This window comes from Mercenaria mercenaria, chromosome 15, assembly GCF_021730395.1.
Source record: "Mercenaria mercenaria strain notata chromosome 15, MADL_Memer_1, whole genome shotgun sequence".
Taxonomy (NCBI): Eukaryota; Metazoa; Mollusca; class Bivalvia; order Venerida; family Veneridae; genus Mercenaria; species Mercenaria mercenaria.
Genome location: NC_069375.1, coordinates 64,697,190 through 64,841,368, shown reverse-complemented (window position 1 = coordinate 64,841,368; position 144,179 = coordinate 64,697,190). Strand labels below are relative to the sequence as shown.

The 144,179-nt window shown below is 35.2% G+C and overlaps 6 protein-coding genes, 1 long non-coding RNA gene and 6 other non-coding genes across 18 annotated transcripts in view; 2 read left to right on the top strand and 11 right to left on the bottom strand.

The window, feature by feature from the left end:
• The window catches only part of LOC123527053 (uncharacterized), a 10,181-nt gene extending 4,577 nt beyond the window's left edge, over positions 1–5,604 (bottom strand). Inside the window, exons 1-5 of the mRNA XM_045306346.2 lie at positions 5,579–5,604; positions 4,231–4,313; positions 3,107–3,261; positions 1,069–2,269; positions 163–303 (exon numbers count right to left, since the gene is read on the bottom strand). Coding sequence (XP_045162281.2) covers positions 163–303; positions 1,069–2,269; positions 3,107–3,261; positions 4,231–4,313; positions 5,579–5,604 — 1,606 coding nt within the window. The remainder of the gene's footprint in view (positions 1–162; positions 304–1,068; positions 2,270–3,106; positions 3,262–4,230; positions 4,314–5,578) is intronic.
• A 31,639-nt stretch (positions 5,605–37,243) lies between these two features.
• Positions 37,244–47,851, top strand: LOC123562495 (toll-like receptor 1). Its single transcript, XM_045355132.2, has 2 exons — positions 37,244–37,339; positions 44,840–47,851. The coding sequence occupies exons 1-2, from the start codon at positions 37,321–37,323 to the stop codon at positions 47,050–47,052; spliced, it is 2,232 nt and encodes a 743-aa protein (XP_045211067.2). The 5' UTR covers positions 37,244–37,320; the 3' UTR covers positions 47,053–47,851.
• A 20,177-nt stretch (positions 47,852–68,028) lies between these two features.
• On the bottom strand, positions 68,029–75,972 carry LOC123562471 (inosine-uridine preferring nucleoside hydrolase-like). 4 transcript variants are annotated; one of them, XM_045355116.2, is made up of 6 exons: positions 75,910–75,972; positions 74,260–74,467; positions 73,081–73,255; positions 71,333–71,449; positions 69,888–70,024; positions 68,029–68,763 (listed from the first exon to the last, which is right to left on the bottom strand). In XM_045355116.2, exons 2-6 carry the CDS (start codon positions 74,437–74,439, stop codon positions 68,437–68,439), a joined length of 936 nt encoding a protein of 311 aa, XP_045211051.1. In that variant the 5' UTR covers positions 74,440–74,467; positions 75,910–75,972; the 3' UTR covers positions 68,029–68,436. The 4 variants fall into 4 exon arrangements, with proteins under 4 accessions (XP_045211051.1, XP_045211063.1, XP_045211044.2 ...); XM_045355128.2 differs by having other exon boundaries at positions 74,260–74,463; positions 75,910–75,964; XM_045355109.2 differs by lacking the exon at positions 75,910–75,972 and adding an exon at positions 75,706–75,840.
• A 10,991-nt stretch (positions 75,973–86,963) lies between these two features.
• LOC123526863 (serine/arginine repetitive matrix protein 5-like) lies at positions 86,964–87,284 on the bottom strand. The gene has a single exon (XM_045306150.2). The coding sequence runs from the start codon at positions 87,282–87,284 to the stop codon at positions 86,964–86,966; it is 321 nt and encodes a 106-aa protein (XP_045162085.2).
• Positions 87,285–88,255: 971 nt separating this feature from the next.
• LOC128549134 (uncharacterized) lies at positions 88,256–91,407 on the bottom strand. Its single transcript, XR_008367478.1, has 3 exons — positions 90,987–91,407; positions 89,376–89,517; positions 88,256–88,451 (listed from the first exon to the last, which is right to left on the bottom strand). It is a non-coding gene; the product is annotated as an uncharacterized LOC128549134 (long non-coding RNA).
• Positions 91,408–92,213: 806 nt separating this feature from the next.
• LOC123556827 (uncharacterized) lies at positions 92,214–135,024 on the top strand. 2 transcript variants are annotated; one of them, XM_045347865.2, is made up of 9 exons: positions 92,214–92,351; positions 95,306–95,553; positions 123,717–123,804; positions 125,222–125,388; positions 126,249–126,558; positions 127,417–127,503; positions 128,196–128,323; positions 130,362–131,353; positions 134,811–135,024. In XM_045347865.2, the coding sequence occupies exons 2-9, from the start codon at positions 95,424–95,426 to the stop codon at positions 135,021–135,023; spliced, it is 2,115 nt and encodes a 704-aa protein (XP_045203800.2). In that variant the 5' UTR covers positions 92,214–92,351; positions 95,306–95,423; the 3' UTR covers position 135,024. The 2 variants fall into 2 exon arrangements, with proteins under 2 accessions (XP_045203800.2, XP_053381442.1); XM_053525467.1 differs by lacking the exon at positions 134,811–135,024 and adding an exon at positions 132,095–132,497.
• Trnam-cau (transfer RNA methionine (anticodon CAU)) lies at positions 106,742–106,834 on the bottom strand. Its single transcript has 2 exons — positions 106,798–106,834; positions 106,742–106,777 (listed from the first exon to the last, which is right to left on the bottom strand). It is a non-coding gene; the product is annotated as a tRNA-Met (tRNA).
• On the bottom strand, positions 112,841–112,933 carry Trnam-cau (transfer RNA methionine (anticodon CAU)). Its single transcript has 2 exons — positions 112,897–112,933; positions 112,841–112,876 (listed from the first exon to the last, which is right to left on the bottom strand). It is a non-coding gene; the product is annotated as a tRNA-Met (tRNA).
• On the bottom strand, positions 113,554–113,646 carry Trnam-cau (transfer RNA methionine (anticodon CAU)). Its single transcript has 2 exons — positions 113,610–113,646; positions 113,554–113,589 (listed from the first exon to the last, which is right to left on the bottom strand). It is a non-coding gene; the product is annotated as a tRNA-Met (tRNA).
• Positions 115,907–115,999, bottom strand: Trnam-cau (transfer RNA methionine (anticodon CAU)). The gene is made up of 2 exons: positions 115,963–115,999; positions 115,907–115,942 (listed from the first exon to the last, which is right to left on the bottom strand). It is a non-coding gene; the product is annotated as a tRNA-Met (tRNA).
• Positions 117,395–117,487, bottom strand: Trnam-cau (transfer RNA methionine (anticodon CAU)). Its single transcript has 2 exons — positions 117,451–117,487; positions 117,395–117,430 (listed from the first exon to the last, which is right to left on the bottom strand). It is a non-coding gene; the product is annotated as a tRNA-Met (tRNA).
• Positions 120,775–120,867, bottom strand: Trnam-cau (transfer RNA methionine (anticodon CAU)). Its single transcript has 2 exons — positions 120,831–120,867; positions 120,775–120,810 (listed from the first exon to the last, which is right to left on the bottom strand). It is a non-coding gene; the product is annotated as a tRNA-Met (tRNA).
• Positions 135,025–135,184: 160 nt separating the features above from the next.
• Positions 135,185–142,497, bottom strand: LOC123556845 (pyrimidine-specific ribonucleoside hydrolase RihA-like). 2 transcript variants are annotated; one of them, XM_053525469.1, is made up of 6 exons: positions 142,352–142,496; positions 141,256–141,445; positions 140,539–140,713; positions 139,862–139,978; positions 137,688–137,824; positions 135,185–136,710 (listed from the first exon to the last, which is right to left on the bottom strand). In XM_053525469.1, the coding sequence occupies exons 2-6, from the start codon at positions 141,442–141,444 to the stop codon at positions 136,381–136,383; spliced, it is 948 nt and encodes a 315-aa protein (XP_053381444.1). In that variant the 5' UTR covers position 141,445; positions 142,352–142,496; the 3' UTR covers positions 135,185–136,380. The 2 variants fall into 2 exon arrangements, with proteins under 2 accessions (XP_053381444.1, XP_053381443.1); XM_053525468.1 differs by lacking the exon at positions 135,185–136,710 and adding an exon at positions 136,754–137,184 and having other exon boundaries at positions 142,352–142,497.
• Positions 142,498–144,179: the final 1,682 nt, after the last annotated feature.

Genomic DNA, 144,179 nt, shown 5'->3' with positions numbered 1-144,179 from the left:
TTGTGAAGAAAGGCGTGTTATCACAATAGCTAACTAATTCTTACATCTTTAAATTATTGTGTTGGACCTTGGTCTCTTTTTTTCGAGGTAGCATGATGAATCTCAGTGTTGTTATAAGATCATTACGCAACCGAACTAAAATAAACAAATATTAGGACAAACCTGAGCTTATGCCAATTAACAAATGCAATGGTTGTTTGGTGCCCACTGATACTAGTGTCTTGTACTTCACTGAAGCTACAATATCCAAGGCAAGATATGCAGTTTCCGACGCATGTCTGGAACCATTTGGATTTGGCACTCCTGAATTAAATAATGTATACCTCATGGACCGCAAATTTTCCTTCATCTTTAGTACAACATATATAAGTTAATACATTTGATTCATCTTATATTGTGCTAATATATAACACAATTGTTTCTCTTTCTATTGTAAGGAAAGACATTCTAATTTTTATCAAACGATACATCTTAACAACAAAATTTGCAGTGTTATTATGTTTTACAAAACCTGATTTGTTGACAACCCTAATGAAATGACATAAAACACTCACTTTTAAGTTGAATATAAATGTAATGATTCAGACATTTTCTGCAGAGCTATACATCAAAACCTCTTCAAAAGACCAACTCCGGATAAAAGTCAAGTCTGTTTAAAAAAGCTACTATTATACCATTTCTAAATGTCATACAATTATTTGGGAAAAAAAGATGTGAACAAAGACATAGCTTATCATGTACCGAAGATGACTTTTAATATACATGTTTTACTGTGGATCAGAATAGGAAATGATCGGGATCCGAGATAATGAAACTTGTGTGGGGGAGATCAGTCTCATATCTCCATCATTGTAAGTACATTATTTTAATTGGCTAATAATAAAGTTGCATTTTGTCACTCATTTGTTTACAAAATCTAGTTTCATAGCCGCGAAACAAACATGATTCAAATCTCCAAGGGAACGTTGGTATATTTTTTATACTATGAGTAAATTAGAAATTAAAATCGCAACATTCTTAGACATGTGTCCTATCTAAATTTTAAAACTCGAACTTAAGACACCTTACCTGAAACAACCATATAGGTATCATTGATTGTTTCCACTTTGTACACGTCGTACATTTCTATCTTGTTGTCTATAGACGAATACAGAATGTTCAGTAGGTCGATCAGTTCCATGGGCGAATACTCAATACTCATTTGAATGAAGTTCACTACGCTGGTAAACATGACAGTAGACGATTTAAAAAATTCGGATTCTACTGCACTTTTTCTTTTGAGTCGGTCGGCAATTGGTCTTGGCAGCATCTGATACAATAACGAATCTGTCTTGGACCTTTCCTTGTTTAGTTCATCTGAAGCCTTCATCAGGATTTTGGAATATTCTTGCATGTTGCTAGTCAGTGCTTCAGAGAATGACATAATGAAAGGGCATGCAAGGATGACGATAGAAGCCGTCACGCTGTAAAATATGATGTTTACTGTGTAACCATTCACCGTTGTATTAATACGCCGTATTATCCGGGAAGCAACCGCTTCCTGAAGTGAATATAAGTAGTCCACTCGGAAAGTGGAATTGTCGAAGTAATCCTCCGCTTTTTCTGTAGACATGTAATTCCCAGAGAGTTTGCTATACTTAATCTCTTCCCGTAATGTTCTGATTGATTTGGTGTAGCTAACTTGATCTGATCTGGAATCTATGAGTGGGTCTACAAGGTCTGAATAGAAAGTAGCACTTTTGTAGCTGTAGTTAAAGCGAAATATCCTCCGAAAGTAGTCGTCGTAAAAATCTTGGTCGGGAAAATTTCCTTGAGCATAAAACATTGCTCCATATGCTCTCTCTGCTCCTGTGTCTAACATACAACGTGTTATTTTCTGGAAAACCACAAGAGATTTCCAAACGTTTCCAAAACCGCTCTCCCGAATTTGTTCAATCATCCAATTCATAAAAAACTCGACGATTTCGCTGTAAAATTTTATCTCACCGTATACATCTGGTGAATTTGGATCGAGTTTTTTCCTCTGAGAATTTATATGGTTAATGAGTTTTCTTTTAGAGCGGAAGTACTTCTTGTCATGTACTGTAAATTCTAATGGCCAGTCCCACATGTCGGCAAAAGCTTCGTCTGTCTTGTCGTATTCGTCGATAAGAAAGGTCTTTGTACCCGGTCCAATCCTACTTATGTATAAAATGCTCATGTCCCTTTCCTTCTGGATGGTATATATTAGCCGGCCCAATTTGATCGCCATCAGCATCAGGGTTTGAGCCTACCGTTAAAGTAAAAGATAGTTTTTAACAGCAAACAGTCCCTAGAGTGTTAACAAATGTTTCATATAATTCAATCTAATAACCTATATTTCCAATAAACCTTAATTGATTAAGATTTCATTTACTTTTTAGACATATATTCTTATTTAGCCTCATATAAGCCAAGTAAACAAAATGATCTTTAATGTGTATGAAGTTGTAAAATTTATGATTTGACCTAGTGGCCTAATTACTGGAGCGAGATAATCCAGTTTAAGACATCATTAAGATTTGAAAATAGAAATCTGACTCGGGGTCGTATTCATTAACGTCTAAAGTCTGAACCTTAGACTTAAGTATAACAAATATTTCCATCTCTTTAACTCCGTCTGTTCTACATCTGTACTTATGACACTGTGATCAACTGTTTATAGCTGCAGAATACACACTAAAGCCTGCAAAATCTCTGTACAGCCTGTTTTATATAAGAATGAAAGAGCATGAAGAAAAGCTAGAATGTTTGTTTTTTTTTTCATACTTAAACCATGTTAAATGCGGACACTGGCTTCATATAGACCTGTATGGCTGTCAAGGAAATAAGAATGGTTTCTGCGAATTGACCTGATGAAATAGTATTCAGAGTCAGGATGATCGCGTTTAAATCCTCTCCGAGGTTGGTTTAAAGAAAAACATATTCTGATAAAATTGTATGCTACAGTGCAGCTTAAATGTCATGGAGTCTTCTAATATAAATGGTTCTCCATTATTTTCGTCTTGACATACTTTAAGTTGTGTTTATATTTCAAAGTCTGACCCAACTCTTGCTCTTTTTTTGTTTGTTTGTGTGTTTAATTTACCTCAACCGTTGCGTCCTTTTCCACAACGTTGTCTGTTAGAGAATACAACGTGAAAGCCCATCCTCCGAGAATCGGAATGAATACCACGATGAGAAGTTTTCCTATGTGCAACCATTTTCCACGGCTACTAAGATAATCTGCACGTAACAGCTGGCCTATGATAAAGAAACGTTGAATTTTGATTAAGGATTTTAATGACTTTAGCTCTGGTACGTGTTGGCATTTTTGTCGGCAGACCTTCAGGCAAGACAGTTTTAGATATCTCCGCTATTACTTCCTGTGTAAATTTAACAATTTAAAACAATTTTAAATCCACATTTTCAGCATTTCACTTCTAGCAATACTAACCTTGTTTTGAAGGTATGTTTATATTAGGATGGCCTCTTTTTAGGGCTATTCTTTATGCCGCACTGGCGTATGCGCGGTGTATGTAGAACGTATGCGGAAAGCAAAATCATTAAACAAAACTCTGTGTGGAAAAATGTTACTTGGGAATTTAAGGATGAATTGTGTTCATACATGTACAAAGCCTACTTTAAACCCACGCATTTACTAACAACATAAGATATTCAGTATATTCGGCAGGGTTATTGTATACATGTGCTCCAGAAAAAGGCTTTGAATAGATTGCATTGCAAATTCTAATATGTCTGTTTCTGTTAAAACACGCTAACGCTAAAATGAAGTCACGTTAACAGGCGATGACGTCAACATTTTTGGTGCAACCAAGAAATAGCGTTACTATATTTTTTCTACTGTTTTGTATTAAGAGCGCGTAGGAATCGAAATAGTGTGTAGCAAAATCGTTTTCTACTTAAAGTAATACACTCCAATCGGTTTTACACCCCTAATATATCAGTTAAAAATACATACCTATTTTCCTAATTATCATTTTCCTGTAATGTCATAAAATGTTCTATGTTGCAAATATTTTTCAGTATTTCACAAACATTTGAGTATATTAGCAGATTTGTGAACCCTTGAAAAAATATCAATAGATCAACAGATTCATAACTGTGCTAACACTACAATGCATGCGACATTTATGTAATACAGAAAAAATATTGACTGTAGTGTACCCCTGTCGTATTAAAATCAAACACAATAAGCAAGGCAAAACTTACCACATCCAATGGCCGTCGCATTTTCGTTCGTTGATAAATGTGAGCTCAGTTGAGACAAGGAGCTTTGTCGTTTACTTGCAAGTCTGAAAGACAACAGAAAAACAAATATTTATTTTTTCATTTCTTAGAGACCTGTAGGAAACCATTGATATTTGAATATGTGACGTGCTTCCTACCTTCCATAGTCGTGTCCGGCTGTAAAACTTACTAAATGAGAAACACCTATGGGTAATGAAAACACGAAGTTCATTGTTTGATCTGTTTTTTTCAGGTACTGTATGGGGAATCCTTTCATGTTATGGGTTCAGTGGCTCTACCCCTAGAATGTTTTTAAATAATTGATAATTATAATGAAAACTTGATGTAATTTTGATAAAAAAAGTTCACTTCTCAACCAAACCAACTTGGGGGGTGGGGGCACTAGCTTCCTCGGCCCGGCCATGGACCCGGGCCTTGCAAAGATATCAACATGACTGCTAGGATTTCTGTCTCACCTTGCCTTAATGTCTTGAAATCAATGATATTCAGATATATTCTAATGATAATGGTACACACTTTTTTTTGACTGAATTTTTCATCAGTGTGAAATGCATATTTCTTACTTTTTTGGGCTGCTTAAATGTTAACCGAGGTAACTTTTTCTGCTTTGGCACAGTGTGGCTACGGTGCTGGCTTCTATAGTCGACGTGTCCAGCTATAAAACTTATACTACATGAGGAACAATTATGGGTTAAGAAAATCGGACACACACTATTGACTTTTATGACTTGTGCATTTCGTTTCAAGCTTAACATTTTGTAGACGTTTGTTTTACAGGAAAATAGGAGTGTTTGTTATTCCAGGAGAAAGTACAATCTTTAACTTCGGACAAAGTGCATTTAAACGGCGATGCTAAGAAAGGTCACAAGAGTTCAATAACTAAATTGTCACGTAAATGAGTGTATTTCAATGCTAAGATTTTAAAAGTACCCATGCGATAGCATTATGATTATGTTTGTGTATTCGCAATGTCCAAACAGTATAAAATCTTGTTCCCTGTCGCCGATATTCTCATCTGTCAGAATTTCGATATAGACCAGAGACGAACCAATGAACCATGGTAAAATCCATCCTCCTCCCCCCTCCCCTCTCCCCATACCGTGACATAAATCTCTTTCGGTTAACATTAAAATGTTAAGCGTTCACAGCCAGTGGACAAATTAACAGCGTTAGTCTAAATCTAAATAAAAGTTTAAATCATATAATATTATTGTTTGTGCATATAATGCTCGTTTTCTAATACTGTTTCAAAATAAGAATCAGGTAACTGATGTACATCCTTAATCAAAAAAGGAGATCTAAGACTTACCTTTTTATATCATTTTGTGTCTTCATTATTCAAATGTTCATATTCCAGTTAAAACAGAAATACCATGTGTTTTATAGAAGTAAAGTTCCTTCTCTCAGTGCGTTCGAACTTGCAGTGTTTCATGTTGTTTTTTTCTAAATTCAGTGTCGCATGATTCTGGTCAAATTAACGCAGTCAACAAAATCATTATTGTCAACTTACCTACTTATCGCTGATTCCCGCGTAAGTCGCTAACTTCGGCGAAAATCGGCATCAATCAAGTATTTATAAACAGGGACTATCTTAATGAGGTACAAATTCATTTTGAAGATTATTTACAGGGTAAACATTTATATTTCGCAATTATTTCACACCTTAGTGCATTTTTATAGCCACCAAATGCCTGCTTAAAGGCCATCCGCGCAGTCTGGTCAAGATCCATGCTATTCGCTTACGGTTTCTCTAACTGGAAATAGCCTTTTAAAGCGAACAGCACGGATCCTCACCAGACTGCGCGGATGCGGGTTGCATACGCACTATGTTCGTTTTGTCATGGTGCGGCTCGAATTATCAAGTTTGTAGTAGGATGTTTCTTTTCGAATATCTGAGTATGAGGGACATATAAGAAGGAAGTATTACTGATTTTCTATCACACATGGATTATAAAGTTATCACATTCTTTCCTTATTTAGTACATTATTATAGCGTCGAGCTGGTGTGAATAACGGCAGAGTCTATCTAAAGCAATTTTGTTTTTTATGTATATTGTGGTTATCAAGATACGGTTCAAGCTCATATAAACGTATCGCAGTAATATATTATATATCATTCATCACCTGTGTGTAGTAACAAATAATACTTGATTATCGGAGTATAATACCAAGAAAAAAAATCAATTGTTCGAATGAAAATAATTCATAGAGATCACGATTGATATCCTCTCTAGTATCGTATCATTCACGAACTTTGTGAAGAAAAGATAATTAATGTCGACTTGCTTTACGGCTTGATGGAAATTGATTCAATATAACCCCCACCCCCCTCCCCCCACCACACACACACACCTCCACCTATCATTACATTGTACGGTGATTAGAAATAGCTTTAAGATATGGTGAAAATAATACCGTACGATGACATAATCTCTCAGGATTTCGCCTTGTCTAAATGATTTAAAACTTTATTTTTACAGAATATTAGACAATGGAAAGGAAACACTAAATACATAATATTATTAGTATTAAATGTGTGCACTTGAGAATGCATATCAAACAATCTTTGCATAAAAACATAAAAGCTGAAATGTATTCATAATAGAAATTGAACGGAGATGAATTAGTTTAACATTATTTCTAGATGAAAAAAAGCATAAAAAACATCATTACAATTCTGGGTATTTAAGCATACTTTGAAGTCAGAAATATCATCGCCTAACATGCACTTTTGATATACTTACTGCTAAAATAATGTACACATGATACTCTTTACCGAGCTCCAAGACTCAGACTACATGCTATTATTATAAACAACACTCTGTTTAGCTAAGTAAAAATGTTGGCTCTGAGTCACCTATGCGGTACACATATCTTACACGGCATTGTACATGCCTATATAATGGACAGAAAAGTGTTACATGTTTTTTTTTTCATCTTCAACACAATTCTTAAAATGAAAACAGATTCTTGCAATAAAATCTAATTTCTCATATCTTATCGTGTCCAATTTCCACGGAAGTACCCCAAATCAGACGTGAGAGTAGATTTCGCAAAGTATTCTGTGCTGAAATCCCTTTCAAATAATCTACATGTCCAAAGTCTGTTATTGCCATTTTCCTTTCGTGATTTTACTTAATTCAATGAACCACCCACCACCTGCTTGAACACAAATAATTTGATCTTGGAAACACAAGTTCTTTCTAACGTTCTGCGTATAGAGCTTTTATTAGATTTTATCTTTTTTCTACCCAAATTATGAAGACCAAAACACACACAGTATAAAAATAAAGGAACAGTATTATTATGTACATAAAAACAATTAGCATATAAATAGGCAAATAAAGAAGTTATAATACAAATGATACAGTGGTAAATGCCTACAGAAGACAGGCACATACAAATACACATATACATAACATCACCGAATGCAAGTCGTGCCGAATAATCAGGTAAGTTCCCTAAAAAACAAAACAAAGAAAACAAAAAACAATTAAATAATGCACATAAAGTGAGGCATTTTCAAAGTTTGTTCGGAGAACATTGTTGAGTGGGTCATATTTGAATGCGCCAAACGTAACTGGAATTTATTTTAGACTTCAATTTTATGGCGTCAGTTAGAATTACCGTTTTACTTTATTTTATGATCATGTTTCAAAACGTATTTGTCATTTAAAAAAGAATATGTCAATACGCGTTAACATTACGATGATCTTTAATAGACAAGTCAGTTGTATCTGAATTGACGTGTTGCTTTTTCTTTAGGTTTTTTCAAAAGAAAAAAAATATTGTCTATATTATACACAAGCAATCAAAAATTAGAAAATAGAAAATAACCACTGACTTGTCTCTAATTGTTTTAAAATGTATGTCGTTGAGATTATGTCCTCAAATCTACTTTCGTACTAATAAGATTGATTGAACTTGTTGCATTTAAAATGGTGACGTTGACATGACCTCTATTGAAATAGTGAGATTTCAAATCCCTCTGCTGTCTACCGTAATACATGTACTCAAATAACTTTCCATGCATTGTTGCCAAAATTCAAGATAATGTCAAGTTAAGTTTTCATATCTACAACTTACTTCGGTGCTGAAAGTCCCAAATTTTGGCGATTCTCTCTCTCTCTCTCTCTCTCTCTCTCTAAATGTTTTCAGTCACATCTCGCGTTTTTTTATTTGTTGGCTTGGTTCTACGAAAAATAATACTTCTAATTTGTATGCAACGCCTGGGTTCTTCAATTACGTGTTTTACAGCACCGCATAAATAAAGATAAAATTCTACAGTATGCCAATTGTGGAAAACTACCTCTTTTATCTTTTTTACGTTGTATCTGTCCTCTTTCGAGTAATATCACTCCGTGTAAAAGATAGGGCCCCGGTTTCACAAAAATACACAAGTTAATGAATCAGAACTTTAAAATTCCCCTTTTGTTCAATCCGTCAGCAAGTCTGCTAAAGTTACCAATTATGGAATATTTATTGAATTTGTAGTAAAATAGCCGCCGGTTTCTTTTTGCCACGACGGTATTTGGCAAATTCAGCCCATATTTATACGCGCTTTACAAAAATGAAAATTGCCTTAAATTGTTAAATTAACCCACCTATTTTAAAGTTAGTATGTTTTGATATGATATCATTACTAGTTTTTTGTAAATCAGTACGAGAAAATTATATTTGCCATGGCAAAAGCGGTTTTGCCATGGCAAATCGGTCTTTTGCCATGGTAAAATGTCTTGCCATGGCAAAATTATTTTGCCATGGCAAGAAAATTCATGATTTTGCCATGGCAATTTGTTTTCATTTTTCTTAAAAAGTGATTTTAACTATTTCCAAACGAATGTATTGGTAGAAATATGATGTTTCATATCGATAACTCATTTTTTTTTATTTTGCCATGGCAAAAACTGGCCATGGCAAGATTCTGCCATGGCAGTTTTGCCATGGCAAGTTTTTGCCAATGCAATTTTGCAATAGACTCCCATTATGAAATATTGCGTGAGGTCCAAATCTTTCATATCAGTCTAGCAAAAAATCAAGTACACGACCCTATCTTTTTTATTTGCTGAATTTTCTAGATATACTCTGAAGTTATGAAAAATCCGAGTTTAATCAAATTCTACATTGTAAAAAAAATTTCGATCAAAACGTGTAGAACTACCTTAACCTATCTCTTTGCGATTAGAAATTCTGCTATTTAAGGTGTCCAGTGTATAACACTGATTCACGCAAAGCCGTCTCTCCCAGCAAGAACCAGTACAGCCCTCTTAGTTAGGTGGGAGACACTCCAGGGCATCTCAAAAACTTCCAATGCCTGGAATGGAACTCGAACCCTGGACCTCTTGATTGACATTCAAGCGTGTTACCGCTAGACCACCGGTCCGCCTAGAGCTGGACATAATTTCAGAATGAAATAAAACGAAGGTTATAATTACGTCACAAGTTGGACTATCAGACTGAAATAAAAATGAAAGGAATAGTCACGTTAGAAAGTGGACTGATTATTCCCTACCTAGCGGGTAAAGATATTATGCCGGTAGTAGATCGCCTTCATGTTTTCTTATCCTTTCCTAAGTTACAAAATATTCACTGTATGACTATGTATCAATGTATATGTTTACTATTTGGGAATAAATATGTTTAAACTAAGAGAGAAAAGCCGGATAACTTCTCAACAATGCGGGAGACTGGATAACTGGCAGGATAACTTCTAAACAGTGTAGGAGACTAGACGACTGGCATAATAACTAACTTTCAGGATAACTTCTAAACAGTGTGGGAGACTGGATAACTGGCAGGATAACTTCTAAACAGTGTAGGAGACTGGAACACTGGCATGATAACTTACTGGCCGGATAACTTCTCAACAATGCAAGAGACTGGATAACTGGCAGGATAACTTCTAAACAGTGTAGGGGACTAGACGACTGGCATAATAACTAACTTTCAGGATAACTTCTAAACAGTGTGGGAGACTGGATGACTGGCAGGATAACATCTAAACAGTGTTGGAGACTGAATAACTGGCAGGATAACTACTAAACAGTGTGGGAGACTGAATGACTAGCAGGATAACATCTAAACAGTGTAGGAGACTGGATGACTGGCATGATAACTTACTGGCAGGATAACTTCTAAACAGTGTTGGAGATTGAATAACTGGTAGGATGACTTCTAAACAGTGTGGGTGGATAACTTCTTAACAGTATAGGAGACTGAATAACTGGCAGGATAACTTCTAAACAGTGTGGGAGAGAGATTTGATGACTGGCATGATAACTTCTAAACAGTTGTTGAGACTGGATAACTGGCAGGATAACTTATTATCAGTTTGGGAGACTGGATGACTGGCAGAATAACTTCTAAACAGTGTAGGAGACTGGATGACTTGCATCATAACGTACTGGCAGGATAACTTCTAAACAGTGTAGGAGACTGGATAACAGGCAGAATAACTTCTAAACAGTGTAGGAGATTGGATGACTGGCATGATAACTTACTGGCAGGTTAACTTCTGAACAGCGTGCGAGACTGGATAACTGGCAGGATAACTTCTAAACAGTATAGGAGTCTGGATGACTTGCATGATTACTTACATGCAGGATAACTTCTAAACAGTGTGGGAGACTGGATGACTGGCCGGATAACTTTTAAACAGTGTAGGAGACTGGATGATAGGCATTATAACTTACTGGCAGGATAACTTCTTAACAGTGTGGGAGACTGGCAGAATAACTGCTAAATTCTTTGTCGACTTGATGAGTGGTAGGATAAATGTTAAATTGTGAGGGTGAATTGAATATTACTAGTTCATAATGTGAGTACTATTCATTTCAATTTTTTTTCAATTCTTAGTTATATAACTTGCATGAATTTGTCCACCTCCACGCACACTCCATTTCCGAAATTTGGAATTATGTTGAACACCTTGCTAATACGTCTGTTTAATCATCATGCAGTAAAATTAAGTTTTTTTATCATATTGCATATATTATCATTAATTTATATAAAATGTACCTGCTTTTAAAAATCTTCTGTCCAAAACTTTGTGCTGTTTGTGTCTTTAGTTCAACACAAGGAAGCTAAATATTGTTTTGTAGTTGAAAGGTTTTAGAAATTAATTGCCGTTTTTCATGAAAGTTTGTTCCGTTTTCGCGAAATTTACCTTATGCAGAAGTGAGCACTTACGCATTGTTTTCACTTAATATTTGCAGTTCTATTCGTGAAAAGCCTTTATGTTTTCGCGAAAACTTTTCTGTTTTTCGTGAAAACTCGATACATTTTCAAAAAATTATTTAGTTATCGTATGCAGAAATATGCAACCATATATTTCTGACTTACATTTTGCACTTCTATAAACAATTTCAGAAAACGTATTTGATAGATTTTTGTTTAAATCCGTTCCTATGTAGGAATGACCTTTTTATGTTTTATTTTTGTTGGATTTACCGGCACACTGACACAGTTATAGATCATATGGAAACTTCCAGTTTGGAAGTTGGAGGAAGACCTAAGGTGCCCATCCGTGCATTTTTTCATCACCAGCACGGTACGTGGCTTCTGAATTTAGGAATAACAACCAACTCGATATCGCAATAGGGTTCGTTTCACAATCTATTTTCTGGTCTTAAAGCAGCTTCTTTGTGGGCATGACACTCAAATCCAATCTGCATATCTGATACCATGTATGTGTTCCTTTCACATTTTGTTTGCTGGTATATCATAAGTAAAATATATTTCAGGACGCGCTACTGTTTAACTGCCGTCAACCAAGTCGTTCGTCTATTCATCCTTTAGAACATTTAAGCAAGAATCTTACCGGGATTTCGTGGGATTGAATTGGAAAATCCAGCGGGAAAGTTTTTTTCGTGGATTCCTGTTGGCTTCCGATGGGATTCCTTGTGGGAAAAAATGTATTTTCCCGGCATGATTGCACTGGAAAGTCATGGAATTTCCAACGGGAGTTCATGGGAATCACAGTGAGATATACCCGGATTTCAGTGGGATATTTTGGAATCCCGAAAACTTTTCCCGCTGACATCCCGGTCTGATTCCACTGAAATCCCGCTTAGATCCCTATTTATCTCATTGGGATTCCAGTATTGTAGACTGTGGAAATAACCGAGATCTCGAAGCGCTTTTGGTTGAAGTAACGCTGAATTAAAACGCGGGATCCCAACAAAAATCACGCAGCAAAAATCCTTGTGAAATCAGCTCAAACGTAGGGAAATTAATGAATTTAAATTTTTTAATTTGTGAATAAGCACCACTTGTTACATTTTCTTAATAATGAAGTTTAAATTAACATTTACTCCTTGCTCTATGTTTATTCTCACATAAAACCACATAGTGACAATAATAAAGCTAAACAAGATTAAAGATAATGTTAAATACATGGATTAGAGGATTTAAACGTGTGCTTTAGTTCGTCTTCGCACTTCATCAAATGAAGGTCAAGGTCACAGCAAAAGTCAAATTTATCTCGGGAACGTCACTAACAACAATTCAAGTTATTGACTTCAATTTTGGCATTTAAGGGGTTATAATATGCAGTATACACATGAACCAGTTATATAGGTCAAAGGTTAGGGTGACAGCAAGATCAAACTTATAAGTTATATTTTGTGTTCACAGCATAAACTGGTAACTCCTTCAGGTATTGACTTTAAACTTGGAGCATAGGTTGATGGTGATTAGAAACTCAAACAATTACACCCACCCCTTTCCCACTGTGCCCCCCCCTCCCCCCCCGCCCCCCCCCCCCCCCCCCCCCCCACACACACACAGATAACCCAATCACTTTTGTATCTTTGCCTTAGTTTTCTAGCTCTTGAAACAGGTGTGTAAGTAAAAGATAAAGGTATATTTTTCCCGTCATATTTAGTTTCTAGAGCATATTGTCATAACCATTCAAGTTATTAACTCCGAACTTGGTATGTAGGTAGGTGTCAATCAGATAATTGATCAGTATGTCAATGGGCAAAGTCACAAAATAAGTTTATATCTGTCCTTTGTATTTCAGGTCCGGAGCACAACTTCAGAACTTTCAAGGTATTGACATTAAATTTGAAGTAAGGCATGTAATGATAGTGCAACAATCCAAATCATTTTACCCACTTCCCGTCCCCACCACCCACAAACACATTTGCCCTCTCCACACACACCCGCGCCTAAAATACGAAAAAAAAATCCACTTTCCGTTTTTTTATGCATCATCACCGCTTCTGCACAAGCCTCCAACACCCCCACCTGCTGCCACGTTACGTATTCCCATAACACACACAGATGAAAGATTTCTTTGCGTTTCGCTTTGAAAGAGTACAATGAACAGTCGTGGTAGAGGATCACCTAGACAATATTTTGATGAATAAATTTCAAAATAGACTTGTGGTTTAGCATAAAATAACTTGTTTCAGGTTTAGCTTATCTGATATTTTTGTCTTATTTTGAAAGAAGGTCAGCGGGGGAATATTTCATTATCTTGCCTCCTACAAGATTCTTGCATTTCTATTGGTCAATAGACGTTACGTGGAGACTAGATATGTTCCATATCGTGCAACTACATTGCATATATGAATTTTGACTAAAAACAAAATGGTTGCCGCATCGCTGGCGTAATAGAATCAAGTCAGATTATAAACCCCAGCTATAGATATCGTTTCCGAGATAAAAAAAAATAGTCTTTTCTTGCCGTTCTATTTTTCCCTGTTTAAATTAGGTTCGTGAAGCTAGTGGAAATAAAAAGGACAGTAACTCTGTATGGGACGGGCGCGATTGCCAGGTTGAAATGTTGTTTTAGTTAAATCATCGTAAAGGAAAGGAATTAACACATTTGTAAGACTGCCAGTTTGTTGTAGGATCATTTAATCTACCTGCAAGATAAAGGAATTAACAGAAAACGGGACGAAAGCCGAAGTTTTAATAATTGTCTGACATTGTTTAATCTGATGATTTTTAGAAAGGATGGAACATAAAAGTTTTTCAAAACCAGTTCATAACCTGTATAAATGAGCTTCTGCGTTTTGTGATTCATCATTTAGTAAAAAACCCAGTTCTTTTTGCATTTTATGGCTGGTGTTAATCAACTATTATCAAAACATGATGACCAAAGAAGATTGCAGGATTCCAGTCTACAATGTAACTGCAAGTAGCTTTATTAATATAAAAATTAGGTAAATTACAGCGAAGATATAGAAGGTAATCGACAAGATAAAATCGCTTCGCTCTCGCCTGATATGGATTTCCTCGACAGCGTATATCCCGTATCCTGTCACCAACAAGCAGTGTAACTAATAATATCAAACTATGTACCAGTATTTAGGAGGAAATATTGTTTAATGAAGAAATCAAATTCATGTTTAAAGGGTGTAAAATTAATTTGATACGCCTTGTCAGAGGGTCACAAAATAATGTGAATGAAATTAGTTTTCAAAAACAATATACATTTTAAAAGTTCCCATTTAGATGTATATTTTTAGTAAATATGTAACCATGTCCGCTGATCTCCATGTTTAAATGTACAAATCGAAGTCATTTTAACAGTTACACCTCAGTGTAACTCATAGACCCTTTTGTATACAATTTTAAAAATCAGTGGTAGAGAAGAAGTCATTTAAGACATTTTAGTGACCCCTTTGTGACATGTACCAGCGCGTTTCAAAACTTGAAAGAAGACCATCTAAGAAACACACTGGTCAAAATTAATTATATTCGACCGAACAGTTTCAGAAATTTAGACTGGAGTTGATCTACGGAGAGATGAATGATGTACAAGGACGACAAAAGACGAGTTAATAAAATATCTGTTCTATATCACATTTTCCTTTGGTGAGCTAAAACTAGACAAAAGTAAAGATAAAGCTACTAATGAGTCTGGACAGTGTGACAATCGGCCGATGAAAAGGACGTTAGATGTACAAGGCATATTACTGGTGCGCAACGTAATCCAGGAAATTATACAGTTACATAACTGACACACTGTCTGCAATAAAATGTATAATGATATTTTGTAAAATGAGATCCGAACAAAGGAGGAAGTTTTAAATAACAAATCAGATTTGATAATAATTGATTTTTACACTTTAAAATGAATCATGAGTTTATAACTTTTCGCTTAGGTTATTTCAAAAACTAGATGCAGAATTTTGTTTCAGAGGAAAAACAGGTCTTGGATTTAGATCTATGTAAGTGTATTTTAGATCTATGTAAATGCATATGCTTGTATTTGATAATCATTTTTTGCCTTTAATGAAAAATATCGTTTCTGATTTTTGCTTTTGCTTTAAGGACATTTGTCCGACGTACAATAATGAACAAAGATAATAAGAGGGAAAAAAACTTTCGTCAAATACCTTAAAGTTATTGTCGGATGTATAAGGATACTGGGTGAACTGTCGGAAGCTATGGACATATGTATACTAATTTCTGTTTCAAAGGTTATTATATCAATGGGATAATGCCATTGTGAAAGATATCAGACTGCCAACTTTTACTTTTTCAAAAGCCCACCAGAAAAATCATGGTTACTTTAACTTTGAGCTGGAACAACTGATACGAGGACTGGAATGCGTCTGGTCGATATTTATTGGTATGGACGACAGCATAATACAGATAAATGTATTGATGTATCCGGAGTGTCTACTCCCCATATTAGACCTTCCTGCTTTGAAGAGTTCACCACAGTATTATGTGCGCAATTGAATCGCGCAGCATGCGATAACCACAGTATGCAGTTTTCACGATTCTCCACCGAAAGTGAATAGCTCTCGAATATGCAGCGTCGTCGAAAATAATTACAATTTGAGTCGAGCAATTTTGCCTATTAAAGTTGTTGGCGTGATGGTGTAGTCGTTGGAAGTTCGTGTCCAAGAAATCGTCTTGCCCGAATCGATTACATTTTGATAGCCAAGTTCAACTAGTTTTTCGAGTAATGATTCAGTCGACTCGAAGTCACATAAAATTTCAGAAAAATTGTAATGTCTCTCCTTCAAGTTCAAATGTGACCGACTCAAAATGTCGCATGTATCTTCTAAAGTATATGAAATAGAGTGATAAAATCATGCAGGGATATTATTCAGCATGTGAAGTATTTATCTGAGGTTTCACTCAGTAAAACTATATTTTTGACTTAGGAAAAAAGTTCGTAAATGCCCTGAAATTTTACGTCGCATGTATCTGAAAAAAATATTTGACCTAGGGTTATGGAATATTTTTGGTATGTCATTCAGCATGTGAAGTTGTGCACCTTAGGTTTTTTTTGGAAATTTACTCAGCTAGACCAGAGTGATGGCCCTCAACGCATGTATCTCAAAAAAGTATTTTACTTAGAGGCAAGAAACCTTAAAGGAGTATTATTCAGCATGTGACATCATTGAATTGTAAGAAAATAATCAATTATAAAACTGTTTATTACATTGTGCAATTTGTTGTGTAAAAAATGCTCATAATTTTTATATGGGTAGAGGTATGAAAAAAAAACTTTGTGGGTGGGGTATCTTTTACATTTTTAATTCTTCTTGAAAACAAGCACGAGTTGGTATATTTTTTATGTTTTTGTCTTAGCTCTAGCTTACATAATCCAAAATTCTTTCCGCTGGATGTTTGATATCTTTAGGATATACCGGGGATTTTTCTAAATTTCAGCTGGAACAACTGATACGTATTAGACCTTCCTGATTTCAGATACTTGCGACATCTCTCAATAACACCTTTTCTATGTTGACTTGTTATGCATAGTTATAGTGGTTTCATTAATTGTGATGTAAACATCAGTAACATCAGAATGAATTATTAAGTTAATTGCTGTTTGCACTTTTTTATTATGACATGTATATATATTAAATTTCAGACCAGACCACAGTTTATTAGTCGCCGGTAGAAACCGGCGACTATATTTGATAGCTTTTGGATTTTGCAGCTGGTAGGAGAGGTTATTAAAATGTGACAATGAAAAAATGATATTTTAAATATAAAAGAAAAATAAGGCAGTTAATGAAAGACTTACATAAAGGAATTAGGAGCTGAAAATTGCATAAGATTTTTATTATTTCAAAAGACAGCTTTTTAGGAAAATAGGAAAAATGTATATAGAACTTATCCCTACACTCCGTATCAATAGCCCTATCGCGTGATCTGAAACAGGTAACATAGTTTAGATAGAATGCCTTTACAATGGGTTTACAAACATGTCAGATTAATAACCACAGTTAATCTATTTCTTATCACTTGCTAATAAATAACTTAATTCACATTTGACCCGGGCGCCGTGCGATAAATTAGTCTAAATTTGGCATCGTACGGGCTACGGTGTATGTGTTCACATTAAATACGAGCATCGTGCCATATTTTTTTTTTTGTACATGCCGGGAGAAATTCTTACACATGCTGCGCGGAGATTATACGAAAATCGTGCAATTTCAGTGCAGTTGCCTTGCAGTCACCGCAAGCTTCCAACGGAAATCTTACGTGCTGAAGATGACCAATATATATAACCATCTGAAAAATGTTATGCCATATAAAGGCCGCCGCGTGATGATTGCTCAGTATCCATGCGATTTCATTCGGTACTGCAGCAAGCAGGAACTTTGTGGCCTAGCGAGTGTCGTGCGAAGGTCTCATGTGTCTACAATCTCCGTACGATTTCTTTTAGGCACTTTGTTTACGGAATTGGCTGAGTTGGAGTTGGCTGCACGGTCAGCGCGTGGCCTCCTAACGATGCCCGAGTGGAGATTGTGCAATGTCACTTACGACATGTCTACGGTCTACGGGCTACGGGCTTTCGATTTATTCAAATATCTTTAACTTTTCGCTAAACAAAGTCGTAGAGGCTGCGGAGCCCGTACGAAATCGCTCATCCATACCCCCCTCCCTCCCCCACCCCCCACACACACCCATTGCCTCCGCATGGAAGTTACACAGAAAGGTGGAAACGGGCAGTCTACGGCTTCCGCAGACACATCGTAGGCGAAAGATAAACTAGGCATTGTTGGTTTATTTCTCAGCCATAACACTTCTTATTGGGCATTTACATAACGAGAAACTGTGAAGAGAACGTGCCAAAATGTTCAAGTAGCAAAAATATGAACTAAAAGTGCTACATTATTCGTGCCCGAACTTTTCAGTTGCCTCGATCAACAAGTACTTGGAAAGGCATCGGTGATGTGAATTCTTTTTAGGTTGAGGGAGAAGGGCTATTTATACCTTAAATGTAAATGTATTGTTATCCTTCAAAGCACTTTTTCCAGTTTTGCACACGGGGCATAAGTACTGATAGAGTACAAGTCGAGAAAATACTAAGAAAATATCAAACTGAATGATAAACAAATATTTTTATAATAATAAAAACACGCATAAACGTGTTAGTGATTTATTTAAGAAGCAACATATAATTTTCAACAATAAATAACATCAGTAATTGTCGTGGTGTAGCCTTCTTTCGTCCTCTTTTGTCTTCTGAATATACATGCTTTCTCAACTAATTCCGTCCCCGAATGTCGGAAAATCCCAAAACTATCAATGTAAGACTCCTAACAGTACTTTCTCATAATCCATCTAAATGTTTTAAAGACACATAATAAGACAGAAATATCTTGCCAATCTCTCAGAAATATCGCGTAAAGTAGCAGCAGCAGCCATTATCGATCTAAATGTCGGAGGTCTAGTATTTTGTGGTACCACGTGACCTGTAGGCGGAGCCTGGCGTCTGGTCAATTAGACCCTCAACCTACACAGAATCCTAATTTAATCCAAGTCTTTACAACATATTCTACTGATAATTTCAGAAATGACCTCTAGTAGTTCTTTGAATTGGATTAAAAATTAAATGGAATTCTAAATTACTGCTGCTACATACAAGAATGAGGAAATAAAACAGGGTCTTTGAAAAAGGATAGATTTTTTAAATTGAAAGTTATGTACACGATGCGTTTGTTTGTAAAACAGACAATAAATTCCTTCTAAAAGCAAAATGTTGTCGAAGTCGGAGGAAACATGAATTACCAGTCCACATACATTGTCTAAAAGAATCAAACGTTCTTGACGGACAATGCAGCTGTATTGCTAGGTAAATAAAAATAAACAACTGAAACTTAATTGAATTTTTTGTGTTATTTATTCAAGATAATACAAGTTAATTTTTGCAATGAATACATGTGGTATGTATATTGTAACGACCTAGCCATTATCATTTTAACTCCAGATATATAAATGTACATGTATCAAAAATGTAGTAAGCTATAAATTTTCGCGCATTATATCCTTAAGCCGATACCGATGTTCATAGAAAGTTAGCCTTTCCTCAGCGTATTTACGTGCTAATAATATCTCTTAAACATAGTCCATGCCAGAGTCACTTAAATAGTATTGTCGTCTGTTGCCAACCATCAATGCCACTTCTGGCGAGCGCTAAAAATTATTCACATGAGCTTGGCAATTACATCATTTACTAAATGGTAATTGTGTCATGATAACCCTGCAAAGCTAGGCACCGTATGCCAATACAGCCGGGCTTGATGTTGATGTTATCTATCAGATGGTGACTCCATGACAACCCTTCCAAGCTAGGCAACGCATGCCAATATAGCCAGACTTGATGATGATGTCATCTACCTGATGGTGACACCATAACAACCCTGCCAATCTAGGCACCGTGTGCCAATCCAAGACTATAAATACTTGGCAGACCTTGGCAGTTTTGTCAGTACCTGGTTAGAACTCACAGTGACCACATGGTTATACCACACATATAAATATGCCAAAATGCCTTATGAATTGTTTTCCAGCTACCTAGATGGTACGATAGAGCCACATATATTGGCAGAGTTTGGCTGAAACGGAAACCTTCCCAGCTATGAAACTATAATAAATTCCTTTAATAACTACATATCTCCTGATCAGATATAACATGACATTCACAAGCCAAGAATAAAATACTATTTCTTATTTCCAAATACACCAGAGACCCTGAATAAACTGATTTCTATTCCTATACTATCAATACAAGACGAACCATTATTTAGACTCAATACACAAATTCCTTTCAACTACAAAGCTTAACTCTATTCATCTTCCAAGAGCCAGAATCATCAACCGGATTTCCTGACAAGACCTATAGGCAAGACATAACACCGTTTTTGTCAAGCCTCCAAAATTACCAAGGCAAGATGTGACACTGTTTTTGTCAAGCCTCCAATATTACCAAGGCAAGACCTGACACTGTTTTTGTCAAGCCTTTCTGTACTCTTTAGAATTTTCTGAACTATATCTAGATGAGGAATTTTTGACCGAGAAGGCGAGCATTCCAGACCGGGGGTAGACGAGGAACCAGGGTCATTATACAAATAAACCATATCCGATTTCATTGTTTGTGAAATGACATACAAATAAATTATTGTGTTTTAATTTTATTACAGGTGTCCGTATGATTTACTCCCTAACATCTCCCTATTTTTCCCCACGTGTGTTTGAGAAGAACCCACGTTTGGATATTGATGTGTGCTAGGGCTAGCAGACCCCGTGTACTTTTTAATATAAACACACTGGCTGGGAAACTCTTTCGGATCACGTGATAAATTTTGTCGATATGGAGTATATGTATATCATTAAATTTCGTGACGCTTTTACCTTGTTGTAAATTCAGTTTACCGGCGATTTGATGCTCTGCATCAATATTTTACTTGTCTCTTGTTGCAAAAACAGTTCTAAGTCATCAATGAAAAGGGGGAATAAAATAGGCGAAATTACCTCCCCTTGACGTAACCCTACAGCACATGCGAAAAAAACCAGAATTTATAACTATTACATGACTTTACTCATGTTTTAATTATTACATACATATCTCTAATAATCCGCAGTAATTTACCTCTTATACCACAAGTAAACAATTTTAACCATAGACAGTTTCTATAAATAGAATCGAAAGCCTGTTTCAGGTCAACAAAAACACAACATAGAAGCTTGTTTTCATTTATATATTTTTGAACTTCTGTTAACAAAATGAACAATGCGTCAATGGTATTATTCCTGTTCTAAAACCAAACTTAGCGTCTGACAGTATATCATTTTCTTCACAATAATCCATATTTCTTTTATTTAAAACAGTTGTAAACAAATTAGGCATACAGTTCACTAATGTAATTCCTCTATAATTATTAACTGTATCTTTATTGCCTTTTTTATGTAAGGGTATAATAAGACCTTGAGTCCAATGTTCAGACAGAACTCCAGTATCAAGGATATAATTAAATATATCACAAAGGTGTAAGTCTGAAATATCAACTGATTCTATAAAATACTCGTTAAACAAAAAATCGTTTCCCGGTGATTTGTTTGTTTTTAGAGATTTTACGGCATTCAAAATGTCATCAGCAGTCAAGGGTCGGTCTAGAATTTCATCTGCATTTTCAAAATCCTCAACTTCCTGCTTTACCGTGATAACAATATCTTTTTCTAACACGGAAAAATATTTGAAAAATGATTAAAGTGATATTTTATTGGTGGTTTTATTCTGATCTTCACAAAATTTCCAGAATTCTCTAGGATTTATAAATCTAAGTTTCTCTATGCGCGACAGATTTTTCAATTGAAAGCTTCAAAAACAGAGACATTTTTCAAATGGAATGGCGATTGGTTGATTAATAACAAATAAAATTTGGCAAGTTTTGTGTTAAATAAGTAAGTAAGAAAGTGATTATTTATTACAGTGGCATGTGTTACAACGGTTTCACACGTAAATAAAATGATGTGAATACGAAACCCCTGGCCCTTTGATCCTATATGTCACCTACAAATGATACGCATTGAACGGAATGTACAGACAAGAGAAATACACATATAATAATAAATATCAGAACAAATATTGTGATATTAACATTTATCATAAACGAAACTTACAGAGATTTATGTAGAATATACTTTATGTAGGATACACTTTATGTATGATTAACTGTTAAGCATCAAGCTCGACTATACAAGAGGTCCAGAACTGCGGAATTTGAATACAATATCACGACGATTTAGTAGGCACTGTCATTAAAACAATTAATGTACTAAATGTGGCAGAGAATAAGTTTATAAAAAAATCGGAAATGGAAATCCCTTATGAAATATCAGATACAAATATAATACACATAATTATAAACTGTGTAATATATATGAGTTTCTACTCCCTGTGTTACCATACGCAATGCCACCAGCAGTGCATCGATCGCAGTGATTGGGTCAGTCCCTACCTATATATGACCATTTACACTCCTGGTTTCTTAAATATGATCACACATAGGCCAGTTTCTATTGTGACAACTTTATAATAGCAATGATGGTCTGAAGTATGTATGCCTGTTTATATATCTTTGGTGCCTATAATTAATCAAGCTCTTAAAATGCGACTACGCTTATTCAAGTTAAAGTTCATAAGTCAGGAATAAACATGAAAATATATTATTTGTAATTAAGACGTGTTGTATTTGTCTACGTCTACGAGAAATTCTTTGCCAAGGTATTTCGTAGCTTTCCTTGCAAAGTCGTTTAAAAGTACAGCTTAGTTTTCCCCAGAGGTTTTAGATGAAAAGTTATTACCGTGGAACAGATTACCAAATATTTTTTGACGGAGTATATCATATATAACACAATTTAAAATCAAATGATAGTACATATTCTGTCATTTACGGACTCATTTACATACCTGTCCGTTTCAATACGAAGGGGCAAGATACCGCAACGGAACTTTGCCATGGTTGGGCATTCATTCTTACCTAAATTTAGCAGAACTTAACGCTCTTTTTTAAACTAATTTCTAAAAATAATTCAGGCCTTAGCTTTGGCGAGGTTTGTACAGTATTATTCCAAATAGTTCCATAAACCGTAAAATATAAATTTAATTTTTTTGCTTCAGTACAGTAGACATATTTTACTAAATACGAAATGAAGACATTTGTTGTTCTAAGCAGTTTGTGTGAGTTTCATGATAAATAGAATAACAGGCTACTGTCTTTTGATATCAATGTTATCAGGTCTCGGCTGATATGGGCGGAAGGGGTTCTGTTCCCTCACCCCTTCCAGCCCGTATCAACCTCGACCTGGTAACATTGATATCAAAAGACAGTAGCCTGTTATTCTCTATTTATGCAATTACTTTTATAAACGCGCTTTTATTAGGTACGCGAGACCATGGTACAAATATATAACGTATGCATACCTATTTGCAATTACCACAAAAAAATGATAACGGAAACACTCGGTGAAACAGATAATGACTCATGTAATCGTGGTAATAGCGTTTGTTCAGGATTTTAGCTTTCTGCACCTAAATCAAGGAATATATTGCATCTGGAATGGAGTGTTCTTGAATAAAATCATTAAGGAAACGGTTTGCCTATTTGTTCTTCAAAACGGCGTTATGGCGTGTCTATAAGTCACGTTTATCGTTTGCTTGGTCAGGATGGTAATCCGACTTGCAACGGATCTTCGGACAAAATTTCACTTGGCAGCAAATTAAAATTATTCGTTCATGTTCAGCAGAACAGAGAGGTCGGGCACAAAACAAAACAAGGTAAGCCTTTGTTTTTCAGCTTTTATCTTATAATTTTGGATTTTAAAGACGTATTTGTGCAATGGTGGGGCGCATTAATTCTTAGATTTCTATGCAAGGCAGACTCAGAACTAGTTTGTAGTAAATTTTGAATTGTAATTAAAGAATGATTTTAGATCAGAAGGTAGGATAAATAGAACATTAGGTTACTGTCTTATAAATTTGAATTTATTAAGTTCGTCTACGAAAAAATAAAGTTATATTTTCTCCGACTCAGTTAATAAATTTAAATTTATAAGACAGTAACCTAATATTCTCTATTTATTGTATTTTGTTTGCAAATATTACGATAATGTTTTTTTCTTAATTACACGTTCTAGAGACTTTGCACTAATGTTGAGGGCGGGTTATATCAACGGAAACTTTTTACATTTTATTCGGTATGTTATAAATAATTAACCAATGTAAAATATTTCAGTCATGTTATACTGTACTTGGTAAGACAGTATTTTCGATAAGAGATTAATAAAAGCACGAAACTCAAACTTACAGTAATTCTATAATGCTAAATTGCATTCATGTTTATCAAAATATCAACGTTTTCTATATCATCATTTAATATTACTGACATGCATATCATACTGAAATCCACCCTTTAATATCACCCGGATGATATCATAACATCGTCATATATAGTTCAACCATCGTCTTATTTCTGGGCTACGACTTCCAAAGTTTCTGGCCTTGACCAACTACCCAGCTATTTGTAGTGATATGTGTGCGCATGAAATTGTCTAATTAACTTCATAAGCTACTTTCTACAGTGCAATTAACTAAACTTTCAATTTCACGTCTAAAAAGAAATTTGTTACGGAACTCCGTGAAAAGTAAGCGATTTCAAAGTAAAGACATGAGTAGTGCCATCGCTCGTCTGCAAATGCTGGACAAACTGTAAGAAAAGAGTTATAGTTCAGGGGCCACTATCTCGAAAACTTATTCGTATCGCAAGTTAAGGTATGGTTTACGATAAGCCTAATTAAAGTAAGACTAAGGTAACGTTATTCGGCTATCTCCAAACACCTCTTAACGCCCTCGTAAAGCGCTCGTAACTTAAGGTGTTGTTAGTTAGTTACGATATCGTAAGTCATGAATAATCCATTTAATGACGTCATTTTCGAACAACTGCGCGTGTACCTAATAGCCCACTAGCTGTTTATTGCTTAACAAGATGGAAACATATATCCACATTAAGTGAATTTTTACGGTGGTATGTTTAGGACATGTATTTCTTTTTTTTTTAAAGATTGAATTATCTCGAGCGCACGACATTTTATCTCGTGCGCACGGCATCTTATCTCGTGCGCACGACATCTTATCTCGAGCACTCGATATTTTGTCTCGTGAACTGGACATCTTATCTCGTGCGAACGACATATTGTCTCGTGCGAAAGACATCTTATTTCGTACGCACGACATCTTATCTCGTGTGCACGACATCTTATCTTGAGCGCACGACATCTTATTTCGTGTGCTTGACATCTTGTCTCAAGCGTACGACATCTTTTTTTTAATTGATCCTTTTTCTATAATATACACAATATGCATTTATATACCTCGTGAATATAATACATGTATAAATAGTCAGCAACTACAATATGACATTTATCTTCACGAAATAATACATGTAATACCAAGTTATGAAAAAAGGAAAAACAAGTGCAATTTATATGTGTTTATTTGTTTGTTGTCGTTGTGCGTGCGTGCATGCGTGCGCGTGTATGTGGATTTATTGGTCGTCGTTGTGTGTGCTGTTTTTGTGTGTGCGTACGTGAGTGCGTGCTTGTACGTGCGTGCTTGCGTATGTACGCGTGCATATGCGTGTTGTTTGTGTGTATACAATTATTGTTAATGGCTGTGGTGCTGAGGTCGAAGTGAGACTACCGGTTATAGAATGTAAATGTTTTGAAAAAATGTCTTCAAATTAGGATCTGACCACATTTTCCGTTTTGGACATTTACTTTATTTTTCGTTATAGAGATAAATATTAAACTGATAAAAAAAATGCAGCGAAAATTCAGCACAAAGGAATAGATTTAAGCCCTTGACAAAATAAAGATTAAGTATGTAGGCTTCGCCCATATATCAAGAATTACTCTGTTTCCCCATTATTCATGCATCAAATTTTATAACTTTTCTGACAATGTGCGAATCAGTCAAACTGCATTTTGTTGCTATTCTAACATGCAGTAAGCATGATTATGTTTTAATTTTGACGATAGGATAACCAATTATGTGCACTGCTCCCCCAAATGTACTTGAGTTTAAGTTTATACTAATTTGTTTTAGCTCGATTGTAATGAAAGCTTCAAGCTTATTGGAACCACGCTCGAGTCCGCTTCCTGGAAAACCCAGTACTGGTGTCATATAAGAAGTCATGGTCGTGACCCAAGTGGGGCTCGAACCCACGATCCCTGGATTGAGCGGCCGACACCTTATCCACTAGACCACCGCTCCCCTTGCACTTGAGGAAAGTTTAAATAAAATCTGAATAGGCGGGACTAATTATCTACTCGTCCATATATTTTCACTGATGACCTGAATACATAAAAAGTCCGTAATAAAATATAGATAAGATGTCGTGCAAACGAGATAAGATGTCGTGAAACGAGATAAGATGTCAAGCGCACGAGATAAGATGTCGTGCGCACGAAATAAGATGTCGTTCGCACGAGATAATATGTCGTTTGCACGAGATAAGATGTACAGTTCACGAGATAAAAAATCGTGTGCTCGAGATAAGATATCGTACGCACGAGATAAGATGTCGTGCACCGAGATAAGACGTCGTGCTCTCGAGATAAAGATGTCGTGCGTTCGAAATAAGATGTCGTGCGCTCGAGATAATATGCATTAGTATTCCTGGGTTCCTTACAGGTACTCCCCCACATAATGCAGAGGTGTAAAATGAATGAACTTAGATGTATTGTAAGCTATACATAGGCGTGTATTTTACGGTACAAGGTACGGGATGGCATCGACTATATTCCTGTATTAATTACCGAAATGGCCGAAACGGTAAAATACCACAAGTAGAAAATAGCAATAAAAGCCCTTTAACATTTTATAAGTTTTAATTGATACTGAAATGGTATGTTATATTTATAAATGATGTTGAAACAAAACCACCGAAATAATTCGTAAATGCGTTGCTTTTGTAATAGTTCTTTGGAGGGATAAAAGTTGTTAACGTTCATTGGTAGTATGCATCTCCAGTGCTGGTCTTGTGAATTGTTACTTGTATCTATGATCGGATGTAGACTCTACTGTCTGACGGTTTTATTAACTTACGGATTCCGTAACTTACTTGTACTGTTTCTTGTATAGATTTTATATATACTGTTATTAACTGACGGATTTTATTCACTTACGGATTCCGTGACTGACGGAAAATGTAACCTTGCGGATCTAACGTAAATTTTAACCATATGTCCGTACTCACGGATGGAAAGCCGTCAACTGAAGACGAACGCTGTATTTATAACCTTTTCAGCATTAATTTCCGTAAATTGTAAACAGTCTTTTTGAGTCTATCCAATGAGCGTGACTTACGGGTTTTCTCGACCAATGAAAATGTTCCGTTAGTCTCAGGACTCTGATATTCCAGTTCCGTACAAAACGTAGATCCGTTAGCCGATTTAAACTAGGGAACTGTTTAGTTGCATGTACTTTATCATACGAAAAGATACATTTCGGTTCTTTGCTCGGATAATGGTATCCCAAAATACTTGTGTTACTTAAGAATGACTTTGGGTAAATCAATTGTTTGTTGTGACTTACGGAAACAAGATCCGCGTTTCGGCTGCACTTCAGGTTGAATTCGAGCTCCTCAGGTAACTGGCAGACAGTTTTACGTAAAGTTTAATAGAAAAACCATTAGTTTGTTCTTTAATTTATACGTAGTTTGCATGAGAGCAGCTCATACGACTTTAGTGAGACAGTAAAATCGTTTGTCATCGGTTTCCGCGACAGGGTAAACTTCCCCATAGGATATAAATATCTTCTCCAGCTTCTTATATAAGGACTCTCATTAGTTTTCAGATAGTAAATGAAACTGAAATTAGTTTAAGTTTGGTCTTCATTACTGTAAACAGAAATAATTTATTGATAACCCCGTATTTGTGACAGGTTGGTCTTTGTCAGTGTACATTTGATAACAGTATTGTCTTTAGCAAATCATCACGGAAACCATAAACGCCTCGCTCGGTATTCGAACCTATTTTGAGGTCTTGTGTATTCTACCTATTAAGCAAGTATAGCCGGGGATGCGCGTGTAGCGTTCAGTATGAAAATCAATATATGGTCTTGTACAATGCAATTCCTTTCGTTGTTAGGAATTCTACTGCTGCCAGTCCGAAACATTATTCAGTCTCACCAGTTATTACAGTCCACGGGTAAATGTCTATGATACAAAAATTCCGTTATAGGATATTTCAACCATATTTGTGATATACGTACCTCAAAGGATACAAAATATGTAAACGACGTGTATCGTACCGCGCTAAAGTTTTCAATGTGATTTTAAGAAAATTGTAACGTTTGCGTTTTGTCCAACACCATTTGACGAACAGCATCCGCCAGTAAATATATACCGCAGTAACATTTACAGTGGTAAAAGTCAACATTTAGTTGTACCTTTTAATTCTTATTATATCAAAATACGGCCGGTGCAAATTACCAAAAAATATTGTAACAGGTTGATTCCAACGGGGCCGTTTGAGCAAAAGCACAGCCCTAACAATTCAGGTGCCATGCAAATCTGACAAACCGTTAAAACGATAGACCGGATGAACAAACGGACAAACGTTCATGTATTTCCTTCTCCTTTGCGTTCTATCTATAAAAACGGACTAAAAGCACTAAATATTCATCTTTATGAAATATATTCATGTTCGTTGACACAAACGAACGGAATGACAACTAAAAATAAATATTTTCACGACAGTTTCAACGTGGTACAATAAGAAAGAAACATATTCACATTCAGACAGGCAGAAATACATAAGTTTTTATACACTACGAGAACGCTAAGGGGTGGATTTTTTAGCCTTAACTTACCAGGACATTTACGAAGTGTCGTAATTTTCGAGGCTTTCGAGATAGAGGAAAAATCCGCTACAAATACCTTATGTACCCTTTACGAACATCTTAGGGCTTAAGGTGCGTTCGAGATAGTGGCCCCAGAATTTCTAAGTACAAAAAGGGCCATAATTCTGACAAAATGCAGGTTAGAGTTATGGTTCCTGGCATACATAGCACCCTTATGATGACAAACACGTGTACAAAGTTAAAAAGCTGTTCTCTTATAGTTTTTGTGAAATGGTGACCTAAACAAAGAATTTAACCAAGAATCTCAAATTTTCTGAGTACAAAAAGGTCCATAATTCTGACAAGATTCATATCAGAGTTATGGTTCTTGGTCAACATAATTCCCTAATGATGGTTAACAAGTGTGCAAAGTTTCAAAGCTGTAGCTCTTACAGTGTCTGAGAAAAGGTGGACATAAACAAAACAAATTAACTAACGCCGAAAACGCCGCCGAAACCGACGCCGACAATCAAGTGACGACAATACCTCGTAGATTTTTTTCAAAAATCAGACGAGCTAAAGATGGAATTTAAATATAATAACAGTTGCCTGTTTGCATAGCCTGAAACGATAAATAAAATATATAATTACTTGCAATTGCATGGAAGGTATCTAGTGGACTCATAATTGCAATCAGTAACTTCCGTTCAATGACGTTTAGTCCGAAGATGATTTCGGCATTTTCTGGCTGTTTTCGAAGCTACGTTTACAACCGAAGAATATCGAAATAGCAGACGAGAACTGTAGTATGGGTCCATTACCGAAATACAATATCCTTTTAAAGGAATGGTGCTGATTTGTCGGTTTTTAGGTATCAGGGAACTTTTTAAAATGTATATATCAGTAATAATGAATGTATGATGTTTGGCTAACCAGAAATCAATTTTCTGAAAAATGTTAGAACTTACATGGATCAAATGTTCAGGATTATTATTATTAAACCATATTATTTATAAAGCACTCTTCATGCACATGTACACGTTCAAAAGTGTTTAAAGGATGAATGGTTTCAGACACAATGTCATTTATCAAATCGTCAGAAAGACAAACGTCACACCTTGTCGAGCCGAATGGACGTGCACAGTAGACGCAGTAATTGGACTTTTCAATATTGTTATAAGTTATGAAAATCCATACCCTCTGTGATTATAACGAGATGAGAACTGGTAAAAATAAATTTGCTGTCTGCTTTATTTTTAAGTTCTCTGCAACAGACCCAACACACATTAATGCACGTCTCACAGCTCACCGTACAAATTTAATTTTAATACAATGTAATAAAACGTGTTCATTTGACTTGCAATTAACGGGACAAAACATCTTCATTAAATTGCTTTTGTTTTTATGGATATGCTATTTAAAAGCTACCAGATGTGTTACTACGCGCCTGAAAACCAATATATATAACAGAGCCCGTGTGAACCCAAACTTTTTAATCATATTTTGATTATTATTCAACATAAAATTATGTTGTTTTAAGATACACTCCTGTGTTGCTACACGTCTGAATGCACAAACTGATGCGCAACTCGTTTGTTTGTTTGTTTGTTTTGGGTTTAACGCCGTTTTTCAACAGTATTTCAGTCATGTAACGGCGGGCAGTTAACCTAACCAGTATTCCTGGATTCTGTACCAGTACAAACCTGTTCTCCGCAAGTAACTGCCAACTTCCCCACATGAATCAGAGGTGGAGGACTAATGATTTCAGACACAATGTCGTTTATCAAATAGTCACGGAGAACATACGCCCCGCCCGAGGATCGAACTCGCGACCCCGAGATCCGTAGACCAACGCTCTTCCCCACTGAGCTAAGCGGGCGGGCTTGCGCAACTCGTATCTGAATATTTATATATACAATTTAGGTCTGTATGTCTATAACTCACACTGCCTTTTTGGTTTTTAATGGTCATACCCTAACGTTTCAAGGTAAACCCGGCGTTGCTACGCACTTGAAAACCAAGACGCAGAGAACAGTTTTATGTAATAAGAATATAAAACTTCAAGTTCGGTCATATTAATTTTGCTACTCTGTATCTACTAAATCCTACCCAAGTTTTTTATTCATGTTTGAGCAGTTGTGCTACTGTTATACACATGATGCACTTGTAGTTGTTTGATCATCCAGTTTTGTATTTGTTTTCAATTAGATTAAAACTGCCGACGTTTTTTGTTTTGTAGATATTTTAAATAGATAAATCTTAATATTATTTTAACACTGACATGCTATCCGCTTATATGTATAATGTACAGTGGTTGTGTCTCGTTTCTAATTAGACGCTTGCAATATATTAGATTGAAAATAAAACTTTATCGTATTAGCCATAATGTATTTTGTCAAAAATATTTCATTAGGCATGATATAAGAGGAAAACAGGGGTCTACCTTTTCAACGGGAAAGAAATAGCCGTAAAGCAAACGGAGTTGAAAAAAAAAATAACAAGAAATTTACTGAGTTTGTTTTCACGTTCAATATGTTGCTTTGATGTGCACTCCAGAGTTGCTACGCGCCTGAATATTCAGAACTTTACGCCAATATAATGGCTACACACCGAACCGCATATTTCCCAACCAAATTATACCTATATAAGCCCCCCACACCCGCCCCACCCGCCGTGGTTTAAAAAATGTATCATTTTATTGCAGTACTCAAAAATATAACTTTGTAATTAATTTCAAAGAGTGCTATGTTGTCACGCAGATAAAACATGCAACTCAAATAATGTATACAGAATAATTGTTTCCTTCAAATAAAAAATACATTTTTATTGAGTCGGCTAAAGGCTGAAAGCCTTTTGACGAGTCCTTGCTATCCAACGATTCTCTAAATGGACCAAATAACACAGTGAAGGGATGTTGTTCCATTAGATTTCTCAAACTTCAAACAGTTCACTGCATGAATGAAGTTAAGTTGTGTCAATTCCCTTTGCTATGACCAATATACGATGTAATCTGTCATATTTATGACTTGTAATTGTGCAATACTCGAATGTAACTCATTAAGCATAAATGTGCATTTTAAGAATTGCGCAGGCTTACAAAGCTTGGGTAACATCCAGCGAAAGACAAAAAATAGTTCCACAGGGCTCCAGATAAGATGCGTATTAGCGTAAATTACGTATAGAAATAATGCAAATACGCATGTCTAATAATTTCTAAGCGTATAAAAACGTATATAAAATTACAGAAACGCACACAATGCTTTTTTAAAAACAAAATCTGAATCGTCTGGATGCGTTAGGTAACATAGCCGATCAGCCTTAATTCTCCCACATTGAACGTAAACACGCATCGTATGATTTCTATAAACTTTGCGTGGGTTGAATTTTGCAGTCAGTAAACGGATAAATTATCGGAAGAAGAAGCTCTTACTGGTTTGTTTAGTTACTACTGATATTAAAAATGATTTTAATTCTTATTTTTCGAGAAATAAACAAATCGGCGAAACATTAAATTGTATTTTCTTGTAGTTTTTGAAATCGAAAGTAGATCGTCTATGTTTGGCTGCTTTCACGAAACGAAACAACTTTTTTATGAAAAGATTTAAATAAGAGGTAATTTAACCGTAAACTTCAATCTCAGATACTGCCAATTGCTGCTAAATGTCTTGTATCATCACAATTTGTAAATATATTGTTCAAACTGGAGAAAAGTGTAATCGTATCCGGATATAATATTTTGGGTAAATATCGAGCTGTGTTATGAAATTTTAAGAAAAAAACTAAAAACAAACTGAAACTGGTAGACTATACTGTCATCATTAGCCGACTCAGGCCATTCAGGCCTTTGATTATATTTTTATATTTTAGTTTGCACACCTGAGATGGCATCATGCTAAACACTAGAAGTATTTTTTAGAACAGATGCAAAGTCATTCTGATTCTTTTGATGTATTATATAGGTGTAATATAAAAACCTAAAGGTATGCCTCCCGAAATAATAGACATTTGCGAATTAAGTCTACGTGGACTGTGACCGTCTCAACATAATAATTTTAATTTATGTGTAGTAGGAAAACATTCCTATAATGACGGTAAGGTCTGTCTTATTATGTCACCGCACAGGATAAAATTTCGATTTGTCTGTCCGTCCGTCTGTTCGCCAGAGAAATGTTTTGTTATGCATATCGCAAAAAGTATTTGATCTAGCGTCATAACACTTTCCTGAAATGTTCTTCAATATTATAAGTTGCGCATCTGCGACAAAGTTGAAAAGATGAGCTAATCTGATCGCAGGGTATCCGTATTCTATCGTCGTCGTCGTCCGAAAAATAAAATCTAAACTGGGTCAGCTGGGAACAAAATATAGGTCAGCAGGTAAAACATTGTAAAAACTGTAGAAAACGTAATATCTTGCGTCTCCATTCCTTTGTTTTTATACACCCGAAGGAACGTATTTTAGGATACCCAAGGTGTTCATCTGACCGTCTGTCTGTCTGTCTGTCTGTCTGTGTGTCCGTTACCAATTTCGTGTCGACTCCGCTCTGTAACTCGTTAACCCCTTGAAGGAGTTTAAACAAACTTGATACAAATGTTTTCCACATCAAGACGACATGCAGAGTGCCTGTATCAGGTGACTCGCTTTAAGGTAAATGTTACACTTAGGAGTCGAGGTCATATGACATTGTTTCGTGTCCGCTCTGTAACTCTTGATCTGTTTGAAGGATTTTACAGAATCATTGCACAAATGTCTATTAGAGCGCATGTTTTTGATGGCTGGCTACAAGGTCAATGACACACTTGGCACAAATGTTCACCACATTGAGACGACGTGCACAGCACATGGCTCGCTTCAAGGTAAAGGTAACACTTAGCGGTTAAAGGTCACATGACTTTATTTTGTGTTTATGTTGCTTTCCATTGCGGTGCTCTTGTTCTTATTTGGTAGATTCCTTTTTTGTCCACTTACAATATTTTTATTGAAATAACTTCCCTTTTATGTAACTATAAATAGGTCATTTGTAACTTTTTTATTATTGGCCGTCGGTAAAAACCGAGACCACTTTTCTTTGGTACAACATCCCAGCAAACAAAAAACGTCGTATTGACATTTTACTGACGTTAGACCCCGACGTCGGATCAACGTCGGATTATAGTTGGATTTGAAAGTTTTTTAGACGTCATTAATCCGACGTCGATACAACGTCGGGAATCTAACTAATATCCAACCGTGATGCAACCTTAACCCAACCAAAATCCAACCATAACCCAACTTGTTAACGACTGCATTCTACCCATAATTTAATTATAATAGGTAATGAATTTCTGCTATTTAAACGTTGGAATTTTACTTGTGACCCAGCATCTAATCAACACAATAGTATGTATTTTCTAATCTTTATTTCCACTTGTGACAACATAAATAAGTCCATAAGATAAAATGTAGCCAAATATGCATGCCTCTTCAACACAGCTAAAACATCCACCTGAAATGTATAAAATAAGTTTTCATGTCCACTAAATCGAAATAAAAAAGGAAAAAGTTACTTCGTAAGAGCTAGAATCATAATCACTTCATGCAAAACAAATATATAATATATCCAAGATTCAGATATTTTCCCTGACCTCCAAAAAAGTGCACAAACTTTGGTAAAGTGCAGTCCTAAAATATCAAATGTTTCTGTTTTGTTTTTTAAACAAACAAAAATCAGCAGTCATTAAATTAAGACTAAGTTTTAAAATATGTTACTCACGTTGCAGATCCCTTTGTGTAAAGTGTCTTGAAACTGGCTCTATCTAAACTCTCCAGTGTATCAAATTACAGGAATATCGTGTAATCAAAAGCAAGTGCGTGACTAATAGACATCATGTGTAGAGAAATTTTACTAGTTTAATAATCTATACAAGTTCAATGTATATTGATTTCCTGTACAAAATTTATTAGTAGTAGTAGTATTATTTTAATATTCTGAAAAGTAAACAGTCTGTAATATGATTTTTTTGTATAAAAGAAAACAAAAGAGAGAAAAAAAAAACAGTTATGATTTTTAATATCCAAATGAAATATTATTTGTCAGTTTTACGCGCATTTTCAGGACTTTGTAAGAACAAGTAATTATTGTAACACTTTGAAAATAATTCTTCACCAAATAGTTGTTTAACAAATGACAACATTGCACTCTCTTCAAGTCCGACCAGAATCCAACGTCGTAAAGACGTCTAAATCTAACGTTTGCTAGACGTCGTAAATATGACGTTGAATCGACGTTGTATTTAGGTCGCCGACGTCGCAACCAAAATCCAACGTTGTTTCAACGTTGTTCCGACGTCAGGTGATTGCTGGGATGGAGGGTACCTGCAAAGTTAATGTGTATTTCGACATATCTGTACATGGTAATGACTTTAGTTGACTTAGAGTTTTTCGGGGAATTTCTTCCCCTTGTTTTCCTTTTCCTTAGGGCTTCAACAGTAAAGTTCTTTAAATTTTGCTCAAATCCTCTGATATTTGACTTTATCAAAAACTTTAACCAAAAACTCTAAGTTAAAAAGAGACAAAATTCTGTCACAATTCAATCAAAGTTATGACGATTGTTTTTCGTGGTGTAGACTTCGATAGTAAATAACTATGTTAAGTCCAAGTCAATAGCTTTGATAGTAACAGAGATATTTGACTTGATCAAAAACTTTAACCAGAAATTCAAATTTAAAAGGGGGCATTATTCTGTCAAAGTTCAAACCAGAGTTATGAGTTATGGGGATTGTTTCTTCCGGTGTAGACTTTGATAGTAAATAAGTATTTTAAGTTTCAAGTCAATAGCTTTGATAGTAACAGAGATATTTTACTTTATCAAGAACTTTAACCAAACATTCTAAGTTAAAAAGGGGTATAATTCTGTCAAAATTCAAATCAGAGTTTTAGGGATTGTTTCTCCTGGTGTAGACGTTGATAGTAAATAAGTATTTTAAGTTCCAAGTCAAATTAATATCACCTGCCGCATTGTGATGATATAATAACCTAAACCCTATTGCCGTTATAAACTATTCTTCCTACCGCGCATAATATAAATCAAATTATGTTGAGACGGTCCCCTTGAAAAATCGATCGTCTTAGGTGTCCACAGTCCACGTAGACTTAATTCGCAAATGTCTAATAGACGTAGTAAATGAAAAGGTTTGAAAGACGCAGTTGGTTTAATCTAACTTTTGCATCTCTTAACCTGACGGTAAGTGTTTACGTGATAACAATCGGAACAAGAAATATCTTTATAAAAGGTAAACGGCGCATTTACATTAAAGATATTAGTTTTATATATTCAAAAACACAGTGGTATTTATACATGAATTTCTAGCCAGCCCAGTGCAGGCGTACTTAAAACTGTAATAATTACTTAAAACCCGGGGTATTTGAGGCCCATATAATAAAGCCTTGAGTTTCTATGCAGTTGAATAGTTACAACACAATACTCTGGTGCGCTTTAATGTTATTTTAGCAGACGGGCTCCAAATTGTCAACGTCTTTAATTATTATATTATTGTATCATTTTATGACAGGTCACAGAGTTTTCGTGTTTCGACTTGGCCAAGTAATTTTGTGTTTTTGTTTTTCTGCCTCGCTCTATCGATTCAACAATATATGTATTTAGACATATTTAAAACATTATTTTCGCGGAACAGTTAAATTAATGCAGAATTCTAACAATAAATGAGCAACACCAACCTTTAATCTCCTGTATCAGTTGTCAATATGTTAATTCAGAACTTTAAAAAAAATAGCTTGCATGTGAACCAAACAATATTTTACATATGAAAATATAAACCTCAAATCCCGGGGAATCCCACGTTTCGACTTATCTGGTATGTTATGGTTAAAGCTTAACAACCGTTTGGTTAATATATTCCGTAACAGTGGTCATCTGATATGCTTTTTAAAATGCACCTGTAAATTTTACACTTTTCAAGGCCTGCGGTATCAAATGAGGAAAGATTACAGGTTGCTGTCTTTTAACAGGATACATCATGAGTCATGTTTCTTGTTTCAGTTCAGCACAATGCATATTATTCATCCGTTTTATTTTCTACTTCTGTCTGGTGTTTCACTTTCCACAATTTTTATACCCAGCTAGGAAGCCTGGACCATTCACGTGTTTTGTATGACGCGAGCAAGAAGTGAACCGACTCCCGCTGTAGATAGTCTAAAGCCGCAGACCACATGATGGTTAATATTCATTGAAATACAACCTATCCTGAATATTATGTGTAAACTTTAATTCGACAACGTTATTATCTATCTAAATGTAAAAGATATAATATGTATACATCTGGCACGTTAAATCATTTTCAATAATCTTTTTTGGATCAGCTTGAAATGTGCAGATCAATTCAATCTTGATCTTTAATCTATAATGCAGTACACAAACATATAACTTTGTAATTAGTTTCAAAGGATGCTATTTTTCCATGCAGGTAATAAGTGATAGATACAGAATATTTTTTTTTTACTGAAAAAAACAAATCATCAAAATTTTATTATGTTTTAGAATGCACTCCGCGACAGCGGTATATCTAAAATGCGTCCAAAGTCATCAAATTATGTTTATTTTGTTTTTTGTTACCATATTTGCAACACTTCGAACTGTATTAATTATTCTAATGACAAGGCACGCTGTTTTCGACAAGGGAATGTCAGTAAAGGTACAGCCAGTTGACAAACACGTCTTGGCGTCCGCACCAATGCGTCAAGACGCTGACGCAACAACACGCCCAATCACGTATATTCGTCGCGGCTTCTACATAACAAGGCCAATGGAAACTTGCGATTACATGCAGTGAAAGCAAAAGCTATGTGCCACTCGGTGGGGTGTTATGACTGATTGGAAGGGGCCTCCGTGGCCGAGTGGTTAACGTCGCTGACTTCAAATCACTTGCCGCTCATCGATGTGGGTTCGAGCCTCACTCGGGGGGGGGGGGGTTGAATTCTTCATGTGAGGAAGTCTTCCAGCTGGCTTACGGAAGGTCGGTGGTTCTACCCAGGTGCCCGCTCGTGATGAAATAATGCACGAAGGGGCACCTGGGGTCTTCCTCCACCATCAAAGCTGGAAAGTCGCCATATGACCTAAAATTGTGTCGGTGCGACGTTAAACCCAACCAAAAAAATGACTGTTTGGTAGAAGAGAGCTTGCGATTTCAAACGCATGCGTGTACGGTTACTGGCAGCGACGTGTGCATGTATGCAATACAATTTCACATTTATTTGCTTGCGATACTTCAAATTTTGACTTGTGATAAATGGGATGTTTGAATTTAAAGTGTTATTCGAGGATGTGCTGTCCTTTTTATACAGCATTGAATGACTGTTTTGTTAACAAAATATTTGACCAGACTGACTGACAACATAAGAACAAACAAAAATAAAAAGTAACGAATAAATTAACAAATTACTGAATATCTGAAAATCTAACTGTAATTTGTATAACTCTATAACTGCTGAACAAATAATGTGACTGAGAAAATTGATAGCAAATGTAATGATTGGCATGTCAAATGGATAAAAATGCCGGAGCAATAAATGTCTGCTAAATGGTTAAAATGGCTGGATGATGGGAACTGTGCCGTAGACAGACTGGATTACGGACAGGATAACTGCTAAACTGTGAATGAGTGTGAGCGACTGGCAGGATATCTGCTTCACTGTGAGGGAAATGGACGACTGACAGGATAACTACAAACATGCAAGGCGTCCAGTCTCACTCACATATTTGAAGATATTATGCCAGTCATGTAGTCTCCCTCACAGTGAAGCAATTATCCAGCCAGTCGTCTGCTCTCACTCAAAATTAAGACGGTCAGAAGGGAGTCCGGACTCTTGGAAGGATAAATACATAACTACTTAACTGTGGGGGAGACCGGACCACGAGAAGAATAACTGCTAAACTGTGAAGGAGACTGGACTCTTTGCAGGATAACTACTTATCTTCGGGTGGGAAGACTACAGGCAGGATGACTGTTTAAATGTGTGAGAAAGTTGACGACTGATAACTACTAAACGGTGAGGGAGACTTAATGACTGGCAGGATTACTGCTTAACTATGAGGCATACTTGATGACTGACAGGATAATATTACTAAATTGTACAGGAGACTGGATGACTGGCAGGATAACTGCTAAATTCTGTGTCGACTTGAGGAATGGTAGGATAAATGCTAAACTGTGAGGGAGACTTGTCAACTGGTAGGATAACTGCTAACTCGTGGTAAAGACTGGATGATTGGCATGTAAATTTCTAAACTGTGTGGGAGACTTGATGACTGACAGAATAACTGCTTAAGTCTGGGGCTGAGTACATGACAGGCAGGATAACTACTTAACTGACAAGCTGGGTTATTACTCAACCGTGAAGGAGATTTGAAGACTGACAGGATAATCGCTTACTTGAGGGTAATACTTCATTACTGGCATTGTAACTGCTAAACTGTGAGGAAGTCTAGACTATAGGCAGAATAACTGCTAAACTATCAGGGATTCTTTATGACGTGCAGGATAACTGCTGCACTGCGGAGAAGACTGGATGTATAGATGGATTACTGCTGAAATGTAAGGAAGACTGGACTACTAACAGGGTAACTGGTAAAACGTAAAGGAGACATGGTGGCTGGCAGGATAACTGCTAAACTACATGGGAGAGTAGACGACTGGTATGATTACTGCTGAAATGTGCGGAAGACTTGTTTACTGGAAGGAAAATGGTTACAGTGTGTGAGAAATTTGTAGGTAGGTGGCAATCAGATGAATTAATCAGTAGGTCAATGGTCAAAGTCACAAATTGAGTTTATATATCGTCACCTTGGCGCAAGAAGTGAATAAGTCCTTCTTTAAGTCAATGCAGTTATCCACTTCTTGCGTTGAGGTGACGATATGTTCTTTGTATTTAATGTCCGGGGCACAACTTCTGAAATTTCAATGAATTGAATTTAAACTTGGAATAAAGGCATATAGTAATGATGTGTTTTGACGAATGCAGCAATCCATATAATTCTACCCCCTCCCCAACACGCATAAATATTTGCTCCCTCCAGACCCTCCCGCGACAAAAAAGAAAGAAAACACTTTCAGTTTCTTGTGCGTTATCACCGCTTCTGCATAAGCCCTCAACTCCCCATCCATTGCCACATTACATATTCGTTTGTAAGCTTCCACTTAGATGTACATTTTTAGGAAATACATAACCATGTCCGCTGATCTACATGTTTATTACGAACTGAGGTAGTTTTAACAATCATACTTTAGTGTAATTCATAGACTCTTTGTATGAAATTTTAAAAATCAGTGGTAGAGAAGAAGTCATTTAAGACATTTTTGTGACCCCTTTGTGCCATATACCAGAACTGTTCAAAACTTGGAAGAAGACCATCCAAGGAAGACTAGGGTCAAATTTAATCAATTTCGACCGGACAGTTTCAGAGATGTAGACTGGGAAATGACATAGGGAGAGATGAATGAGATATAAGGATGACGTCCGACGAGTAAATAAAACAGCTATCCTATATCACATTAAGCTTAGGTGAGTTTAAACTAGACAAAAGTAAAGATACATCTGCCGATGATTCTGGACAGTGTGACGATCGGTCGTTGGAAACAACTTTACATAAGATGTACAAGGCATATTACTGGAACGTAACGTAATCCAGGAAGTTGTACAGTTACATAAATGGCACGCTGTCTGCCATAAAATTCGTAATGATTTTTTGCAAAATAAGACGTGACCAAAGGAGGAAGTTTCGAATAATAATGCAGATTTGATGATAATGTCGGTCTTTCTTTTCACCTTAAAATGAAACGATTAATCTTGAGTTTATAACTTCTCGGTTGGGTTATTTCAACACTAGATGCAGAATTTTGTTTCTGACGAATAACATGTCGTGGATTTAGATCTATTTAAGTGCATATGCTTGTATTTGATAATCATTTTTGCCTTTAATAAAAAAAAGAAATCTTTGAAAATTTGCTATTTTCTTACGTTTCTGCATTTTGCGTTTGCTTATAGGACAGTTTCTACATTTTTTCTACGGACAGCATTTTTAAAAAACATTTTACACATTATCTGCTTCATAATCCACTCAATCAGTTTCACTAATTTTCAGTGTTTGTCACGGAGTTCGTTTTTAAGGTATAGACAGGATAAATGAATAAACAATTGGTTTTAAAATTTGAGAACAAAGAAATGAAGCGAACTGTTAATTGAATTTCATGAAAATTAAATTTATTAACAATTGTTTTCTTATATTTTTAGTCATGTATACATGCTATTACATAATTGATGCAAATTATTTTATTTATTCATAATTCAATGTGATACTTTTTTATTTTTTCATTTCCGAGCAAATTCCTTGTATAATATGCTAAAAAAGTAGCGAAAATTGCACATTCTTTATTATAACTTTTTTTATACGGACATCATTTTTTCTCTCCTTTTTTACTGTATAAGTGGCCTACTTTATACGTAGAAAGAATGAAAATATAAAAATCATGGATACTTCTTTTTCTGCGTAATTTAGATAAAATTCTCGAATTACGACTGATTTTGTATAAAAATAACCCTATTTCAACAAAAATCATTTTATTGTACGTATTTCTGATAGTGTATATTGTCAATTATTACATACTCGTTTCTATTTCCCGTTAAGTTACACTGGTACCGGAAACGTAAATATTTTTCCATACACTGACGCCTGAATTTCATATCGGGTGCGTGACGTAATTCATTGTGTGTTGTTGCACTATTTTTTTTACTTAGTTCAGTATTGTCAGCTCTATTCAAGCTATTGAACATATTTATGATATTTACATTATATTTATACGTGTAGATGTGTATGTAATAAAAAGGTTATTATCTTTGCATCGGGAAATATGCACTCGTTCTTCAGCGGAAGAATCTTGCGCTCCTAAAGTCGCGCAATATTTCCGCTGGAGAACTCGTGCATATTTCCCGATACAAAGCTAATAACCTATAAATATTATCTCCAATACATATATTAACAATAATGGTATAAACTGTCGCTATGGCATGCATACATCTTGTAAAAAGTAAATACTGCATTTTCATTACTTGTATACAGACATCTCTATTTTTCACTGCATTACATGTAACCGACTTTTAAAAGAAAAATTTTCATTCATCCGACACCGTCTCCAATTATTCAACTTCATATTTAATCCAAAATGAGAATTACCGGCAAATGCGGAAAGGATTGCGCAGTGACAACTACCGGTAATGTCCTTAAATAGTTTCTGACGTATAGTAATGAAGAAAGATAACAAACGGACAAACTACTTTTCGTTAAATACCTCAGAATTATTGTCGGATGTATAAGGATATTTGGTGAACTGTTGGAAAGTATGGACAGATATATACTAATTTCTGTGTCAGAGATTATTATATTAATGGGATAATGTCATTGTGAAAGATATTGTTTCACTATATCAAACTTCCAACTTATACTTTTTCAAAAGCCCACCAGAAAAATCATGGTTCCAATAACTTTAAGGAGTTCATCACAATTAAATCGCGCTGCAAGCGATAACCACAGTAAGCAATTTTTACGATTCTCCGCCGAAAGTGCATAGCTTTCGAATATGCAGTGTCATCGTATATATTGACAATTTTGTCTTCAGACTGAACACTACTAAATCCGGTGGTTCTTTATTTCATATAAAATCCACTTACTTTATAACAGTTTTTCGACATTTTCTAGCATATCAGATTTTCAGAGACTTATATTCCCATAAAGAACTATATCGCTACTTTAGAAAAACAAAATGAAAAGGGAGTTTCGTTATACACAACCCGCTGAATTTACTCCTTTTCGCTTCTTTCAGTTTCTCTTTCCGATACATTAAATTCTTACGCCGCCATTTTTACCTATCATGCGATAGGAACATGCCAGTTTCGATAGAATGATAAGTGATACATACTTAAACGAAGTAGAGTAAAGAAAACAGATGCTATTGAGAAAGGGCACGAGGAAAGGAAGAAAGATTATCACTATTAATATTTGGATAGCTAGACTAGCGGACGCTTACATTTGATTCGATAGTGATTCTGCCTTTTAAAGTTGTAGGTGTGATGGTGTTTTAAGAAAGGAGTTGTCGTGGGAAGTTCGAGTCCATCCTGCACAAATCGATAACATTTTTGACAGTCAAGTTCAACTAGTTCGTCGAGTAATGATTCAGCCGACTCGAAGTCACATAAATTTTCAGAAAATCGTAATGTATCTCCTTCAAGTTCAAATGTGACTGACTCTAAATGTCGTATGTACTTCCAAAAGTATATGACATGAGTCATGAAACCATAGAGGGATATAATTCAGCACGTGAAGTATTTATTTGAGGTTTCACTCAGTATAAATATATTTCTGACCCTTTGACTTAGTAAAAAAGTGCGTAAATGACCTGAAAGTTTGTGTTGTACATATCTCAAAAGATATTTGACCTAGGGTCATGAAACACTTTAGGTATGTCATTCAGCATGTGAAGTTGTGCACCTTAGGTTTTGTTTGGGAATTTACTCAGCTAGACCAGAGTGATGGCCCTTGACTTAGTCAAAATAAGTCTAAAGGACCTGAAAGATTGTGTCGCACGTATCTCAAAAAAGTATTTTACCCAGAGGCATGAAACCTTAAAGGAGTATTATTCAACATGTGACAGTCATTGAATTGTAAGAAAATCAATTGTGAAACTGCTTATTACATTGTGTAATTTGTTGTATAAGAAGGGCAAAAAATATATGGCAAGTTATGTGTCAAACAACTATCTTAAGATTGAATAAGTATACATTGCTTGTAAAGTTTTCATATCATTTGTGTTTTCCCCCTTTTTGCAATTATCTTCAATTTTGTTTGCTTCCTAGTCCTGATACAGAGATATTATTCTTTTATATGCTCCATTCTTGATATTTGAGCAAGGAGACGAGTACTATAAGACTATGAGTCTTTCATTCTTATCCTTCCCTGTTTTCTTGTTCAAACTATTATGTATGTAATATTTAATCTTGTACATGTATTAATTCCATTTAATAAGATTAAACTAATGATTGAATACGTGGAAAAAATAATTGATACGAGCAGTTTTTCCAAATATCGATATGCAGTCAGATTACTCAAAGATTATTACTCATGGACAGATAACTCAAAAATAAACTCAGAGACCTATGCATTTTATTTTACCATAAGACTTAATCAAGCGACTATGCCTATTTAAGTTAAGTTCATAAATCAGGGCTAAACATGAAAATATATTATTTGTAATTAGGGTGTGTTATACAAAAGTCTGCGTCTACGAGAAAAGCTTTAACAACGTATTTCGCTTCGCAGCTTTCTTTGTAAAGTCGTTTAAAAGTACAGCTTAATTTTCCTCACATGTTTTAGATGAAAAGTTATCATCATGGAACAGATTATCAAGTATTCCTTGACTGTGTATATCATATTTAACACAATTTAACATAAAATGAATTTCAGATTCAATATCACCAGAGTTGCACAGACTACATATTCTGTCATTTACGACTCATTTACATATCTGTCTGTTTCAATACGAAGCGGCATGATACCGGAACGGAACTGTGCCATCGTTTAGCGTTCATTCTTACCTAAGTTTAGCAGAACAAAACGCTATTCTTTAAACTCATTTCTAAAACATTTGTACGTTCCTAGCTTCGGCGAAGTTTGTACTGTATTATTCCAAATCGTTCCGTAATGTTCTTGTAATTTTCTTTTGGCGAGCTGTAAATCAACATGTCCGTGATTTATCAACGGCTGGTGTGATTACACTACTTTCGTCATGAGATCGCCATCTGTTGAGATAAATGCGATTTTTGTTGATGCTAAATGCATTTTTAAAAATAAATGTTCATATAAGAATGTACTTTTTGATACAATTAGACTCGTTTTCGTTAAATATTATGTATTTCAGGTACTCTGAAGAAAACAATAAAGATGAGGAAATCAAATTTTGTTGCTCTCTCCTATTGTTTGATACAGTTGGTTGTAACATATGAGCTGCCGGGTGATTGTAATTTCTTTAATACCGTTCTCACATGTCAGCGATTAATACCGAGTGAAATTCCAGCTGGAACTCAAACTGTTTACATCAAGGATTACGATAACAACAATATAGGACAAGGAAGATTTGCACATTCTAGTTGGGGATCAGTAAAACAGTTTGATATTAATGCCAATATTGAGATATACCTCCAAATTAACAGTTTTGTATTTCTTGGGTTAGAAAACATGACAACACTCGGAATCCATGCCCGGAAGGGAAATATTATATATGAAAAAGCTTTTGTCGGAGTTGATCTTGTAGAAAAATTGGACCTCTCTAATATGATTTATTTAGAATCGGAAACACTTATTAAACCGTTATTGTATGGTAACGTGTTTCCAAATCTTCGTGTTTTAATCTTAGAGAATGTGAATACGGAACAGAACAATTTTAATTTCAACTTTTCACGAAGTTTCGTCGAAATGGTCAGGTCGAAAAATATAACAGAACTAAGTTTAAGAGGTACTAATCTTCTAATAGAAAGAAATTTGAATGCCATTTCAACTGGGGTGCATATTCTAGATGTTTCGAACGTAAGTGTTTCTGTTACAAAAGGTTTTAAATTTGGCATTACTTTTCCACATTTAAAAATAATAAATTTTTCTAACTCCGTATCCAGATATTTTTCAAGCAAACGTTTTGCCAACCGCGTTAAAACTGCATACTGCAACTTTGAAAGCCTTCCGTTAGCGACGCTAGAGAAATTTTATGCAAACTTCTTTTATCGTGGTAAAGAGGTTTATGTCAACAATGTTACAATTGATATTTCTGCACCGTGCTTTCAAGTGATGAAGATTGAAGTTTTACACCTTCGAGGAAACATGCTACCTGTCCTGAATGCAACAGTTCATCTTCCGGTAAACTTCTCCCTATACGAACTTGATTTATCCTTGAACAGCATGACATTTCTATCTGCATCAGTCTTAAAAGACATGGTAAATCTTAACAATTTGTATCTTGGTGAACATCTATTGTTCAAAATGACAAGCCATCCTGATTTTAAAATCCTTTTCAAACCTTTGCAAAGGCTTAAAAGATTATCACTTGCTTACAATCAGATAACATATATTCCTGAACAGATGTTTCTTCACAATTTAGATCTAGAGTGGCTGGATTTGCAAGGGAATTTTTTAATGACTACATCGTTTTTGCATTCACAAATGTCAAAATTGATCTTTCTCAATATATCTCACAATAGAATCGCATACCTCACTGGTGATGATTTAATGAAACTAAAGAAAATAGCTACCGGAAATGGAAGTAAACTGCCAGAAGTTATGATGAATGACAATCCCTTTGAATGCTCATGTGAAAGTGTTGGCTTTATAGAGACGATTCGTACAAATATTTTGAATAACACTGGACAATATATATGCAATTTTGAAACAGAAATGACCCCAATCAATGACAACAGCATAGCAAAAGCGAAATTTCTTTGTATCAGAGCAATTTTTTATACCATTTCTTCAGTTATATCTGTGTTGGTAGTTCTGTCATTATTCATAACGTTCTTGTTAACTTTGCGTTATTTTCGTAAAAAGCGACGACTAACCAAATTACAAACTTTACTTCAAAAGTTCAACAAAGGTCTGCTACGCGAAAATTTCCTCTGCTCACTATCTTATAGTGACAGCGATGCGGAAGTTTCAAATCAGTTATATATACGTTTAGAGGCCTTACTAAAGGATATAACCAAATGCGAAAGAGATGCTATATGTATTGATTTTAAACATTATCGAGCAGGTAAATCAATAGTAGAAGAAATTATAAGATGTATCTCTGGATCACTTGTTGCAGTATTTGTAGTTTCTGAGGCCTTTTGTCGAAGTGATTGGTGTTGTTTAGAAGTCAAAGAAGCATACGAACAACAAAAACCAATTATTCTCATCTTCGTGGAAGAGGTATCGGAAGAAAGTATGACGATTTACATCAGGAACATATTTAACCGTTATACTCGGGGTAAGCTTGTTGAGACAGAAAACGGCGAAGTGGACTACATGCCTGGTGGCCTTAAAGGACTTTGCAATTCAATTATCTTGTTAGGAAGTGAGTCGAGCAGCCAACGGGTGACTCAAGTGTAAAGTACATAAAAAGGAATAAAATAGTGAAACAGAAACAAAACAGAAACAAACATTAATTACTGACAAATTTGATATTTTGAAGATGCAAAAATGAATGGACATTATAGAACAATAATTTTAAAATTTATAAATCGCAACACTTAAAGGATGCACCTAATTAAGTTTTTTCTTCAAAATATCAGTATTTTTCTTAGCAAGAGATATATAGAGATAAACATGTACTTGGTGTTTATTGTATATGCATATGTAAGTTGTTCTAAGTCCCCATACGTACAAAAACACACACCAAGTTAGGTGGTCCTTTTGAAATTTGGTCAGAGATGTAAATCATCCAGAGTTACGTCCTACTGTGAACTGACAATGTCTCTAGTTGGAACGTTAATGCCACGTCGGTATAGAGAACAATACAAAAGAGGCCTTATTTTCAGTAATGCCTTCACTGACAATGAGTGGAATGTTTGCCCAAAAACGTCAAACATAAGATAGACCATGTGGCATTTTGTCATAAGTGATATGGGATTACATTACTAAAAGGATTTGATAAACTAACCTAGAAATATTCAAGTTGCTATTCTTCTCAATGTTATTTTCAACGGGGTCAAAAAATCTCGGTTTTTTTTTATCTGAGACTGCTATATCTTATTTTCAACAGCAGAACACTGAGTGGTTATTACAATGCAGTTCGAGGCCAGTTGACTGTGTACATTTAGCAGTACATGTTGATATTTGTATATAATTATCATCCACTTGGTTCATTGTTTCAATATTATGTTTTACTTTATGAATGTTCTACGCATATAAATGAGACCATCATATGAAACAGTGAATTCACCTATAACAAATGAACCGTGCCATGGGAAAACTAACATTGAGCAGTCTGGTCAGGATCCATGCTGTTCGCTTTTGAAGCCTGCTGCAATTAGAGAAACCGTTAGCGAACAGCATCCGCGCAGACTGGTCAGGATCCATGCTGGTCGCAAAGCCATTATGTTGGTTTTCCCATCGCGCGGCTCAAATATAGATTATTAAAGTTAGAAGGAACTTACATAATGTTTACTAATCTGTAAATAAGCGACTTTATGTTTTATTTCATGTACTTTTCATGTACTGGCTACGATGACGTAACTTAATGCTTTCTATGATTAATTGAAATATTGTTTATACTATACCAATATATGTATTTTAATTTGCTCACTAAGCGTTAGAAAGTATTAAACCTTATCTATTATCATATCATGCTAGATGTATCTGAGAAGTCGCTAAATTACACCATTTAAACTTTAGAAGGTTATGCTAAATTCCACAAGTACTTCGATTTTATAAAGGATATTTCCTTTACTTTGAATCTTGTGGTTTGGTGACGACTACTTGAAAATTAAAATCCAAACAGTTCAGAAAAACCTGTTTTGGAAAGATGTTTTTCAAGGTCTAATATGTCTGCATCCGCGCACTCTAATCAGGATCCATGCTGTTCGCTAACAGTTTCTCTAATTGCAATAGGCATTGAAAGCGAACAGCATGTATCCTGACTAGACTGCGCGGATGCTGGTCGCAAAGCCACTATGTTGGTTTTCTCATGGCGTGTGTATATTAACTTGAAGTCTGAAGTACTTAAACATCTCTCCAGACTGCATGATTTTCCATATTGATATTGAGTCTTTTGTTTATTTTTTTCTTTATTTTTTCTTCCTTTTCTTAAAGATGTTTTTCAAGGTCTAATATGACTGCATCCGCGCAGTCTAATCAGGATCCATGCTGTTCGCTAACAGTTTCTCTAATTGCAATAGGCATTGAAAGCGAACAGCATGTATCCTGACTAGACTGCGCGGATGCTGGTCGCAAAGCCACTATGTTGGTTTTCTCATGGCGTGTGTATATTAACTTGAAGTCTGAAGTACTTAAACATCTCTCCAGACTGCATGATTTTCCATATTGATATTGAGTCTTTTGTTTATTTTTTTTCTTTATTTTTTCTTCCTTTTCTTAAAATACAAATTATCTTATAGCCAAAATTCATTGTAGGAAGGATAATCAGAATATCAGAATTTGAAAATAAGTATAAATATATGAGTTTTCTGCCTTTAAAAAAAGCTATAAATCTCATCATCTTGGTCTTGCATTTCGAATTACGTTATTTTTTTTTGTTGCTTTCTCTTTTCTTATTGATCTTTATTTATTTATTTATTTATTTATTTGCTTTTCGGTTTTCGCAAAACGTGTTTTAATTTTAACAAAAAATTCAAACCTAAAATTGAATACTTTGCATAGGATATATGTGATATTGATAATGTTCGTAATTTGAAAACTAAAAATGGCGTTATATATTATTGATATTAGCAAACTCATTTATTATGCACACTGGCGCCAGACCAGAAAGAAAATGCCTCTGTACATGTTATACCATACTCCTAGGTAATCTATAAGAACCATGGTCATGAAGGGGACAATATACTAACCCGTTTCAATCACGTATTTCATACCTAAAGCACGCAGTTAGGTAAATGGTACTATGGATATCAAACAAGTGGTAATTCCATTGTGTACCAGTTACATTTCTTCAATACATCTTATCTTAGAAAAACAACGCGTAGTTTATAGTTTTTTTTTCAACGTTACACAAAAAACTTGCTTGACCTTCCCTGGTGAAGTTGATCCGTTCTAGATTACAAAACCATTTTGATTGGCTGTTGTTAAAATGTATGTCAATCATCATTTTTCTACACGTGTTCGCTGATATGTGAAAATCCAGCATAAATGTGCAAAATGAATAAAATAAGCAGAACAGATGTAGACCAATGCATGATTTCAAATTAAAAATCATATACAAGATGAATTTCATTCATCATTTCGAGTTTTAGTGAACAATTGTGATTATTTTTTAATTCTGTTTTGTTTGTTTATGTTTCGCCTAACATGTGCACACTATCGTGGCCTCTAGACTGGATGTTAATTAGGGAAGGTCACGCAAGTTTTTTCTGTAATGTTGACGAAAGTATAAAATATGTTGATAATCTCAGCAATATGGAATATTGAGACAAAATGACTGATGCACGATGGAAGATAAATTATCGCTTGTTCAATGTACTAGGTACCCATTCACCGAACTGCGCGTTCAAAGTTGAGAAATGTACGCTTGAAACGGGTTAGTTTATTTTCCCCTTCATGACCATGGTTCTTATAGACATTTACAACTGACACGGAGATGTAAATGTAAATGTAAACGTACTCTGTACTTTGGTAAAAACCCGGGGGATTTCTCAAAACATAAAATTCGAAACTAATCAATTTCAATAAACAACAGCGTCGAAAATAAAGTCACAAATTGGGTCTTTATATAAGCATGTTATATACCATGTTTGGTGGATAATAATTATGTCCCTCCAAGCTTAGGTTGTTGGCCGAATACTGTTTTTCGTCTATTTCTATTAAATACCTCGATCGGCCTCAAATACAGTCTAAGCCTTTCTACCCTAATAAGCTACGTGGTGATATTTCAGTCTTATAGCAAGTTATTGCACTGATATTTTTTTCTGTTTTAAATATTACTATTTCAGTGTTAATATCACACCATGATTATATCATACTGTATTTAAGTCAACTTATTGAATCACCTTCTTGATTGAATAAACTTCTGTCCTGTTCTATTCTAAATAGTGGCGACCTTGACATTGAGTTAGGCGGTCCCACTAGATTCTACAGAAGCTTGCTAACTACAGAGTTTGGCGACAATTCGTGTACTTCAGCTATAAACTGGAAACCATCTGTTTTGCTCGACGATCCAATTACTGAATTATTTTTCTTCTATTTTTAGTATAATATTTTGACCTTGGCAGCATTTACCTGTAGGCAGTGTTTCATTCTAATATAAATTCATTGAGAAGAGACATCTTGACATTGAATCTAGCGCCCCAAACACTATCCCAACCTAAGTCTCCAAATACATTTGCTATATACTATTTTTCTTGGAAATTTGCCAGTCTGAAAAGTTGTTGACCAGAACTAACTTACCCCAATGTAGTTATAACCAGGCAATTTCTATTTCGGAACTTTTTCTGAATTTTTGTACGACATGCAACTTTACTTGGATAAACGTAGTTTCATTTAAGTGTATTTTAATGTGTAATTATATAAAAAGGGCTTATTGGAATGCAAGAAAGAGGATTAAATCAAAATTGAGATATCTGTACCATTTTATAACTAAGACTATCAGTAATAACGACACAAGATTTTATAAAATGTGAATTGTCCATAGAACACATAGTATTATTGTTTTCCTAAACTAAACGCATTAGAGCCACAAACACACGCTGAAATTTAGGAAAACTTTGGACTAGTTTGCTAAAACGTTCTGATTTCTAATAATATTTTGTTAATTATAAGAACACTTGCCTTATTTATGTAAAGATAAAATGTTCGTCACGAGCCCCGCGTTTTACTATGTTAATTAACTAGTTGAATAAATTCAGTAAAAGAACTCACTTATGTAAGATCATCTATTTATTTCGCCAACAGCTGTAAAATTCAAGTATTAAGATTAATAATTCACTCAAATGAATATTTATCAAAATTATGTAAATCTGTATTACGCTGAAAGAATGTATAGAATTTGAAATTTCCACCGTTTCATTGAAATCAATGATAAATCGAATGAAAATTTGATTGCTTGGGTGCATTCTTAAAAGTTTGTGATTGTAAGCAGTGTAGTTTAAAAAACTTCTAAAGAGTGTATGTTTCATTAGATTTGGTAATGCATGACACATCGCTATAGCTATCAAACTACGGAGACCCACGCATATATTTTCTAATTAATGTTAATCTGAAGGCGACACATAATAAGTGCAGTACATTAGTACTTACAACATATTTCATTTATGACTAAGCTACGTTCAAAATGTTGAATCATATTTTACTCGTCCAAAATACCTCTTACCGCCAAAGTGTGTAGATCTAATCATGTTACGAATCTTCAGGGACTATATCTACCGGATAGACTCTCGTCTCTTATTAAAATTCAATAAAGAAATTGTCAAGATAGTTTTCATATCTCCAAACTTCAAAGTGTTATTGTTAAAAAAACACCCTTAAATAAATAGAAAATAATTTTAGTAAGATATTTAGTTTCTTTAAAAAGGGGAACGCTGTCAAGACGCCAGACCTTCGAAAAAATACTCAGTATTCGCGAGCGGTGAACTTTACAAGTTTGTTAGGTGATAGAGATAACTCTTCCTTCCACTTGGCCATGTAAATAATGGAAAGTTTTTCCATTGCGGATTTTTTTCCTTTCTTGTTGTATTGTTTTTGTTTTCTTTTTTATCATTATTATTATTATTATTATTACTTTTAATTTTAAAGCAAAAAGACGTTTTTTAGCGTTATACAGTATTTCACATATCAATGACGTCATCAGTGACGTCACAATTAGAAACGCTAATAATGTTATGTCCACCATTACGTTAAAATACTTGTTTGTAGATGTATCAGCATTATTTATCCATCTTATTATTTAATTACAGAAAACCATAGTCCACTGAGAGAATTTTACAGCATTCCTAACTTTAATCTGCACATTTTGATAGAGAGAAAAAAATGAAGATATGAAATGCTAGTAATTTCTTTTTGCACAAAGCCCTTAATATATCCTTAATATACACGCACGTTCAACAACTTGAACAAGTAATTTACAGTGTTGAGATGACCCCTCAAATTTGACTGAAGTACAGAGTACATGTACGTTTACATTTCCTCGTCTGTTTCCGTGATTAAGGTCTTATAGAATACCTAGGGGTAAGGTATAACATGTACAGAGGCATTTTCTTTCTCTTCTGGTGCCAGTGATTCTGCATATATATTATTTGTTGACAATAGAAGAATAGAGTCACTACTGTTGATGTGGTATCCTTCATAGACTATATGTAATACATGATAACAAAAAATAGATATCATCAATTTGTATGTGTATTTTTTCTGAAAATAAACGAGGTTAACCATTACGGGCTTTAAAAAAAGAAGTTTGAATATGGGACATGTGGGGTCAAAAACTAGGTCATCTGGTCAAATCAAGGGGAAAGCTTGTTAATACTTTAGAGGCAAAATTTATAATCCTATCTTTGTGAAACTTCATCAGCATGTTTGTCTTGATGGTCTCTAGGTCCAGTTAGAAACTGGATCAACAACTAGGTCACTAGTCCAGATCAAAGGAAAATCTTGTTAACAGTCTAGAGTCCACAGTTTAAGCATGAAACTCATGAAAAATGAGAAGAATGTTTGTCTTGATGACCTCTAGATAAATTTAGAATCCTAGTCATGTGGGGTCAAAAACTAGGTCACCCGGTGAAATCAAAGGAAAAGCTTGTTAACACTCCAGAGGCCACATTCATGACCCTAAATTCCTAAAACTTCGCGCTCAAATCACACGGAAAGCTTGTTATCATTCTTGAAGCCAGATTTATTATCCTATCTTCATGAAACAAGGTCAGAATGTTTATCTTTATGATCTCTAGGTCAAGTTCGAAACTGGAAAATATTGAGTCGAAAACTAGGTCAAAAGAACAGATCAACTCTTGGTGAGCGATATAGGACCATCACGGCCCTGTTGTTACTCATTTCAGCTTAAACATTTGACATCGTGTGAAGTATTGAAAAACAAGAATAATTTTAATGCCAATATGTTCATTGCGATAGAAATAAAAAGATTGAAAACAAGTCTGTGTGAAATTCGTATACCTAAAAGGATCTTAGTGTGTATATTACCTTGAATTCTTAAGTCCTTAAACATCTCTCCAGATTGCATGATTTTCCATATTGATATTGAGTCTTTTGTTTATTTTTTTCCACCTTTTTTTTTATTATACAAAGTATCTTGTAGCCAAAAATTCATTGTAGGAAGGATAATCAGAATTTGAAAATAAGTAAGAATATGTTAGAGTTTTCTCCCTTTAAAAAAGCTGTGAATCTCATCATCTTGGTCTTGCATTTCGAATTTCGTTTTTTTTTTTGTTTGTTTCTTTTCTTTTTATTTATCTATTATTTTTATTTTTTTATTTATTTATTTATTTATTTATTTATTTATTTATTATTTGCTTTTCGGTTTTCGCAAGACTTGTTTTAATTTTAACAAGAAATTCAGACCTAAAATTTAATACTTTTTAAGTTTGCATAGGATATATGTGATATTAATAATGTTCATAATTTGAAAACTAAAAATGGCATTACATATTATTGATATTAGCAAACTCATTTGTTCTGCATATATATTATTTGTTGACAACAGAAGAATAGAGTCACTACTGTTGATGTGCTATCCTTCATAGACTATATGTAATACATGATAACAAAAAATAGATGTCATCAACTTGTATATGTTTTTTTTTTTTTTTTAGAAAATAAACGGGGTTAGCCTTTACAGGCTTTTAAAAAAGTTTGAATCTGGGTCATGTAGGGTCAAAACTAGGTCATCTGGTCAAATCAAAGGGAAAGTTTGTTAATACTCTAGAGGCAAAATTTATAATCCTATCTTTGTGAAACTTGCTCAGAATGTTTGTCTTGATGGTCTCTAGGTCCAGTTAGAAACTGGATCAACAACTAGGTCACTAGTCCAGATCAACAGAAAATCTTTTTAACAGTCTAGAGTCCACAGTTTAAGCATGAAACTCATGAAAATTGGTAAGAATGTTTGTCTTGATGACCTCTAGGTAAATTTTGAATCTTAGTCATGTGGTGGCAAAAACTAGGTCATCCGGTCAAATCAAAGGAAAAGCTTGTTAACACTCCAGAGGCCACATTCATGACCCTATCTTCGTAAACTTGGACAGAAGTTTGAAACACTCATGTGGGGTCAAAACCTAGGTCACTAGGCCAGAGCAAAGGAAAAATCGTATTAACACTCTAGACTCCAAGGCTGAATCCAAAGTTTATGTTTGGAACTCATGAGAACTGGTCAGAATGTTTGTCTTGATAACTTCTAGGTCAGGTTAGAATCTGAGTCATGTGGTGGCAAAAACTAGATCACATGGCCAAATCAAAGGAAACGTTTGTTTTCACTCCAGAGGCCACATATATGACCATATCTTCATAAGACTTGGTCAGAATGTTTGTGTTGATCTCTAGGTCGAGTTCGAATCTGGGTCATGTGGGGTCAAAACTAGGTCATTCGGTCAAATCAAAAGAAAGTCATGTTAACACTCTAGAAGCCACAATAATGACCCTATTTTTATGAAACATGGTCCGAATGTTTGTCTTGATGATCTCTAAGGTCAAGTGCGAAACTAGATCAAGTGGGGTCAAAAATTAGCTCACTAGGCTAAAATCTTGTTAACACGCTAGAAACCTCATTTTAAGTTTGAAACTCTTTAGAATCGGTCAAAACGTTTAGGCCTGATGATCTCTGGGTCAGGTTTGAATCTCGGTCATGTGGGGTAATAAACTAGGTCATTCAATCATATCAAAAGAAAAAGGTTGTAAACATTCTAGAGGTCACATTTATGACCCTATCTTCTTGAGATCTCTAGGTCAAGTTCGTAGCTTGATCATGTGGGATCAAAATCTAGGTCACGTGCTCAAATCACACGAAAAGCTTGTTATCATTCTGGAGGCCAGATTTATGATCCTATCTTCATAAAACTTGGTCAGAATGTTTGTCTTTATGATGTCTAGGTCAAGTTCGAAACTGGAAAATATGGAGTCGAAAACTAGGTCAAAAGGACAGATCAACTCTTGGTGAGCGATATAGGGCCATCATGGCCCTGTTGTTATTCATTTCAGCTTAAACATTTGACATCGTGTGAAGCATTGAAAAAAAGGAATAATTTTAATGCCAATATGTTCGTTGCTATAGAAATAAAAAGATTGAAAACAAGTCTGTGTGAAATCCGTATATACTATACCTAAAAGGATCTTTTACTTATAAGACGCTGATAAAGAGCTGATAATATAGGTCACATGGATATTTTATATGTCTACAAATGCATATCGAAAGTTCACCCTTTCAAATACATTTTACTGTATATATCTCAGAATTTGTTAAGGTTACACAAACTGGAAATTCAATTCAGATATATTTTGTTTCAGAAATGGAATGGCTGAATAAAGATGATAAAACGTGTACATTTTGTGATTGTTTGATGTTGCCATAATTTGTCGAAATAAAGAACATTATAAAAAGGATCTGTAAATTCTAATGCGATTTCACATTTATTTAAGGAAAGGGCTGTTAATATTCTTTTCAATCTTGCATGCAGGTTATCGAATCTACTTTCAGAGTCAAATCTTTCAGAAGCATACAACACAATCCAAGCGACTGTACCAACCAAACTGCTTTAATTCATTCACTTTGAAATATCACAATTTCAACAATGATTAAAATAGTTGTGAACAAAGCCCTCTCTTTGTAGGTTGTTTACATCTGGAGATTTATTTTCGTGTATGTTAAAACCTACGAACATAATAAACTTTCAATTTCACGTTTGAAAAAAAAAACAGGTTTCGGAACTCCGTGAAATATAAGCGGTTTCAAAGTAAAAACAAGAGCACCGCCTACGGGTGCCATCGCTCGTCTGCAAATGCTGGTCAATATGTAAGAATAGTTCAGACTTTTTAAGCACAAATATGGCCGTAATTCTGACAAAATGCAGATTAGAGCTATGGTTCTTAACATATATAGCAACCTGATGATGATAAACCCGTGTTCAAAGCATCAAAGCTGTAGCTCTTATAGTTTCTGAGAAAATGTGACCTAAACAAACCTTTTTACAAAGAAACTTAAATTTTCGAAGTACAAAAAGGGACATAATTCTGACAAGATGCATATCAGAGTTATGATTCTTGCCTACATTACTAATTACCTAATGATGATAAACATGCGTGCAAAGTTTCAAACTTTGCATTCTAATTTATAGTTCTGTTTCAGACTTCATTTGCAGTCAGTGTAAAAAGTTTAAAGAAATTCGGTCCATGGGAAAGACAGGACTTTGCGGTATTATTTTGTCATGTTCATAGTAAAGGACATTTGCCACAGTGTCTATATATTGACATGGGGCAAAATTTTCTTTAGTGCAGAAATTCTTCTTTAAACTGTGTTTACTGACAGAGAATCAAATCAAAAACAGAAAATGTGAAAAGAAAAAAGTCATAGGTACCCAGCCTTTGTCATGAATTATCTCTTTTAAAGTCGGAAAACATTGAAAAACTCTGTGTCTAAGGGCAAATCATTCACGATCAATCCCGGGTACCTATTATTCTAATACATATTTCCGTTCAGTCAGTACACAAAGTTTTAAAAAATCCTGTCCGAAGGAAAAGTTTTGCCTATATACATATAGAAAACTGTCCGATATGTCGTGTTTTATCACAAGGTTAGCTTTTTGTAATACTTTGTCAGTGGCCCGTTTGTTTTGCTTATGTTAAGCATAACCGAGACTGGATGATAAATTATGTAACGTGCAAATGCTGCTATATCATCCATGAAAAAAAAACTTTCTTTTAGAAAGTCTCTTCGGGTTTAAATGTTGCAATAGTTGGTTCTCAGACTGACAATGCATTTGCAATTGCTTGCACAGAAGGCAGACCAAAAACGTCGCCACGGTTTTCGAAGGTTTCGTTTTTTCGTTGCTTACATACAAAAATCTTAGCGTAATACCCACCCGTCTAGACGAACTGGAATGAGTGGCACCTTCATGCTTCCGTAGAAACAACAACGTCTTGCCAAAAGTAAAGTTTTTTGATGTTTTTGTGTAAACAAGGCCTGAAATCAGTACTTTGACTCTATTAATTCTATAAAAGCTTTTCTGGAATATTTGGGAACAAATTCAAACGGCTTTGAAAGCCTATTTTCCAAGTTTAGCACATGTCAGTTCAGAAATGTTGAAAAGTCAGGGCCCAGTTGTTCGAAACTTTAGGCCATACCAAATTGATTAGTAGTTCTTCGGAAAATTTTCAAAAAAAATAGGAGCGAGCGAGCGAAATTTTTTTTTTTTTTTTTTTTTCTCAATTTTGATTTTTTCAGAGGCGGGTTGCTTTTACATGGAGCGAGCGGGTATTTTTTTTTTTTTTTTTTTTTTTGCAGTTATGATTATACATGAAGTTAACATTTCTTTAAGAATAACACAGAACTTAAACATTTACAGTGTGACTAAGACAGTAGATAGCTTTTCTGTATGTTTTAAAGACTACATGAATGGTTTTGCAAACAAATTCTTGCTAAAACTCACTGAATCACTTTGTTTTTATTTTGTATTTATAATTACTGAGGGACGAGTGTCTTATTTTTAATTTTGATTGTTCTACATTAATCTGAAGGCGTGCCCATTTAACGGCAGAGGATGAGGAATATTTAAGACAAAACAGGCACCCAAGTGGAATAACATATCTTCTGAAACCCAGTTAGATGGCTTCGACACATGAGCAACTTTGTGCCCCTAGTGAAACTCCAAATGGTAGAGGTGAGGGGAAAGTAATAAATCACTTGACCAATGAGACCAAACGGAGTTGGGCACACAAATGCTCCGACATTGCTCGAATCCATTGGAATAATTTCTTAACAGATAAGCTTAGCTTAAGTTTTTGTGGTAGAGGTTCATTTCAGTCAAAAATGATAACAGACGGACAAAAAATGATCCCAATATGGCCACTCTTTAAAAGTATTATTTGTTGTGCTTTGATTGACCAAGAAATTTTGAGTTGGGAAGGTCTGTTTTTCAGATTCTTTCTTTCAATCAATTCACAGCCAGTTAATATACAAACAGGGAAAATTGGGGTTACAATACGACAGAAATTATTTTTTATATCTACACAACTTATTTGAAAAGCTAAACATTTTTTAAAAATGAATATATGCATTTTGATAGAATATTTGACTGCCGTACTAAAGAAGTTACGTTCAAAACGATTTGGGCCTGAGACAATGTGATGGATCAGTCAGGATCTGTGAACAAACTTTTTATTCAAGAAAGCACTGGCTTTGGCTCTAGATCTAAAATATTTAACTAAACACACTGATAACAAATGGTTTGAAAACTTTATCTGAACAATATTTCTATGTTTAATCCAAATATTTTCAATTTGAATCCCCGTGGCCGTGCACGTCTACAAGTCGGGCTTTGTTCTTTTCACTGTATAATTTGAACAATCGTAGAACGTGCATACTTCATCACCTACCGGCACATCGAAGGTCATGTGTGGCACTAGCACAGACACTCCAGGTTTAAAACAAATGATGAACAACACCATAATTCCTGACTTTTTGAGTTTGTGTCATCAGCTACATATATTACGAACGCATGGATTCCGATCAATATCACTTTGACGCATTAAAACAGCGATAAAACCTGTTTACCGTTATCATTCCGGACCGCGTAATCAGAAAAAAAAATTTTTTTCGGCGATTTTTATGTACGTGCGGGCGGGTGAATTTTTTTTTCTTTTTCTCGGGAATGAAATCATTGATGCGGTAGTTCCGACGAACGACAAATCAATTTGGTATGGCCTTAATAGTTGATTAAGCTAACAGTCGATTAACTTTTAAAGTAATATTTCACCATTTTTGAAAACTTAGAAAAACAAATGTATGACTTAAAGGATTATGAACACTAAAACGTCTTTACAGTAAAATTAAAACACCGTACTAGTGTTTCCCACCAAAACTAGTATTTTGAATCAAGATTTAACAGACGATTAGTTTAACAGTCTGTTAAAGTTTCGAACAACTGGGCCCAGCTAGTATTCAATATCCCTGACTGAGTAACATCTCTTATATTCATTTTAAAACATTTATTACGTTGGGATTAAATTCATAACGACGCATGATTGGATCCTATTATCTGAGAAGCTTTTGTCCCATCTTAGTGTGTTACCTCTGACTCCATATTCATGCATTTTTAGAAGGACTTTCTCATGGCTAACCTTGTCGAAAGCCTTACTAAAATCTAGTAGTATAAGATCTACTTGTTTCTTATTGTAGACTGAAGTGACCAGATAATTTACTAAATTAACTAACTGAATAATGCATGATCTTTTTTCCCCTAAATCCATGCTGTATGTCATACAGAATACCATGTTTGGTGAAGTGCTTAACGATAGATGAGGAAACAATGTGTTCAAGAACATTGCATAGGGCACGTGTTAATGAAATTGGCCTATAATGTATTGGATTTGACCTATCATTTTTTTAAAAATAGGGGCAACATATGCGGATTTCCACTGGGATGGAAGTGATCCTTCCTCCATGGATTTCTGGAATATGACCTCAAGGATGGGGGATAGTTCTACAGAGAGTGTTTTAAGTATTATAGGCTTGATTTTGCCAGGACCACTGGCCTTATGGGGGTTCAGGTTCCTGGGAAGTTTCTAATACCATTTGTGCCTATCCTAATATGATGATACTAATATCTGGCATAGTAGGGACTAATTTACCATCTGGAGTTAGTTTCATTTTGCTGAGCGAGGCGAGGTTTAGTGCTGATTTGGGGCTAAAAACATACTGAAACTGTTGTTCAGTACTGTTGCCTTAGCTTGATCATCCAGATGGAGTTTAATTTCATACTTAAGGGGAGGGATAGAGGAAGATTCCTGTCTCGAGTGTTTAATGAGCGAGTACACTTTCTTAGTATTTGGTTTATTTTTGAGTGAGGCATTAGGCTTGTTCAAGTTTAGGATGTGCTCAAGATACTGGCTATAAGCCTCTTTGACATTTTTTCCGCACTAGATGCTTTAAATTTATAAATTTCTTTCGATCAGAAGATGAGCTAGTTTTCTTAATCTTTTTAAAAGCTCTTTTCCTCCTTCTGATTAGTTTCTTAATGTCCTGATTGACCCATGGAAGGTGATCTCTTATAATTGACTGTTTGATGGAATCCATTTTTCTGAAAGGTTGTTTAGGGTATTTGAGAACTTTTCCCATAACTCTTCTGTGTTTTGTGCGGAGTATTTACCTTCTTGGTCATAACCTGGTGGTAGTCAATTAATGACTGTTTTATTTCCTGCCAGTTTGCTTTTTTATACAAGGGAACTTTTCGAGGCTTCTGGTAACATATCCTTGTGGATGTATTGACTTTTGTTTCTACTACATTATGATCACTGATGCCCGGTATGATGTTGACCTGATTTACTAGAGTTGGGTTTGTAGTAAGGAATAAGTCTAGAATATTATTTCCTCTTGTTGGTAAGTTGATCATTTGGGTTAGGTTTGAATCATTAAATGTTTCGATAACCTGATGGTAGAAGGTGGAGTGCTTACATTCAGGGGATGGACTGCTGGTGTCCCAGTCCATTTTTGGGAGGTTAAGATCCCCGGCCACCCAGACATTTGAAAACTTTTTACTAACCTTTTCAAGGGATTTAGTAAATTTTGCGAAACTGTCAATGTCTAATTTAATTCATGTGGCTTGTAATAAGCAGCAATAACTAGGGACGTATTACCTACAAGGTCTATTTTTACCCAAAGGTCCTCACACTTGGACTGAAGTTCGGGCATTTCTTGGGCTGTAGTACAGTTTCTAATTGCAATAAAGACCCCCTCCTCCCGTCGGCTTGATTCGGTCGCGACGGAAGATAGAGTAACCTAGGTCTTTGTCTAATACCTCACTAGTGCGATGCTTAGGTCTTCAAAATGGTATGGGGGAGAAATGAAATACCGAAATGTAGGAGTTAGCTTATGAGTGTTTCATATAGCCAAATGTACTGTTGTTTTTTACGTCCTAGGTATTTATCAGTAAGTTTTGCAAACTTCAGCTATAATTAAAATGTGTGTGTGTTCGGGTTTAACGTCTTTTTTAACAATTTATTCCGTCATATAAACGACGGTGTCTACTTGTAGCAGTGAGCAGTGACATTCTGATATTCTACTATAACATTTAATATGCATATCCAATTTTCAATATCATCGATAATTTGATAAGCGATAAATTTTCAGCATTTGAAATTAAGAAGGAAAACGTATATAAACTGTAATATTAAAAACTAAAAAACGTTTTACTTCCAACGGCATAATAAATATCTATCTTTTCAAACTATTCTTTTAATAAGAGCTGTCACAGTAGACAGCGCTCGACTATTTCGATGCTGGATTGTGAAACTGGGCACATCTGAGAAAACTGGAGCTGTCACTGGAGAGTTTAATGACTCCAATGGTGGACGAAGATATTGCACAATAGCTTTAGTCTGTGTGAAAAATATAAGTAATAAGAGAGGTAAATATAAATTTGTATCAAAACATATATAACTATAACTCTAAACAAAAAGGGGGCATAATTCATAAAATATTGGTGCAGGAGTTATGCACCTTGTGTCATATGACAGGGATGATAGTGGAACAAGTACTTCAAGTTTAAATCAAATGCATTTCATGATAACTGAGATATAGTGAAAATGCACCAAAATTAACCTTAAATTCTAAGTAAAAGGGGGCATAATTCATGAAACATTGGTGCCAGAGTTGTGCACCTTGTGTCATATGATGTGGGTGATGATGTTTAACAACTACTTCAAGTATGAATCAAATCCATTCAGTAATAACTGAGGCAGAGTAAAAGTGCATCAAAACTTTAACCTGAAATTCTAAGTAAAAAGAGGGAATAATTCACGAAAAAGATTTGCCAGAGTTATGCACCTTGTGTCATATGATGTGGGTGATGATGTTGAACAATTATGTTAAGTATGAATCAAATCCATTCAGCAATAACAGAGACAGAGTGGAAGTGCATCAAAACTTTAACCTGAAATTCTAAGTAAAAAGGGGGAATAATTCATTAAAAACTTGTGCCAGAGTTATGCACCTTGTGTCATATGATGTGGGTGATGATGTTGAACAATTATTAAGTTTGAATCAAATTCATTCAGTTATAACAGAGATAGAGTAAAAGTGCATCAAAACTTTAACTTGAAATTTTAAGTAAAATGGGGGAATAGTTCATAAAAAATTTGTGCCAAAGTTATGCACCTTGTGTCATATGACGTGGGTGTTGATGTTGAACAGTTATTTTAAGTTTGAATTAAATCCATTCAGTAATAACAGAGACAGAATGAAAGTGCATCAAAACTTTAACCTGAAAATCTAAGTGAAAAGGAGGGATAAATCATGAAATACTGGTGCAGGTGCTACGGCCCTTGTGTCAGATGATGTTGGTGATGTTGAGGAATAACTATTTTAAGTTTGAATCAAATCCATCAAGTAATTACAGAGATATGATGAAAAAAGAGAGTGTTAAAAAACTTTAACCAAGGTAGGGACGCGGAAAGACGCCGACGCCGACGCCGACGCAGACGCCGGGATGAGTAGGATAGCTCTCCTTATACTTCGTATAGTCGAGCTAAAAATAAAATAATTTTAATTGGGTCCTTCTGTTTCGATAAACAGGATCATCCTCTGCCCCCTAGACTTTTAACCGAATTGTTCGGTAGGACCAACCCTTTCGAAATAAAAAATGTTCCCATGAAAAAACTCTTTTGAACTATATAAGATTTCACTGTTTCCATGGCAACTGTTCATTTTTGTAACATACGACCATATAGAGGATAACCAGTCATATCTTAGTCATTTTTAGTGATAAAACAATAAAAATGGTATCAAAATGTTAATGTCAAAAGTGTTAATCAACGAATTTGCATATTCATGAATATTAATGAGAATGTTACAAAATGACAAAATTTTATTAGAAAATAATATTTTTTAAGACTTAGTTTTAAATCAATTTAAATGTACCAAACAGTTTTGATCTGTTCTGAAAGTCTCTCAGTGTTTTCTTCAATAGTATTTTGTAACACTGGTGGTAACTTTTTAACTCCAAAATAGGTATGTTTAGCTAATTTGCATAATATTAACCATAATCACAACCAACGTCTCGGGAAACAAGATACCACTAAAATTGAATAAAATGATATAATTAAATGTTATTAATGAAATAACAATTATGTGAGCTATAGCTGTATCTGTATCTTCTATCCTTCCCGCCAGCAATGGCGAACCCCAGTTGCAAGCCGGGTAATGATTAAGTTGTCGACGAACAAAAAATATCCAACACCATAAACGAGAACTTATGTACACTTATACACACTGTCTATTCAATGAAATTTTCTAGGAACCACACATTACATAACAGGTGGTCAGCCAAGAGGGCCATTAGTGTAAGTTACTATACAGTCTATATCTCATCGTGTGCAAGTGAAAGATAAGTCTTCTAATATGAAACTCCAATCTTGTTACAAACTCGTCACTCCATAACTTCTCTGGCAATACACAAGAATAGTCTAGCAATAACTTGATTTCTTGGTCATAAGTCCGGAACAGATGAGTATAACTTGTCTCCTCTAGGATGCTGATTATTTCATTCATGCCAGGCAATCTAACCATCCCCAGCTTTTATTATATTTGACTGGCTTATCATAGTAGGTTGTCCCCCTTGAAAATTATCCGATAACCAATATTGGTTTCCCTATTGATATAGTAGACGCAACTTGACCCCGATGGTTGACCTTTGTATTATAATACATAATGAGGCACAACTTATAATTGAATAGGAGTGTACGTAAAACACGGGCTGTATGAAAAAGTGGAAATATCAATTTGTAAAATTATAAATTAGTGCATTGGAAAGTTTTAACTGATCAAATGTAAATATACATACTTTGATAATGTTCTGTAAACAAACTAATTCCATATAAATATACATGGCTACCCTATTCACCCATTATTTCTACAATGAAATAATCGATATGAATAATCAGCCGAAGGTCAACCATCGCGGTCAAGTTGCGACTACTATATTACTTTGAGCAATAGATTATATAGGAAATTTATTTTTAATGATTAATTTCAAATATGTCTTTTGGTTTGTGAATATTTTACCAGATATGGCAGTAAACTTTAATTTATTCTCTTCAATTTGATGTGAAAATATTTATTCTAAGTGAACATCTTCTTGCTTCCAATTTCGTTTTTAAAGTAGCACCGTCGCCTATACGAGGGATGTTCGAAATGAATTTCTATCTGGAGACTTCAAATTTCAAGTTAGCCCAAAAGGGCTAATTTCATGCCCTCGAAGTACTCCCCGTGGCTAGAAATGCAAAGTTTCAGCCGATGTATCCACTTCTTGAAGGCGTCACGGTACGCTGATTTGGGCACAGTAATAAGGTACTGATGAATGGCAGATCCAAGTGCCTGTCGGGACTGGTATTTCCGCCCAGCAAGGAATGATTTTAATTTCGGAAACAAAAAGAAATCACATGGGGCAAGGTCTGGGGAATACGGGGGGTGAGGCAAAACAGTTACTTTTTCTTTCTTCAAAAACGCCGTAACTATTGCGGAGGTATGAGCGGGGGCATTGTCATGTAGAAGACGGACATGTTTAAAACCAGTGGCAGGGCGTCGTTTCTGATAATACTTTTTCAGTTTCTTCAGTACTACGTTTTTGTAGTACTTTCCGGTGATGCTTTTGCCCTTTTTCACCGGCACTTTTATTGCGACTCCTTCACGAGAGAAGAAGATTGCATACAAAACCTTCTTTGCACTCAAAGAACGTTTGGCAATTATTGGGCGTTTGCCGTGTTTAGTGGCCCAGATCTTATTACTAACCTTTCTGACGGGCTCAAAATAATGGACCCACGTTTCATCACCTGTGACGACATTGGCAAACTGCTTTTTGTCATATTTTGGAAACATTTGAAGCAGCTTTTTGGCCACTTTAACCCGTTGCCTCTTTTGCTCATCAGTCAACAGATGTGGCAGCCATCTAGCAGAAATCTTTCTGACTTTCAAATGCTTCTTCAAAATAAGGTGAACCGTTGATAGTGATATGCCTACCTTTCGTGCAATATCACGAACTGTAAATCTGGCATCTCCTTCAATGATTTCCTTTATTTTGGAAACGATTTCTTTACGAGATGCAGATTTAGGCCTACCTGATTTCGGTGCATTTTTGATGGACTCTACACCAGACTCAAATTTCTTTTTCCACCGCCGAACTGTGTCATAAGACACACACGAAGGTCCATAAGCAGTAGAAAGTTCAGTCATCAGCTGCTTCAAAGAACAACCAAGTTTTGAGCGAGCTTTGATGTAAGCCCGTATTTCATCTTTCTTGTCGACGCTTCTACCAACCATTTTTACTACAGTGGTCAATGATTGCGTGTATTCAAATGGCAAATTTTATGTCTTACACTTAGTCTAACATGTATAGGTTACTAACCGAGTAGGAGGTGTTCATGAAATGAAAATACCCCCGCTCGTGCGAATTGTGACACCGAGAGCGCGTAGCGCTCGAGGTGTTACCGCACGAACGCGGGTATTTTCATATCATGAACACCGATCTAAGAGGTAAGTAACTGACTTACACAACATCATTTTAATTTGTTAGTTTTTATTTATTTATTTATTTATAAGTCTTTCCTTCTCCCAGTCAGAAAATAAATGATTTTGGGAATTACTTTAACTTCAGCAGGTAAATTGAAATACTTAGTACGTAAAATGATATTAAAAAAGTTTATGAAAGTTCTGCTAATTCGCCAAATTGAATGTAAATGCATTTTTGTTAACCAATTATTTATTGGGATGTTTTTTTTTATCTTTTAATGCACAACTTCACACTTCGGTTGCATGTTTATAAAACATTTTTCATGATAAACCTAGTTTCGGACTCTGCACTTACGGTTTCGTCGTGGTCGTGGTCGTTATCATCATAATCATCATCATCATCTAACAACAATAATAATAATGATTAACTTTTTCTTCTACTCATCCCTATTAAGTACTGAGCCGTGAATGTATCTTGTAGATGAAAACATGACGATCGTAATTCAAAGGTCAAAATATACAATATTTAAGAAATAAGTATTGACCTGGCACTCATTTTTCTTCACCAGTATTTTCGGGGGTTTCCATTATTTTACGAAATATTTGTATTCTAAAACAACCAATATAAATAACCAATGGCACGGTGGCATAGTGGTAGCTGTCTGACTGCCACGCACGATACCACGAGTCCAAAATCACCTCAGACCATTTTTTAGTTCAATGTAATTTTGTTACTGATGTTACTTTTACTCTTACAATATCTTTGTAACATATTTCACGAAATCTGATTGTTTTCTCTTGTAGATCTAGTATTCATTTTCAGGAAACGCTGGTGAGAAATACTTTGTCTTTTTATCTAAGATACTTTTAAATATGTTTAATTCAACGTTTATAGACCATAAGGTTTGATCACATAAATATGGCAATATTTCTACCGATAAAATTTGGGGGGAAATGGTCAGTACGGAGGAGTTGAACCAAAAATGCAGTTCAGCAGCTAAACGTTTTGTCGGCACAGCTATTTGCACATGTGACATTGTGAAAATTATAAAGAAATATATACGCAATATTTATATCGCTATTTAACTTCAGACACCGAGAATTAATTAACGGAAAATATACGGAATATTCTTGAGTGTCAGGTCAATACTTACGGACAATAACATGGCATTAAATAAGCATTACAGTTTGAACTCATCTAACATTCTTTTCACGTGCTCAGGTATGGTATGATACCTGTGCACGAGCGCAGGTATGGTATGATACTTGTGCACGTGCGCAGGTATAGTATGTAGGTATTCATTTTGGTTATTAACCCGCAGAGAACAATAGAACAGTTGTGTAAGTACCTTTCCTCCTTTGCAAAGGACGCAGCTATGTTGATCAGTAGTTGAGTGCCATCCCTAGTATTACTCATTAAACACACATCGTCAGCGCACGTGGAGTTATTGACTGTTATTGTACCTATTTTACCCCCTTTGCCAGTATTTTCAAGCTGGTCTCAAAGCGGATTGATGTATATTTTATATAGGTCAGTGGACAGAATCCCTCCCTGGCGTACACCTAAAAATTTAGGTTGTCATGGTTACAGTACTCGCTGGAGAGGTGCGCTCAATTCCAACTCGACAAATATAATGCTGATGTCCTGAGGACATTTTCATAAAACTGATGTAAAGATGATGGGAAGGAAGAAATATGAATTTGTCCTTTCTTTTTTTATTTATAAAAGTGTTATCATAAAATGGAGATATACTCATTTGAAGAAGAATTAACAACTGATTACGTGTCACACAGGATTAAACAATGTAATTGGTTGATCAAAGCGAGAATTGTAGTTAATGGCATTTAAAAGTCTCGTTTGAAAATATACAACACTGTTGTGATAGAAGCGTGGTCTAAATCATATACTTTTATAACATAAATGATTGTAATCCCTGAGCAATAAAAACATCTGAAATAAATTGAGAAAATAACAATCGTACATATTTGTAAAAATCTAAAAATCTTGTTTACAAAACGATCGTGAATCATTTGAATAATGCATACATGATTGGTTATTACTGATTTCAAATTACATGTATACAAAACATTTCTTCTCAAATAATTCTTCAAGCAAGACCAGTTGCCATTAAATGTTCGTACAATGTTTGATCTAATTCTGTTACTATGGTAACATTAGGACCTTTTTGTAACTTTCCTCTCCAATCTACGACCATTTGACCATACGTGTATTGTCCTTTTGTTTCTACTGTTGCGTACTCGTGAACACTACTTTTGATGACGTCACTGCGAAGTACACAAGCCATAATGGCTTCGTCAGCTGGTATAAAGCCAGTCGTACCTCGCTTCTTATCAAATTCAACGCTAGTTTGGTCAATCTTCTTCATCAAATCGGCTTTCTTAGACTGAGCGTTTCTCATCTGTGTGTGTGTTTCCTGAAAACAGAATGCTTTAAGAAAAACTTCGTTCATATGATTTTGTTATGTGAAAACTCGTTTCGCTACATCGGTCCACCTGACTTAGATTTCAAAGAGATAAACGTTCTGATGGAATTTATGGAACTTAGGTAGTAAATGTGGCCTACAGTGTGTGAACATTTTTTTCTGTGATTTGACCTATCGACCAAAGCTTAAAAACTTAATCTAGTTTTTATAACTTAAAGACAAACGTTCTGACAAGGATTTATGATGCTCAATTAGAAAATGTGGCCTATTTTAATGATCTAACCTAGTGTCGTAGTTTTGTCCTCCTGTAGACCAGTTTTGATCATGACCTAGATTTCACAGAGACAGTCATACTGAGAAAGTTTCAAGAAGATCAAATGGAAAATGTGACCTCTAAAGTGGTAACAAGGTTTTTCTACGAGTTGACCTAGTGACTTAGTTTTTAATCTCAGATAACTCAGTTTTAATCTTCTCTTTTATTTCATAGACACAAACATTCTGACAAAGTTTCATAAAGGTGGAGTAGAAAATGTGGCCTCTAGAATGTTAACAAGGTTTGTTTTTCTATTCATTAGCCTAGTGACCTAGTTCTTGCCCCTAGTAGACCCAGTAATGAACTCGTCCGAGATTTTATTGAGGGTGATATTCTGCCACAGCTTCTAAAGACTGGGCTAGAATTGTGACCTATAAAGGGTGAACAGGCAAACTGTTGACGATGTACGATGCCAGACGATAGAGGACGACGGATACAGGTTGATCACAATTTTTCACATTGAGCACTTTGTGCTCATGTGAGCTAAAAGTAAAAATAAGTTTTAAGAACGGTTGAATAAGTGTTTTCCTTTTTTATATTCAAAGACGGAAGATACTTTCTGACACTATAAAACATAAACTACTTAAAGTTTCCTTTCTAGAAATGGGTGAAAACTTCTTTTGTTTTATTTATTCTGTGCTGATGAGTTTTCTAAAATTTTGAACACTGAGGTATTTATTCTTGCTATATTTAGACAAATATCAAGTTCACGTCAAATATTACAAAAAAAAAATGTTAATTTCGTAATTTTTGACAATAAGAAAATTCTGACAATTATGAGATTCACAAATAAATGTCTTACAAAAGATATTGTATGCTGCATACATGTCTCCCAGGGCATAATTGTTATTGGACACCTTAACTGGTTCAGAACAACGTAAGCTGCTTCCGGGTCAAAGTAGAAGTTGAACTCTCCACCTACGCTGATGTTTCCCTTTCCTGTAATAAAATATTCATTAATTTGTAACCAGGAGGTGTAAACCATTGGCAAGTAATGGCATTCGAATATTTCCATTTGATAACGTATTTTCCGTAACTGATTTCGGAGTTTTCGGCTAATTTGTTTGAGCTTCTTTAACGGCCGATGAATAGATCGAGTAAATATTCTTCGTAGGCGATTTCGGCCTTTTTCGGTTCTGCCCGAAGAATTCCGAAATTCGAAAATTGCATACGAGAATACGTAATTGTACGGAAGTTGCCGATTGCAATTACGAGTGCATGCCCAGAGAAAAGAAATAAAAACAGATGTTAGAGATGTGTAAAGACATCGTGTGATGTGCGTGAAACTATTGTAACTGTATACAGATAAAGAATAAGATACAATAGTTTCGCGATCAGCCTTCAATATAATTATGAACTGCGTAAATTCAAAATGAATTAGTTTATAGACTGTAAGCTAACAAAAATCACTGTTACATGATTGAATTAACCTTTAAGTGAGCTAACTGTCACCAAAAATACACCAAAAAAACATACTTTCAATATTGTTTCATTGGCAGAAACAAGTTTTACTAAACAGCAGTATGTTTCCTTGGTTACAAAACTTCTAAAACACAACGTGTTCTATACATATTGGTCAATTTTAATATTGTACCAAAGCGCAAACTATTAGAAACTATAGTCATAACAACTGGGCCCAGTACACTTGCACGTCATCATAAACACACATATTGTTGCATAAAGTTTTAGAGGAGCGGTGGTCTAGTGGCTAAGGTGTCAGCCGCTCAACCAGTGGGTGATCGGTCCGAGCCCTACTGGGGTCACGACCATGACTTCTCATATGACACCAGTTCTGGTTATTCCAGGAAGCGGACGACTCGAGAGCGATTGAGATCAGCTTTAATCTTTCAACAAAGTCGGGCTAAAATAAATTAGTATACAAACAAACGCAACACACAATACAGTAAAACTCAATCTGGGAATTTGTTTTCGATAATAATTATTATTTCTTATATTGCTGCAAGTAGAAGTTTTAATTGCAAACAGAAAGTTGAATTTTTGTCTAGATAAATTGTATTGAATCCTAAAATGAGAGCATTTTTATCGTCGACTCTACAATTTCCGGAGAAAAATAGACGTAACTGGTCATTTTTATGACGTCAAAACTTGTTTCTTCTTCGTCATCAAAATGTGTGAGACTTTTGGAGTAAGGATATTAAGTCTTAGTATTGTAAATACTGCATATCATACATTACAAACTGATCAGTCAAAAATTTCATTATATGAAACAAGATAGTGTTTGTTTACCTAGATAATTTCCACCCATGATACTGCACGACTTGAGCCTGGTACCGAACTCGGGATCCAGTCGTATTGCCATGGCAACGTTGGTAAGTGGACCGATCGCTACCAAATGCAGATCACCTAGAAATATGTTTAAAGGTACACATTTTACAACCTGTACGCTGTATGGTGTGAAAAATGTAGAAATTTTGAAATAAACTGTAGTCTCGTGACTGTAAGCCTCCTCCACACTCTAACCTCCGCAAGCTATACTGGAAAAGATTCGAACAAATAACCTGTGGGTTGTGAATTTGATCAATGAATCAAACGTATATGATTCTGCTCCATCCTGAATGTATTTAATTAAGGTACTACAACGTCAAATGTTATAACTTAAACACGAGGAAATTTTCACAATTCTTGCATAAAAACTACTTTTTGCACTGGATCCGCCCATCTATTAACGGGAGAAAAATCGTGTGCAAACAAGACAATTCACGTGCTGTTAATACCCGATTTTTATTTTTGAAATACTTTCCCAGGGACGTATATGTAATTCTGCGCATATTGACATCTGGTATCTGCGTCCTTTTTCTTTCATAAAAACCTCTTCTTGAAGCATTAAAGATGCAATCTAAACCATAGAATGTTTTACTGTATCAGTAACTAACGCCAAATGTGCTGCCCCCAACATTGTTCGTACTCGTTTCTTCCCTCGTTTACTCCCCTTTTGAACTCTGCGTCAATTCAGATTTTGTAGACAATCGTGAATGTTAAAGAATCGCGTGTTTACCTGTGCGATTCTTTGTTTTTAGGTATCATATTTATGATTTTGGTAAGTATCTGTAAGTATGTTTTTATCTAATTTCTCGAAGAATTTATATAAACAGCTTGGAAACTAGACACTACGTTCGTACTCGTCCGTACTCCAACTGCGAGTTCGTACTTAATATAACTCGAATGTAAAGTTATTATTCTTGAAATTGTGATCGAGTCCATCAAATTGTGAAATGATATGAACAATTATTGGTAATTTTATGTTTGTAATAATGAGAGATAAAAAAAAGTCGTTTAAAAACCTTCAGGATGTGCTTTTGATAGTGTTGTTTATTTCCGGGCCCTGGATACGGATATTTAAAACATGTTTACCGTTTCCAAGAACAACTGGAATGGTAAATAAAAAATGTACCGGAATCGTCAAGTCATCACATATGAAAACAATACATAAACCGTCGTGAAATATATTTTTATGCAAGAATAGCGACAATACACGTTTGTTTTGTGTATTAACGTCTGCAGAAGCCCTTGGGATATGTTTGTGACCTCGACCTCACAAACAATCCTGCGGGCTTCTGCAGACGTTAATACACAAAAAAACGTGTATTATTCCTACAATCTTTCACGGAAAACATTTAAATCTAGAGATATCGGTCCACCGCTTCTTAAATCATCCGAGAGAAACTAAAAGAAAGTGTGTATATTTGTAAATAAATTGGCGTTTAATAAAACAATCACATATCATACACGCACTCAGAACGAGTCCATTTCATACATGTATGCTCATCCTGTTTCTTCAAATCAACAAGATCCATACGTCTAAATATATCCCAAATATATTCCTCTTTTCGTACAGGAAGACAGCAACAAAGCCGTATTGTTAGGAATGAGGAGTACGTGCGTGTGGACAAGGAGTATATCCGTACTACATTAATCCTCTTCGAGAGAAAGCGGGAGCGGTGCTCAAACATACTTCCCAGGGGTTAAATAAATACCTTTGTAAGCTTTTGACAGCCTGAGAAGAGCCATCACGCCATGTTCTGCCTGAAGCTGACTCTCATCAGGAGCATTGGGATCCGGAACATCCCCGAATCCATCTGAACCATGGTACGAGGAACGGCCTTTAACCTCTCCAAGCAAGGGCGTGTTACAGCCTACATAAACTGGAATCTAAAAACATCAAAAACAGTGAAAATCGTGCGGCTTTTCATATTTAAATCATATGGTAACAAGGTGTTGTTTTTTTTTTAATTATTATTATTATTTTAAGTATATCTTTAATCTTGCTAAAGCATTTTAATAGAATGTGGAAGTAAATGTCACTCCAATACAAGGAATAATATAATTATGTTTTAGAAATTTCATTTATAAATATCGAAGGGCCATAACTCAGTAAAAAAAAAAAACAACAATCAACCGATGCGCAGGTAAGCTCGCTACCGAAAAATCATGTGGATTTTCAATCAAATCCCACCAATAATATAGGAGAAATAACCTTGAAGCGTATTTTTCAAGAACGACTATAAGTGTGTCATTCCGGTAAAATCTGTAGTCAACGACACGCATACCTCGCCTCCTATCAATAACTGGAGTGAAGTTTCGCTAAAATCTGGACAGAAGCATGGAGATGAAGCATGGACAAGAATAAGTACACATACTTTATGTATAAAATTCAAAGAGCCATAACTCATTGAAAAATGAGTTTGCTAAAAAATGTTGTAAATTCGTAACTATAGGCTTTCTATTGATCAGTCATGATTTCAATCAAATTCCCCCTAAAAAGTACAGGTGAAGTAGTCCGGGCAAACATCATTCAAAAATTGACCTTTCAGGAGCCATTACTCCATAAAGAAATAGTCTTCGCGGGAAATGCCGAAGTTGTGTAAATTTAGTATTTCGGCAATCTCCGGAATTTACGGAAAGCCACGTGCGTAATCTCACGGAAATTGCCGAGTGTCGTCACAGTTGATAACAAATCAGAAGGATATCTATCATATCATGGAAAATTCCGGGGTCTATCTTGTTTTTTGACGAACAAAATATTTATCATTATCAAAGAGTTATAAAAAATAAATGTATTAATAATTCTTTGCCATATATAGTGTAATCCTAATTTCTTTCAAAGAACTTTTAGATCATGTATATATTGTTCAAGATCGAAATAAAGAAATTACATCTAGCCTATCTGCCGCTTGCAGGGTTCGAAGAGCGTTCAGTGCTGTTTGCTTTACTCGTGTGTTTCCTTCAACGCACGTGATCGCTTTAAGGTCAATATCCGGGTCACTCAGTGCCATGAAAATGGACATTGCGTCGTCATTTCCGGGGTCACAATCTATGACAATCTTCTTCGGCATTGTTGATGTGGAACTGTGTATGCGCTGACTGGAATAAAACATAATATAATATCAATGTTTAAAATGCACCTTTAAGAAACATTACCAATGTTTACAGTTCGCTAAGTTTTACATTAAAAAATCTGTGATCAAGCCACTTTAAACTGAATAAACAGGAATTAACAATAGTTGCAGGTCTTATATATACATGTATATAAGGTTGTAACATTTCAGGCATTCGTCAGTCTATCAGTAACCCTTACCCATCTGAATTTCTAAAATGAACTTGTCCATCTTTCAATTGCCATCATTGGGACAGTACCATTAACTGTTAAAAGGGGTGATTACCAAAAAATACTGACTGAATAGCGAACAGTGCATATCTTGATCAAACTGCATGGATGTGCAGGCTGATCATGATCTGCACTGGTCGCAAAGGCAGAATCAGTCGTGTCCAGCACGATAAGGGTTAAGAATGACCGATTATTGTCTTTAAGAAGACTAGATGACAACAAGACTTTTATTAAAAACTGAACAGAAATAAAGGTTGTATCTATCTTTAGTTGAGTAAGCAACATTGATGTCATAATTTATGCAAAGTAGTAACATATAGTAACACTGTCTCCAGCTGTTAACAAATAGTAAATGCATGCAATTCCGTGGACGCTACTCATTTGCTGATAAAGTTACATACCACTTTTTACCATCCTTAAAGTTTATTAATTACATTATATTTGATTATAATGACTAGGCAATGTTTTCTATTTTCTCTGTTGTTAATAACATGTTTGTTACTTTCTTTAAAATTATATGTACGTGACAATGTATATTGTAAATGTTGCTGTTTAGACGATGTACGATGTACAAGTCTCAATAAAATTCTGTTCTATTCTGTTTTGCTGATAGTATAATACTGGTATAATCACACTGTCATATTTACAAACAGGTGTTATATTGTGCCATGAGAGATATTACTATTCACTGTAGATGTGATTATTTTAAAGGCTTAACCATGCACAACTTTCCACAAAAATCAATATTTAGGTATGTGAATATAACTTTACCATACGATAAGAGAGGAAAGTTACCTTATACTGTAATACACGCAACAGTTGCTTTTTTAAAACATACTTAGACATAAATTGTTTATCAAACCATTTCGGTAAAACTATAAAGATATAAGATAATGAAATTCTATCAACAATTACATAAGATTCAACATACTATTTTATGAAATGAATAGCGAAACACAAAAATACAGAAGTTCATTTGCAGCTTTAAGTAAACCGAGGTGTTAGACAGGTCAGTGACCACTGTATTTTAATCACACGTCTCAAACTCCACATGCACCGTTTAAATCGCATGCAATACGATATGATAGTATACACAATAAAATACTGCTAGATGCAGTTAGTTCAAAATCTATCCAATTATATATCAACTATTCACGTTAAACATAAGCTTGTATTATCATGTAACGCTTTTATTAACCTTTGACTGTTTACGAGCACAGGCAAATCGATTTGTTTACATTCCGGCGGAGTTTACGTTAATACACCCTTACATGCGATTTACTTACAGGTACGAGTACACTAAATAAAAAAAGTGCGGTATGTGCACCAATCTGAATTTAAGTGCTACCTATAAAAGGCAGAGCTGTCTTGAAAAAACAATAGTGCCCCTTGAAAAAGTTAAGAAGACTAAGTGATGTTATCATAATGGCAGGATTTATTCAACACGTTTACGTTCTATTAACACAACTGTTTTGCATTAATAATAATTCATAGCTCTTGGATACAGTATCAGTTTTTCGTGAATCTTACACTGCATTAAAATTAAATGTCGACATGTGAAAAACGGGTGCATATTCTAAATAAAAGGAAGTCAACAAGATCAGGAAAAACGCAGCTGAATAATTTTCGTTAGTCATTATTAATCACAGTTGTTCGAAACATATGTGATAAAAATCCTAACATATATGTCTTGTTTGAGTGCCATTTTTTTTTCTACAAAAAAAAATCATGTCTTAGTTTAACGTCATATTTCTATTCTAACAAGCACATGAGATGCGAAATCCTAACATTGTTTTGGCGCCGTTTTTCTACAAAAGATGTAAATAAATTTGAAATACTTTCATGTATATCTTTGTTTAGCACCATTTTTCTAATCTAACACCATGCGGGGACTAATATGTTCTCCACATGTAACTGACTATTCTACATACTCATTAATGCATGAATGAACGTGCAAATGGGCAAAACTTTTTATGGATGGCGTCTGTTAGATACATGCATATTTGACTTATTCAAAAACGAATATAAAGATGAAATATAACAGTATATGTATAAAGAAACGTAACAGTAAATGGAACAAAAAGGAACTAGTCAGCTTATTATATATTTTTGTATCAAAGGAGGATAGAGACAATTTTTTAGAAAAGACACACAAAAAAAAACGAAAAAAAAAAACAATAAGTTTCTAATATAGATTCAAGATGATTTATTTTGGCAAAAGCATACGATATTTTCATTGCCGAACATGGAATATAACATTGTAAAATGATGGTACAAAACAATATACGAATCTACCATTGTGTAATTGACCATTTTGCTACGTGTCTGTAACCGAATCTACGACAACCTTTAACGAAACGATGATCTTAACGGGAAGACAATTTATTTTAATATCGCATCTTTCGCTTTCGAAATTCTGTTGATACCTGTGCTGTCACCTGAATAATAACCATCTTACATACGTTTTGCTATGAATCAACGTTGGGAATTGTCAACGGCACATTTATTTCAGTATGTCAGCTTCAAAATGTCGTACCAGAAACAAGATTAAAGACATGCATGTTCTAAATCGGAAAATAAAACTTTTGCAATTTCGCAAGAATAGGACTTTCGAAAGAGTGAAGAGGGAATCAGTCAGGCCTTTTTATCATTTTGACTCATATCGACTCATATGTGAGAGTTTGATTGTGTTCGGCTAGTTGAAGGCATCAACGGATAGCTATGCTCGTGAGTCATCAAAAAGGTGATGAAAATTATATTATAATATAATTCTGTTATAATTTCATCTCGTTCTTCGTTCTGCTACACACTCTGCCTTTCATTGGTTTACAAAGGTCATTAACAGATCGCGAGACATCAGTTAACAAAATTTATTCATACATAAAATCCAGACATAAAGAAATTAATCTTATATTCAAAATTACATTTCTATGACTTCCATTAAGCAGCGCGGAAATCGCGTGTATCACCCACAGTTCGATCGGGAAAAAACATGAAACGCAACACTAAATAATCACATAGAATCGTTCTATTATAGTAACATAAACCCATTAATCATACATCGGTCATATATGAAATTATTGTCAAACATTTATCCTGGTGCTACCGCCCGGTGCTTTCAAAAGCGAACAAAACATTCTATAATAGGACGGTAATGGCGCGTATGTTTGTAAAAATATTCTAATTGAATGATGCTATTTAGAGTCAGAATGTTTGAATAAGTTCATTAGAATTACAGATAACATGGAGAAACAGTTGATTTAACGTGAAACCGCACTAACAGCATTAATTCACAGCTAAAACAACTTGGAATTCTTTTTTTTTCTGTTGATGTATATCTTGCATGATGGGATTTCGATTGGGATTCATTTCCTTGGTTGAAGATGGAATCTCATTTCTAGTTTACAATAAAAAGTACTCAGCAAGGTCTTTAGAAAAACTGGTCGATGTAAACTGAATGAACCGAAATCGTGCGACGGACTTTGAAAGCATAGAAATAATAAACATTTTATGCAGATTTTTTAAGTGTATATAATAGCTCTGTTACAACCACATTTGTAATAAAAACCAGATTTGTAATAATTATAACATTTCTCGTTTTTATTACAAAAGTGGTTGCAAAGGTTCAACCACATTTGTAATAACCAGATTTGTAAAAAAAATCGCAAACTTTTTTTCTCGAGAGATGTGTTTTTCCACGTGATATTCAAGCTAATGCATGCGTGTTTAAGCACGTGCAGGTCGAATTGAACTGTCCTGGGTCATTTAAGACTCCAAATGTTTTACCTGAATTCCTCGTTCATGGACATATTTTACTTTAGAAAATTATTACATTTCTCGTTTTTATTACAAAAGTGGTTGCCAAGGTTCAACCACATTTGTAATAACCAGATTTGTAATAAAAACATAAACTTTTCTTTTCCGGAGATGTGTTTTCCCACGTGATATTCAAGCTTATGCATGCGTCATTAAACACGTGCAGGTTGAATTGAACTCTCTTGGGTCATTTAAGAAACTCGAAATGTATTACCTGAAATCTCTGTATACTGAACTGGCATTTTTAAAGGTTCTAGCTTGATGGAAGATGTCGGAAAATAGTTATGAATCTAATCCAGAAATCTTACTTATATTATCTTTGCAAAAAAATTTTCTTGCCAAAAGGCCTGTAAACAAAAGCCATTTCATCTCAGCAGGTTTTAGTGGATTCTTTATGTAAGCTAATTCGTAGCTATACGAGGGGCATTTCAAAAGTAATGCAACTGATTATCGTGCGGCCTCGCCTTGCACGGGATTGTCTTGAAAATTGTACCGATATAGCGAGACATCCATTCTCTACACAGATATACTAAATTTACAGGTGTACACGCAGTATTATCGCTAATACAGTGATAAACGCAACATATAGTCATTGATACTATAGTAAAATGGTTGGCAAGAGAAGTGTAAAGGCAGCTGAAATTCGAGGTTATATAAAGACTCGATGCCAGCTTAGCGTATCAGCGAAGGAGATTTTTGACGAATTGTGTGTTGTTCATGGACAGAATGAAGTGTCGTATGCTACCGTCACGAGGTGGATTAAGAAGTTTAAAAGCGGTTGTGACTCCATTAATGATGCACCAAAATCGGGACGTCCTTGTAGTGCTACTTCTAACACTATGGTTAACAAAGTATGTGATGTGGTTAAGTCTGACGCCAGACTAACTGTTCATCAGATAGCTAGTAGAGTTGGTATTTCAGCCGCAAGCGTATTCCGCATTCTAAAACGTAATTTAAAAATGAGACGTATTACAGCTAGATGGATCCCTCATTTGTTGTCAGACAAGCAAAAGCATGTCCGACTTGAAACCGCCAGAAAACTGCTTAAAATGTTTCCAAAATATCAAAGAAAGCAGTTTTCTGACATTATTACTGGAGATGAGACATGGGTTCACTTTTTCGAGCCTACCAGAAAAATAAACAACAAAATATGGGCTACCAAAAACTGTCGCCGCCCCTCAATTGCCAAAAGATTGATTAGTGCTAAGAAAGCAATGTTTGTTATTTTCTTTGATATACGTGGCCCTATTATGCAACTGGTTGTACCAAATAGAAAATCTGTGACTGGTATACTTTATAAAGAAAAAGTGTTGAAGAAACTTAAAATTTAAAGTTTCAAACGTCGTCCACACACTGGCTTTAAGCACCTATCCTTGTTGCATGACAACGCCCCTGCGCATGAGTCTGCTATTGTGACCTCGTTTTTGAACAAGGAAAGGGTTCCACATGCACCATATTCCCCAGACCTAGCCCCGTGTGACTATTTCTTGTTCCCTAAATTGAAAAAAAAAACATTTAGCTGGTAGACGGTATAGGTCCCGACAGGCCTTGGGGTTCGCTGTTTATCAGTGCATGTTGGGTATTCCTAAAAATGAGTATGAAGATGCCTTTAAGAACTGGATTAAACGTTTGAAACTTTGTGTACGTAACAAGGAGGATTACTTTGACGGTATGACGCGTAAATAATTTAAAATTTATCAAACGTGCGCTTTATATCACCCCAGTTGCATTACTTTTGAAATGCCCCTCGTATATCACACATGCGCAAATAATTTCTGTAGGGATTATTTCCTCAAAATTTCATAAATACCATCTACTTTTAATTCTAAATTCCATAATCCCGTTGTAAACAGTTGTCATCTTGGGGTATTCAAGATCATCTTTAGTGAAAGGTCGTTTTTGCATTAAGCCTATACTCTTACAGCTTACCTGACACATGGACATAGACACGAACACCAATGGCAAATATTGGACTTCAGCAGAATCATTTGATATAGGAAATAATCAAATAACAAGCTTATTAAGATTTAGCAAAATTTATTAGGTCTATATCCTTTAGACCCTTTAAAGACACATGCTCACAAATAACGCAAAATTACACAACAAGTATCGTAGTATCGTAAGCAGGCATGAAATAAGGCACAATCCTACAAAATCAGGGTTACAACATAGCCTTTAGTATCAGTCATGTCAGTGTCTTTGACTCTAATGACCCCAACACCTAACGTTTTCCGCGATTCACATGCTGAGTCAAAGCAGGCGACAGATGCAAATAGTTACAGACACACACACACGAACATTTACACACACATTTTTATTACAAATCTGGTTATTACAAATGTGGTTGAACCTTTGCAACCACTTTTGTAATAAAAACGAGAAATGTAATAATTTTCTGAAATAAAATATGTCCATGAACAAGGATTTCGGGTAAAACATTTGGAGTCTTAAATGACCCATGACAGTTTAGTTCGACCTGTACGTGCTTAATAACGTATGCATAAGCTTGAATATCACGTGGGGAAAACACATCTCTCGAAAAAAATGTTTGCGATTTTTATTACAAATCTGGTTATTACAAATGTGGTTGAACCTTTGCAACTGCTTTTGTAATAACAACGAGAAATGTAATAATTTTTTAAAGTAAAATATGTCCATGAACAAGGATTTCAGGTAAAACGTTTGGAGTCTTAAATGACCCAGGACAGTTTAATTCGACCTGCACGTGCTTAATAACGCATGCATAAGCTTGAATATCCCGTGGGAAAACACATCTCCGGAAAAGAAAAGTTTGCAACTTTTATTACAAATCTGGTTATTACAAATGTGGTTGAACCTTTGCAACCACTTTTGTAATATAAATGAGAAATGTAATAATTTTCTGAAATAAAATATGTCCATGAACAAGGATTTCGGGTAAAACATTTAGAGTCTTAAATGACCCAGGACAATTTAATTCGCCCTGCACGTGCTTAATAACGTATGCATAAGCTTGAATATCACGTGGGAAAACACATCTCTCGAAAAGAAAAAGTTTGCGTTTTTTATTACAAATCTGGTTATTACAAATGTGGTTGAACCTTTGCAACCACTTTTGTAATAAGAACGAGAAATGTAATAATTTTTTAAAGTAAAATATGTCTATGAACAAGGATTTCAGGTAAAACATTTGGAGTCTTAACTGACCCAGGACAGTTTAATTCGACCTGCACGTGCTTAATAACGCATGCATAAGCTTGAATGTCACGTGGGAAAACACATCTCCCGAAAAAAAAAAGTTTGCGATTTTTATTACAAATCTGGTTATTACAAAAGTGGTTGAACCTTTGCAACCACTTTTGTAATAAAAACGAGAAATGTTATAATTTTCTGAAATAAAATATGTCCATGAACAAGGATTTCGGGTAAAACATTTGGAGTCTTAAATGACCCATGACAGTTTAGTTCGACCTGTACGTGCTTAATAACGTATGCATAAGCTTGAATATCACGTGGGGAAAACACATCTCCCGAAAAAAGTGTTTGCGATTTTTATTACAAATCTGGTTATTACTACTGTGGTTGAACCTTTGCAACCACTTTTGTAATAAAAACGAGAAATGTAATAATTTTCTAAAGTAAAATATGTCCATGAACGAGGAATTCAGGTAAAACATTTGGAGTCTTAAATGACCCAGGACAGTTCAATTCGACCAGCACGTGCTTAATAACGCATGCATAAGCTTGAATATCACGTGGGAAAACACATCTCCGGAAAAGAAAAGTTTGCGACTTTTATTACAAATCTGGTTATTACAAATGCGGTTGAACCTTTGCAACCACTTTTGTAATAAAAACGAGAAATGTAATAATTTTCTAAAGTAAAATATGTCCATGAACAAGGATTTCAGGTAAAACATTTGGAGTCTTAAATGACCCAGGACAGTTTAATTCGACCTGCACGTGCTTAATAACGCATGCATAAGCTTGAATATCAAATGGGAAAACACATCTCCCGAAAAAAAAAGTTTGCGATTTTTATTACAAATCTGGTTATTACAACTGTGGTTGAACCTTTGCAACCACTTTTGTAATTAAAACGAGAAATGTAATAATTTTCTAAAGTAAAATATGTCCATGAACGAGGAATTCAGGTAAAACATTTGGAGTCTTAAATGACCCAGGACAGTTCAATTCGACCTGCACGTGCTTAATAACGCATGCATAAGCTTGAATATCACGTGGGAAAACACATCTCTCGAAAAAAGTGTTTGCGATTTTTATTACAAATCTGGTTATTACAAATGTGGTTGAACCTTTGCAACCACTTTTGTAATAAAAACGAGAAATGTTATAATTATTACAAATCTGGTTTTTATTACAAATGTGGTTGTAACAAAGCTTAATTGAAATGTTACTGGAGTTACAAACTATGGAAAAGCGATTTTTCATTAGAAATAAAACAAGTCATTTTTATCAAAAGAATGTTGTAATTTTCTGAACCATAGCATTCTTAACATGTTATTTTATAATAATTAAATTATTTTTTATATCAATATAACATATCTATCAGCAATAAAAACCATATTTTCATATAAAATTATTTTCATACATATTCTTATATAAGAAGAATGTATATTTTAACATGTTTTTGAAAAACAATGTAACAAATCGGGTGAACATTACTATCTGTAAACCATTTAGATTCAAGTTAAAGGCAAATATCGATGAAGTCTTTTATTTTTTTTTTCATTTTCAACCAAATCTGAAATGTAAATGACCCTTAATCTCTAGAAAAAAGGAGGTTCGTACCCATAGACACTTCCTTTTATATTTATATAGCACTAGCATTGATATTTTTACGGCGTCTCCCATCTATAAAATATGCTGTCGTTGAAAAATAAAATCTGACATATATATTTAAGAAATATGATCTGATTTTACATTGTTTTAAATAACGCTGTCTTTAAGTATAATATGTGTAAAAGACCTAAAAGACCTAGGTACCACCCCCCCCCCCCCCCCCCCCCCCCCCCCCCCCAAAAAAAAAGGAAGATCGAACCATGTTTTATACGATTTTATAACTTTTACGGCCATAACACATTCTTGTCCAAAAAAAAAGAAAAAAAAACAACAAAAAACAAAGACAAATATCAAACAGGGAAGCCACAAAATACAAAATATTATACCTGCTACCACGTCCATTCTTATGTCACAAAAATACATACGTAAGTTATTTTTTTTTTCTTTTAAACAGCTGTTTACAATTTATAATTACACAGGTGTAGGTTTTGAATTATTTTATTCTGAAATGGTTGAACATCACACGTATATCAATTCAGTAATTCTTAAAATATTGGCAAATTAGGAAGTTTGTAAAATTAAAAAAAAAGATAGTGGCAATCAGCGTGGTACAGGTATTTTGCCGTATTTAAGCAGACATTATTCATTTTAATATAACTACACATATTCCAACAATATATGAAAACTGCTTGCAAAATAAAAATATGCGAAAGATTAAAATCGCATGATAATTATACCTTGTAATTCCAAAAAGAAAATACCCGTAATTCAAAACGCAATTATAGCCTTATCAGCGTAATAAACGTCTGTGTTGTTTTAACATTCCTTATTTGGAGGTAATTGGCAAGTTTTATTACAGGTCCAATAAAAAGGATTTATGCGTGATGCATATAACATTTTATTACTTCTATAAACTACCATTCAATAGGATTACAGTATAGAAATTAGTTTTATGTAAAATTATCTTGAATTGAACATGTACAATTAATTATGAAAGTAAGTTAATCACGACGACATTTATGATAACTGAAAAGATCATGAAACCAGGTAAAATTTTCGCGAAAACAAAAATGTATCATTAAGTTACTGAAGTAAAATTCAATTCTGTTTTAAATGCAGATATTATTTACATTGCAAAAACATTCTTGTACCAAAAAATGCTCCGGACATAATTAAATATTCCAGCTTTAATTTGATTAAGGCGGACCTTGAATTTATTTACTAAAAATTATTAAGTAAAATATACAATCTGACTAAAGTACTTGATCTTCTAAACGAAGATCTGAGAACGACCTATTTACATTCGTCTTCTGTATATTTTGGATTTCCATTATTGCTATTTTTATGTTATCCAATCAGACGACTTGTTCGATTGTCAAAGGATAAGAAAAATATGCGGTTATTCCAGGACTCGAACCCGGGACCCCTCGCTTACAAAGCAAGTGGCCTACCGACTGAGCTAACCGGCTATCTGATACATTACGACATAAGAATTGTAGATATCAAAAGTCAATGCTACATGTAGATTTGCAAGATGTTGTAAGCTAGGCTCTGATTGGCTAGTGAAAGAGCCGTCAGAACGAGGCAATGAATAGGTCGTTTTCAGATCCTATGCGTAGCGTAATAGGATATGTACTTTAGTCAGATTGGTAAAATATATACAAAACAAATCTGTATTTTACTTTTTTACGACAGTTTGCATTTATGATCCAAGGGTCGTTAGGAAAGCTATCTCTTTTAATGTTTAATTGACATAATTGGCATAATTGACACTGATATTTAAATGTATATGAAATAAGGTGAGAACAATAACATGAGAAGAAATGCGCGTCTCTTTCTTTTTAGAACCGAAATATTAATTGCAATATTTAATTGCATTTCTTATATTGTTAATTTGTGATATTAACACAAAATGAATTACTCGCGAAGTAAAATTACATTAAATGATTAAATCATTACTTTAAATAACGTTTTGATCACAATACCGCATGTTCACGCGGCATACTATAATATCGTCTGCTTATGACGCTACAACAACAACTTCGCGCTGAAGTTAATTTTTCTTTGAAATTAGTGAAAATAAACCGTCTGAGAACGAATCAAATTTTCATTTCACAAAAATGAAATAGATATCATTCAAAAGATAAATTCAATGAGAGTAGGAAAGTTCTTGCACCTAAGCTTTCATATCAATGGTTTTATACAAAAAAAATGCTTTGAAGAAACGCATGTATGAGATTTTTGCACATTTTATATGGAAAAAAAGAAGGGAAAAAATGACGAAATGATGGCATCAAACTTCATGCGAAGAACGAATCAAAAATTAAGATAAAATTTAATTTAGAAAAACCTTGTGATGAATCAAATGTTGAACTTTGGTAATATTTTTGCACCTAAGGTTTCTTATTTTTAGTAATTTTGTTATTAAGTAAAATGTGTACATGCCCTTCTTATTTCTATATAAAAAATCTGACCGCTATCGATTAGTGGCCGGAGGAATATTCTTCGGTATGGTAAGAAAACACAGCTCTCGAAAAAAGTGTTTGCGATTTTTATTACAAATCTGGTTATTACAAATGTAGTTGAACCTTTGCAACCACTTTTGTAATAAAAACGAGAAATGTAATAATTTTTTAAAGTCACATAATTATGTCCATGAACAAGGATTTCAGGTAAAACATTTGGAGTTCTAAAATGACCCAGGACAGTTTAATTCGACCTGCACGTGCTTAATAACGCATGTATAAGCTTGAATATCACGTGGGAAAACACATCTCTCGAAAAAGAGTGTTTGCGATTTTTATTACAAATCTGGTTATTACAAATGTGGTTGAACCTTGGCAACCACTTTTGTAATAAAAACGAGAAATGTAATAATTTTCTGAAATAAAATATGTCCATGAACAAGGATTTCGGGTAAAACATTTGGAGTCTTAAATGACCCATGACAGTTTAGTTCGACCTTCAGGTGCTTAATAACGTATGCATAAGCTTAAATATCACGTAAGAAAACACAGCTCTCGAAAAAAGTGTTTGCGATTTTTATTACAAATCTGGTTATTACAAATGTGGTTGAACCTTTGCAACCACTTTTGTAATAAAAACGAGAAATGTAATAATTTTCTTAAGTAAAATATGTCCATGAACAAGGATTTCAGGTAAAACATTTGGAGTCTTAAATGACCCAGGACAGTTCAATTCGACCTGCACGTGCTTAAACACGCATGCATAAGCTTGAATATCACGTGGAAAAACACATCTCTCGAGAAAAAAAGTTTGCGATTTTTATTACAAATCTGGTTATTACAAATGTGATTGAACCTTTGCAACCACTTTTGTAATAAAAACGAGAAATGTTATAATTATTACAAATCTGGTTTTTATTACAAATGTGGTTGTAACATAGCTCGAGTTTACACGTTTTCACATATGGAAATATTTGAAGCGGATATTGGCAATCATTATTCGGTCGATAAGATCTGAAGTCGGTTGAATATGTAATTCTTCCCTTAGACTGGCTTTAGCATTACATGTTAAAGGTGATACAAGCTACGTATATTCTACAACAGTTTTAACGTTGCCGTTAAATGCTCATATAGCAAACAAACTACTTAAAAGTAAAAGTTTTGAGACTTTTCTCGATACCCATTTTCATTACCTTGGTCCCTGGTTTGGTCTCCGGTCGGTAGCCCTGTCTGGTCCCTGGTTTGGTCTCCGGTCGGTAGCTCTGTCTGGTCCCTGGTTTGGTCTCCGGTCGGTAGCCCTGTCTGGTCCCTGGTTTGGTCTCCGGTCGGTAGCCCTGTCTGGTCCCTGGTTTGGTCTCCGGTGGGTAGCCCTGTGTGGTCCCTGGTTTGGTCTCCGGTCGGTAGCCCTGTCTGGTCCCTGGTCTGGTCTCCGGTGGGTAGCCCTGTCTGGTCCGTGGTTTTTCCGTGTAAGAATGCTATCATTTTCGAATACTTTGTTATGGCGCCTCATAGCACTTACCTTTGATCAAACCAAATAACAGCATATAAAATAGGATTTCTTTCTATGTACCTGACCGTCCGTTCGTCTAATTTTCTTTTCCACTTATTGTCAAATGCGTTTCCCTGTGCGTCATTGAAGTGCATCTGTTTTAAAATGCACCGTCATTACGGCAAGAGCAATTTTCATCACCCTCATGATGACTCTCGAGCATATCTAAGCGATGATGCCTTCAAATAAATTTAGACACGCCGTAAAGGTGCACATCTAAAATGATTGCAAGGACTTTTACTACCGAAGTTTTAAAGTTATGGATAGAAAAAAAATCACTCGTCTCGTCAATTTATAACTGCCGCCTCTTAACCTTTACCCTGCTAAATTTTTAAAATAGTTCGGTCCACCATTTAATCTGGGCGGTACCTATTGTTTATCAAAGGAGCTTTCCCTGAAAATTTACTGACTGAGAAGCAAACAACGCAGATCATGATTAGTCTGCATGGGTGTGCAGGCTGATCTTGGTCTGCACTGGTCGCAAAGGCAGAATCAGCAGGTTAAAGGTTAAACAATGACGATGCCTGATTATACGGGATTCTTTAGTGTCAAAAACCTCCGTGCTAAGAAGTTGCTACGTGGCAAATATAAGTGCCAGAAAAAATGCATTTAAGGTCAATGATTTACGACACAGCAAAATGTACTACTGCCGTTAAACCGGTCTTTTACATGGATTTGAAAATCAGGTTTAGATGTTTTATCTTACTCCTATAGTTTCATATTAGTTATATTCTCGTATACCCCAGTCACACATACGGCGCGGATATCTACGCCTAGCCACGGATAGGAACGTAGTAATCCGTATCGATCCGTACCTGAGCAGTACGTTAACGTAGTAAGCCGTAATGGTGTCGGCCCGGTATAATTTCTCCTTCTTTGCTGTATAGTAAAACAAGCACTTCTGGACATGGATTGTGAATTTCACAACAAAATTGCAGCATTGACAGCTCTGTATTTCTGAAGAGTAATACTATCCCAGTCAATATATCACAGAAAAACACCACCATCAACGATGAACTTTTTTGCTACACATCAAAGTATCTAGTCCATGTTTAAATTTCCCACTGACATCTGTCATGGCCAACAGTCTGGTTTAGTTTTTTAATCCTTCCGCACAGAAATGTAATCCTGAAAAACACACATAAAACAACTGTTAAAGACATCAGAAATGACAAAAAATGTACACAGTATCAATAAATACATTTGGAATATAACATGTCAAAGTAGGGATAGCGTTAAATTGGGAACTTCAAAATTTCAAAGAACTACTTTCTAGGATACAACGACCCGGAAGTACTTCTATACCGGGGTGACACCTAAATCTTATCAAATTTTAATTTAGCCAAATTTTTCCCATAAAATCTTGTAACTTAGGGTTTTGCGAGAAAAGTTACACAAGACATTGTCATCGCAAAGAAAATTTTGTCCCGCAGAAACATTTCAAACATTAGACCTACTTTGCGGAGAAATTGGCTCGGAAACCGGAATTTGAAGAAAAAAGGCACATTACAAAATTTGCCTTCCTTCTGAAAATTTCAATCAGATTTCATGAAATCAACTGTGATATCACTAGTTAATGCTTATAGTATGTTTTATGTAACTTTAAGCTTATTTATTTTGAAAAATGATGTATCAAATGAGTATTTACTTTAAAAATATGCAATTTTTAGTAAAAAATGCATAATTTACCCACTACATTGCAGAAAAATGAAACTTTTAATGATTGAAAGACCAAAACCCACAAGCAAAGACCAATATGTGATTATATTTATGACAATTACTGGAAGTAAAACAGATCATACATCACAGCCTATCTTAAAATGAATTATTTCTTCGGCTAAGCCGAACAATGCCTGAAACGCCAAATGCAAAGCCGATCCGCGCCATCTTGGAAGCAGGCAAGTGCGGAAGGTCAAGAACTCCAACTGGAGCCAGACACAGCTCAGGGTACCCCTGAAACTGTCAAGCAGTTACTGACATTTTAGGCTACAGTTCTGACTAAAGACATTAGGACCAGAGGGCAATGCACGGTGGAACATGTAAATCGCTTACCGAAAACTAGCCGTCATTCTGCGGTGTTACACTGGGAATCACAGCTTCTGCCCGCTCGACTTAATAGGTTGGTCTGGTTTATGGGTAGCTGCTGACTGGTTGTACGATTCTAAATTTCCTTCTGACATATGGAATTCATCGCCTGCAAATGACAAAAGAAAGATTGTGAACCGGTGTCGGCCTTTCTTGAGAAACAGCTGAGTGTGTGTGTATAGTTCTAAGTGTGATCAGGAACACCTATATAAAAAAGTGACATAATATTCACAGATTGGTACCATCTATCATTTCTTTATCATTCTGATATCAACTGGTTCAGGAACTTTACAGGAAGTCTGTCATTAAAACACTGCAACTGAATAATTTTCTACATATATGTTAGCTGAAACAGTGAAAAGAATATTAAAATAACTATTACCAGACAACCTCTTTCAGCACAGACAACAAAGTATCTGAAATGCACATTTAAAAGAATTGAAACACATGAATGCTATGAAAAAACAACATACAGAAAAACATGAATAAAAGTCCCAACAGGAAAAGTCCTATCTAAAGAATGAAGTAGAATGAATCGAGCAAAACTGAAATACAAATACCGTCAAGTTGTGTTTCCAGTCGGTACCAGGACAAATACATATTAAGGAAACTGCACGAGGCTGACCCAGGAAATCAGCCCGTTAATATTTTCTTAGTAACACAGACCTGCGTTGTAAACCTGAAAAGCAAATCAGAATAGAAGCATCCCATTCAAGGCAGAATGTATCTGACGACGGCCTGATGCGGGCTGAAGCTGAAAGCTCGGAATATGTTCTAAACTGAAAAAACAAATGAATAAATAAAATAATACACAAACAACAACAACAACTATTTTATCACACTGAAGCAACCTCCATGTAATTCCCTGTGTAATACAACCAATGTCCTGTCAGTGTAAAGAAAACTTGTTAAACATTAATAATGCCGACAAATGCACTCGGCACACCGGTAAGCAATGTCCTTCAATGCCAAAATGCCGGTAGCATATTGGATTTGACTGAAATGAGAAAAATAATTATTTCGTGTAATATTAGTTATGCGTCTCATACGCAAGGGAACGAACATTCACGCAATTTCTTTATATCATATATGAGACGCCTGCTGACTGGCTTTAACATCAGTGTAATAACACCGTGACCGGTTCGAGATCCAGGCCCGACAAGCAATCAGTCTCTCCGACTCCTGTTACGAAACCGACTATAGCCTCATTTATAAACCCATCCGGTCCAAAATGTACAGCTTCCACACATACGACACTGTTCATCCATGGTCTACTGCGGCACTATGTAACATGTTCACATATATATACTTATAAATTCTTCGGAAAAGAGACGCTATGCGAAATAGAAATTTTTTTAAAAAAATTTAAGAAATTTAAATTTATATTTTTTTCTTAAAATAAAGTGAAAAACTATGTGTCTTTTTTTATATAGCCTTTTTAAAAGCTTCCTGCTTGTTCAGTGTCTTTGCACTATAGTAGAAGACTGACAAATCAAGAGGAGACAACTATTACTCAATTTCAAAGAAAATTCAACTACTGAATTTTTAAAATTTGAATAAAATTAAAATTTCACAAACCTTGGAAATATCCTTTTAGCCACTGATTTGTATTGTTATCAGCTACTAGTGTGTGAAGTTTCATGACTGTAAACCCTATGGCTGCTGAGATATTCCACTTTCTGAATTTGCCATATAGGTGTCGGCCCGGTATAATTTCTCCTTCTTTGCTGTATAGTAAAACAAGCACTTCTGGACATGGATTGTGAATTTCACAACAAAATTGCAGCATTGACAGCTCTGTATTTCTGAAGAGTAATACTATCCCAGTCAATATATCACAGAAAAACACCACCATCAACGATGAACTTTTTTGCTACACATCAAAGTATCTAGTCCATGTTTAAATTTCCCACTGACATCTGTCATGGCCAACAGTCTGGTTTAGTTTTTTAATCCTTCCGCACAGAAATGTAATCCTGAAAAACACACATAAAACAACTGTTAAAGACATCAGAAATGACAAAAAATGTACACAGTATCAATAAATACATTTGGAATATAACATGTCAAAGTAGGGATAGCGTTAAATTGGGAACTTCAAAATTTCAAAGAACTACCTTCTAGGATACAACGACCCGGAAGTACTTCTATACCGGGGTGACACCTAATAATACCAGTCCGTACGGCTCAGGTACGGGTCGATACGGTTTACTACGTTTCTATCCGTACCTAGACGTAGCCGCGTCGTATGTGTGACTGGGGTATAATTCAGATGACATTAAATGCTGAAGACTTTTTGTATGTTATAACTATATTGTCGGAGCAAGTTTGACTGACTTTACTTGGGAGAACTATTAAAGGGATATAATTTAGAGATTTTGAAAAATATACGTCAGTTTCCTAATTCCTTGACAATCATTCATTTACCAAGACTTGATTTACTTTAATTTAAAAGAGTATAATTATGCCATGAAAATATTTCCATTTGAATGTTATGCAGAAAATTACAATCAAGTACTTAATGTGCACTTCATATGAACGTGCTCGCTCTGTGATTCGAACTAATTTCTATGATATAAAGTGTATGCATGTCACTCGAGTCTTTGACAAAGACACGTTCAGATAGCTGTTTCAGGTACAAACTCTATGCGACTTCCGATAACAGTTGTGTATAGTTCACTTGAATCTTTGACAATATTCGTTCCGATAGCTGTTACAATATTTTATGGCCACTTGAATCCTGCCATGGTTATAAAAATGAGGACCGCAACAAATAAAAGCGGTTTAACATGCTAACAAGCAAACATCAGTTCAGTGTTTGCGAATTAGCGATGCGACAATATAGTTTTATCTTCGATTGAACTTATTGGTAATACATAAATCAAGCGGATCTGTAGAGTGCGGATAATATTTGAAGAGGCGGATTTTCTTCTTCAGTATTTAGTATGTGTACGAAATATTTAGATTTTCTATGGATATTTTTGTAAGGGCGTGTGTGTGTTTGTGTTAAGCATCAAAGAAATTGTTTTTGCATGGAATATTTAGATTAAATGCCTTGATATTTTCTTAAAACGCACGCATGCGTGTTACATCTTTTTGTTTTAATCTAACTGCAAACATCTTAACGCGGACAATGTCTTTTAATATTTTATCTGTTAATATGTGTGACGTGACGTGAAAAACAACTACATGTATCTCGTAAATGACGTTGTTTTTTTTTTTTTTTTGCCAAGACGCGACGTTTTGATTTTGCCACCGCATCATTTTTAAAACAAATAGGAAACAAGGTTTAATTCCTGTATATATTGCGAAATAGAAATAATCATCTTTTTCAAATCCGTTTAAAGAGAACTTCCGTAAAACAAACGGATAAATTTAGATGGACATTTTCATTTAGATGACTCATATATATATTGGACTTTGATTATGACCAGCTATAACACAAACGAAGAAAATGTATTATGCTATATACTTTCAGCTCATTCTACAACGTATCTGACATTGGTTTTAACAAGTCGCTTGATATAATTTTGATACATAAAACAGAATTCAATGTTACATTTAAACTACATTTTCTATGACTTCCATTAGGCTGCGCGGGAATCGAGTGGATCACCCACAGTTCGATCGGAAAAAAATGACATGCGACACAAAATAATTAAAGAATAGTTCAAACACAAAGCCATTAATCATATATCGGCTAAATATGAAATGACTGTCAAACATTTTTCCTGGTTCTACCGCCCGGTGCTTTCAAAAGTGAACAAAACAGATAATGGAGGGTATGTTTGTAAAAATATTATTATTGAATGATGCTATCTCAAATCAAAATGGTTTAGGTAGTCCATTAGAGTTACAGATAGCGTGAGTAGATAGTTCATTTAACATGAAACCGAGTTAATAGTATTAATTGATAGCTAAAGCAGCTTGTAGAGCGGGATGTCAGGAATTTGACGTGATTTCGATTAGGGAAACGTTTAAGATAAAATGAAAATTTACGGTTTTCGGTTCGGACCATCGAGATTTTTATTTCTGAACCCCATACCCCGAAAGTCGAAATCACGAAACTACGATAATTAAAGTCGAAACCACGATGGTGAAGGTCGAAATCACGATGGCAGAAAATACGAAAATACGATTGTGAAAGTCGAAATCACGAAATCATCGTAGTTTCAACATTCGGCTTTCCTCATCGTAGTTTCGACTTTCACCATCGTGATTTCTACTTTCATCATCGTGATTTCGACTTCCACCATCGTCTTTTCGACGTCCATCATCGAAGCTTCGTGGTTTCGACGTAGGATATATGGGAATGAGAAATGAAAATATCGATGATCCAGGCGGAACACCGTAAAAATTAGGAAAGTATTTCGAAAAGTTCATGTGACAGAGCATGAAGGCAAAGAAATAATAAACATCTTTTTAAGATTTCTGACTTACGCATCTCCAGTGGCGGAAATATTTGACGCGAAAATCGGCAATACATTATACGGCTGATTACATTACGCTCATCGAAATATTGAATAATATATATTGAATATTATTTTACATGAATTCCGCATTAATCTGTAAACAAGGAATTATATTGAGTCTTTATTTGAATCGAATGTTAGCAATATAAAACCTTTATCTAAAAATTGGGTAATGAAATGCCCGAGTTTTGATACCTATCTCTAAACTCAATCCTCTTCCGAACAAAACTTCGAGGTACACCGCTTAAACCATAGGAATTCGCTAAAGCCACACTGTAATTTCTAAAACAGCACCACCGATATTGAAACTCGGCATGAAATTTGAAGTCCAAGATGTACAATAGGATAACCTTTATGTTTGATATCTGAAAAGTGAAGGAAATTCGAAATAGGCAGAAAATTTCACACTTGTAACCCTTTTGATCAGTTTTGGAAATGTATTCTTGAATATCAAAGGTTCGTTGATGAGAAAAGATTGAATAAATTTTCTGCCGAAATGTTAAGTGACACATTTGCGCAATCTTTTGTTTTTGACAACTATTTTCTTACAGCATAATTCAACAATACTTTGTTGTTTGGAGTATATCCTGTATATTTTGTGTGTTTCTCTTCCTTTCTGAATTTGCAAATGCGTTGAATTGTTGAATATTGCATCACGACAGACAGAAATGTAATAAGCCGAGTGATATATTATTCATAACAGAAATTAAGCGCAAAAAATCAATTTATTGTCTGTATGCCCGTGCAACATAACGTGTCAGTCACCATTTTGCAATTTTAATGCTTCTTTTGTAGTCACCGTTTCAATACATATTTCGCTTTTATCACCTCGTAATTTTATATTAGAGTCAAACATCAAAATCAAATCACGACAATATAAATTGTACATTGTAATAGGTTTCTACAATAGCTGAGATTGAGTAGGGTCTTAAATTGTTTAGTGTTCCGTTTAGACAAAATATTGACAAATCAAGACCGATCAAACAGCCTGCCATACCCGTATTAAAGCTTGTACATGATATATCAACACTAAAGTAAATTAGGATTGAATATTTGTTCTTTTTATTAAAATTTCTAATAGGGGTCATTATTCGTTAAGGAAATGATATATTCTGGCATTCGGTATATATGGAATGAAAAAGAGCATCGATTAAAAGCTAGACATTTACGGATTTACAAAACATGTACTTTTTGATGCGATAATATTTATTTGGACTTTGTAAATTTATAAATACATAACAGTATTGAGTAAAGTCACATAAGCGAGAGGATGTAACAATTTTGTCATGAATATTGCTTAGCAACTAGGACTGATGGTTGTATGTGTTTGATTATGCGTCTTCCATTTTATTATTAAATTCAAATCAGGGGATGTACAGATCAACGAAAGTGAAATATATTTTGAATTGATATTTTATTTTTCAGAAAACGGTGTACATAAACGATTTCATATGAAATAACAATAAATCGTAACTCTCATATGCGTGTACCTTTTTGGATATAAGCATAGGGAATAAGACTCCTTGGACAAGTGAGTTAAAATATGGCTAATACGTTTGAAAAAGTGTTGAATGTGATATCAAAGAAACCGGACCAGCGCCAGGACTTTGAGATACAGGGACTCCTGCCTTGGCTGAGGAAGAAATCCAAAATATTTTCTACTTTAAAAACAGGTAATTATTTTCATTATGGATATTTTAAGTGTAAAAAAAAGAAGTCGTTACAGTTGTGTTTTATAGCATTTAGCTGTCAAGAGATTTCTTGTTTCAAAGCAGGTGGATTCTAGCAGTATGTCTTATTTCATTCTATCTTCTTTGGACATGTTTAAAGAGGAAATACATCATAAAAGGAGAGAGAAAAAAGGCCACATTTTCCGCCATGTGGTGGGAATTTGTTTTTAAACTGAGCTGATGCCGAAAATCTGTGAATTGATTAAGAATTTGATTCATTAGGGACTGTCAATGTGTGAATTTATGTAGACTTGCACCCTTAAAGAAGGTATACATACTATTGTAAAATAGTTATTCTTTAAGATGCTAATTATGTTTGGCTGTTCAAAAGTACGCGGGTTTATAATTTGCGACCAGGTCTTTATTTCCTATCATATGGCTAAATTAGCCATAAGTAAGTTGTGTTAAGTGTCATGGAATACGTTCTGACAAAATATAATGTGTATTGTGGTGATTCGACTGGACCAAGAGCTATGTCTAGTTGTAAGATGTGTGTAGTTGTTATAATTAGGTTTGAACGTGTGTGTGTGTTTGTGGGGGAGGGGGGAGGAGGTAACAATGTTATTATTATATATCAACTTCTAACACGATCCCAGTTTGTTTCACGGTTTCATGGTTAAATAAAGGAGACTAAAAGTGTGACGCCGTAACATCTAATGTCATGCCGGTGCACTGGAAAAAAATGTATATTTCAAACAGTGATTTTTCTCTCGAATAAAATCATTTTGAATTCAGCTGCGTCCTCCTGCTATATTCATATCTGAGCTCTAAGTAATGTTCATCGTTCGCGTGTTTACGAATTGTTTTGTGTTGAAACTTGGACGATTTCGTACCATACCCAGATTTATTAAATAGTTGGGCTTGCCTTTCTTATGAAGTTTATGAGTTAAATGATATTAATGAAAATGTGAAATGGTAATTTAATTGGAAGTAATTAAAGTTTAAACGTCACTGTTCCTGTTTATTTATCAGGAGAAATCAGTAATGTTTACTTTGAGCTTTTCGTATCTGGTATAGAGCCCACCAGATTGATTTTAAAGACATAACAGTTAATTTATGACATTTATATAGACAAACGGTAAGAATATATTTGTTTATGATAACAAGTAAAACTATCAAAACAATCATACTAGGTCTTTGACCGAAAAAGTTTCGAACTTATTTGCAGGGCTCTACGTTATAGACGTATTGTTTAGCATTTTTTTATTATTCTTATTTGGTTCATTAGCCTTTCTAAATTTCTGACGGTTACCATGGTTACAGAACTGTTTTCGTTTTCTTTTTGTTTAATGATAAAGTACATTAAGAGCATATCTCTCTATTCTGTTGTGAATGTTCAATTTGCTATACACTTAAGTATTTGATTTATTACACCCTAAATAACGCGTTTAAAGAGACTTTGGGCGTATATTGCAACACAAGTAATTGGCAATAAATCTAAAGGGAGTCCACAATGATAAACATGATTCCGCAATGACATTCGACAGTCTCCGTGTGAGTACGTATTCCCCTTCGTCAATATTCGGCAGTCTTCGGGCGTAAAGTAGTTCAACGCACGTAACTTTCAGTAAAAACCGAAAATGATAACTAAGAATTCGCCCATTTCTATTACGAGCCATCTCCTTTAAAAAGATATACTAGCAGGTTTCATTTAATGAATCCGTCTCATAAGGAAAAGTGTTATTCCAATTTTATTTATGTTAACCTTTCATTTCTTTGGAAATAATAATTGAACGAAATTTTAAGAACATACTTATACGAGCCTTTCAAGATTTAATTCAAATTGTAGAGCGTCCTTAAAAATGAAGTTTTCGGAACTTACAACAACCGACACGAAACACTCCATAAATATATAAATATGAGGCGCGGTATTAAAATAAATCTGCAAGTACATTGTAAAACAATTAACTCGTAAAACCAAAATCATACATAAATTTATGTAAAATGAGGGACAAATTTATTTTCCTCTTCAAAATGTATATAAAAATTGTGGAAAGAAAGACGAAATGGGGAAGAGAATTTATCTGTATGTCAACAGCTAATAAAACGTTTTTATTTCTGTTTATTTACACAACAAATTAACTTTTATCTATTAAGAGAATTTTGTAGTTATTAAAGTACAAGACATCTCTGTATATGATTTGCTCAAGTACCATAATTGGTGGCTTCATATTTCACATTTTTTAGTAAATCTATAAACATCGGCATAAATACGGAGAAATCATGAGCTCTGAAGTCCAGTGCAAATATTCCAGCAATAAAATATAACGAAAAGACCAAAGCATAAAATTTTAAAGCAAAGTCATCGGTTCAAGGACTTTGTGTGTGTGTCATATCATAAGTGGGCCGCTTCAGGACAAGAGCTCGTTTTTGCTTCTCTTTTTTTTTTCATTTCTTTAGATAAAATTTGTAGTCATATTTTTTAATAGTGATGAGTCAACTACAGGTATGATCTTAGCAATATAAACCCCCATTTTTTTTAATTTGTTTTGACCCAAACACAAATTATTTATTTAAGCAAAAAACTGCAACGAGGTGTCATAACTCATGAAAACTTTCTCATCATCACGAACTTGCTTTTGTAAATTTTTGAACGTAATGTGTTTTAGTAAGGAACTCTATTAAGAAAATACATCTTAATTATTTCGGAAATAATCACGAAGCTCCAAAAAAGTCAAAAAAGGGCTGGTTGTCCCCTTTAGCCTAATGGCAAACTGTTTCTTAAGGGCCTGGGGCATTATGAAAAGGGTTAAACCTTAGGGAAAAAAGGCAAAATTACCCGTTATTAACCACTTATTTGAAAAACCCGTTTAAAAAAGATGTCCCCCGGGGGTGAGGATCGAACTCACGACCTTCGATGCTCGTGGTTTGTGATTATGAGATGGCGCTCCTATGGTCCCAGGCACCTATAAACCTGTCAACCGGCAGGTAAATGAAACCCTTTAATTTATTAAAACCGCTGATAAAAACCCATTGTTTTGTATTGAATCAGGAAACTCTTTTTATTTGAGCATTTGAGATAAGTCTTTTGTTACAACTGTAATAAAAATTGCCTTTTTAATTCATTTAAATTTTTATTTTGTAAAGAAGTTTATCACAATTTGGCGCAAAATTCTATTAGTTTATTTAGAAAAAATTTTTACAATTTATAGAAATTTGAAAAACAATTGGGTAAAATGAAAGTACTTCCAAAAAACGTTTTATTAAAATTCTTACTGTAAAAAAGGGCCATAAAATTCTATTTTATTTGTTTACACTATTTTATACTCTACAATGTACTTAATATTGTAAAGTAATGTGTTGCAGCTATTTAAATCCGTAGGCTTGGATTTTGTTTTAATCTACTTTTTTTTTCAAAACAATAATTACAAAAAGAAAAAAAAAACTTAACACAAAAATAAAACAGAAAGAGTTTGGTAACAAGTTCTTTAAACATTTGATTGCCGTCCCTTTGGAAAAAACATAAAGTGACCCCGGTTCGAAAGCAGACAGGTCACATGGGGTTTCGAGGAGGCAGCGTGAAGAAGTAATGTTACGTTTCAATCCTTGCAGAGTTGAGACATTACATGATGTGATTTCTGCCATCTCATTCTGGTTTTTATTTTCAAATTTGACAGTGTTTGGTTGAATCAAGGGAAGGGGGTTGCCGCCCCCGAATGCTAACAGATAAATTTACTTGGCATCCCCAAACAGTCGAAAATACTTATTTGTCGTACGGTGGGCTTAATAGCCCCGACAAGCGCAGCTACGTTGTCGTTTTTGGGGCCGGGGGGTTGGCCCCTTTTTAAAAGCATTAAAAAAAGATGGCAGAATATATAGTCTGAGGGATAAAGCTATACGTATTATTCGCACGTCAAAAGAAAGTCTCGACTTTAGCCAGGACTGAACCAAAAAAGGGTTTATTGTGACTTCTAGATTTTTGTTCAATGTGTTTTTGATAGATTTAAACATTTTTTCAATCGAAATAAAAGGAGAAGCGAAAATGACTTCAAAAAAAATTTTGTAGCAGATAAAAACTGATGACAATTGCAGTAAGATGACCTAGATAGTATGTTAAAGAGGAAATATAGTTTTGGTCGAGTACAAATAGATACAATAGGAAGACTATGTCAAGTACTCTGATGTTGGCTAATCAATGTTTCACATTGTCTAAATGATTCAATGAAAATGTTGACATAACGTAATTATCTATTTAAAATTGATCGCTTTGTCGTTTGCCAGTCTACAAGAGAGATAAAACTGGGCCTTGGTTTTATTACGAGTGATAATTTGGTCGTTTAAAACTGCCATTCGGAGTTCGATTTCATGGTCCAACGTGTAAAAGCTATAACCGAAACACAGAAATTCCATAATTATACTGCCAAAAATTTTTTTTTCAAAGATAACAATGAAATTTGTGAACTATATGTATTAATATCTTTATTTTATTAATATGTATCAATCTATATCTGTCAATATCTATGATAATATATATTTAAACTGAAATAGCTGTCGGTGCTGCATGTACTGGAAAAGTATTAAAATCGACTCCAATATCCTGCAAAGAGATAAACAGAAACTAATACAGTGTTTTTTTGGGGTTTTTTTGCATTTCAACTGCGTACAATTCTATACAAAAGGAGTGTGAGCCCTCAAAATTTTGAGCTCTTCATTTGTACACATAGATAGTCCTAAAGAGAAGTTTACTGAAGACTTCCCACAGCCATTAGAATGTTGCACAACTTCTGACTTATGATTAGTTCTGTCACCAACCAAACTGTTCATTAAAGCCTGAACAATATTTTAAGGGCGGTACTACTCCGAGCTCGACAATATGACAACCATCAATGAAACGCCAATCGAACCGACAATATGGAATTGATATATTGATCTATGAAGCAGTTCCAGATAAAAAGTTATATCCCAGGTGAAAATTGAACCCATGACCTTCTAATCACTAGACTGTTGTTTCCAGTGATAAAACTGACGCGCGACCTACTGTTGCACCGATGCATTTAAAGACACTTTGATTGATTGATTGATTGATTGATTGATTGATTGATTGATTGAAAATCTATTGACTGACTGACTGACTGACTGATTTATTGATTGATTGATTCTGCACGTATTATACTATCTTAATCGCTACACCAACAGAAAGGTGGGCAAAGAGAACAAATATGTTCACACACACACACACACACACACACACACACACACAACCTAACCCCTGTTACACCCACACAGGTGGTACGAAATGTCATTCAGCCAATTCAGTTTAAAGATGCAGGCTGGACCAGATACATCAATTCTTATTCATCATGTTAAAACAAGTTACAATATGTACGCAATGTTGACGATTTACATAATGAAACGTGTTATATTGTATTTAACATACGTCGACATTTTACATGAATAATTCATTAAACATGTTATGCTGTTGATTTGAATATGCTCTGTTACATATTCCTAGGAGACGATATGTAAATATTAAGGAATTTGTTATAACTGATTAACTAAACGTGCCACGGAATAAACGATGTTCACATGAAAGTTTAATATTACAACAAACATTGGCCAGTTAAATTGATATGAAGATTTTTTTTCAGTAGGGGGGATTCAGCAACAATTGAAAAATGTCTGCAAACCTCCACCACACTTGTGTTTGTCTAACCCCATTTGTCGCAGGTTATTGGCATCAGAAAGTATTTTATAAAAGTTATTTGTGCGGAGTTGGGTTGTTTTTTTTTTTAATATATAATCAGTAAACGAGATCGAAAATCGGTAAAAGATTGAATGTAAGGGTGTTGTTCTTTCAGATTTACCTAAGAATACCGTAATCAGGTTTACACCGTGTCATTGGTCCAGTCTGATTAAAATCATCCCCACCCCTCGTCCTTTTTTGTTTGTTTCCGTTTTCCCCAAATTATCCTTCTTTAGCAATTTGTTCTATTCATTACCGTGCGAGTTTATATTTCATTGTTTTTGATGTTAGGGCATTCTCTAGGCTTTAGTTTCTTCTATCTTATAGCAGTGTTCGAATAAACATACTGACATGATACATAAGTAAATCTGTCATTAATCGTGTCGAAAGTTAAAGCCCTCTAAATCATAAACATTTAAAGCACTAACACGTTCGCCAGTGCCTTTTATGGAATATCTAAAGACTCTTTAGTTACACTTTGGATTTTAGTTTATACAAATTTGTTTTAAATATCCAGTAAGACTCACAAAATGTGAATACAATGAAACTTAGGAAAATAAGTACATAACTAAACCCTTTTAAACCCCTTAACCCTTTACTTACAATTTATGTAAATGATGAAGTGAATACTGGAGGACAAGCTAGCTAGTTTTTATAAGCAATAAACGTTCTAGAGATAAAACTATATTGATGCAGTAGGTATCAAGCAAATAACTTTTTATCACGACTTACAACTCAAAGGATGAAATATTATTCAGAGGTCTGTATCTACACTTGGAAATATACGCTTCATCCTGTCACTCCGCCTGTCTGCCAGTCTGAAATTGGTTATAATCGTTTATTGCAAATGTAGTCTCTTGTCTTAAGTAAATTTGTAAATCTGGACTCATTTTCTTATCGTTGTAATATTGATAGCTGCAGATGATATGTTGTCTTAAAATGCAGTTAATGTTCACAATTTGAACAAATAAGCAAGTATATGGTGTAGGAAATATATTTACTTTCAAGATATGCTAGGAGTTTTCGTATTCAGACTGATAGCTGTAGATGATATGTTGTCTTAAAATGCAGTTAATGTTCACTATTTGAACAAATAAGCAAGTATATGGTGTAGGAAATATATTTACTTTCAAGATATGCTAGGAGTTTTCGTATTCAGACTGATAGCTGTCTTAAAATGCAGTTAGTGTTCACAGTTTGAACAAATAAGCAAATATATGGTGTAGGAAATATATTTACGTTCAAGATATGCTAGGAGTTTTTGTATTCTAGAGTCTGCCAACTTTACATGCACTTGGCTTTAAAATGATGTGATCCTTTCATGCAATCGTAAACACACTGCTGTTCCTTTAACCACCGAGACAACTTTCAATGCACGTTCTCCACGGTGGAACTGCGTTTGTATGAAATAAAATGTCACTAGAGTTTTGAGAAAATTGTAAAATTGGTCTTTTACGAATAAAGTGTCCTTAAAATGATGTTTTCGAAATTTATGACAACCGAACTAAACACTTTATCGATATATAGATATGGAGTGGAATATGGAAATTGATCCACAAGAACATTGTAAAACAATTAAATCATAAAAACAAAATTAAACACAAATTTATGTACAATTAAGGACAAATTTATTTTCTTCTTGAAAATGTATATACAAGTCGTGGAAAGAAAGGCGATAGGAGATTATTTATCAGTTTGTCAACAACTAATAAATAATTTTATTTTCTGTTTATTTACACATTAAATTAACTTTATCATATAAGAGGCTTTTGTGGTTATTAAAGTACAACACATCTCAGTATGTGCTTGGTTCAAGTACAGTAAACTGGGTCGTCATACTTCATAGTTTTTACGTAATCAATAAAATTTATTTTGCAAGTACAAAATGTTCTCATAACGCGAATAAATCATGAGCTCTCGAGACCACTGCAGATATTTTAGAAATAACACTTACAACACAGTTAAGTACGGTGGCACAGAGGTGACATCCGCAACACTGTATTTAAATTGTGGCCACAACTTAGTAAATTGTGGCCACAATTTAGGCCACAACTTAGTAAATTGTGGCGACAACTTAGTAACTCGTGGCCAGAATTTGATAAGTTGTGGCCACAATATAATAACTCGTGACCACGACTTATATCAGCCAATCGAAACTATAGATAGATGGATAGACGGACGGACGGAAGAATAGATTGGATGGTACCTACGTACCTACCTACTTATTTATTTGTCTGTACTTCCGTCCGTCTATCTATTTATCTTCCATTCCTGTCTCACCTCTCTAGCGCAGACATTTTGTGCGTCCATTTCGTATGGTTGCTGAATTCTGCCATTTTGCGTCGAGCGAAAACAGGAAATTTAACAAGTTAAAATGCGAAGAAGCAGGTAAAACTCTCTATTTTTGCAGGGACGCGGAGCGAAAACACGATAATTACCAGAGTCGCGGGGCGAGAATTAGTAACTGGTTTGTCGGGAGCGGGTAGCGAAAACACGATAATTAGCGCTGCTTAAAACGTAGTGTTCTCGAACCGCGCCCCGACATTCCACTTACTAAATCTCACTCCGCGATCTTGCTTATTATCATGTTTTCGCTCCTCAACCCCGCTAAATAGCGAGTTATCGCCCCTAACCCCTGCCATTATAAGTGGTAAATTTCACGTGTTTTAGCTCGGCGGGCTCACCAGGCGAATACTCGCTATTAAACGTTTAAGCAGCGCTAATTATCGTGTTTTCGCCCCGCGCCCCAGACACTTCAGTTACTAAATCTCCCTGGCGGGGTTTCGGCCTGCTTTCTCGACATTTGAACTTGTTAATTCTCGTGTGTTTTCTCGACGGGGCCGCGAGACGAAAATATAATTTAATAGGGCTAAAACGCGAAATGACAGAATTAGCCAATCGAAACGACTGCTTTTTTCTTCGCTGCTGTATAGGAGTGCAAAATAGGAGCGCACAAAAGTGTCTACGTACCAGCAAATGTTAAACAGGAATAAAAGATAGATAGATGGATGGATCGACGGAGGGACGGACCGATGGACGGATGGATTGACGGACGGATGGATTGGATGGTACCTACCTATCTACCTATTTATTTGTCTTTCTGTGCGTCTATCTATCTTTCATTCCTGTCTAACCCGTTGCAGGGACGTAGACACTTCTATGCACGTCCAATTTGTAAGGATGCTAAATTCTGCCAATTCGCGTTTTAGCCCAATTAAATTATATTTTCAGCCCGCGGCCCGTCGAGCGAAAACACGAAAATTAGCAAGTTAAAATGTCGAGAACGCAGGCCGAAACCCCGCAAGGGCGATTTAGTAACTGGTATGTCTGGGGCGCTGTGCAAAAATACGATAATTAGCACTGCTTTGACGTTTAACAACGAGTTTTCGCCTGGTGAGCGCGCCCAGCGAAATCACGTGAAATTTACAAGTTAAAATGGTAGGTGTTCGGGGTGATAACTCGCTATTTAGTGGGGACAAGGAGCGGAAACATGATGATTAACAAGATCGCGGGGTGAAATTTGGTAACTGGATGTCGGGGCGCGGTTCGAAAATACTACGTTTAAGCAGCGCTAATTATCGTGTTTTCGCTCCCCACCCCTGACATACCAGCTACTAATTCTCACCCCGTGAACCCGGTAATTATAGTGTTTTCGCTCCGCTTCTCCACTCAATAGAGAGTTTTCAGCCTGCGTCCCCGCATTTTAACTCGTAAAATCTCGTGTTTTCGCTCGAAAGGGTCACAGGGAGATAACGCAAAATGGCAGAATTCATCAACCATACGAAATGGACGCATAAAAATGTCTACGTCACTGCAAAGGGTAAGACAGGAATGGAAGATAGATAGACGACCGGAAGTGCTGATAAATAAATAAGTAGGTAGGTACCGTCCAATCTATTCATCTGTCCGTCCGTCTATCCATCTATTTATAGTTTCGATTGGCTGATATAAGTCGTGGTCACGAGTTATTATATTGTGGCCACAACTTATCAAATTGTGGCCACAATTTACTAAGTTGTGGCCACTATTTACTAAATGGTGGCCACGATTTACTAAGTTGAGGTCACGATTTACTAAGTTGGGGCCACAATTTAATAAGTTGTGGCCACAATTTAATAAGTTGTGGCCATAATTTACTAACTTGTGGCCACAAGTTACTAAATTGTGGCCACGATTTACTAAGTTGTGGCCACAACTTAGTAACTTGTGGCCACAAGTTAGTAAATTATGGCCACAACTTATTAAATTGTGGCCACAACTTAGTAAATCGTGGCCTCAACTTAGTAAATCGTGGCCACAATATAAATAAAGTGTTGCGGATGTCACCTCTGTACCACCGTAGTTAAGTGAGTTGATTCGGGGACTTTTTAAATTATGTAACAAAATAATTGAGCTTGTACAAGGACTGTTTTGCTTCTAATTTTGACGTTCGTATGCTCCAGAAATGGAGTGCTGCACACTTACTCAAGGAAAAACATACTATCAAGTTGACAAATTTACATGAGTGATCAACGGACGCATCTTAAGATGCCTTGTCGGCAACAGCACTTAATTTAACGTTGTATATAATGAAGGACAACGTATCTCTAGAATGCATTATTAGAGATCTTAGATTAAATACGCAGGTTGAAGTTGGTGCCTTATAGATTATGTAAACTCAAACGCACCAAGTGCGAGCCTCACTCGGTGCGTTGAATTCTTCATGTGAGGAAGCCATCCAGCTCGTTTTCGGAAGGTCGGTGGTACCCAGGTACCCGCCTGTGATGAAATAATGCATGGAGGGGCATCTGGGGTCTTCCTCCTCCTTAAAAGCTGGAACGTCGCCGTATGACCTAAAATTGTGTCGCTGTGACGGTAAACAAAAAAAAAAACGAAAGAAATCAAACGGACTGAAATCTACATCAGTAAAGTTGAGATGTACTCTCATAATAAATTTCCATTTAGCAAAAGGTTAAAGAATGAAGTCAGACGTTCGGTATAGTGCATAAGACAATATTACATATATTTTGAAATTACATACATGTATCATTGTCTTATGCACTATACCGAATGACAACAAGAGCAGTACTGAAACCCTCAGAGATGCGTACGTAAGTGTAATTAATACAAAATTTTTAAAATTAAGGAAAGGACGTGTTTCGTATGACAAGATGCGCAGAGTGGATATTAAAGGTGGCATTGATACCCTAGTGGAAATGAAATAAACTAATAGAAATATAACATTGAGTCAACCTATAGAAGATAGTGGTTCTATCCACAGGTGTATTGGTATCCGGGTGAGACACTAGGCTTCCAGTACCATTTAATGACCGCATGGTGCTGTAACTGAAGTATTGAGTCTAATGTCTATGTTTAATATTGTCAGCATTTTCGATTTCATTTGATATGATACGTAAATAAATATTAAAGAAATAACGTCTTAATTGTTGATTGATAGTAAAAAGTATGTGCCCCGGGTGAGGATCGAACTCACGACCTTCAGATGACTCTGTGGTCTTGGTGATTATGAGACTGACGCGCTACCTACTGCGCTACCGAGGCAGCTGTGATCACCGTCACACCTGAGACAGGTAATTCGAAACCGCTTTAATTTATTAAACACTTGCACACTGTATTGTATTATGTACGCGATATTTAAGACTTAGGGCGATTACGCTGCGCTCTATAATACAAAATTAATCCATGACTTTAAAGTGGCAACTAGTACTTTCACCATTCACATGAAAATGCAAATCGTGGACAATGTTGATCTGTGTAATAGCACATTGCGCAATTTTCACGGTACAAATATGAAATATTAAAAATTGATTAACGTTTTTTGATGTTTCACATAAATAATTCATAAAACAAGTCATGCAGCTGATTTGAATACGCTCTGTTACATATTCCTAGGAGCAGATATGTAAATATTAAGGTTTTAACATTTTTTAACGTGCCATAGCATAATCTCATTAATTACTCATATGAAAGATTATAAATATGTCAAAATCCTTTTCCTCATCAAAAAAAATCATATTATATAAATATTTATAAATGTCTCAGCAGCTCAGCCAGAGGTCGACTAATATATGTTTCATTACTTGACTTCTAGGTCTTTCGCTGAATATGTTGGCGACAGATTTAAATTTTCCTTTCAATCAAACATTACCGGAGAAGAGAATAATTACTACAAAAATTACTAGTACTTTGCGCAGCAGAAAAGGAACTGATGACAAATGGAATAAAATGGCCTAAATAGTAAGTTAAGGAGAAAATATAATGTTGATCGAGTACCAATAGCATCATGTCGAGCACTCTGGTGTGTGCTAATCAATGTTTCACATTGTCTAAATACTTCAGTAAAAATGTTGACATAATGTAATGATCTATTCAAAATTGATTGATTGTCCGTTTGCCATTCTGCAAGTAAGATATACTTGGCCTTGGTTTTATAACGAGTCGTAATTTAGTTGTTTGAAAGGTTATTTTTATGGTCCGATATCATGAATGTGTAAAAGCTATTACTAAAATATAGAAATCCCATAGTTATGATGCCAGACAATATTTAAATCAAATGTAACAAAAATAGTTTATAAGTTACATCTATTAAAGTGACATAAGTATACCTTTGAGCTGATGTAATTGCCTGAATGTATTGGTAAGATAATTAAATCGGTAACTCTGTTAAAAAATAAACATATATTAACTGTGGGCCATTTCCTTGTTTGCATATCAAAAGTATGCATCATATTCTATACAAAAGCAGTGTGAGCCTTTTAAGGTCTTCAGGTGTAAACATACAAAGTCCTAATGAAAAGTTCACCTGAAGCCGTCCCAGAGCCATTAGAAGGTTGCAGAACTACTATGTGCTAAGACTGACGTGCGACTTACTGCGCTACCGAAACTTATGAAAAACACTAAGGTAAATAAAATTGATTGATTGATTGATTGATTGATTGATTGATTGATGGAGGACGGACAGACGGACGGACCGACTGACCGACAGACCGACAAATTTGCACTTGTCTGCATGTGTTTTACTTCCTTAATTTAACTACACATTATTTAAGTACACCGACAGAAACCTAGACCCTGTTTGAGACATTATATCACTTGAGAATTGTATGGCAATAACGAGATATTAGAAACCTTGAAAGTACGAGAATGGGGCATTTTGTGATCGTTCTTTAGCCTTATACATGAATAATTCATCAAGTATTTAATGCTGTTGATATGAATATGCTCTGCTAAATATCCCTAGGAGACGACAGGTAAATACAAAAGAATTTATTATTACTGATTATTTAAACATGCCACGGAATACAAGATGCTCATATCATAGTTATATAGATTTAACATACACATGCACATGCACATGCAGTCAGGCTTTCCCGATTTGAGTTTTTCTTCTGTCAAAGGAATTCAGCAACAACTGAAATGTCTGTAGACCTTTAACTACACTTAGGTGTTTCTCTTACCCCCTCTGCCGTAGTTTAGAGGGGCAGTAGACCTCAGAACGTACTTTTATAGACATTTCTTTCTATATATATAAATCAATAATTGTTGATACATTTTATAAATGAGATCGGAAAGTCTGTAAAAGATTAAATGTAAGGGTGCTGTTCTTTCAAAGTTTCCTAGGGGTAACGTAATCATGTTTCCATCGTACCTTTGGTCCAGACTGATCAAAATCTGCTTCTATTTATCCTAATTGTTCATCTTGACAATTTCTATACATGTATTTCTGTTCCAGTTTATTTCATCATTTTTAATGTTAGTTTTTTTTTTCACTTTCCTTCAGAGGCTGTCGTAGTGGTCAGACTGGTTTCTTCTACTTTGTAGCTTAAGTTCGTTTGAATCAACATTCTGAAATGGTACCTAAGTAAATCTATCATTAATCGTGCGAAAAGTTAAAGCTCTCTAGCTCATCAATTGATAAAGTCTTACTCTTGTCAGTGCCTTTTAAAGGATATTTTAACTAATCTTCAGTTAGACTTTGTATTCGTGTTTATCCAAATTTATCTTAAATATGCAATAAGCCTATAAAATGTGAATAAAACGAAACTTGGAAAATTAAATACATAAATTGACACTATGAAATCCCTTAACCCTTTACTTTCAATTAATGTAAATAATAAAGTGAAGAAGAACAAGCTAGCCATGTTGAACAATTCTCCTCTTAGGCGATCTTATCAGTACATCTACGGCACAAAATCTGATAAGCCATCAGACAGCGCAACTGATAAATCCTATACTTATAAGTTTAACTGTGCAATAAATGTTCTAAGCTGAATATCAGTAGATAGAGGCTACAAAATGCATTGATGCAATTTACTATGAAGCAAATAATTTTTCATCACCAACAAGGCAACTATATATCTTTAAAGGAAGAAATCTTATTCAGAGGTCCCTGTCTACACTTGGAGGAATAAGCTTTTATCTGTCTGTCTATCTAGTATCCAAGCGATTTTGTCCCGGGTCTTTAAGGCTTGTATTTTGCAATACCACAGTATGGTTCATTCAATGCGAAGATTGAGAGTATTTCAAATGAACCAAAACTAATTAAAATCATTTATTGCAAAAGAAGTGAATTTGTAAATCAGGATTCATTTTGTTATCATTTTAATATTGATAGCTGTGAGCAATATGACACTCTTGTCATGAAAAGGAAATATTTGTTCTTTCAACACATGCTATGAAATTTCTTGCTCTGCTAACTTTACACACGCTTGGCTTAAAAATGGTGACGTCTTCCTTTAATGCTAACGTAAACACGCTGTTTCTTACGGTGCCCCTAAAGTGACATGTTACACACTTTTTTTCCAATTAGGTAATGTGAGACTTTTTTTATTTCGTTTAAACGAAATGATTTCGTTTAAACGAAATGATTTCGTTTAAACGAAATAACTTATTTCGTTTAAACGAAATGATTTCGTTTAAACGAAATAAGTTATTTCGTTTAAACGAAATGATTTCGTTTAAACGAAATAGTTATTTCGTTTAAACGAAATGATTTCGTTTAAACGAAATGATTTCGTTTAAACGAAATAACTTATTTCGTTTAAACGAAATGATTTCGTTTAAACGAAATAATCATTTCGTTTAAACGAAATAACTTATTTCGTTTAAACGAAATGATTTCGTTTAAACGAAATAAGTTATTTCGTTTAAACGAAATAAGTTATTTCGTTTAAACGAAATCATTTCGTTTAAACGAAATCATTTCGTTTAAACGAAATAAGTTATTTCGTTTAAACGAAATAGTTTATTTCGTTTAAACGAAATGATTATTTCGTTTAAACGAAATGATTTCGTTTAAACGAAATAAGTTATTTCGTTTAAACGAAATGATTTCGTTTAAACGAAATGATTTCGTTTAAACGAAATAACTTATTTCGTTTAAACGAAATGATTTCGTTTAAACGAAATCATTTCGTTTAAACGAAATAAAAAAAAGTCTCACATTACCTAATTGGAAAAAATGTGTGTAACATGTCACTTTAGGGGCACCGTAGTTTCTTTAACCAAAAAGACAACTTTAAATCGGATCCTCACCTCGCACCTTTTACGCGGTGGAATTTCCACTGGATTAAATGACATGTTACCACAGTTTTGAGAAAAACGTAACATAGGTTTTATTACTAAATAAATGTAAAGCGGACTCAGTGTTGTCAAAACATAAAACAACCGACACGAAACACTATATATATATAAATATGTAGTGGAATCTTGAAATTAATCCCCCGAAGAACATTGTAAAACAATTAAGTCATCAAAACAAAATTAAACACAAATTTATGTAAAAATAAGGACAAATTTATTTTCCTCTTCAAAATGTATATTCAAGTGTCGTGGAAAGAAAGACGATAGGAGTTTATCTATCAGTTTGTTAACAGCAGCTAATAAATCATTTGAGCCACGCCATGAGAAAACCAACATAGTGGCTTTGCGACCAGCATGGATCCAGACCAGCCTGCGCATCCGCGCAGTCTGGTCAGGATCCATGCTGTTCGCTAACAGTTTCTCCAATTCCAATTGGCTTTAAAAGCGAACAGCATGGAGCCTGACCAGACTGCGTGGATGCGCAGGCTGGTCTGGATCCATGCTGGTCGCAAACCCACTATGTTGGTTTTCTCATGGCACGGCTCATTTTATTTTCTGTTTATTTACATTTTTAATTAACTTTATCATAAAACTGACTTTTGTGGTTATCAAAGTGCAAAAACACTCCGTATGCGATTGGTTCAAGTATCATGAATGGATCGTCATATGTTTTAGTAAGTCAGTAAAACTTATCTTATAAGTGCGCATAAGGCGACTAAATCTTAACCTCTCCACACCAATGCAAACATTTTAGAAATAACACTTAATACACTTTCGATGACTTTTTTGGCCCTTCTTATAAAGGACGCAATTAAGTAATTGAGGTAGTACAGGGAATAATACTTCTAATTTTGGTCGTTTGTATGCTCACCAAACATGAGTACTGCAAATTGACCGATGGAGGACATACCATTTGACAAGTTTACGTGGGTGATCAACGGACACTTCAAAATCTGGGTTATTGGCCACTTCCCTTGAACTTCGTATGTCATAGAGTATAGAATACCTCTTATATACCTTTGAGATCTTAAATTCAATATGTGAATTAAGGACGTAAGGCTAGTAGATTATTTGATTTATACATACGCATCGAAGTCTGCATCAATTTGGCCGATTTTAAGTATACTCCTAAAATCAGTCCACTGTTAAAGTAAATTACTATTTGGCAGTTTTTAAATAGATGTCAGATGTGCGGTGTAATAAAAAAGCACATATACATATATTTTGCACTTAAATAATGCGTGTTATATCATATAAGTTATATGATCTATTAAAATAATTTATATTTTCTCGTGGATGCTTTTCGCCTTTTTCCATTGCAAACCTTAACATCTATTCTGCTCTTATCGTGATACCAAAGAACGTCTTTTTCATGATCTATAAATTGTGTATAAAGTAGGGATGGCAACGAATATTCATTTTTTCGTTAATTTGTGATAGAACTTCCATGAAAAATAGGTGTAGGAAAAAGTGATGTTCTCTAAAGATACGTAAAGACGACCTGAAGTTGTCGTTTTTTATATGAAACAAAGAAGGATTTGAATTACTGACCTTTAACCTATAAGAGCTGAAATAAGACTTTCTCGAAACACATCGCAGTATAGTATAAAGTAAAAAATATACATACCCAATCGCTCTTGTTATCACAAGAAGAAGTCAACCTAAGAAAGGCCGTTGGTTCTACCCAGGACCTCAACTATGTCTGGAGTGATATCCGGGTGAGCAACTAGGCTATCCAGTATAATTTATTCAGCTGGAAAAAGTCCCTATATGGCCCATAACGATATCGTTCTTATACGACTCTGTTTATGAATGTGTTGTAACTGAAGTATAAAGTGACAGTCTACTGTGTATGTCTAATATTATCAGCATTTTTCATTTCATTCAATATGATACGTAATAAATGTGAAAGAATTCGCGTCTTTATTTTTGATAGAGTGTTTTCAAATAAAGCAAAAGAGTATGTGCCCCGGGTGAGGATCGAACTCACGACCTTCAGATAACTCTGTGGTCTTAGTGATTATGAGACTGACGCGCTACATACTGTGCTACCGAGGCACCAGTCACACCATAGACAGGTAATTCAAAACCGCTTTAATATAAGTCTAACGTAATTTATACTGTGCGGACAGTTCTTTTTGACCTATGTAGAGTGCGCATGCGCGGAAATTGTTTCCCGTTGCTAAGGAAATAGCTCTCTGTAAAAAGGTCTATAATCTGGAACAACTGATACGTATTATACCTTCCTGCATCGAATGTCAAAGGGTGAGAAAAATGTGTCCGGGTCTAGAACCCGGGACCCCTCGCTTACAGGGCGAGTACCATACCGACTGAACTAACCGGCTGTCCGACACCTTACGTGACCAAGTCCGTACCGTGACATATAATTTCTCTCAAAACACGAGGGCGTAGTCGCGATGTGATCGTCATAAAAATTGTAGATATGAAAAACCCCTGCTAAATAAAGGTTTTTTTAACTTCTACTTTCACATACACAATGTTGTAAGTAAGGCTCTGATTGGCTAGCGGAAGGGTCGTCAGAACGAGGCTATCAATGCACGTCTTCAGATCCAATGTGCGTAGCGTTAATTGGAGATGTACTTTTGTCAGATCGAGCAGTTTAATTTTCTCCTAAAATTACAAACTTTTTGTCCGTTTTAACAAAATGAAAAAGTATGTGCCCCGGGTGAGGATCGAACTCACGACCTTCAGATGACTCTGTGGTCTTAATGATTATGAGACTGACGCGCTACCTACTGCGCTACCGAGGCACCTGTTAACACTGTTACACCTGAGACAGGTAGTTCGAAACCGATTTAATTTATTAAACACCTTTACAAGTTGATAATAGGGTTTCTGCACTGTATTGAATTATGTACGCCTTCAGGGATTTTCTTATGATTTTCGATACTTGCAAAAACCAACTCGAAAAACTTAATATAATAAAACTATTGTGCTTAGTTAAATAAAATGTGTACGTTTTTAGAGCAGTTTGATTTTCTCGTAAAATTACGAACTTTCTGCCCGTTTTAACAATATGAAAAAGTATGTGCCCCGGGTGAGGATCGAACTCACGAGCTTCAGATGACTCTGTGGTCTTAGTGATTATGAGACTGACGCGCTACCTTGGCACCTATCAATACCGCCCCACCTGAGACAGGAAATTCCGTTTTAATCTATTAATAACTTACGTACTGTGTTGTATTATGCATTTAATACGGTGGTTATGCTGTGCTCTATTCACATTTTTCATGAAAAATAACCTATGAACTCTTAACCATCCACAGGAAATGCAAATCTTGTACATTAGCCATAACACTGTTTTATAGTTTTTATCACACTGTTTACACAAGTAACACAAATTTCATGGTACAAATGTGACTGAATATTTTACATTTATGAAAGTTCTTTGGTGTTTTACATGAATCATTCATAAAAACAAGTCATGCAGCTGATTTGAAAACTCATAGAAGCTGATATGTTAATATTATAGGTTTAACTTTTTTTTAACGTGCCATGGTTTAAGAGTTAAATAGATACATCAAACATGGGCATGTTAAAATGCAACTAGTGAGATTTTTTATCATCCAAACAAAAGTAGGATCTCAATAACATTTCAAAAGCCTATATACTCTCTTCAGACTCGAGTAAATCAATAATTGAGCCGCACCATGAGAAAACCAACATAGTGCGTTTGCGACCAGCATGGATCCAGACCAGCCTGTAATATCAAGTAGTCTGTATTCGAAAGTGCTGGAATTGTCGGTGATGAAATAGAGTAATTAGACATAATCAGCATTGAATTAATAACTTAATAACAAATTATTTGTATTTTCAATATCTTGTCTCCGCAACAGGAAGTTATCATAAAACGGTCTCAGTTTATTTCTAAATAATTTATTCACGAGAGAAAAAAATATTTTATGTTTTCTATTCTGCCGGTTAGTCGGTGTAAAATGCATCATAGAATTTTCAGCTTTTCCCAGAGTTATATGTCGTTTATTATCCGCCCCCCCCCCCCCCCACCGCCCCTGATTTCAGCTTTTTATCTTGATCAAATTTATCTTATTCTCTTAGAAGATCTGTGATCATTTTTTCAATTTTCCAACAGTACTCTCTCTTGTCTTTTTGTTCACGCTTCTCCTTTTTTCTGTGTACAAAATGTCAGTTAAATCGATATACTAAAAGTACACACATAGTATGTATATCAAGAAAACTTTCAAATCTAAATTATTAATGTTTAAAGTTTTAACACTTTTGTCACATATTTAAACTATTCTTTAGTGAGACTTGTCCAAATTTGTTTAACAAATCCAATAAGCCTCACAATTTGAAGATGCAAAGAAATATAGAAAAATAAAGTACATAAATAAACACTACAATGACAATAAACACTTTCTAAAGTACGCTTACTTTATGTAATTAAAACGAAGAACGAAATGAATTTTGTAAACATCTCTGTTTGTGCAATAAATGTTATAGACTGAATATTTGTAGATATATTAGTAGTAGACTTCTAGTCTTTTTTTCCGAGTACTCGATTATTAAATTTCTTAATCGATACTCGAAACACAGAGCGAGTACTCGGTTAACCGATAACCGTTGCAATCCCTTATTAGTAGCAAATACTGTATGTATGTCTTTGTGGAAGAAATGTAACGAAAAGGCGCCTACTGGTCAATTATTATTTGATTGTCCGCTTTTGAATACAGATAGGCCTTTAGATAGTGCATCGTCCTCCTAAAATAATGAAACCGACACCACTTTCATTGTTTTCTGATATCTTTTTCCCCATGCGCTGAAAGAAACCATTTCATTTTGAATATGAGCAAATCAGTTCAAGGAAATCGTACCATCGGCTTTTTGCGAAGTAATTGTAAAATGTCTTCGGTACTTGCTAAAACTCACTCGAAACACTTAATAATGATAAAACGATTGTGGCTAGGTAAATAAAGTTTTACTTGTTAGCAGTTTGGATTTCTCATAACATTACGAACGTTTTCGCTCGTGTTAATAAAATGAAAAAGTATGTGCCCCGGGTGAGGATCGAACTCACGACCTTCAGATGACTCTGTGGTCTTTGTGATTATGAGACTGACGCGCTACCTACTGCGCTACCGAGGCATCTGTCAGCACCGTCACACCTGAGACAGGTAATTCGAATTTGAATTATGTACGAGTTCTTCAGGAATTTCGGTGATTTTGTAACTCTTTGGGCAAATCTAAGATTATCTCACTTTGAATCACATGCCCCTTACCGATGCGGGTTCGAGCCTCACTCGAAGCGTTGAATTCCTCAGATGAGGAAGCCATACAGCTGGCTTACGGAAGGTCGATGGTTTTAACAAGCTGCCCGCCCGTGACGAAATGCACGGAGGGAAATCTGGGGTCTTCCTCAACCATCAAATCTGGAAAGTCCCCATATGACCTATACTTGTGTCGGTGCGGTGCTAAACCCATCAAAAACAAATTAATAGGTTATAGATAATGTATATATGCTTGAAATAAAAATCAATTAATTAATCAATCAATCAGTCGTAGGCTTCGTACGCTGTGCAGTTAACAAATACTAAGAAACTCTGATTAAGATAATCATCTTCAATATACCGATTGATCAATAGACACGTAATATGAGCCGCACCATGAGATAGCCGCACCATGAGAAAACAAACATAGTGCAAGAGCCGCACAATGAGAAAACCAACATAGTGCATTTGCGACCAGCATGGGTCCAGACCAACCTGCGCATCCGCGCAGTCTGGTCTGGATCCATGCTGTTCGTTTTCATAGTTGAAGAACTATCTTCAGTACTTCGTAGACGACAACTTAAAATCTTTTCTTCTTTTTGAGACTCAAGATTTTTTACAGAAAGCAGTATTATGCTAATTACGTTCACACCAAAGGAAATTTCAGCTCTATGTCATATCATTAAACGACGTTTGATAAATTTTGATTTTCGAAAAGGCCGGGCCTGCTTCATAATGCGACTGATATACAAACAAAAACAATGAATAATATTGTCGGAAATGTTGTGTTAATATTTATTGCATTACGCAAAATTGATTTTCTTCCATGAATATCGCAAACTGACCGGAGACCTATTACTCCAGTTGACAAATATATTGGGTGCTGAAGTGGTCAATGGACACTTCAAAAGCTGGCTTATCGACCACTGCACTTGAAATTCGTATAATCGTATCTCTGGTATGAAGTGGTGTTCTTACATTAGATAGGTATAATTAAAATTTGATGACCTTTAGATTGTGTAATTTTAAACCCACCAAAATCTTCGTCAAAACTGTCCATTAAAAGTACACGCTAAAACTATTTACTCAAGATAAAATACATGTAGTTGTCACAGCTCTGTATCATGCGTAAGCGAAATAAATCTTGAATAAGATGGTTCAAATTAAACGTTTTAGTTTTCATTGACGCCAGTTTAAGTAAACCATACATTATAAGGAGTTTGTTTTACAAAAAGGGGGAAAATTACCCGTTTTAATAAAATGAAAAAGTATGTGCCCCGGGTGAGGATCGAACTCACGACCTTCAGATAACTCTGTGGTCTTTGTGATTATGAGACTGACGCGCTACCTACTGCGCTACCGAGGCACCTGTGAATACCGTCACAACTGAGACAGGTAATTCGAAACCGCTTTAATTTATTAAACACACGTAAATAATAAAACTACATTGTACTGTATTGAATTATGTACGCAGATTTTAGTAGGAGTTACGTTGATTTTGTGAATAAGTATTTAGATTAATTGAATTTGACTTGTACGAAACATTTGATTGTTGGAATAAAATTAAAGATGTCATTGTGATAGATTTAAAGGTAATAAAAAGTCTTGTAAATCTAAACTATAATAATTATGAGCAGAAAATAACAATCACCTACTTTGATATCTGTGATGAATAGATTGAACTCGTCCATCTTTCTTTTAGACAGTACCATTAACTGTTAAATGGGATGCTTACAAAAAACGATACAGAGATCATGATCTACACTGGTCGCAAAGGCAAAAGCAATCGTGTCCAGCATGGTAAAGGTTAAAAAGAAATAACTGTCTGAACTGAATGTGCAAAATACATGCGATTTTATTTTAAAGATCAATAGAAATTAATCAAAATGATCAAATTTCGGTTGAATCAACATTCTAAAAGTGTGTACACCTCAGTTAACATATTTTGAACCCTGTTCAAGTTCAGTTATATAGCATATTTAAACTAGTTTTAAGTTTTGAAGAATTCATTTGTCCATGTGTTTAACATATCCAGTAAGCCTCACAATTTGAGAATATAAACAAACGTACGAAAAAAAGAATACACAAACAAACACTACAGAAACAAGTAAATCTTTATATTCAATTTATGTAAGCAATAAAGTGAAGAAAGACAAGCTCAACGTGGGGTGCGAGAGTGGAGGGGCGTATCATCTCCACGAACAGCGACTTGTGGCTCCAATCACCTTTGTTAGGGCAACTTGCGAAACCTCCAGTATTGTTTTACAATCACGTCTCGGGTCTCTGTCGTTTTTGGTCTCATTGGCCGTGACAAAGATCCACTTTCGGCTTCAGAACTATTGGGACTTTTGGCTAATAGTCTACGGAAATTGCGTAGAGGTAACTTTTCTTTACCACTTTGGCTTCAAAAAGTATCTTTAATGACATGCCTGGTGACATGCCGGGGGTCTATACTTTTACATAGCGTAATGCTATACTGTGCCTGAAAGGACAGATGGACCCTTATTAAACATAAACACTGACTGACTAACATTCCTTTTGCTATTGAGACAACGTTCATTAGGATCATGCATGTTTGAGCTTGAAGAATATCGCAACATTATCATTTTAAGGAAAAGGGTAAAATGGCAGTTTTTAAAAAGAGGTTTTTCTTTCAAATTTAAAATACAGCACTTAATAAATGTAAAATTTTAGAGTGGAACCTTAAAATTATTCCGGAAGTACATTACGGAACAATTAACTCACGAAAGCAAAACAAAAGTACTAGTAAATACAGGTATAGGTAAAACTAGGAACACGTTCATTTGTCTCTTCAAAATGTACGTACAAGTCGTGAAAAGTAAGACGAAAGGAGAAGAGAATTTATCTGTATGCCAACAACTAATAAAACATTTTATGTCTGTTTATTTACAATAGCAATTAACTTTATCATATAAGAGAATTTTGTGGTTATTAAAGTACACTACAACTTGGTACGATTTGTTCAAGTACCATATTTCACATTTTTTTAATAAATCAATTAAAATTTATCCTTAAGATCTGCATAAAACGAATAAATCATGAAGTCTTGAGTCCATGGCAAATACTTTAGTAATAAAATATAATGAAAAGGCCATATCACAAAATTATATAGAAAAGAAAGTCGATTTGAGGACGTCTTTGATTGTGATTTAAAAGATGCAATAAAGTAATTGAGACAGTTTAGGGGAAAAACCAAAACGCTTACCATTTTATATTACGTTTACTTAATATGACAAAGACGCATGCAAAGTTGATCCTGTTGAAATGTTATTTAAATGGTGTCATTTGAGTGTAAGACATGAGTTTCACCGTGTACAGAGGACGGTTTACAGAAATGTATTTCGTTTCATATCAGATTTCGTTTTGTTTTTAAATTATTTTCATGGGAAAGGTTAGATCTTAGAAGAAGGAAAATTGTCTCTAAGAATAAAAATAATCAGACAATTTTAAATGATTCTTGCCGTACTAAAGTATTTGTTTTAATAAGATTTATAAGAGAGCACCGATATTTAAGGTTTCAATCCTTAAACGTAATTATATGAAATTGTTCGATTTAGCATATGAGCCGCGCCATGAGAAAACCAACACAGTGCGTTTGCGACCAGCATGGATTCAGACCAGACTGCGCATACGCATCCGCGCAGTCTGGTCAGGATCCATGCTGTTCGCTTTCAAAGCTTATTGCAAGTAGAGAAACCATTAGTGAACAGCATTGATCCTGACCAGACTGCGCAGGCGCGCAGGCTGGTCTGGATCCATGCTGGTTGCAAACGCACTATGTTGGTTTTCTCATGGCGTGGCGCATATATTGTCCAGTTGCGTAAATTCTTGTTTAGTAGATTGCGAATCACGGCATCTGTAGTTTGATTTTTTTCGCAACACGATATATATGAAATCTGTGCAAATTTGCGACTCGTTTGGTATTAGACTTTTACAAAGGCCTTTGTGTCCGGCTCAAATAATTTCCACAAACATTGTGAAACCCACAAAGTGAATATTTAATAAATAACGCAAAATTAAGTTTCTTCAACAAGTATCGTAAACTGACCAATGACCTTCTACTCCAGTGGACGAACTTAATTATATGTGCTTAAGTGGTCTTTAGACACTTCAAACACTGGCTGACCACTACATTCTAGAGTATATTATACAGAATATGCCCTGGCGATCTTTAAGTGAACATATGCCAACAGTATTTTAAAGCTGTCAACTCCGAAAAAGACTATATGTATATGATTTAAAGCATATACTTCGCACGCATGTGTGTGTATTTAACTACCTTGAAGCATTTCTTTCCTAGGTTTCCTATAGATCAGCTAATGCAATACATAATTTCGTGAAACGCGCACAAAGTTATTTTATCTTAGATAGTATCAGTGGAACATTAACTAATCCTCTTTGATAATAGTCCTACTTTTTTATCAATAATAACAAAATCAGAACATGTATATAAATCTTTGTACAGTTGGATTGCTAAAACTGATTTTTAAATGTGGTTTAGCAAATTTATTGCGGATGTACGTACTTTGTACGATCTTTTGTATTTGTTTACAGCATTTCATTTCAGCTTTATAAAATATCACTCTTATTTATTAAAGTTTAAAAAAAAAACAAAAAAAACGAAAAAGTATGTGCCCCGGGTGAGGATCGAACTCACGACCTTCAGATGACTCTGTGGTCTTTGTGATTATGAGACTGACGCGCTACCTACTGCGCTACCGAGGCACCTGTCAACACCGTCACACCTGAGACAGGTAATTCGAAACCGCTTTAATTTATTAAACACACGTAAATAATAAAACTACATTGTACTGTATCGAATTATGTACGCAGTTTTTAGGAATTACGTTGATTTTGTGAATAAGTATTTAGATTAATTGAATTTGACTTGTACGAAACATTTGATTGTTGGAATAAAATTAAAGATGTCATCTTGATAGATTAAAAAGTAATAAAAAAGTTTATGTCTTGTAAATCTAAACTATAATAATGATGAGCAGAAAATAACAGTTACCTACTTTGATAATCTGTGATGAATAGATTGATATTTGATAAAATAGCAAAGTGAGTAAGTTGATACTATAACTTGTATAAGATAACAATGTCAAGCACTTTGGTGCGCTACCGAGGCACCTGTCAAAACCGTCACACCTGAGACAGGTAATTCGAAACCACTCTAATTTATTAACCCCCTTTAGGGTTTATGCACTGTATTGAATTACGTATGGGTTAGTTGAGTTTAAGGCGTATATGTAACGCTCTAGGCAATTCTTCTATTCAAATTAAAGATATGAAATGCACCTTAACATTTTGAATTTAATTATAACAATACAGTATTTTCAACACTCTTTGATTACAGCGGGAATAACTTATACTTACCGTCATCCGACCTGACAAAATTATTTATAAATTTACTTTGTATCAACATGATAAAGAAAACTATTTTGTTATTTTAGAACGTTGTTTCATTTATATACCTAAATCAAAGCAATAACCGCAAATGGCTTTGTGAGAAATTGGTCTAGTTTCAGGGAAAAAACAATGTTTACGCATTTGGTAAGTTGACCTTGTTAGTGGTTTCATGAGTAAAAAAAAAGCTGAAAACAAATAGGTCGATACTATTGAATGACAATGTAAAGCACTTTAATGTGGTCTAATCAATGTTGTTCATTGTCTAAATGGTAACAGTGAAGCTGTTTACATGCGTAATGATCTATTTAGAATTGATCCTACTGTTCGTTTGTCATGTAATGAGCAGTGTCACAAACTAGATAAATACTGGACTAAAGATTTAATACGCGTCGTGATTGTGCTGCTAACAGTCCTGTTTTTGTGTACATGACTGTATTCCAGGGCCCAGTTGTTCGAAACTTTAACAGACTGTTAAACTAATCGCCTGTTAAATTATTATTCAAAATACTAGTCTTGGTGGGAAACACTAGTATGATGTTTTAATTTTACTGTAAAGACGTTTGAGTGTTTATAATCTTTAAGCCATACATTTGTTTTTCTAAGTTTTCTAAAGTGTCGAAATATTACTCTAAAATTTAATCGACTGGTCTATAATAATTTCGTGTTTTTTCTTCCATAGTCACTGATCAGTGGTATTCACTTCTTTCAATTCACTTTTTTTCCCCCTGATTGTACTTACCTACCATGGTCCCGCTTCTATGTTTGAATTTAGGAGCACTGGTTTCACAAACAACTTATGAAGTAGATTCATGTTAACAAATCGGCTATTCTTAGAATCTAAACCAAAGCAAAATAAAGTAAATCAGTCATAAAATTGAATTAATGACAGCTTTTCAGGAAAATACAAGTCATATCAAATGGAACAGACGTGTTCGATTAAATCAATACACTAAAAGTGCAATAGTTCATACATGTCTGAACTCTAGTATGTTAACATCCTTTCAAACATAAACATTTTAAGCCTTAACACCTTCGTCAATGCCTTCTTGGCATATTTAAACTATTCTTTTGTCTGACTTTGGATCAGTGTTTGTCCAAATTTGTTTAACAAATCCAATAAACCCCGCACTTTGAAGACACAAATAAACGTAGGAAAAATATAGTACATAAATAAACACTTCAAAACCCTTAACCCTTTCTAAAGAATGTTCAATTTATGTAAATATATATGTAAGAAAAAGAACAGGCTAGCTTTTGTAAACATCTGTATACGTTATAAATTTTCTTGACAACATACGAGTATGTGTGGATATAAAAAATACTACTGCATTTTTTTTATTATCAGTTCATGACAAGGAAGAAGTTTTTAAAGGTCTCTGTCTTCATCGTAATAATAATGACTTCCTCTGAGTGTCCGTCTGACCGTCCATCCGTCTGTCTTAACAGAAACTTTTAATGATATATTATTCAAGCGATGCTATTTAAAATATTTCATTTGGTAAACATGCCTTTGGGCTATTTTAGTATAAAGCAATTAATATTTTATTAAAAGACAGACTACACTTTACATTTTGTTGTGGAAATGATGACTTTTTTTTAATTATTATATTTCAGTCTTACGTATATATGTTTTGACATCTGCATCCACCTTTATTTTTGTAATTATGTAGCGAAGCTACGTAGTTCAAGTAAATTTACGAGGACATGAGAATAATGAGACTGTCTAGTCTTTCTGTAAATGAATATTTCCGTAACGACAGTCGACAAATTACGTTATTATCCGTATGCGATTTCGGCAATTTCCGGGGTTTTTTTTACGGAAAGTTGTGTGCGCATTGAGATACTTTACGTCCGAAGCATTCCGAATTGCGGGACGAGAATACGAAATTACACGGAAATTGCTGATTGTCTCTTCAGGACTACTACCTTAAATTGTGTATGTCACTTTGAACTCCGTTTAGATTTATTGCCAATTACATGCGTTGTAATATAGGACCCAAAATCACTTTAAACGCGTTGTTTAAGGTGACATAAATCAAATACTCAAGTATGTAACAAATTGAACGTTCACAATAGGATTTAGAGATTTGCCCAAAGTGCTACGTTATTTCATTCTGTCAGTCCTCATAAATAAGTACGAATGATTAATCCTTGCTTTTCAGACTATCTTAAGGACATCGTGCGTAATTGCAGCCTGGGGAAGTTCAGAAAAGATGACATCATCATAAAACAGGGAGAGATCGGAGACTGGTAATAGTTTCTGCTTTTGTTTTCACTTGAACCGTCGCTTTTCTAATCTAAGATTAAAATTTCCTTCTTTATCCTTAATCATTTCTTAAAACTAGCGAAGATTCTATTAGACTCAGAAAGTGTGGCTCAAGAAACCAGAGATGCCCATTTTTGTCTTTGAAGAGTAAAGATTTCTTTAAATGTTTTTGTTATAGACTACATAACGAAGTAAACTGTAAGCAAACAGAGATATATTAATTGGCTGACAAAAGACAGTGTACGCGAATGAAGATACAAAAAGAGTGTAATATATACATACAGACACATTCCGTAGACTACGGAATCCTGTTATGGCTACGTTAATATCATTGTATCGCATGTAGCGGTCACAGGTGACAGTAAGTAAGGTTTTTCTGAAAGATTAATCTTTTGCCGAAAAGGCGGCCAAAAATTGATAAGGAAATATTCTTTTGAAAAAAAATACGGACCAGGAAGCAATGCACATGTCAAACTGTTCATATCTACCTTTCTCATGGCTCATTGTCACAGGAGCAAATTTTTTTTCAAAATGGCTTTTTGTCATTTTTTTCCTAAGAAAACATTATAATTGTAATACATTTAAGTGCATATGGCTCATGGACCCATACTGTATCCTAGGTACGTACGTTACTGCCACCTGTGGTAGCGGTATGCGCTAAAATGGAACGATAACATGTGATGTCACTGTCGGATGCGACTAGTCGACGAAACGTTACATGGTACAAATGCCACACGCATGCATGGCATCGGTTGTCAGGTCTTGAGGCATGCTGTTGCATCTAAGTGCCGCGCATGATGTTGTAACGTTGCGGTCGTGCATTGCGGGCGAAAACACTGTGGTAGGCTGGCCCTAACAGGATTTCGTACTAAACAGCGTATTTAGAATAAGTTACAGTCCACGATTGCTCTCTGAAAACGTTAATATTTTTGATGGTTTGCTAAATGATATTTATTCATAAAGTGTCATGTATTAGGGGAAGAAAAAAGAAAGCATGGTTCAGGGTACATGTCCAGAAATGGAGTAGAGAGGTGGCGGAATTATTATGCTTATTTGTACATTTTTTTTTTCAATATTAATTTTATTCTCGATATAACTCATATAATTATAAGAACAAAAATCTGGCGGCTCAGATTTGCTCAATGTATAATGATGCATATGAAGATGATGATGGTCTTTGTGGTCATGATGAGGATAATGATAATGATGATGATAATGATGATGATTTCGATGATGATGATGATACGATCTCGATTAGATCTAGTTAGATTTTGGTAATTTCGTTAAAGTCTATAACAAAATTGAAAATTATGCTGTTGTAATTGATGATATTTTGAAAACTGGAACAAAACATAGAACATATAATTAAATGTCAATTAAGATATTTTGTCCAATTTTCAGTTTCTATATCATTTTGGCGGGAAAAATCTCGATCTATATCTTAAATAAGGACAAAGATGGCGGCTCGGGCGGTTCCGATGAAAAGTCAGCGATTTCCTCCATTGGAACACTCAACAAAGACGGTGAACTTGACCGATCAAAGCTGGGAAACTTTGTCACAAGTCTTGGTATAGTATTTTTTACTTGTCTTGCGTTGGAACTAAAATGGCTGCCACTAAATTTAGTTTACATGAACCTCTCAATCTGTATATACAGTTCTCGCTACTTGTATTTCATAAAAAAATCGGTTATTAGTTTATAGTAACACTAAGTGAAATAAACATAATTTTATATTACAATTACAACCGTCTCATCTAGAGATTTTATTAAAGCCTATATACTTAATAAGAAAATATTTAAATGTAACGAAGAAAACCACTCGCTAGACTAAGTTTAAAATCGAAGCTTTAAGAAAAGTTACTGTTTAATCACATACTGAAGTGTAATTTATAGGCGAAATGGGAAGTGATGAAAGACTATATATTTTAAGACTGTCATTTCACGATATAAAGGCATTGGCAATGAAAAATTCATTTTGTTTCTTAAATGCCTACGACATTAACACTCATTTATTAGTTAACCTATAGTTTTTTTCATTCCTATATGTGGGATTAATTTTCAAAATTTTTAATATTTATCCTTCTCTTCGAATTCTCAAAGACTCTATTTCGGGACTTACCTATTTAGAGCTGCCCCTCTCATCCTGTTTCGCAATGCTTATTACATGGCTTCGTACTTAAGACGCTTCTAATATTATATACAAAAGTCATTATGTTTAAAAAAAAAAATGATAGAACGGGAAGTGACACGAAATTTTCGTAGGTTATATCTGGATTTTTATATTTATAACTGCTAAAATATAAACTATGACGTTGCGCACGTTACAGCACAATACATAATTATATATTAATTAGCATATATATTTAATGTGGCTACTTTGTTTACTGGAATGATGTTTACATTTACATTTCTGGTGTATCGCTTCCAGGTTCCGGTTTTCCATTCGGCGAGGTGGCGCTTGTGTCTGACGATGCAGTCCGGACAGCTACGATTGTTGCCGAAGAAGAAACGGACCTACTCGTGGTAGATCGGGCGCTTTACAACCGTGCAGTAAGAGATGTTCTCGCGGAGGAATTTGAAGAAAAACAAAATTTCATCCAAACAAATAGCCTTTTCTCTTCTTGGATACCAAAGTACAAGAAGCAGCTAACTATGGCGATGTATAAAGAAACATTTCCCTACGACTCGGTGCTTGTTAAACAAGGTGATACCGTTGGGAATATATACTTTATCATCAGGTATGTTAATTGTAATGAACCCGTCATGGCACTCGGCAATTTCCGTGTGAATACGTAATGTCGGTAGGCAGTTACTTAAATATATCACATATAGATTTCCATAGCAACCGAAGAATGCCGAAAACGCATACGGAGATTTACGTAATTTGCCGATTGTCGTTACAGGTCTGCTACCTTATAAAATACTTCGAGCAATAGTCTACATCAAAGGTTACCGAACCAAATTGCAGCTCTGAGAGTTTTCATCAAAAACATTTGAACGCCGTCCAATGTAGTTGTCTCGCCTGAATGCAGTAAAAAAAAGCCGCGTACCAACAAATTTAGATTAATCGCTTTTTTCCATTGTTCCATTTTAGATAATTATTATTACCAGAGAAATAAGGCTTATTAGTTGAGTAAAGAAACAAACATAAAATTTCATCAGCGGTCGTTATATTAACCACTTGGGGAGATTATCTCTGTGGGGAGTTTGTGGATAACAATATGCGACTACTGAAGAATTCCGCCAAAAACTGGATTCGAACACTCGGTCGGCGGACTGGATTTCTCGCAAAGCTGACAGCTATATGCCTCCTCCCAGTATTATCAGAATATTTCGTCTCAAGATTAAGTATCTTTGATTAAGTTGAAATTTATGTCATGTCACAGTGATGATGCATATAGTGGCGTTGCTGCTGGTCTGCTGCTGCTGCTGCTGCTGCTGCTTCTGATGATGATGATAATGTTTTATTTTTCACTGTGTCAAAGGGCGTCTAGCAAGTTCCAAAAGCTCTCATTCCATTTTCTGGTAAACGTTCCTGAAATCAGTATAACTGCACATGCCAGTCATGTATTGTAAATATATGTAAAATATTACAGTGGTCAAGTGGAGATACGATGCGAGACCTCTCAGCACGTGCAGCAATATCCAAAACTTTACAAACTACTCGAGGATGAACGGGAAAAGTAAGTTGATTGTAGTGCATCTCTAAATAGGTTGAATTCCGAACTCATAGCCCTAGGTGGTCGTCATGTATGCCGTACATTAGTATCTGTACAGGTCTGACGTTGATAATTCTACAATGGCATGTTTCTGTCGTAAGATGACCTGTTTAGTTTGCGTGAAGATTCACGTAAAAACTAGACAAATATCGACAGAATTATTTTGTTATCTAGTTAATGTTGGCATTCCAACCAGTAAGATGAAATCTAGAGGTAAGCCTTAAGACTTCCAAGAACTGCCACCTGTTAAGTTATCGTTAACATTTATCTTACGACAGAAATATGCCAGTAAATATTTCAACTCGAAGTACAGTTTCAACATATAGTCGTTACTTTAAACAGGTTAATGAATCTAATTGTAAAATCTGTGTTTTAAAGTTGTATATATCTGTATGAAAATGCCATTGCCTGACACATCAGATGACCTAATGGGCAGTCAGCTTTCGACAGGGACATTACAAGAGGAGGTCCATCAGTTTTTAATTAATTGTTGCTATCTCATCTTAGCCTATCATATCCACGTACTTTCTTTTGATACAGATATTTTTGTCATAACTTTTATTTCCACCAAACATTCTTTGAAACCAAAATTATAAAGGGAGGTAATAAATGTTAGGTTTGGTATTTATGTATGCTAAAAATAACATTTGTTTTAGACTGATTAAAGAGAAGAAACAGAAACGTCAACAAGATGCAGTAGAAAATCTTCCGCCGTCGCAGAAGAAGAAAGAAAGTAGTCCCAAACTGCTCAAAATGTGTTATCTTGGTAAAAATGAGTCACTTGGTAAGTAGTTATGTCTCCCACCACACAGTGGTGTGGGATGGGAAACATATTGATTTACTCCTGTCTGTGTGTATGTGTGTATGTGTATAAATGTGTGTCTGTCTGTCTCAAATCTTCCGCGCTCTAAGTCGAACATTTCTAATCCGATCTTCACCAAACTTGAACAAAATGTGTTTGACCACAAGTCCTTAGCCAAGTTCAATAACTAGCCTAATCGGCTTATGCACTTTTGAATCATGGCCTTTGAATTACCGATAGGCCGCTTACTCCAACACGCTTACTCCAACACGCTTACTCCAACACGCTTACTCCAGCACGCTTACTCCAACACTTATTCGATAGTCCGCTTACTCCAATACCTACTCCAAAACAATCAAAGGTATATTTTCTGTGAGTAAACAGTATATAAAGACAGACTTACTATTAAGATGATTAGGCAGTTGTGGGAGACATGCGCTTTTCTCAAAAGCACCTCTAGTTACAAGTATAAAAATTATGATGAAAGTAAACAGAGATTTTTCGCATTGCTAGACTTTTATATGTCTTTCCGAAATATCAAGGTACACAGAATTGTAAAAAAAACTTCAGATACTAACATTTCAAAGATTGTCCGGATACAGTAAGAACATCCAAAAATAATTTTTTAAAGATATTCTGAGCAACGCCTCCTCCCCCGTAAAAAAATCCATCTGATACTCGCCGTTACCCCTATTTTGAAGCAGGGCAGTAATACGCTAAGTAAACAGCACTACCACGGCAGTGATTCATATAACGGCTGGGAGAAAATAATCCTTTTCCCCACACCGCCCCCCCCCCCGCCCCATTTTGATAGCATTTTTCAAAGCGATTTTCAGATTCTTTCGGGAAAAAAAAAACTCATTACAAATTAGTCACTCTCATACTTTATCCGCTATTTTTGTTCAAATTTCATTTTTTTACTGGACAAAAATGGGTCTGGCTGTGTATTACAGTTCTGAGAAGATGTATCTATTTGATACAAAGCAAAGGAAGATTTATTTGCTACCGAGCACCCTTTTCATGCTTAAATAGACGGACTAAAACCCCTTTATTTGTTTAGAAGTTCTATATGCCAGAACAATGGTGATAATATCTCGTTACAAATAAGGTTTCTTTTTCTTCTAACGTAAATGATTACTAGGTTTTGTCTGGTTTCGGTGGGTGCTGTCACAGTTTTGGAACAAAAAGATAAAGTATAGCGCAAAAACTAAATAAAAGAATAATAATTAAGGAAGTGGTAAAACACAATGAATGGGAAAGATAAGTATGTTCTACTATTAATTCTTCTATCAGGTCTTTTATATCAATAATTGCCACTGATTCATGTTGAACAATTCTCCTTTTAGGCGATCTTATCAGTAACTGATAAATCCTATTCCTATACTTACATTGATTTATATAGGAAAATGATACATTTACCATAGAAAATGTAATAAATTACACATTTCTATTTATTCTATTATACCAACCCTGATATTTCCTTAAAAAAACAATTCAATACCTTTACGATGGTATATTTTCCTTCAAAATAGGTCAATATTTGGTTGCTTCAAAATTCGTTTGAAAAACGTCTCTCAAATTTAATATACTCTCTATACATATTTGGCAGAATTGCACGATAACCCTGTTTTTATTAAGTATTTTTGAAGAAAAAGATAAAGTTAAAAAAATTACAAAGTCAGCTTTAAAATGAAAAGAGGTTCCGTAAAAAGATCTTTTTTTCCATAAAGCATAATAATGTGTTTCAAAGTACCACATCTGGCCTCTAGAACTCAAAAGAACTAAAGTAATATGTTTGTTAACAAGGGTATTTGCTACGTGAATAAATCATCATTGTTTAAGTGATGCTATTAAAACAAAAGTGATTGCCTCCGTGATCGGGCATTTCCTTAGATTTCATACTACTGTATCTTTTTAAATAGTGGTCTGAATTTTAAAAAATATTTCAGCTTTATGACTAGTAAGATGATTTCTTTCATGTTATGGCAACACAATGTTCAGGCTTTATTTCTGCTTTAAGGTGAGATTGAAGTTTTGATGGACATGGACACCTATATGACCACAGCGGTTTGTACGGAAAAAACGGAAGTCCTTGTCCTAGAGATGAAGCATTATGAACGGTTGTTCGTGAAGAAGCACCAAAGAACAATAGACACCATGAGACGAAACTTAGAGAAGAAATTAGCCACACGAACGTCTGTGTTGAAGGAATATGACGCCGTGCCTTTACTTAAATTGTTACAAATGAAATTAAACTTGCTACATAATCCCCCACCCACACAGGAAGACAATATGAAAAAGAAACCGGAAACGTCTGTTCAGATTGCGGAAAAGTTGTTTTTTAATCACCAGGGTCCTTTGCTGGATATGGAAGGACCCGGGAGTGTGTTTTTCATGATAAGGGCCAGAGAGCGGTCAAAATTAAGGCGTCAGGCACACCAACAAGAGCGGAATAATACCCGTAAGGGTCAGTCGAACGGTCATGTTCATTCGATCAGACTCCCTCAGACTCTTCTCATGGCTGCGAACATGGCGGGCGCCACTGATACCGGCGGCTCATTCCAACAGGAAGTAGAACATGATGCAAGTGTGTCTTTTAGGACGCCAAGGGAACATCACTTTGAAATTGATACTGTTGCACAACAAAATGTTCCGAACGGTGTTCATGAACAGTTGGATACTGTGAAAGTTACAAATGACGAAAATGGAAGCAATGTGGAGAAAACGCCTCCTTTCTCAGGTGCGCTGCCAGAATCAATGCCAAGAACATTCAGACGTATTCAAAGTGCAGTGAAAGAAAATATCAGTCGCTCAGATGACACTGACCATTTAGAATTTGCCAACGAAATTAATATCAAAACATCGTCGACGTCTCGACCTGTCACAAGGTTTGAAAAGTATAGGACAGAGACAAACCTTAAACAGCTGGAGTCGAAAGTAGCGGAATGGCTCCGAAAGGATAACCCAAAAACTGTTCCAAATGTTTCCAAATTGAGGCGGCTTCAAGTCGAGGTGAGAACACATTTTCTATTTTTTTATTTTTTATTTTTTGAAAAAAAAAGACAGGTTTGAGCCTTTATTGGTTTTTAGCCGATCAGCAAAATGTTTTATGATATCAGTCGTAAGGGAAAAAACTGTGTTTATTATTTTCACTAATTATGTTTACATTAAATTGGTAGCTATATCTTCAGTTATATACGTCACACAATCTGACTAAAGTACATATCCTATTACGCTACGCATAGGATCTGAAAACGACCTATTCATTGCCTCGTTCTGACGGCTCTTTCGCTAGCCAATCAGAGCCTAGCTTACAACATCTTGCAAATCTACATGTAGCATTGACTTTTGATATTTACAATTCTTATGTCGTAATGTATTAGATAGCCGGTTAGCTCAGTCGGTAGGCCACTTGCTTTGTAACGAGGGTCCCGGGTTCGAGTCCTGGAATAACCGCATATTTTTCTTATCCTTTGACAATCGAACAAGTCGTCTGATTGGATAACATAAAATAGCAATAATGGAAATCCAAAATATACAGAAGACGAATGTGAATAGGCCGTTCTCAGATCTTCGTTTAGAAGATCAAGTACTTTAGTCAGATTGATACGTCACAGCAAACAAATTTCCTTACTTAAGAAGCAAATCTGGAAGGAATTTAACTTTTTTCGTATTTCACTGTTTCATTTACCTTCGTCTTCATTTTGAATGCCGTTTTTTGTTGTTCATTTTTAACTCGAAATTTATGTTTAGCTTAGATATGATCCAAAGGTAAGTAAGATACAAATGGACTGGCTTCAGAGCATAATGTTATATATTCTTCAAAGGGAGACAAAAACTCGCGAAAATATGTAACAAATCATCGTGCCAAAAATGTAACAGTAATAATCCAGTTATCTTGAAAATACGGCGTTGAAAATGGAAGAAAAAAAAATAGATAAAATGGCCATATTTCAGTATATTTTAGTTTAAAGACAACCAGATTTCAACACCGATCTCACTTTAAAGTTTATTATTCTTCTTCTAGAAACATTTCATTTTCATATTTAGGATGGTCACCAGTTTAGAACCACTTTTAAGAGATATGTTTAGATTGTGTACAGTGTATTAGAATGTTACACGAGCATGCTTATTAACATTTGTGATTACGCACGTGTGAAGGTTGCTCCATTTATGGTGGATTTGAGTTTTGCTAGTGGTTGTTTGATCAGAAATATACTAACAGTACTAATAATTTAAGATAGCTTGTCAGTTAAGCAGGTCGGTATTGAAAAGTTGATTATTTTAAATGGGCGGTAAAGTTCTTTTTAAGAGAATATGTACATTTTTTACTTTTTTGCTAGAATATCGTCAAAACAACTACCGTGTGCACCCATATCAAATATCAGTTCTAACGCTATCCGATTTTTGTTTATCTTTTATACAAAGAAGACCTGAAATCGTGTGTTATTATCCAATAATTCACTGTTTGTACGTCACAATTATTACGCCATACTGTCAAACGTAATAGCGGCGCGCTGAAAGAAACCCACATAGAGCAGGCCAATATTTGCTGGGTGTCGTCAAGAATGTACACAGTAATCTTTGATAACGTTGTACATTCGACATGATCTCAAACATTGATTTTCTTTTGAATAAAATTTCTGTTTGTCGTTTAGATGCGTATCATTTAATCGCTCGGGCTTCACCCTCGTGATGATTCCGTCGCATCTGAACTCCAATGATTTTATTCAACGACAAATCCCTTTTTGGATACATTTTTATTAAATAAAACAAAAGATGTTGATATCGAGCTGCTCAACAGACAGGCTATCTCAAATGATCAGTACTCTGTAGATGTTGTTTTATATGTGTTATATGTCTTACCGTTTACCATAGTATTTAATTTAGCCGTTTTGAATAAATAACGGGTAATACAGTAATGACGTCAACAGGTCAATAATCATACATTTGTGTTTAGGTCTACGGAAACTAAATTTAGTGACTAAATATAAATCTAAACTACTGCAAAATATCTATAATTTGCTTTTGTTTCTTATGCCCCCGAAGGGAGGCATATAGTTTTTGAACCGTCCGTCAGTCTGTCGGTCTGTCGGTCTGTCAGTCTGTCTGTCCGCAATTTTCGTGTCCGGTCCATATCTTTGTCATCGATGGATGGATTTTCAAATAACTTGGCATGAATGTGTACCACAGTAAGACGACGTGTCGCGCGCAAACCCAGGTCCGTAGCTCAAAGGTCAAGGTCACACTTTGCGTTAAAGGAATTTTTCATGATACTGCATTCGTGTCCCGGACCAAAATCTTTGTCATCGATGGATGGATTTTAAAATAACTTGGCATAATGTGTACCACAGTAAGGCGAGTGTCGCGCGTAAGACCCAGTCCGTAGTCAAAGGTCAAGGTCAACTTAGACGTTAAAGGTCATTTTTCATGATAGTGCATTGTGTCGGTCCATATCTTTGTCATCCATGGATAGATTTTCAAATAACTTGGCATAAATGTGTACCAAAGTAAGACGACGTGTCGCGCGCAAGACCCAGGTCTGTAGCTCAAAGGTCAAGGTCACACTTATACGTTAAAGGTCATATATCATGATAGTGCATTGATGGGCGTGTCCGGTCCATATCTTTGTCATTCATGCATGGATTTTAAAATTATTGGGCATGAATGTGTACCACAGTAAGACGAAGTGTCGCGCGCAAGACCCAGGTCAAAGGTCCTAAACTCTAACATCGGCCATAACTATTCATTCAAAGTGCCATCGGGGGCATGTGTCATCCTATGGAGACAGCTCTTGTTTTTATCATAATTATTCTTAACTCTTAAGACAACTGAACTATAAGATAATTTTTTCAGCAGACCTGACATAGCCCAGATATTCTGTCATATAAAATATTAACCTCTTGTTTTACTTTTCGTGGTGGATAGTATAAGGGTGTTGGCTTCACAGTATAAGTGCTTGCAGCGCTCGAAGCCTCGAAAAAGTCAAGCAGCTGACTTTCTAAACGTTAAAAGATTCAATCCAGGTACACATCCTTGCCGGAAACACTACTAGTCATGAGATGGGTGCCTGGGGTCTTCCTCTTTCATTTACGTTGGAAACTCGTCATATGGCAAACTAAATAAAATAACCAAGAAATAAACTTACTTATCTTAGATTTAGAATGCTATGACAGACAATATTGTTCAGCTTTTCAGAAAAAAATGCAAGGGATATATCTCTGGACACTGCTAGTAGAGTAGTTTTTCCGAATGTGTCCGACTACTGTTTTTAGATTATTTTCCTTCAATTTCCTGAGAATTAGATGGATGGATCATGTACATTGTACAAATGACTTGGATGTAAACACAAATAATGTAAATGCCTATTGTACAAAAATTTTGACAAGATTACTTCTTAAATAAAATAATGCAGAATGAAGCTTGTAAACATGTACTTGACCTTTTTTAAAATTATTATTACTTGCAGGAAATGGAGCCTCCTCCAAAGCCGGGCAATAAAATTGTTATACGAAGAAGACCAAGAGGTATACGAAGTGATTCTTCTGCCGGAACCGGAAGTGTTTTACACGCCGGAAGTACCGTAACAGCAATACATAGACCAGATAATAGATCTTCATTTGTGAAAGTGTCAAAAAGTGAAAATTCTACAGATAGATTTAAAATTCTGCTAGCAAATTAGAGACTTGTCATTCTATATGTGAACATACATATTTATGCAGAACAAGGCTTCCGGTACATGTGTACGCATCAATAATTTATATATTTGCTTCATATAGTATTTATTTCATTTTTTTTTCTACCATTACAGCAGTACCAATATAGCAAAGCAATATATCAAAATCATTTCCATGAATGTTTATTCTGATATAATGTACACTTTCTCGCCGTTCAAATATCATGTCGCTTCAATATGTATAATAAAGAGGCAAACACTTAATGATATCTGTCTTAGTAAAAAAAGTAGATCATAACTGAAATTGAAAAAACAAAACAGACAAAAACATTCAGTTCAGTTGAACAAAACAACATCATTGGACACAAAGCCATGTAACTGCCATTACCTTACCGACTACACGAATGATGTTATAACACAATACTGCATAGATTTCCCTGAATTATTTTATTTTACATTTTTATGATAACCATCTATAAGAAAACACCTTAAATATCGAGAAAAAGCATAAATCCGGAACCGTCCCTCTTTACACTAGGGGGCAGGTAATTATAGTCGGCAAATTTCGTCTGATTAGTATAAATTCGTACGCTTTTTCGGCAATCTTCGGTCTACAAAGTAGTTCATGCAAGCACATGGCGTTAGGTACAAACCAAGAAAAATGCTATGATCGCATACGAATCCATTTTAACATGTAAAAGATATATGTTCTGTTCTGTTCTGTTAACTGATAACTGATAAATACAGTCAGCTTGCTAAATGCCAGTTGCTGACTGCTGATATTCATTTGCTAATTGGGAGTTTTGACATGCCAGCTGTCATTTGCTGTTTTCCAAATGCTGATTAACATTTGGCGATTGCTGACAGCAATTTGTTGATTGTGAGCGGGGGGCATGTCGATTAGCACTTGCTATTTGTTAACTAGTAATTACTTTACGACAGGTACTTTCTTCGGATAGTGTAAAATCGAGAGTATCACTATAGTGGAAAAATCACATGTATACATAACTTTTAATGTTGTAGATAAATTTTCGTCAAAAACAAAGCTAAATGGCAAAAACTATTTGACGCAAGCTAGCAATAAAGAAAATTACAATATCAAATGGCAATTAGCAACTTACAATAACGCAATTATCAATTGACAATTAGCAATAAGCAATTTCTAATCAGTAAATGACAGCTCGAAATGACCGAATGTTTATAAGCATATGGAAAATGGCAATTAGCAAATGACAAAGAAAATTCAGATAGCAAAAAAAATATAAATAAATAAAATAAACAAGTGGTAACTGGCATATTCCAAGCCGTATTCCATAAAATGGTGAATGTATTGAGGGTCCTAAATTTGTTCCGCTATATATCTCTAACCTTGTACAAGTTTCATCAAAACATTTTCATAAACTGACTGTTCTATATCAGTGACAATTTTCACATTGTTCTCCTTCTTAAGCACCGACTTCCAGTCAACAACCATTTGGCCCCAGGTATATTGACCTTTGATTTCAACAGTTGCGTACACGTCATGACATGTTTTAATGACGTCATGATTAAGACAGCATGCAACAAGTACCTCATCACACGGTATGAAAGAGCCCCACTTGTTTTCAATAGAATAGTTCACTGAAAGTTGTTCCACTTTTCGAAGAAAATTCGTAATTCGATTGTTGTTGGTGCGTAACTTGTGATAAAACTCCTGCGAAATAAAGTGAAAACTAAATTTTTGTACGCTTCTATAGATACAAAATGAAAGAGACTTATGTAAATCACACTGTCATTCATATGTAAAGTAAATTCCAAAGTATCTATTGTTCACTGAGATACTAGGCTAAGAAACAACTTTTTGCAACTTTTCTTCAATCACCTCAGTGTTAATTTTTTTGACAATGCGCACGTTGTGTTCGTTTCCGGTTACATTCGACCAATCAACGACCATCTGCCCACGAGTCAACGGTGATCTGAGTTCTACAGACGCATACACAGCGTCTCCCTCTATGATGACATCATCAAATATGGCCGAAGCAACAGCATACTGGTCAACGACTTCGTAATTTTTGCAAATGCCTTGGTCAAAAAAGGGCTGATAGAAATTTGAAATGACGCTTTTCTCAATATTTGACAGGAACAACCCAAATACTGTTTGAGAATGATGAAAGGTTTGGAACCAGTCCTGGAAGAGATGTAAGTTCCAGAGTCGAGGGTTTTATTCAAACTTTGTGCCCATTGTTTCAAAAATTATTGCAGAGATGAGTTTTAAGGACAAACATCTCATTGAATAGTATACTTATTAACATAAAAGTGTATGTAGTGACTCACATAAAGGCTATATCTACCTAAACAAATTGCTTATAGATCTGATAATTTACGTCTAAGAACGACCTTGACCCCGCAGGACTTCAGATCATCTCACTGTGACATGCAGTATAGCCATTGGATAAAATATTGTATTTAACCTTAAACCCTTGTATTTGTTAAGGGTTTTCCGAAAGTTTCAAAAACGCATCACTTTAGCTATATCAATTCAAGATCAAATTCATAAAGTCAGATCGAAGGTCAATGCAAGAAGAATAATTTGACGACTTTTCAAAATAAGCCCCCACTAGCATATAAAAAATATCAGTTAAGAAAAGAAAAAAAATAACGAATAAAAAAATTGCATATTATAATAATTACCCAAGGCAACGAATGTCTGTCACATGTCTCCCAGGTTACTATGGTGATTGGAGATTTAAGCTGGTTAAGAACGACGTAAGCGGCTTCTGGGTCACTGTAAAAATTGAATTCTGCTGAGGTCGTCATGTTGCCTTTTCCTGAAAATTGCAGAACACATTATAAAGATTTAACCTGAATATAAACTGAACCAATTTAGACTAGCATATTTTAGACAGTTGTTGACGGAAGTTTACATCTTTCTGTGTTGGACAACTGCGTTCTGTTATTCCGGCGCCTGCAAAAGAAACAAGAGCCATGTTCGACATGGCCAATCAACCCGCCGGGCATATTATAATTGAAGTCTAAAGTTCCTGGCAAGATAGTGTCTGAAAGTATTAATTTTGGGGAAAGCTTTGAAGAACCATTTAGTTGTGGTCCGCCTCAGGGGTTTTAAAGATGTGGAAGAAAGAATAAGTCAGTGGTGAGGTGGTTTACTGCTAAATTTTATTAATTTTCATGAACAGTATAGCTATGATGTTTTTCTATATGGCTACTGTAAAAAGAAGGAATGGAAAGCTAACAGGGAACACGAGTGCCAGAATGTCACAATATACGCCCGTCACAGCAAATTTCTTTACTCTAGCAGCTGTATTTGCAAATGGAATTTTAATTTTGTGGTTGTTTAGTAATCATTGTAAGTCTTTTGTTTTTCTAAGTCCACAAAAAAACTCCTTACCAGGTAGAGATATCTTAAAATACACCTAAAATTGGAAATCAATATCCATGTTGTACCACAGAAAAGTGGTCTTGTTTTTTCCCTACGGTCAATTATAAAAATGTTACAATATAAGTTATTTATAGTAACAAGTAAGGGAAGTTAATCTTAAAAAAAAAAAAAAAAAAAAAAAATTGTAAGTCCACACAAAAATCTTTACCAGGTAGAGATTGGTCAAAATACACCTCAAAATTGGATGCAGCATGCATGTTGTACTACAGAAAAAAGGTCTCGATTTTTCGCTACGACTAGTAATGAAAAAGTTACAATAAAAGCTATTTAAAGTAACAACAAAGGGAAGTAATTCTAAAGAAGGGAACTGCGCATGACACTTCATCTCATGATGGTGTATAATTGTGCCAAGTTACATCAAAATCCTTCCATGCATGAAGAAGAAATGCTTCTGACAAAGTCATTCTTGTATCTGACCTTTGGCCTCTAAGTGTGACCTTGACCTTAGAACTAGGGACCTGGATCTTGTGCATGACACTCTGTCTCGTGGTGGTGAACATTTGTGCCAAGTTATATCACAATTCCTCTATGCCTGAAGAAGAAATGTTCTGGACAAGGTTTTCATTCTTGTATCCTTTGACCTCTAAGTGTGACCTTGACCTTAGACCAAGGGATCTGGTTCTTGCGCATGACACTCCGCCTCGTGGTGCTGAACATTTGTGCCAAGATATATCAAAATCCCTCCATGCATGAAAAAGATATGCTCCGGACAAATTTTTTAAAGAAAATTTAATAAAGGGGAATGACTCAAAAAATAGGCAAGGTAGAGTTATTGTTCTTGCACAATGCACTTCCTCCCAATGTGTTCTATCAGTGTATGAAGTTTGAAGAAAATCCCTCCAGTACTTTTGGAGTTATGCTCCGGACAAAATTTTTTAAGAAAATAAGATAAAGGGAAATAACTCAAAAAATAGGCAAGGTAGAGTTATTGTTCTTGCACACTGCACTTCCTCCCAATGTGTTCTATCAGTGTATGAAGTTTGAAGAAAATCCCTCCAGTACTTTTGGAGTTATGCTCCGGACAAAGATCGTTGCGGACGGACGCACGCACGCATGCACGCACGTACGGAGAGCATTTCTATTATCCCCTCCGCCTTTGGCGGGGGGATAAATAAACGCCACACCTGACGTCCGTTCTGTTACGCTTGAAAGAACAAAAAGACCAAACAGTTTCACACAACGTCTTTCTGTTTTGCGCCTTTTCGAATGAGGCAGAACGCACGAAAATGTTTTACTTGACCTATTTTCGCTTAGAACCTTTTTTTTCCATGCCTGAATGACTTTTGTCTTTTCGCTGCCTCGTGGGACCAGAATAACAGAACAAAAATATAGGGTTAATCCGATAATTAGAAAAATAAAAAACGTAACAAGCTACTATAATTTATTAAAATATAATTCTGTTCACCACCTTCGTGATTTCCGCCCATTATATAGCAGCCTTTGAGCCGGGAACCAAAGGTACCATCCATTCGAATTGCCATGGCAACATTTGTCAGTGGTCCAATACAAACTAGAGTCATCTCCCCTGGAAAGTAAAAAGAAAATATGCATTATGCTGGGGGAAAAATAAAGTGTTTGTCTATTATTGAATATACCCGTATGTTAGAAATACTGATTGTTTTGTTTTAGTACTAGTTTTGATTGAAATTACGAAAAGTCTATTTGTAATGACCACCATGGAAGGCGGTATATATTAAATATGAATAATCAATATTTCTCGTCACTTACTACTTTCCTTTTTTAAAGAAAATTAAAAACGCTTGATCGACAATAACCGCTTAAGCATGATATGCACCACAATCGTGACAGGATAACTCTTAAAGGAATGCATCTTAAGTTTGTCTGACATGCTGTTCTCTTCATTATACGTTATCAATTAAGCTTATGTTGCACATATTAGGATTCCATGTCTTTAACCCTCAAAAGACTTGCTGACATTAATCAAATGACAGATAGAAAGAACATCCGCTTTTATACGGATTCGAACTCCGGCAAGGAGTCAGACGATGCATCCCCGAGTCCATATATAGTAATTCCAATAAACCTACATTTTTTTCATTTTTCTCGACATGTAGACAGCTTTACCTTCATGTTCCTTTGCCAATCGGACCAAAGCCGTGACCGCGTGTTCCGACTGAAGGAGACTCTCATCCGGGGCTTCCTTATCCGGTGCGTCTCCAAAACCATCAGATCCGTGATAATCACTCGCTGGTTTCTTGTCGCCTAGCAACGGATCGTTACAACCAACAAAAACTGGGATCTTTGTAAAGTAGACAACACATTGATTAAAAAAAAAGTATAAAACAATCACATTAGCTTGGTGCTATTTAAAGTATGAGCAAGGCTAAACTTCTAAGGAAACTGGAGTTTAATTAATCTCTAAGCTTATTTTTTTTTAATTTATAAAATCTCTTTTTAGAGCTGTCATAAAAAAGCGAAACTGTTCACTATTGCTTGCCGTAGAAACGAGACTTGCAGCTGTAACAAAAATCGTCGAGAATGAAACCCTATTATAATATGTTGGAAATTATGTACTGCCATTTACAAGTGTGTAAAGCTCGCTTCTCTATATAATAATTTGCTGGGTTTTAAGTAACAATGACACAATTCAGATTATGTTAAAAGGATGGAGCATAATACCAGACACGAGCTTGCACCTTGGTATCGCTAACAACCCTCTGCAAGCCAGCTAGGTGGCTTTCTAAAAATGACGATGCAAGCAAGGCTCGCATTTTGTTTGGATTAGGACATTTTACCCAATCTTTTTTTCACCAAAAATTCTAATACAAAAGCAGTACTCACATCAAGCTTATCTGCGACCTTTAATATCCGAAGAACATTCAAACCAACTTGTTTGGCGTCCGCATTTCCCATAACACACGTGATACCGATGACGTCAACATCCGGGTCTTGAAGAGCAATCAGGATCGCCTGAGCGTCATCAACTCCTGCATCTGTATCAATCAGAAGCTTTTTCCTCTTTACTGACATTCTGAAATAGCAATTAACCGATAAACGGCTAACGCAACCATTTCATCTAATTAAATCAGTGTCGTATGTGCGCCGTGGTCTGACCTTATTCATTGGCACGCTTTAATGTCACTAAGCTCTGGGAATTTGTCTTTTATGATATGATATATGATAGAGAGGAAAGATTTGAAAGTCGACAAGAAAACACTTTACACTAGTGACTTTATATCAGTAAAATTGTAGGTACTGTCATTTTTTTTTTGGTTGGGTTTAACGTCGCACCGGCACAAATTTAGGTCATATGGCGATTTTCCAGCTTTAATGGTGGAGGAAGACCCCAGGTGCTCCTCCGTGCATTATTTCATCTCGAGCGGGCACCTGGGTAAAACCACCGACCTTCTGCAACAAAGTGAAATCAAGAAAATAATACATGATCGTATGGACACCTTCCGAAAAGGCTAAATATAGATGTTTATAGCTTGGCACTGTCCTTTCTGGTCAAGAACATCTATTATTAGATCTGTTTGTGTTTTCATTATAAAACTTATTTATCTACATGTTACGCAAACAGGTACGTTTGTACTTATCACATTTTTGTAATATCGTGTACATACATCTTAAATCAATCCTAAACCTTATGTACACATTAATTTAGTATAGCACACTTTACTATAATGTGTGCGTTATAAAGGTCCGTCCCAACAAAAAAATAGTGTCGGTTGGCGTTCCATATCGTTTAATATTTATAACAGTTGTTTTAAATACACCAGTGAATGCAGCAAAGTGCTGTATTTGTACATGTACTACATACATGTAGATATAGTATACATGGTTTACATGTAAATACTAAATGAAATACTGTTTTTCTGTTTACAAATACTTTGGAAACAATTCTTTAAATTTAAACAGCAAAAATGAAAGCTCTTACCTGATGAAAAAGATCTGCAAAATAACTTTTAATTCCAATTCGAAAACAAACAAAACGTTTAAAACTGAAACCCGGACGTTTATGACTGTACACAGATAACATGTTATCTATATGTCGGAGTATCTATGGATAGAACGGCCTGTGCAATTGAATTATTCGAAAGTGTTTCATAATATAGTTATGAATGAGGGGTGGAGGAGGGGTTATAGCGAAAGTGAAATTTGATACCAGTGCCATTAAACCATAAGCTTGACTATTACTAGAGGATCGATCCCTCTACGGTAACATGCGATATATACCGAATGAGATATACTATCAAATGAAAAGATGTGGTCTCCGGCACATGCACAGAGCGTCTGACTTCGGAATTTTTGGAAGAATAAGTTTTTTTCTTATGCGTAATAAATGTCCACATAATTGTCTGAACCGCAACGTCTTGCACATCAGTACAAATATGGGCAGTTTTGTTTTTTATTCCAAAATTTACCTTTAAATTGATACAAATGCATATTTCTGGGCAAGCTGATGGACTACAACGATTCCCGATTGAGGCATTGCCTTATTTCATATTACACACAGTGTGGCAACGTTAAATGTCGCAACGCCGCTAAATGTCGCAACCACCGTTATATGTCGCAAGGTTGACGTTAAATGTCGCAACCACCGTTAAATGTCGCAAAATCGTCTGCCGCTAAATGTCGCAGCTTTAACGTCAAATGTCGCAAAAATTTGCCCACCGTTATATGTCGCAACACCAACGCTAAATGTCGCACTTCCTATTTGACACTATGAATATCAATACCTTACAAGTGTATATTTAATTTTTTGAGGGAAGAAAAATTAACAGGTTATGTAATACAAATAATTATCTTAATGATAAGTGCTGTTACGTATAGCAACAAGCGGGCCTTGTTGGCCCTAGATCGCTCACCTGAGTTCCACACCTTGCTTGAACAGTCACGCAAGAAAAATATTTATTATTTTGTAATAGGGCCAGTGTTTTAGGACAGAAATATTCTGATGTTTCTTCTAACTAAATACGATTTGGTAATGATGTTGTATGCCTTTGTTTGTGGGGGTTGGGTATGGTTTAGGAATGGGGTGAATAATGACACAAAAATCTAAGACACAAACACACAGCACCAAGACAATTAATAGAAAATATAAATATTTACATCTCTGGAGTGTGTGTGGGTGGGGGGGGAGGGGTTGGGTGAGAGAGAGGGGGCTATGTGTGGGTAGGCGGAAATGTAGGTTAATTAGAGGAATGAGACTAAACAAAACAATTTTAAGAGACTAAAAGTAAAATAATATCAAAATTCCCGCTTTACCTGAAATAATGTACAGAGGGCCACATAGGATCTTTCTCCGCCATTGAAGCTTATGACTTTAAATGTAAACCTCCAAAGAAAGAAATAGAATCCATGGCTGATTAATAGAAAATCTTCGCACGGTTTTCTACAACTGGTACAAAACACAGTTACAGTCTTCGTGTCGCGTAGTTAAACATCCTGTTGTGTAACAGGCCCGGATCGCGGCCCGAGCCGATCCCGAACCCCAACCCCATCCTTGTTGGCTTAGTAGTGACTTATACTCATCTAGGTTGCACCCGACTATTTTGGAAATAATATTTTCTCCAAATGTAGACCCAAAACGCCCCAGAGGCGAACATTTTACACTTATATTCCGAGGGGGGGGGGGGGGGGGAAGAACCCTTGACCCCTTAAAATGAGGGGAGTACCCCTCCAGTACCTTAAAATTAAGTATCCCCAGCTTTTATTATATTTGGCTGGCTTATCATAGTAGGTTGTCCCCCTTGAAAATTATC

Coding starts and splice junctions, on each gene's coding strand:
- LOC123562471 (XM_045355109.2), bottom strand. CDS start 75,782: ATGCGATTTAAACGGTGCATGTGGAGTTTGAGACGTGTGATTAAAATA. Junction 74,468..75,705: donor CTGACCTGTCTAACACCTCG/GTTTACTTAAAG, acceptor GTTTTATTCCAG/TCAGCGCATACACAGTTCCA. Junction 73,256..74,259: donor AAGCGGCAGATAGGCTAGAT/GTAATTTCTTTA, acceptor TGATGTTTTTAG/ATTCCAGTTTATGTAGGCTG.
- LOC123526863 (XM_045306150.2), bottom strand. CDS start 87,284: ATGAGGCGCCATAACAAAGTATTCGAAAATGATAGCATTCTTACACGG.
- LOC123556827 (XM_045347865.2), top strand. CDS start 95,424: ATGGCTAATACGTTTGAAAAAGTGTTGAATGTGATATCAAAGAAACCG. Junction 95,554..123,716: donor ATTTTCTACTTTAAAAACAG/GTAATTATTTTC, acceptor CTTGCTTTTCAG/ACTATCTTAAGGACATCGTG. Junction 131,354..134,810: donor TGAGGCGGCTTCAAGTCGAG/GTGAGAACACAT, acceptor TATTACTTGCAG/GAAATGGAGCCTCCTCCAAA.
- LOC123556845 (XM_053525468.1), bottom strand. CDS start 141,444: ATGTCAGTAAAGAGGAAAAAGCTTCTGATTGATACAGATGCAGGAGTT. Junction 139,979..140,538: donor ATTGGCAAAGGAACATGAAG/GTAAAGCTGTCT, acceptor TTTACTTTCCAG/GGGAGATGACTCTAGTTTGT. Junction 137,185..137,687: donor ACAGACATTCGTTGCCTTGG/GTAATTATTATA, acceptor CATCTCTTCCAG/GACTGGTTCCAAACCTTTCA.